The sequence below is a fragment of the Rhynchophorus ferrugineus genome, unplaced genomic scaffold, assembly GCF_030347505.1.
Source record: "Rhynchophorus ferrugineus isolate W39M unplaced genomic scaffold, kcgeb_rfMv2 rfM7, whole genome shotgun sequence".
Classification (NCBI taxonomy): Eukaryota; Metazoa; Arthropoda; class Insecta; order Coleoptera; family Curculionidae; genus Rhynchophorus; species Rhynchophorus ferrugineus.
Window position 1 is genome coordinate 34,319,176 of NW_027472586.1, and position 144,179 is coordinate 34,463,354.

At 32.5% G+C, this 144,179-nt stretch overlaps 1 protein-coding gene and 5 long non-coding RNA genes across 11 annotated transcripts; 4 read left to right on the forward strand and 2 right to left on the reverse strand.

Moving 5' to 3' along the window:
* Positions 1-2,673: 2,673 nt before the first annotated feature.
* Positions 2,674-21,930, forward strand: LOC143200063 (uncharacterized). Of its 6 annotated transcripts, none has more exons than XM_076410328.1 (3): positions 2,674-12,263; positions 17,429-21,359; positions 21,429-21,930. In XM_076410328.1, exon 1 carries the CDS (start codon positions 5,326-5,328, stop codon positions 5,755-5,757), a length of 432 nt encoding a protein of 143 aa, XP_076266443.1. In that variant the 5' UTR covers positions 2,674-5,325; the 3' UTR covers positions 5,758-12,263; positions 17,429-21,359; positions 21,429-21,930. The 6 variants fall into 6 exon arrangements, 2 of the variants coding, with proteins under 2 accessions (XP_076266443.1, XP_076266442.1); XR_013006615.1 differs by lacking the exon at positions 2,674-12,263 and adding exons at positions 12,270-15,436; positions 15,496-15,744 and having other exon boundaries at positions 17,429-21,930; XR_013006616.1 differs by lacking the exon at positions 2,674-12,263 and adding exons at positions 12,270-15,436; positions 15,496-15,684 and having other exon boundaries at positions 17,429-21,930.
* A 602-nt stretch (positions 21,931-22,532) lies between these two features.
* LOC143200064 (uncharacterized) lies at positions 22,533-34,823 on the reverse strand. Its single transcript, XR_013006617.1, has 4 exons — positions 34,490-34,823; positions 23,228-32,795; positions 22,928-23,177; positions 22,533-22,852 (listed from the first exon to the last, which is right to left on the reverse strand). It is a non-coding gene; the product is annotated as an uncharacterized LOC143200064 (long non-coding RNA).
* A 1,236-nt stretch (positions 34,824-36,059) lies between these two features.
* Positions 36,060-38,167, forward strand: LOC143199315 (uncharacterized). Its single transcript, XR_013006407.1, has 2 exons — positions 36,060-36,196; positions 38,034-38,167. It is a non-coding gene; the product is annotated as an uncharacterized LOC143199315 (long non-coding RNA).
* A 14,773-nt stretch (positions 38,168-52,940) lies between these two features.
* On the forward strand, positions 52,941-62,481 carry LOC143200363 (uncharacterized). Its single transcript, XR_013006699.1, has 2 exons — positions 52,941-59,041; positions 60,948-62,481. It is a non-coding gene; the product is annotated as an uncharacterized LOC143200363 (long non-coding RNA).
* A 16,450-nt stretch (positions 62,482-78,931) lies between these two features.
* LOC143199493 (uncharacterized) lies at positions 78,932-79,719 on the reverse strand. Its single transcript, XR_013006448.1, has 2 exons — positions 79,644-79,719; positions 78,932-79,056 (listed from the first exon to the last, which is right to left on the reverse strand). It is a non-coding gene; the product is annotated as an uncharacterized LOC143199493 (long non-coding RNA).
* A 2,794-nt stretch (positions 79,720-82,513) lies between these two features.
* LOC143199490 (uncharacterized) lies at positions 82,514-85,790 on the forward strand. Its single transcript, XR_013006447.1, has 3 exons — positions 82,514-82,597; positions 82,664-82,765; positions 84,913-85,790. It is a non-coding gene; the product is annotated as an uncharacterized LOC143199490 (long non-coding RNA).
* The last annotated feature ends 58,389 nt before the right edge of the window (positions 85,791-144,179 follow it).

Sequence of the window (144,179 nt, forward strand, 5' to 3'; positions counted from 1 at the left end):
CCGAATGATTTTTGATGATGAATTAGTTTGGCTTAGGTAATATTGCATGTATGACAATAGTGCTAATTACATAAAATTGAATTGGAAGTTATTGTTGGAGTTAATTAAATTTGAACAATTGCAGATCAACTAACAGAGTAGATGATAACATTTTAGTTAATATTCTGTTTAAATATAATGTTATATGTGGAGCTAATTATGCAGCATAGAGAAAATATTGATGTTAATTGTTATATTTTATAAAATTGTGAATTTACAAATATTTAGCTTGTGTTTTGACATCAAAATTTATTGGTTAATTAATAAAGTGCTAGTTACCTTCTCTGGAATTTGTTCGCGATAAATATGATGATTTCGTGGTTGACTGTCATATCTATTTTTATTGGCTATAGAGTAACTAATGCTTGAGCCACACTTCCAATAGTGAACATAATAGCTTCCCATTTATGTAAAACGATGAAATAAAAAAGTTACTTTAGTTTATCATATTTATTAAGTTATTATATAGTACTTCTTATAAGTACCAACTTTCGGAGTAGTCATCTGGACAGGTTGCCAATCAGTCCCTGTCCTCATTTTGCGACTCTTTTAAAATTGTTTTGAGGAGGCTAGAGACACGAGGTTTAGTATTTCGTCAACCAATAAATGGGTAGTCCACCGCTTTTTTCCCAATTCTTACGTCATGGAACTCTAGGATCGCAAGTAGAGCAGCAAGCAGATGTTTTCAAAAGAGTTTCAACTTTACTTTTTGTTCTACCTGTAGAAAAAAGCAATAAACATTTCAAAGGCATATTTTTCCTGGATAGTATACACAATATTTCTTATTTGGGGAATAATTTGGCAAACTTTAATGATAATTTTGTTGTTTTAACTATTTTAGATTTTGGATGTAATACTTCTTGTTAATACTGAACATGAAAGCATATTTTTATAGGGATTGTTTTGTCGTATATCAAAATAATTAAATAAATGTATTGTTTTATGCATAAAAATTCTCCTGTTTTTTGTCTCGTGAACGTATGAATGTTCGACTCCAAATAAACGGGCATATTTTTGGGGGATCCGGGATTTATTCTAACTAGTTTTCAGTGAATTTGAGTCTTTTTGAGTGGTTTTTGCAGTTGGAGTTGTAATGGATTACTGAACCTTGGAGTGAAACTGGGAAATAGTTAATTATTGCTGGATTTCTTTGATGGTGATTGATTCTACAAGGCCTTTGAAGAATGTACGGAGGTGTCGCTTCTCCGGCAGGTTCATTGGTCCATGAAATTGCCAACAGATGTGGAAATCTTAGTGGAGGTTATGTGATGTAGTGTCGTCACGCCCGCGTCCAGTCAGACTCTTGTTACGTCACTATCCGGAGCCTGGTTGTACCATTTCTCCGCGCATAGCCATGATTATTTTTACGGGTGTGATCTCTTCGATCCATTCCCGGTGGGGTATCCGTACTTTAAGGCTGCTCAAACTTCAACTGCTGCCTGGATGTGCAGTGGTGGCTATGGTTCTCAGTTGAAGTTTAAGGAATTTTAAATATTAATTCTAAATTAAATGGATATGTTAAAAAGTGCGACTTAATATCGAACCTCAAGCAGGACACCATTTATGAGAGAATGGGTTACAGATTGAATTCTTCCTTGGAAAATTCTGTTCTTCAGAAAATGGGCAATGGATTGATGGATGTTATATTCAGGAAAGCAACAGCACTGTGGGAATTTATAAAATAAAGGTACATTATCCATGAGCGAGTGAAACATGAATCCGTTTTCGTTTATTGTATTTTGGATCGGTTTTTTATACCTACCGTCTGTTGGTATGTCTTCATTTGGGTGTATATCTTCTGGCTTCAAAATTGTTTCTCTGATCTTATACATTATTAATATTTTCATTATGTTATTATGTCGTTATTATCTTAATTATCCTTACTTGTTTAATTCCCACTTTTCTAGTTCTTTGCGGGGTATTATTTTATTAATATATTTTCTCTATATTAGTTCTATTATATTTTCTGTGTATTCCCCATATATATATATATATATATATATATATATATATATATATATATATATATATATATATATATATATATATGTGGATCTGGGATAGGTTGGGGTTTCCTGACTAGGTATCCGTAGTAACAGAATTCACGCCAAAAAAATTAGTGGCCAGTCAAAATATATTTGGTTGAGGAAATAAAAAGTCCAAAAGAAATAATTACATTTCGAGTTTATAAGGTTTTTTTATTATTTATTATTCAATTACTTTATGATTATTCATTTATTTGTGAGAATAGTTTTTCTTCTGGATATCTTTGTGTTAGTGCCGAAACTATACTATTGTGATTTTCTGTTTTAGTCCCGTTATTCTTTGTTCTCAACTATTCTCCATAGCCAAAATCTTATCATTGGTGGCCGGAGCTCGTGTGGGTTGGATGATTGGAGATATAGAGTGAGGGTGTTGGGATAATTTGAATGCAGTTTTCGAGTTTGTTGATGTTGAAGCCTTAGGTTCTGTATTATACATAATTCGGTATTCAAGTTATACAGGGCGAGCACATGAGATGTTCGTTTATCGTTTATTGTATCTTCGATTGTACCTCTCAGCTTATAGATTATTATTTTCGTTCTTATGTTAAAATTGAATAGTTAAGTATTCTCGTATTGTTTAATTTATACTTTTTCTAGTTTTTTTTTTGTGGGATATTATCTTAATTAATTATTTTCTTCTCAATGTTGGCTTTATTATCTTTTCTGTTCGGCTGTTGTCGTTGTTTTTTGGTCATGTGCAGTCTGTTAGTATTTTTCAGTATCATATATCATTCTGTACTCTATTCTACTATCTTGGTATAACGGTAAATTAATATATTTATTTGGATATCTTGTTTACTAATAGTAAGAAGTATTATTGGGGATTAGGTGATAGGGTGGGGTTTATTGGGTAACTCGGGGCCAGTCTCCACATCACCTAGTCCAACTCGTTTTTCCTGCCAGTTCCCCTGACTAGGTATCCGGAATAGAATTGAGACCAAAAAATATACATCCAGTCAAAATATATTTGTTTAAGTAAATGAAACGTCTAAAAGAAGTAATTAAATTTTGATAAATTCTGTTAGTGGAATGCGAAGTATCGAATTATTGATCCAAAAGTAAAATAATATTATATTATGCACGAGCGAGTGAAATATAATTTCGTTATCGTTTATTGTATTTTCGTTTGGTTCGCTACCATCTGTTGGCATTTTTCGGTATCATTACATGTGATGTGCTTTATTATTTATTATCAAATTACTTTATCGTTGTTCATTTATTTTTGTGAATAGTTTTTCTTCTGGGTGTTTTTATATTAGCGTCGAAACTATACTATTGTAATTTTCTGTTTTAGTCCCTTTATTCTTTTATCTTAACTTTTTGCTATTGCTAAGATCTTATCATTGGTGGCCGAAGGTCATGGGATGTAGATGATTGGAGATATAGAGATAGAGTGTTGGGATAATTGGAGTGCAATTTTTGAGAATGTTGATTTTGCCGTCGCTGGTTGTGTGTGAATGCCATATTCGGTATCTAAGTTATACGGGGTGAGTACATGTCGCGGTTTTCTGATTCGTTACAGAAACAAAAGATTTCTGTTCTAGTATGAGAGATAATCTACATTTGGCTTCTTCAAACTATGAAATTTTCTCAGGGGACTTAACTTTTTATTTTCAACTTTAGCAGGTTATGGCTGCCATGACCACATGAGGGGTAAATTGATTTACTCTGACATGATGCCGAAACATAACTAAACTCATGACATTTAAAATATATAAGGGGGTTTGGGATGTACGATACTTGCCTTGATGTTAGACGATAGAGTAAACTTTCTGAATGTTGGTTAATATGATAACTTCACCGTCCTTTTATTGGAATTCATTTCACGATGATAGTAATTATTTGCTTACCGAATCTGTTGAAATTGCTAATTTATTTAAAAAAGCAATTTTTTAGTATGGCAAAGGACTGTTTCGAACATACCATATTATACAGAAAACGTATGATATTTAAGAATTACTTGTCTTTACTAGTATAAAACGTTATAGAACAAGCAATTGTAACATTTGTCTTAATAATTCAGAAAGCTTGTAGAGTAATTTTAATTTCTGTCCAGTATTATACCTGTACATTACAATGGCTGACTAGAGGGGGGGATATACTGTGGTGATGTCAGGTCTCTTCTTACGGCGATCTGACCACAGACACAATCCATCGAATCATCAAGGAAACGCGGAAAGACAGACAGTAGAGTTCAGTATTCAACGCTCACGGAACATTCATTCAATCAACAATCACCCATTCAACAAACATTCTTGCATTTTCATTAGTTGTATCTTAGTTTTACTGTTATTAGTAAAGTGTTAAAGGAAACATAGTTTCGTTCAATCAATTACCCGAAAACGTCCATATTAGATTAGTCCAAATCATTATCAGTATTTGAAATCTGTATTTGTAATCATTTCTATATTTGCTAGATGATTTGACCCTCTGTATTTAAATATCCACGGAATATCGTGTCTCTTATTTCGATTGAATTAGAAAAAAACATTAAATCTCTTCGTAAAGTAGTATTTAGCCGAGTTAGTCTGACCTTTTCGTCTGTTGAAATTCGTGAATTCTCTGTTGAAATCCGTGCACTTCTTGCCTGTACGACCATGGGTACGAGTAAGGGGTATTTGGGGAAGTTCGACTGTTGTGGTTTTGATACTATTATTATTAATTAGTATGGTATGCTCTTGTACATTCGTGCTATGTAGCCTGTCTTATTTCATCCGCAACGCCCAATTTATTTCGCTGACGATACATTTACCATTGCTCCTTCTAGGCCTGGCGCTGAGTCGCCCATTTGGTTGAGAAAATCTTGATGTTTCAGGTAGTTACCGGCCTTGGCTGACCTATAAAACGAGCATCTGAAACAGCGAACCATTGTTTTATCCATTAATTTCTTTAATAGCAATCTCCACATAAATCGCTTATGGCTAGGAAAGCTTCGCCAAGTCCAGGTTTAAGAGCTTGCATTCCTTCTAATTCTTTCATACTTCTTCTATTGAGTTATGGTAAATTGTAGCTAGACCCGCCAATTTTGTGTGTTTGATATATTATTTTCTGGCTTTTGACCATCCGTGAATGGAATCTAATTGGTCTATTTTGAGAGCCAATTTGCTGCTGTCGCATTGCTGAGACAAAATCGTTTCTAGTTGCTGGATTAGCTAACAACACATGTATTGCTGTAGATCCCTCTGTTGTGGATCCAATGGCGTCCGCTTGGTTGTGGACATTCATCTCATGAATTCGGTTGATGGTTGCCCCCCTTATGGCGGCCTGGTTATGGATATCGGATGTTAATATGAATCTGGTTCTATATATCCTCCTTGGACACAGTGTAATTGTGGGAACTCATCGTAGAGGCTTTGCCGGTAATGTTTCGTTTGCTGGCAGATCGTTTGTAAATATTTGCTGTTTAAGTTTGGCTGGTGGTACTGCCTTTGCTGACGAGTGTTCTCTACCTCAGATTGGCATCTTGATAGTGGCTGTTCTCCCCATCGGCCAGTCTTGTTCAATTCTTTTCCTTGTTGAGGTTCCGGAGCCTTGTACCTATCCCTGGTCCCATGTGCCTTTGATCGGTGGATTGACGCCCATCTTGGCGCACGGCGGTGGACATACTGGTTGCTGTCTCTCGGACTTCGACATACATGCCGAGAGACATCCCTCGTATTGTGGTCTCGTTTGATTAAAATATCCTGCAACCAGTCGATTTCCGTTGAAACTAGTTCTGGTGTTATTTACGAGATCATTAATTAGTTCGTTGTACAAATTTGATGCAATTAGTTCATCAATAGCCACTAATGCGATATTTCCATTGCTCATTCCGTTGATTAATAGAGCTTGAACAGTCTCCCTGGTCTTGGTCTCACTTTTGCTGCTGGACCGCATCGAAATTATTTTCCGCTGCTTTGGTCCTCGTCAGTGCGGTTGCATCGATACCTCCCCAAGTTTATTTCAAGAATTTTCAAGTCCATTAAATATATGTGGTCATTTTTCTTATTTCATTTCCCTATTTTTTGTCTGCTATATTGTAGTATGCTCTGTAATTTGAGTGGTATTCCATTGCTTCCCAGTCTTCCACTCCATTGCCAGCTCTGCTACAGTTGATGCATTAGCATTATGTCGTTGATGGTTGTTCCACTTTGTGTAACCTATATGGTTGGCGATGCAGATATTTTCATAATTATTTTGTCTTTGTCAGTTTGAATTGTCCATTCACTTTTTAATCACTGTATTTAAAACATATGCCATTGTAAGGCCATTGTTTACGATGGGAAAAAGTGAGTTTTGATCATATATTCAGTGGAAACAAAATATTTTCCTTATAAGTTGTCTTTATTAATTTCCATTACATTACAGTGAAATATCTAGCTTTAATTTTAATCTCTTTTTCTTTCCCATTTGACCCCATAACTAGGTCTTCTGTTGTGAGTCGCTCTTCATTTGCAGTTGATAAGAACTATCTCCAATTGGTAGCGGGAGATTTTAAAAAAGTCTGAAGTACTTTCGTTAAGAGGATGGAACATAAGGGTGGCTTCTGATATGATTAAAACATCCATCTTATTCATCGAGTGACTTTTGTATGAATAGATAACATATCGGTTGATAGCATCGGGTATCTCCAAGCATTGAATTAATGGTAATTCGTGCCAGTGATGTCCAAAATCTTGTATTTGTTTTGGAGTTGGCCAAGTATTTTCCTGTATGTATTTATAGAAGGCCTCATTGGATTTTTCCAGTTTTTCAACAGGACAATAATGCCAGTTCACTTCCTACACATTAGCATAATTTTTGTCGATGACCTTCTCCATATTGACTTGGGTATTCTTTAGTCCATCGAGATATTCTATGTAAGGATGGCCTCAGCGCCGGAATAAACCAAAGATAGTTAATGCCAGATCTACGTTAGTTATATCCATTATTGAATTATACAAAGTATGTTATGTTATGATATGTTCTTTGAATTCATAACTCTTGAGGATCAATGGGTAATACCGGTGAGCTAAATCGGCGACTTTTAAGTGATGCAATTTGTTCGATGAGTTTGATTCCGTCGTAGCTAGTATTTCCGTGTTGTCCCCCCATATCTTGTATGTTATAAATCATATTTAAAGTTTCCCAATCATTCAGTTTTTACACATTAACATTGTGTTTCTAAGGCTAGTTAAGATTCGTCCAAAACTGTCGCACCTAAAGATGAATGCATCCGGACAGTCATTTGACAACTTCTTTATGTTGAATGCTTTAATGAGTTCATCTGATTATCGTTCGTTAATGGAATTGATTAATTGAGTTAATTTATGGAAATCAATGAAATACGCTGCCCACTTCAGGACCTTTGTGTTTCAGTTTGTCTTCCTCGGGTTTTTCGATTTCTAGGTTGACTCACTTGAAAAATAATATTGAAATCACGAATGTTTCTTTTGAATTGTATTGTGTTTTAGTGAGGAGTTGTTTGATTTTGTCCACTTTATATTTTGACCCAAGATTCTTCTGTCCAAACGATAATTATGAGAATCATTAGGTTGGACTTTTTCGCTTATAAGTCCATTATTCTCCTTTTGTCGTTACTATATTGTGTTCTATTGCTTCTCTGTCTTTGCAGCCAGCTCTGCTACAATTGATGCAATATTTCCTTGTGTCTGTGTATGATAGTCCAAATTGCGGATTTGTAAGAATTCGCGGCATTCGGTTGCATTATGGGCTAACATATCTAAAATTGTTCTTCTATCCTTCATGACCGCTCTAAATATTTCAAGTGTTACTTCTAGAATTCATGTTTACTTCTTTAAGTCTGTATATTTTAAGTTCCTGATGACCTTCATAAGTTCCAACGGTTTTTTCTTTTACGAATAGGTTTGAACTGAGTTTCATGCTGCACAGATCGGTGGGGGTCTACCTTTCTGGAGAAACTCGTGTCACTTTACAATGACCTATTCTTAGACGAGTCATTTCCGCTAAATTTTACGTTTGGTCTTTCGTAATATATTTTTATTACCTCCTACAGTTTATTTTCCTCGGTCATTTTCAATCTCAAGTTTTTGCGACAGTACGTAAAAACGTTCGGTATTCCTTCCGTTTAGTGACTTCGGTCTGCAAATTCTGCAAATATTTATAGGTTTTCGCCTCTCGTTACGTTGACTTCGAAGCGTTTTCAGACACTTGACTTTCACTGACTCTCTGAGTGGTCAGCTGTTATATATATGAATTGAAAATAATGTATAGAATAATAAATATATAGAATATGAATTGAAAATCGATTTATTAAGCGGTACTTTAAAACTGTTACATGTGTTTTTTGTTGGTGACTTTCAGATGATGAACTATTTAAACAGTTTGAAAATCATTGATTTTACTGGTCCGTTGGACTTCGTGAAACAGCTTTTACGTCTGATAGATACCGTCCTTTGATTTTCCAGTCAAAATTATACCGATCATGTCAAATATCACAGTACAAGATTTATATTTAGATCGTTATCTTTATATCATTTCCTGAAAATTTTCCATGAAAAACAAGATAATTGTATTTTGTTTGAAACATATTTCTAGGAACTGCAAGTATTCTTCGAGGAAAAACAAATAATTCAAATAACATATCATAGGCATTGCGACTGGAAATTGAAAGCCTCTTGGAGTCTTTTGAATTTGATTTGATTATTCAAATGATTTAATTTAAATATATTTAAAATACCATAATAGGGTAGAAAATCAGCTGCCATTATAGGACGCATAACGTTGGTTATATAATAATCTGGTCGATTCTTAGTTATATTGCATGTTTGAATTTTTGATCCGTTTATAGAAAATAAGCTGATGTGCTATGTACCTATATAATTGCTCTTCGGTGAGTTCATCCTCAGTATTGACTAGAAATTCTATTTGTTGTTGTTAGTTATATCCAAGTGGCATGGTGTTTTGGATCTCCTGTACGCCGCATTTACTGAGGTGACTTTATATTTTTCTAATATTTACCGGGGTGGATACAATTCTCGGTTTTATGCTTAAATATCTGGTAATCCGTACAAGTGTAGGTTTTAGTTTTTTTGACCCCTGGTTGTTAGACAGCTCTTTTATATTTATATATGTATTTCATTATACTTGCTGTTCTTCTTAATGTACTGCTTATACGCTGGGTTTTTCTGCCTTTTCCTGATTTTGCTCTGCTAATTTTGCAAGTATTTCAAGGTTTTCGTCTCTGGTTACGATGACTTCAAAGTGTTTTCAGAGAGATGGTTTTCGTTCATTTACAGCCTATGCAGTTGTGAAGGAGTTTTATATCCTAAAGGAACATCCCTCATCCTCGTCAATTTTAGAATTCTAGTGGTTTGCAAGTCAAATAATCGCTTTATTAAGGAGTCTTTTAAAAGTGTTATATGTGTTTCTTGTTGGTGATTTTCAGATGAGGTCCAAATATTGAAACAATTTAGAAAATATGATTGTTCTAATAGGTCCATTGTACTATGTGACATGTGAATCAAAATACAAGATTTATATTTAGATCGTTATCTTTATATCATTTCCTGAAAATCGCTCATGAAAGACAAGAAAATTGTATTTTGTTTGAAATATATTTGTAGGCATTGCCAAACAAGTAGCCTTCGAGGGAAAAACAAATAATAACATATCATAGACCTTGGGACTTTGAAAGAATCTGGAGGCCTAAATCTTGCAGTCTTTGGTTGATTATTCAAATGACTCAAGGAGAGAATATATGTTGTTTTACTGGCATTTTCAAACAAATCAGTAATCGACTAAGTTAGCGCACATATATTAATATTTTTGGATTATACTTTATAATCATATGTTAATTTCTAGTATTTATAAGGTTTAACCAACTTTCAACATTCCCTGGGTTTCGTAATAAATATATTCGACAAAAGCTAAATGGCGGCAGATAGGTGATTTATATAGTTACGAGGAACTTACAAAAAATCTTAATACTAATTGTATTATTATTAACATAATTATTATTTACATTATTATTATTTGCTTATCTGTGGTAGATGGTGAAATACGTACTTATTACTTTAATTTATATTAATGGAGTGAAATTCTACGGATTATATGACAAATGCGAAAGGGTAACATTGTATAAAAATGCTCGAAGATTAGTGGACTCATATAGATATTCCATCCTCCCAAGAACCACATTGGTTTTTATTCGGTAACAATTTTCTTACTAGGAAATGTGAAGATATATTTAGAGACATTTGCATTGTGCAGTATTTTGTGCAGATAGAGTATTTATCTTTTTCTGCCTTTCGAAATCCATATTCTGTGTAAGTAGTTTGTTTTTATGACGAGGTTGTCTTTAGGGGTCATCCCGGTACTACGGCTAATGACACTCTAATTCATATCAAATTCCTATAAGTTATCTTCCCTTCAGGAAATGTGTGGCATATGTAGGAGGGAATTTATGGTTGTCTGCATGTTTGATACTCCTTGGATGTGCCTTGAAGTAATTGGCCAAACGGATGAAGAGCTGATCATTTAACTTTTTTTGACTACACGAATAAACACGAGAACATTTTAAACAGGTTCTTAAGATAATTCTTGGAACCGGATTGATTGATATTTTTTGATATACTTAATTACGATATCATTTAATGTAGATATGGTGGTGGAATCCCGTTTTTGATTTATTATTTCTAAGATGTAATGAGCAAATACAAACTATAGCAGGCGGATTGCAAACGATCTATGAGCGGGATTATTTAGTTGCCCTTTTCTAAGGCGAGAGCTATTGGTCTATAGTTATAATACTGCGTTCGTGTTGATTAACTCGATAGCTATATACAATTTTTGGGCTTCTTATAGCTAATCGTTTTCGCCCCACAAAAAAGCCTATTAAAATGTAGTTGGACTCATTTTAAGTTAACCTTCCCGTCCCAAGAGAAAATGAGCAGATTTACAATACCTTTTTGGAGGGACATTTGAATATGCCTTGGATGTGGGGTTTTACTCTTGAAGAAGCAAGGTAACCAGTGTGGTCTGCGTAAAAAAAACTGCCTCAAATTGTGGTCTCCTAGTCTAGGGAACCCTTTTGTAACTCCTGCGTCGATGGTTTTCCAACCAAAGAGAATATCTTTAATTTTCACCTGGAACAATTGTCCTAACAAAAATGATTTGATAAGAGCGGTTAGGTCTTCGGTAGATTTTTTTCAGATGGAAAAATCTCTGCTACCCCCTCCAACCCGATATTATAATTTAAAATTTCATGCTACCATTTGCAGAGTTTACCCACTACAATCCCATCCTGTTCTTACGAACCCTGCCACTCTGGAAACGCCGTGAGCATTACTTCAAGGTGGTCGGATGTCCTTTCAATTATCTATTCGGTCCTTATCTTCTCGCCTCGTCCTCGCATTTGCACCATAAATTAGTCCTCTCACACTATCTACTGTGACCCTCTCCCCTACAGTTTCCTCAACCCTCTCCCTCAGCCGTGCCCACTCGTGGCACACAAGCAGCGTATGCGAGGGTGTGTCAGTCTCCCGGCAATACCAGCACCATGTCCCGTCAGCGCCTACTGCCAATCACCATCTCTGCCCTCTCGCCCAGTTTTCGGACGTGTGTTGTCATCCTTAACCCCCAGTCCAACCACACGCCCATATACTTTAAGGCGTTACAAGTATGCCCCCTCTTTGCTTAAAATTGATACTAGATTTGTGCGGTTTTTTCGGGTCCCTTTCCCTAGACCAGTTAGGCAACACGACTGTGGGTCTGGTCACTCATGGAGGGATTATTTAGGCCATCTTCCCTAGTTCAGTTGCCTTCCCAGACTCTGGACCCGCAACGCCCTTTGTCGTGTTCCGCTTCGTCTGGCCGCTACCCGTCATCCTGTACGACAAGTGAGACCCTGCCAGTAGCTATGCCACCGTCGTCATAGCATAACGGGTAATGGGGGCACTCAAGGCCCACCGGTACAGCAAACCCGTAAACCTTCACGTACCTTGGTGCATGAATGGTTATCATGGTGACCGGAGCTTTTGATACACCGGGGAGGCGTTCTATATCGAGAGCTGGAATGGCCAAACAACACGCAATTGTAGCATTGCACAGTCTAGCCGTTGCCTTGCTGAAGTTCGACTCTCACGATCGGCAGACCTATGTTGGTGAAATTGAAAATGTCCCTTTCTTCACACAAAGAATGGTCAGTGTATTTCAGCGGTCACATGCTAGCCCTTGAGGGTAAGATTCTATAGTCATTCTTTATTTTCATTATTTCTCTTTTCAGATTTTGTGTGATATTATTTATTATATGTGTGGCAAGAATTGAAAAAAAAATCAATAATTTTTAGGTCTTTTTGGATACCATAGGAGATTGGTTCAAAATTCTGCTGAAATTGTCAAACCACTTATTTCCTTGTTGAAAAACTACACAATTTATAATATCGCTAGAAAAAGAATATGCTTTGAAAAATGTAAAGAAATTCTAACTTAACTGTATTTATCCTAATTTTGATAAACAAAAAACCTGAATCATCTGATCTGAAAAAAATCTATTTAAAAGAAAACCTTTGAAATAGTGAAATTTTAAATGCACACTAATACAAATCTGTGCATGAGGTAGTTGTTTTGGTCGCACTGAACAGTTTGTATGGGTACAGGTCTTAGTTATTATTATTATTTATATTATTTTAATAATTTTTCATTGTAACTTTGAACATCGGTACTTTATTCACAGAAATAATATCGTTCTAATGTGAGTATTTATTATGTTAAATTCCTCAAATTTTTTCTAAAATGTAATTAGCGTAATATTGAGTTATTTTGTTCTGTTTTCAGTTACCAAATAATATAGAAAATACTATTTAATATGATTGGTTTAGTCGTACAAATGTGCACGAAGTCAGTGAAATATAACCATAGGATTCATATGCCAACAGGGCAGAGAAACATGTGCTTCTGATTGATCTCACCGAACTTTCGCTGCTGTTCACTACTGACCATATATACTCAAAATGCAAAGAAAAATATTCCATCATGGTTATATTACGAAAGGTCATTATCAAATATCTAGTTTTTTTTTTTCGTCAAAATAGTACAATAGGCGATACTTTACCAATAAGTTACGGGGAATTGATATATGATTCAATATATGATTTTATAAAAAAATGTATAGCCTTGTATTTGTGTAGTTTAACAATTTATAGAAAAACTTGTTATGATACAGCATATCTAAGCACAGATTTTATAAAGTACTTGAGGAAATATTACCGTTACATGTTATATGTTTGTAAGGTAATTATTAAAATAAACTTAAAAATTACAATTTGTGCATTCTCCACTTTTCCCAGATACATTTTCCCATTCCACAGAGCTAAAAGGGCTAAAAGTTTAAGAAAATGAAACATCAATCATCAAATATATATAGTTTAAACCTTTCTGTGTTGTAGTTACTATCAATTATCTAAAACTAACAGTTTGGTAATCCTGTGTTAGCAAATATAGGGCACTTGTTTTTAATAATACCACTTTAGTTCCCAAGCGGCGACTGTACTATTGTTGGGTACTCTTTAGAATTATTACCCGAATGTATTAATTTTCTTGCCAAATGTTATACTGCTAGCATTCTTACTAAAGTTCTTCAATGTTTTGCAACATTTCATAATTGATGTGTGGAATACTCACTCATTTCAATTCTATAAAAGTTCTAGTATTCTTTTTAATATCATTACTTAAGTCACACAATATAGTCATTATCAATGAATTGATCGTAGGAAAATGTTGGTTGATAACCTCTTTCCGACCTTATGCTTGATCCCTGTGATATTCCATTTAGTTGGTGATATGAGGATGTCAGCGCACTATTAGCTCTAACCCTGAATGATCGGACTCTTAAAAAGTATTTGACATATTTGTCTCCTATTTTCCAATTCAGTAATTCATTAAGTGTATTCAGTAGGTTGAAGTGCTGCAGTTGTATGTTGTTTGTTATTAAATCCAATCAGAATACCATTGTTAAAGCCCATCAGGGCAAGACAGGACCGACAAGACTTATACAATAATACCTTGATATCTAATGGTGTTTGGATTTGTGCCCAATAAGCCAATATATATTTCATAGAGTTTAAGTTGTTTCCGTTTTCGGACATTCGCAAAAAGGAAATGATGGTGAGGATTGCTCGCTAGTGGATCGAACGTTCAGTACTGGCCAGAAAACCGAATGTGTCATTAAGTTGGAATCCGAAATATCCTGCATCTATTACATGACCTCACGTCCAGTAAGCCGATTAGGTTCTTTCGGGATATTTTACAGATTGCAAGTTGAAGTCTACTGTACTAAACTACACTAATATCAACTCATGAAAAAGCTATTATTGTCAGCGAGATGGAATGGAAACTGGACAACTACGGAAAAGAGATACATTGACATAGGACTCGTTTAGTGGGATTGAGAGTAGCGCACATAGCCTGGTAGAAGACCATGTATGGAATGTGAAAAGCGCCTTTTGTCTGATATGCGACACGAACAGAGCCAGGAAGAAGATGATATCGAAGCCAACAAAGGGAAAAAAGCAAAATTCGAATCCTACAACTCAACAATTATTGGAGAGTAGCCGCATATGATGCTGCGACGTTTGAAGGTGTGGATTATATTGGACCAAGAGTCCAACCAAAAGGGTGTGACTGATAATTTCTGTGATAATTTTATAATAGTAAAAGGTTTTTTCAGGTTATGAAAACTTTTATAGCAGACGCGTGGAACTTCTCTACAACCTTCTCCAGTCCGATATTATACTTAAAATTTCATGTTTACATTAGTAGAGTTTACCCACTAAAAACCCACCCTCTTCATTTCTCACCCGACCACTCTGGCTCGCCCCGAGAGCCTTTCGTACAACCCTTATGTTGGTCCCTCTGTCCAGATTGGGGACGTGTACAAGATAGTCGACACCACCGTAGCTGCCAGCAATCGTTTCTTGCCATTAGGTCCCCCAGGCGAGGGGTGTAGCTCCGTTTTGTGCGACGTCAGGGTAAGTCCTCCCTTCCTTCTCGCCTATAATGTCAGCCGCCACACCCAGTGTGCTCTCTAGGATAGTCTTGCTGGAGGCACGGAGACTATAACCGTCAGGTCATCAGCGTATGAGATTGTATCGATACCCCATTTCGGTTCTTAGGATTTGGTCGTAGAGAACATTCCACAAGATGGGCCCCAAGATTGACCCCTTCGGGACGCCACATCAAGTCATTGTGAGGCCCTTTGCCTTGGTTGTCACATATCTTTTGTTTAGGTAGGACTGGATGATGTCTACTAGGTATCCACTCACTTGTTTTTTCCTAAGTTCCTGTACTATCCCGTTACAGGGTACAAGAAATCAATAAGCTTAATATACAACTGTATAAGGAGTAACTGTCAAGTTAGTAATTTCCATAAAAGTATTGATGTGATTATTATCTTATGAATGAATTTCATCAGAAATAGCGAAGAAGAAAAGAGGGTGTACTAAACTAAGAAGAGCAACTGCTAGCTGTTTTGTTGTGTTTAACTATTATTTCAACTAAGATTATGAAAACACATTTCCAATACGTCAGCCACCAGCTAGAGGTAGTCAACTAATTAATGGAGTTTGTCCATCAAGAGTAATACCAAAAATTGCAGTCAATGGTGACAATTAGAACTATTTTTTAGTCGTTATATGTTTTGTTAATAACTTATCTACTTTAGGTGAGTATCCGTCGAATATATTGGGCGACCTGTAGGGCATAAAAATGAAATGTGTTACAAGAAATTGACAAAATCCGAAAATAATCACAAGTAACCATTAACAGGATGTTGCAGAATAGTAAAGAATAATATTCTTAAAATGTGTTTTGTCAAGAAATAATGAAAAAAAGTTATTTAATATAATTTAATTTAATATTATAATAACTCTAATGCAAATATTATCAGAGGTCTTAAACTACAGTTAATTGTACAGTCAAAATAGTTTGTAGGTTAGGATGGATTACATTTACATTGAACTATTTTCTACACCATCTATGAGGTAGGGTTCTAGGCACGTTTTTTTGTGCAGTGGTATTCCTCGAAGGCCTAATCCACCTAATTACCAATTGTATATCTGAGTAAAGTGTTTTACTTTCATTAGAGAGCATATTTATCTTCTACGTTTAGTTCTTGTTTCCTTCGATGCAATGTTTCCATATTAAGTCATTATGATATTGTATTTCTACTTAGTTTGTTCTGCTTCTACCTGTATACATTTATCTTGATAAAATTAGATTTAGTCACTGCATTTTCCCTAACGTATTTGCCATATCTAGAACAGTGTTATTTCTCTCATACATTTTAATATAATGTTAATTATGTTCTAAACAATTACACCCATGCACATAAAGCTTTCACACTCTATAGTACGATTACCTACAATTAAAGTATATCAATTATATACTCATCTTTAGTTGTTTCCTCCTTCATAATCCAATTTCATCAAGCTTTCTGATGTATCATAACGTTTTTGTTCGACTGTGTATGAAAGTCATGATCTGAAACAAGGCAAAACAAATATTTATGGACACCGAACAACTAGGTAGCTATCATATTTTAGAGAGCTACTTAAAATATAATTTCATCAATATTTTTGATGAATCATAATATACTTGCTTGACTCTGAATCAAAGCAATTCTACTTGTTACCTTAAACAAACAAATCAGATAATTACTAACATTGAATAACTGTACAACAGAACTTGTTTGACGTTTGCAGAACGTTTCTGATGTTTCTTTTCTAACGGTAAGGCGTGTTTTTTCGTTACAACATTATAATTAATCTTCAGACTTTACTATTGCCATAATTTAACTTTCAAATTATAATTGTCAACATGTAATATTAACATAAATTACCCATAATCTTTATGGGATAAATGCTTAAGCACTTTTATGTATTTATCTACTAAATCATATTCCTTCAGCACTAACATGGAATTTGTCATTTGTTAATTCCGTTAAGAACGTTAATACTCGACTAATATTTGTTATTGGCTGTTTTATAATAACACCTAATTTACATATATCTGCATTTCACAAACGTTATTGTGGAGGATCATTTTAAGTCATTAATTTTATGTTTGACAAATATTACCTGGAGTATATACACACATTTGCTCACAAAGAAGTCTTTCACAGCGACACTTTTCATAACCAATATTTCCAATGTGTATTTCAACAGTTTTAAAACAGCTCACTTTCACACCTGAAAACTTAATTTATGTTTTGCAAGCCATTCCATAATTACTGCTTTGTCTTTACATTTGTATTGGTTTTATATACCTTTACTGGCAGTGTGAGTTACCACTGCTCATGATATAATTCAAGAAGGTATATCTTCAGGTAACCTTAATAAATGTTTTAGGAACTTCAAAAGATAAAGATACTGAAATCAGACAATGGTGGGTATCATGGAAAACGAAAATTGCTATACTCCTTAACAGAATGGCATATCCGAGCGATTGAATAGAACCCCAGTCGAAAAAGCTAAATGTATGTTATTTGAAGTAAAATTGAAGAATAAGTTCTGAGCTGAAGCTGTTCAGAGGACTGTTTACTTACGAAAGTGATCGCTTGCCGCTGGACTTGTCGATGATATAATCAAGAAGGTACACAATTCAGATAACTTTAATGGCATTAAGAATGATGTTTTAGGCGACGAAAGTGGACAAAAGTGGAGGAAAGAGCTGAATTCATTCGGGGAAAAGTAATCGCAGGAACTTGGTGATATTCCTGAAGAACATAAAATATTTCAGTGCAAGTGAGCGGTTGAAAGAAAAAGTTATTGCGCGGCGGTTACACTAAAAATACTAAATGTTTAGTTTCTATATAGCTTTGACCAATATATTTATTTTACAAAATTACCGTTTAATTTTGATCCCCCCTCGTATAACCGTTACATTGTTTTATTATGGCAATAACAGAAATATATTGATCATAAAAGACATGAAGACCAATATATTTGTTGAATTATAAACACAAATATAAGTACATTGAAGTACATATATAGTCAACTCAAAACAGTAATGACACACGTGACCTAAATTTTTGATGTTGCCGTATCAACTCTGAGTTTTAGTACATTTTGTCTTTGACTAACAAAATTCTAATCTTAAAAAAATAATAAAACAAAAATGTTATGTATTATAATTTATTTTAACATTATAGTACATCTAATACATATATTATCGAAGGACTTAAAACTGCAATTAAGAACACATGTATTACACATTTTTATCATTTTCATTAGTATTGTCCCATGTAGAGGACTTTGATTCTACTAATTCAATTAGTTACAATATCATATTTAAAGCTAGATATTTTTCTTCTTTTAATCTTAAAAATATCTCTGTACACAAAAATCAGCGCCGACACGAGTGGACCGATTGCTGCCCGCCGTCATGTCGTTGCCGGCGACGACACGATACCGATATGTGGGCGAGTGTGAAAGGCTTCCGTGTAGTTACGTGAGATTACGCGTCCACTGAAAGTGTTGTCCTGTCGGTGCCGGTAGATGTGAGAACGCCCTATAATAGTTTATAGCTTAGATTTGTTTTATTTACATTGAACTCTTTTCCACACCACCCATGAGGTAAAGTTCTAGGCGCGTTTTTTATTTAGTGGTATCCCCCGAAGGCCTAATCCACCTAATAACGTTTAGTTCTTGTTTCCTTCGATGCAATGTTTCCTTGTAGAGTCAATTTGATATTCCTGTATTTCCCCTTAGTTTGTTCTGTTACTATTCATCTTTGTTGATAAAACTAGTTTTAATTACTGCATTCTTCTTAATGCATTTGCCATAACTGCAAAAGAGTTAGTATTATTTCTCTCCTCACACATTTTAATTAAACGTTCATGTTACACATTTTCATGTAACTTTCACACTCTATAATAAAATTTCCTATAGTGAAAATATATTAATTATAAACTGATTTTTACATGTTTCCGCTCTCATCCCCTGTCTTGGTAATTGCATTGAATCATAACCAACATCCATGAAATTTCATACAATCATTGTCACTTTCGGAATCACTACTCAAGTGAATAACTAGGTGGCTTATTACCAATCTATCAATAACTTGCTCACGATTCCACTATTTGTTAAATTCTTCTTCGATGTGTTTTATCGAGCTCAACCAAGCCGAAGGTGTTATTGTCGACAATGATTCTTTCCATAAATCTAGACAGTTCTGGTTTGAATATCCCTCTCGACCTGACTGTCTATTATAATAATTCTTTGCAACGCCCCATATCAACTTAATTGGATTAAATATGCAGGGATAAGGAGGAAGACGTAATATTTTGGGGCCATAAAGTTCAGCAATCTGGTCTACCATATATCTTTTCGCAGGGCTTATTTCCAAAATAATTAATTACATAAAACACATTTCATTAATATTTATCTGTTAACAATTTGATATAGTTGATTCTTTAACATGGTTCCTTCAGAACTGATATTATGCACTTTGAGCCATTCCTTAATTGCAGCCTTTGTTGATGCACTTGTTGGGATGTTCTCTGCCAGTTTCCTATAATATGGTGCATAATGCATAACAATAACTGGTGCTTCCTCCAAGTGCTTTAAAAGCTGATTTTCAAACCAATTTAAAACAAGTTATGGTTCATTTCTCCATGGTAGTCACCCTTAGAAAACACTAATTCTGCACCTGGAATAAAACCATTCTTGTTTCTAGCATGAAGAACTATATGTCTGGAATGAATTGTTAATAAATGTTATGACTAACAAAACCTAATCGATACTTATTCCAACGTTTACCCTTTTTCATCAACTTTCATTGTTTTTACACTGCATTTATTATCATCTTGCCATGAGCGACCCAATGTACCATTCTGAAAAATCCATGTTTCATCTATATACACAAAATAATACAATAATTCTTCCTTGATTTTGACAACAGTTTTTAAAAATTGTATTCTTTTGAAAGCAATGTCTGGAAGTTTCATTAAACCCCTTCGTGGGGTGTTTTTACACTACTTAACTCCTACATTACGCAACAGTGTGTGAAGGGATGTTATACATCCCTCAAATACCTGCATATCTTTCAGCTTTCAATTTCCTCTGAGATAATTATATTAAATTATGTTTTGATTGAAAAAACTACTTACTGTTTTTATACATTTCGTATATTTGATCTCTGATTCGGCTAACATCAGGCTGATCTTGATTTGTCACCCGTTTCGCATAAAGACGGTTTCTTTTTGGCGAATTAAAGGTTATATTGTTTTTTTATTTTTCGCAATCTATTAGAGATGGTGTCCGTAGTAATATTCAGTGCAGCTGCAACACGCTAAAAAATATTGTCACTAAAAATCCTAACTTCTCTAACACATTGTTCTGGCAAGAGGGGGACCCTATTATCTCGTTTCTGCTCGAAGTAATGTATTACAGACGCAATTAGGTCTTGACTGTCTGTGTAACGGCTTTGGCATTTTAAACGGGTTTAATAATAGCCCCAAAACGCACACAAGATTCAGATTCTCAATATCTTGTGATAATAGCGGCGACTTGAAATTTGTCAAAACTACGTTTGACGATTTATAACCCATAATCATATTTTAAAGAATTTTGACAAACGGACGACTTTTGCGGGCTCGTCGGATTACATTTTCGAACATGTCAAACAGCATTCTATCTCTTTTTAAGTAGAGTAAAATGAAAAGGAGAATATTGTCTCACTGTAAAATGAATTTACAACTTTTGGCAGACACGTATTGGTCACGTGTGTCATTACTGTTTTGAATTGACTATATGAACTTTTTATTTTAACTGAAGAATGACCATAGAGAAATAGAGACTTCATAGGAAATTCTGGCGAAATGTTTCGCGACGTCCAACATGTAGTTGTCGCTACCTTTAACATATTACTTGTTTTATTCCCTATGCTAAGAGCCGCAACGGAATCTGATTGGGTTATTTCGTTGTATGGCCTGTTTATTTTGCACACCATTTCCAATGTGCCCTATATAGAAAACAGTGTGGTTAGCTTTTTATAACGTTTATACATTAAATTGCACAGATAGTTACGAAATGCATCATCGTTTTCCGTTAAAAAAGTACCTGGCGATCTTTAAGAAATGACTAGAAAACCTTAAAAATCCTAAACTGGTTGGGTTAAACATGAAACAGATTTATGATCGTTAACATGTGAGACATTTTTGTGATGCATTCAAACTTTCCTTTAAGTACTTATGAACATTTAGTGATGGTAAAAATAATAGCACGAGTCCAGAATATGTACAAATGGGAGTGGATCAAAATAAAAATGATATAGAAGGTAAGTTGAAGGAGTCAGTCACATTTCTGTTCATAATTGTTACCATTAATTGTCTTACTATATTTGTAGTGCCTATTTCCATCGTTTCAGACCCACAACCAGGGTGTTCGAAGCAAGTATCATTGAATTGACATTTGAACAAACTCCAGAAGGTAATCTCCGGTTATCTATTTATTAAAACTTTTTTAAAAATAAATTAAGTGTCATTTTTGTTTACATACATATCTCGGGCCGCAGATTCCAATAAAATTGTTTTATTATACGCTCAGTAGGTCTTTGAGCTATGTCTTATTTTATTCAGCGATTTTGCCACGTCGATAATATAACAAAAAATTTTTCAAATGTTAAAAACAAAGTAAATTTAAAACCGTCCAATTGTACATTCCATAATGTACATAATCCTTTCGAATAAAATATTAAACGTAGTAACAAGATGTGCTATTTAGTAAAACAGGTGAACAGAATATTAAGAAGACTTCAAGTTAAGAAGACAAAGTTTGCTTTCAATGTGAGAAAACTAAAAAACAGAATGCTGATAGATCATATTAAATTGACGGCACTAAGTAAATATTGATTTGCAATGCACGAAAGTTGTTTGCTTATGGTTTTATATATGTATATAATATTTATATTTTATGAATATATTTACTTTTATATTATATTTTGTAGGTAAATTTACATTATAAATTTATATTTATTGTTATAGATTATATTTATATTTATTTATTTGTACAGATTATAGTTATATGTATATTTAATTGAATTTTATTTAATATATTTATTTCAGTAAACAGTTGTTTTTTATTCAAGTTTCATTGGATAGTTAAATTTTACGTCAAGGCTGTCATGAGCCAATCAAATGTCTTCACATTAAAATATTTTTCTTACAGGTGCCCATAAAGGAGATTTAAATTGACCAATCAAATTACTTGAATGTCCCATTATGGCTCCCTCTGGATGTTGGGCAAAGCAATACTTTGCGCCAGAGTCCCCCATTGAGTTGCATCTCTATTATTCTATGAGAATGATATATACACATTTTAACAATTACAAGGATATGATTACCTGAGTAAATAAAATATAAATGATAAAAACACATATTTAGTAGTAAAATTTTATTGCACCTTTATTTTAATTTTCATAATTGTCCAAGCACCATATTTATATAAACACATATACTGTGTCACGTTAATATATATATATATATATATATATATATATATATATATATATATATATATATATATATATATATATATATTTACACCAATTATAAAAATTATTGAAAATAAAACCAAACCAATTTATCGTTGTGAATCAAGCCAAAGGAACATTAAACATATAAAGGGGTGTATTGTTCTCTTCTTTTAGGAGAATCGTTAATAATTCCTATTCCATCATATTGGTCCCATGGGATTTCTCAATGAAAATCGCAGGGGTCGTTCGTATATTCTTCTACAAAATCTTTATATTGGTGTCTACATAACTTTCAGCTTAAAGAAATATATTGCAATTATTCATTAAACAATTAGTTAATACATTACTGTATAAAACATGAACTTATTTACCTATGTCTTTAAATAAAGACACGATTCCTTGCCTTTTTGTTCCACTTTTTCAACTTAAGAGAAGTATTCATTAAATCATTAAGGTGTAAAATCCTACCAATCTTTGCAGCCTCTTCAGTGAATTTATATTTTAATTTTATTCTCTGCGGTTTTTGTCAACCTTGTAATGTATTTTCATATTCCACATGTGCTTGAATATATTCAAGTAACATTGCACCGATAACACAAGTTATTACTAGTTATATAACGACTAAAACATAATATATAATTAATATTAATAATAGAATGTCTAATACTTACCAGTGACTATAATGTTTTCTATTGTTCTTGACGGACAAACCCCATTAATAAACTGACTAACTCTAGCTGGCGACTGGAGTACATTTACTTTTCATAACTATAACGATAACGATAATTTGAACATAGTATATGCCAGTTTCCTTCTCTTTCTGTGGACACAAACCTTGAATAGAATGCGGACAGTCTATCTTGGTAATCTGCTTCGTTAAAGCACAGGCCATACGATCTTCAATTTTCTATCGAACTCGGCTTTTTTCTTTCTCTGTACTGACTACCAACCAAAGCAATCAAGGAGATGGGTCATGGGTATACCAAATCATGGGTAATGGCATTTCAGGGAGGTCTCAAATTCGATAGTTGTATAATAACTGTAAAATAGCCATAAAATCGACTAATTTAATCGAAGACAAATATTGTACGGCTATAGCTAGACGTACCACTAAAGCACCATTAATCTCCAGGAATTTGGATCACAAATAGCACTTTCGCAACGGAGGAGCTTAAGCTCTGCGATGAATAAGAGAGATACAGAATGGTGACGAGGAATAGAAGTGTGATAGATAGAAAATTAGTCTAGGAATGGAACCCCAGATAAACCTTAATAGAATGTACTATGAGCAAGTTACAGAAAATTTTTTTCTATGTATTTGAGAAATTCTAAATTGGATTGCAGACAAGCGTAAAGTATTTAATAGTTAACGACTAGTAACTCAAAACAAGGCTTAAAAAACAAAGCTTCGTAAAGCAAAATAAGCGCCTAAGATCAGGATATAGTGAAAATACAAAACTGAATTAAACGAGTTTCTAAATTGGATTAATAAATTAATAATTAATTAATAACTAATTAATTATAAAAACTCAATCAACCAACAGAAAATATTCCGCAACCATGTTACCGATGAACCCATTAAACCATGTTTAAGCATAAGGAGTATTTAATGATAAATAGTAAATTTTCGAAAGAAGACAAACTTTTGCAAGGTAAGATAAGTAATTTATTAACTGACAACACTATATTGCATTAAACGTGTTTCTAAGACAAATAAAGTCGGGAATCTAATTAATTATAAAAACTCACTCAATCAGCTAGAGATATTCCACAATATAGTTATAAGAATTCTAAATAGGCATGCTAATAAGCATAAAGAGCATTTAATAGTGAGTGGTTAGTAACACAAAAAGGGAACTTTCAAAAGAAAACAAACCTTCGTAAGGTAAGATAAGCAACATATTAAACTAACATCAATATATAGTGACAATACAAAACTGCATTAAACGTGTTTCTAAATCAGATAAAGTTGTTTCTAATTAGTTATTAAAACTCAATCAATCAACTGATAATGGTATACTTTAATGGTAATTATAGTATAATTACAAGTAACACACAAACGGAACTTGCAAGGCCCTGTGCAAGGTAAAATTAAATTGTAGTGGATTCTATAAATAACCATAAAGTGAATAGTGAAGGTATAATTAGAATATGCGAAATTTGAGAGAACGATCTTCGAATAATTTATCGAAGCATATAGTCTCCAAAACAGCATTCAGCATAAACAATTTCGAATACGGAAGTGTCCCGGGTATATCCTTACGTGTCACCTTACACTTCGTTATAGTCAGAACCTCAAAAATTAAACCAAACTGGTCATAATGTTATTGCGGCCAATATAGATGAAAAGAGAACTCAATAAAATTAATCAAAGCCGAGCATTGCCAATGCCAAACTTTAGAGTTGATTTAAAAATTATCTCTGCAAAAGAGCTCGTACCACCCTCGGCACTAAAGATAAAAGGGCGACTAATATAGCTTGTAAAGAGCGCATAAATGGAATACATTTCTTGCGAATTGAAAGCTGGATGGCTGGTAACTTTCAAATTATTTCCATTATCAAAGTTTCTGTCGTCAAGGAAAAAGTTAAAAAAAAAAGAAAAAGGAAAACACCATGTCGGATAGGAAGTCATCGCATCATAGTTAGGAAAATGTAACATCGCAGTCGCTACCCTTTCCGAGCTGCGCATAATTAAACTCGGACCAAGTCCATTAAGTCCAGTGTCATTGATTTTCGGCCAAAATCAGATAGTGTAACTTGATGTTCAATTTTTCAAAACCTTAACCAGGATATCCTATATAATTTTGAATGTAATATTTATGAACTACACCTATAAAGTAAAAAAAAGGTTTGGATCATCTCGACATACATATTTAACACCAAAAATGAAACGAGTTTATAAAAAAATAAATAGTTATAAATATAGTACAAAGAATGAGAAATATCCGTCTTCTTATAAAGATTGCTTAACTGAATTAGTAGACCAAACTGAAATATTAAACAATATAAATTCGTCGACTTTTGACATCTCAATATAAAAAAAAAGAAAATCCAAGAGGGAGATGATTTAAACGGGTTGTGCTGAGGAAGCTGTAGGTGTCATAAAATCTGACGGAAAAGAGATAAACGGGTAATTTGTCTCGAAATACACTAATCCGAACGGATCCAAGTGAGCAAATCATTTTGCCAAGTAAAAAGACGACAAATGAGGAAAAATATTGTATTCTTGTGTTTGATAAGATAAGCCTTAGATCATAATCGTTATGGTAAAAAAAGCTGTATTCGGACGATGTAGTATTAACGGTTGGAACGAAACATAAACAGATATATTTAAGTCACCTACAACCTGGAACAATAATTCCACCCTCTGTGTTACTCATGTATTTCAATGAATTCGAAATAATTTCTTAATAAAACATTTGTACATTACAATGTAGGCGTACTTCGAGGTTCCCCGCTGGCCCCAGCCTTATTTAACCTCTTTATTGCAGATCTGCCGAGAAAAGAGCACACAGACGTCGGGTTTTATGATGACGACACTGTCTTTTTCACGGCCTCCAGGCTCGAGTCTCGCAACTCAGGATCATGCAGCAAAACAAATGGAAATGTCACCTACCTCGGTCTCCACTTCGACCGACCGTACGGTTGCCATTCCCAAATCCAGAAAGGTTCCATCAATACAAATGCTTATTTTACAAGATGTTTAAACGGCTCGTACTGCTCTACGAATCAATCTCTACTTCAAGTATGTTATACCCAACTAGGGTAAATGGCTTCAGATTTTTCAGATAAGCTCTTCAAGAGCATCTTAAACGCTCCATGGTTTATCAGAAATGATCAAATTCGCAGAGAAACTCCAGAGAACACTCCAGAAATCAAGCACTTCACATCTCAATCATTTGACAAATAACAACTCAGCTCAAGTTCTCCTGAAAACGCGCTTGATTACGAGCTGGTCGACATGCTGGAAGCTTAACACCCTATCTCTCCTTTTTCCACGCTGTAGCAACCTTATCTGTTGCTGCCGTCACAACTTTTTCCCCCATACGAAATCACCCAGTCATGTGTTAACTCAAGCTCGTAAATCAATAGTTTCTCGCCCTGTTCTTTGCCTGGGTCCTCATATCCAATAAAATTTACCCGGTTGGTGGGTGCTATATCTATATATTAATGCAATAGCAGCAGTAACCTATAGAGGTCACCTGTAATTGGGGGTTCGGTTTAGTGTATTGGTAAAGCCTAGAGGCAGTCCCACATGTTGCTCCAGGGCAAGTCTCCGCCAGCGGGTATACCACCGCCTAATTTTAAGGCTATTTTATTCAACTTATATTGTTTAGAAAATATGAGTAGGGACTGTGTTTTGCTTATAATGGGATGTTTACAACAAACATGATTTTGCAACAAAACGGTGGTCCTTTATTATCCACAAAAACAACTTTCATATAAGTATGCAAATAAAATTGAATAAAACATAAATATAGATAAAAAGGATATACTACAAAAATTGTGCTTGATATTCTGCATAACTATTTGGATTCTGCGCATTCCATTTACTTCGACAAATTTAACAGTTCTCTATGAGCCTACAAATACATTAATCTGCCGAAATATATATTGTATGGGAACATTAAACGCTAAATAAAATGGTGTCGTGGGGAAAAAACTGAAAAAGGGCGAAACCACTGCCCAATATTGATATAATAACACCGTCGGAAAATGGAAATCTAAGCGTGATATTGAGTGAGCGTGACAAAATCGGATCAGGACAAAAATCGGCAGCGATATTTTATTACTAATTCATCTGAGGAGTCGATCATAAGAATCAACTCACATCGTATTATCGGTACGGAACTTTGAGTTGATATAAGAACTTAGGAATTCATATAAGCCATGTGATGTTACTGAATTCTTACTTCATTTTAAAGTTATGTTGTTTGTAAGTGTTCATGATTACAGACTATCAAAATCAGACATTTTAATTGAATGTTGAAGTCAATAGATTATTAAAATGAGCGAACGAAAACACGTGCTTTCAAAAATGTCGGCCAAGAATGAGACAAAAATGACGCTCTGAAAGAAATTAAGGGTTTGTTCGCAAATAACGAGCGACAGTTAACCAGACATCATTTTTAACTTTAAACGTGCCGCACCTCACGAAAATCTTAAGTAAGTGAGTGAATCGTAGCGAAAAAGTTAAAGGAAAGCAAATTATGAACTACCGCTGTTGGCCAGGGCGACACGACACCCAAAATCTAATACCTTACAGTGTTTACGCTGCTGCGACGCATTGTCATTATTATTAACTGCGGCAAAGAGCTATAGAAGCGTATTTCAGAAAACGTGAATACTAAAAGAAACATTGAAGAAATACCCTGAAAAGCTCTCCATTACGAGGATGGCTGGAGAAGCATCCTTTACTGTGGAATTAATTACCCCCCACCTTTCACTGGTTTGTTGTTGACAGAAGAGTTGAACCTCTTGGTGCTAGGAGATATATGAAGGCGGCCAATGTTAGTTTGAGGTGTGGGTAGTTTTTATGGGTACCAGAAATATCACATTCTGTAACACATGGAGGCCGTCGTATTTGTGAGTTACTAAATGCGACCAACAGAACATTATCTCAGAAATCCCTCCTAAGCCCCTAAAAACTAAACTCAGCTTTAGCCGGCATCTCCGGCTCTATTAACCTGTCGAACCCCTCATAATGATCATTCCTTCCTCTTCCGGGATCTGACAAAGCCCGATATGCAATTTATTTCTATAGTCTCCTTACGACGGTGATCACATCTTTTGAGAATATATGTGCAGGGAAAATAATACAAAAAAACAATGAATTTAAAAAATGGCTTGACCCTATTATCAACTGAGAACAATTTAATAAAATTAAATTCTCCTCCTCCTGTGCTAATCTCCTTACTAGAAAAACCCTAGAAGAATTCATTCAAAGCACGAACCCACCTGCTTACCTGAATCAAATCGAGTTTCCATAAGACTTCAATGAATCGAAGATAACTACGAATCGGGCGCCATAATCAAAACAACTACCATAAACAAAAGATAAATATCATAAAATGATCTGGACCTGAACCACCGTTACAGGCAAAAACGAATTGCTATAGCCCGTATTGTGGCAGTTGCTGGAGCTACCTTGGCAATAGCTCCTCGGGGCATACTGAAGTGGAATAAAGCCAAATCAATCGGACCAGGATACAAATACACGAGAGGAACAGTTACAGCATTTGGAGATTAAACACATTGAATACATGTGTCAAAATGTTAAATGAAACAAGCAGCAATCAACCCCGTTGTCCATCCTCTAAAATTTTTCTACACATTTTTATCAATATGCTATCTCTTAAAACCAGGCCCAGTAAAAATATAGAAACACCCAGTTAACCGTATAAAGATAGCCAACGAAATTGTATGAAGCTTGAAACGCCCAAGCATTCGCGAAATATAATAAGAGCGTATCCATAAGCGAACAATAAGAGCCAACACAACTGGGTCTCTGGTGGAACTAAACTGTATATAAAAAAACAAAGTAAAGTATAAACACTATTCCGTAGAGGACACTAAACCCACAAATAATGCCATCGAACTCAGAAAAGAAAAATTCAGAGATATGAGAATGTGGCTAACTAACCCCAGATTAAAGATGTGAGATAGTCGTAGTCTTGCAAAAAGCGCCCATTACTTCTGACAGTAAAAACCAATATGGGTGTTCAGAATGCTGTTGCTTTATAGAATATATCAATGAATTGATAATATCGAATTTAACACTATTTAGATACTTGGCCTTTTACGAAAGATCAATCGAAATCATCATTCTCAGTTGAACAGCATTTAGACATAGCTCAATATCAAGTTCACATACTTCTGTACTATTACAACATTATAAATTTTTAATGGATGAAATTAATTGCACTATTTATATGTAATATAAATATAATTTTATAAATAACATATGTACAAAGTAAAAATTCGTGAATATCTAAGAATACTTCGCTGAAGATCTCGAACAAATCACACCCATAAATAACATACCTTAAACTGTCTATGTAAAACACACGTTATATCAAAACATCTGAGTCATATTTTATATCAGCAAATGATAGCATTTTTTAATACAATAAATTGTCTGAAGCACCATCAACTTATCTTATGTGATAGTAACAGAAATAATTAAAAACAAAATATCTGTATTTGCCAGAGCATCTCCATTACATAATAGAATAAATAATTGAAATTGTAGAATGTTTATGGCCTCAGCAATACATAATTAACGGATACTGCTGACTCCAAGTATTTGGTAAAAAAACTAACTTCTCAATTCGAACTACATTTGACCACATGACGTCGACCAATACATATCCCAAACACGATAACTGTCCAGACACCTGGTGTAAGAAAAAACAATCTGAAGCTCTGAAAAAGAAGTGTCTAATGCACCCCAAGATATTCAGAGGCAATCCTACCTATATATAGAGATTTATCGAGAGATGATTTACTATAAATGTTTAAGTAGACATACTCAAAATGCAAATGAAAAAGTTTTTAGCCAGTCTTTATGAAATTTTACACATATCTTCTTTATATATTTATATAGTTACTATTTTTTATTGCATGTAAATGTAACAAAATGGTAAAAGATCGTAGTTGACTAACTAGTTTGAATAATTTGTTTCTGATGAAAATTGCGACTTCTGGAATGTACACAAATTCTACTGGATGAAGAAACACAATCAAATCGCGCGGTAGTCGATATCTTCATTCTGCGATTTAAAAAACTTTTCAAAATTTGAAATAATAAGACATTACCGTCAGACCTGAACCATCAGTAGAGCTTGTACCCTTCCTGGACGACAAAATGGAAGGTAATCGCGCGGCCGGTGGAGTGAGAGATGAGATCACAGCTTAAAAAAAAGAAATGTCCACATGTCACCATTTTAGTTAAGGACTCCGATCCCGCTAATATGTGTGGAGAGGCCTAATCAGAAGTCAAGAACGACAATCCCCCCGAAGTCAAAATGTCGGAGCCACAGACTAAGAATAGGTTAAATTATGACATGAACTGAAACGAAGACGCCATGATTGTTCCTTTTTACAATGTTTTAGTGTTATGGAAAACTGCCCTTAGAATAGATCGACTCGATTTTAAACTTACGTCCTATTATTCTTCTATCATGGGATCCATATAACCTTAATATTTTAGTTCCCAATCATTATTTAAGTTTATCAGACTAAGAGAGATGGAATCGGCTCTGTGCTTCTGAATCAGCTGCAATCAACAAATGAGACATTTCTGATTCAGATACCAGCAAAAAATAACTAAACTGCACGCAACATACCAATAAATCCTTCATAACAATCGTTACACTAGCTTACGAATCAGCGAATTTTTATCTGATAGACCGAATATCTGTTATTGAGTTTATTGGACTGCAATCAATGTTGATTTTTGCCTAAAGCCTTACAGTTTTTAGGTTTTGCCTTTTCAAATAATTTTAGCACAAAATATTTTCATCCCTGTTCAAAAAAGCCAACGCTTTACCCAACCATATTATAGCAGAAATGATTATAAATCAACCAACGGAGTTAACGACTTGAAAATGAAAAAGTACTATCATTAGTTAATGGCATTGGCAGAATATGTCTGAAGATAATTGATAGAAACTAAAAGATGATACTTAAATAATATACCGTATTTAGTAATATTTAACCATAAAATATATTTGACACGCAAGGCGTCTACAACCAATTGAGAAGATACTAATTCGGCTTCAGAGGGTACAAGTAGATCTGCAAGCTAGATATGACAGATATATGTATGAAATAAATGTATATATTTTTATTTAAATTGGGTATTTTTGGGACACAGAAATAGCAGAGACCCCCGAAAGGTCGGCACCCCTTGATCATCTCTGCACAGCAGGAGTGTCTCAAGGGGAAAACAAATTCAAACATAAAGTTCTCTTCTGGTAATAAACGATATAAAGTAAAGGGACATATCTAAGGACGAAATGGAAATATCCAGAAAACAAGCCATGTGATATTATTTATATTGAACAATAACAGGAATACTTTAAATGTTAAGACATAAAACAGGAGCAAAGGAAGGCCCTTAATATAATTAATGAACCCAAATCGTATTGAGCAATTTAATGTTGTTGTGTTCGTGTTGCAGCTTCATTCATTCCAATTCGAGCTTCGTCGCAGATGAAATATGAGGGGCTATATACCCTCAAATCTACAGTGATTGCTGTATTGATTGTGCTCCACATTTTGCTCCAGTACGCAGCTACTGTTACACTACTACTACTACAGCGTTAGTTGAAATCGAGTAGCGTTAAAAGCCTATGTTTCTTTAACAAACCGATATATTTTTCGACCAAGTGTTTTTTCGTTCATTGAGTGCAGCACACAAAATATACAAACTATATTATATTTCAATGTTTTGTGGTACAGAAACATATTCATGCAAATCCTATTTCAGGTTCTAATTTTTCAAGATGTAAGAAGTATTTAAGACTAAATAGCACAAAATAACATTTTTTTTCAACCGTATGCAGAAATCAAGATAAAAATTGTCATTGAATTAAAACAAACGGGGAGCTCGTCAAAAATTACCATTTTGTCGGTCATTCAGTGTCCTACACCCTACATAAAGCTACAATACGTTAATACCACATATATAATTAACATTTTAGGCTAAAATATTAACAACCATGTAGATAATCTTACAACACTGACAGCCATTAATTTTGAAAAACTACTTAACGTTGTAGGCAAAAAAATACACGATCTGAGGTTATTCTCTTAAAATTGAAAGAAATTTATTTCTCTCAACATCTATGGACAGAGAATATGGAACCTGGGATTGACCATATCATAAGTACAGCAGCCAAATTTGACTTATAACCATCAACTTCTCTAAAATAAGACCGATAACACTACACCATCAAACAGACAACCACTCACGGCAGAGCCTGAAGAAACCACCAAAACGTAGCAACACAAATTTGTTCAACATCTACCAGAGATGCGAGCCCAGATACCTGTAATCCCTCCTCTAATCCCGGAAATTTTTAATTAAAAGACCAAAAAAGGAAACTTTTATTAGATAATACAATATAAAATTATCATATAATAGGCAAAAGAGTTTCTTCATTCTTCACGTCTGTGATCCTCTGTGTTTCAGTTTTACCTCAATCTAGTTTCCGAGCTCATACTATTAGTCATCTGAAATCAATAAAAATAAAGTTTTAAAAACTAGGAGAGTTGTTACAGCAGCAATATGGTTTTAAAAAATACTGACAAAGTAGACCATGCAAGTAAAAATAATATAGCAAATATAACAAAATATATTTTTGGCTTTGGACAATATTAAAATTAACTAAGTATTGAAATTAATTTTACGCTGTAATTTTTGAGTATATTTATCTTTAGTGAAATTTTATATAATTTTATCATTTAAACTACATTAGCCTTATCGGTAATTCCACTATATCCTTTGGTAACTCATGTCAGTAGAATTAAAACAAACTTTTTCCTATAAATGGAAATGATATAATTCAATACAAGTCTCAAAATAACAAATACTTCAACAGAACTTCAATAATTTAAGAACGATTATTTTGATATTGAAGAAAAAGTAATATAATAGGACAAAATATTCTTCGAATAATCACTTGTATTGATTAATCACAAATATAATAGGATATACCAAAAACTAGTTTATAGAAAATTTAAAACGTCAAATATTCTTCGCAGTATTGATTTATGTAAGATGGTAAATGGATAATTGGTTCAATAAATAATAAACGTAAGTCAAAATGACCCTCTGCTACATAGTAAATCGAAGTTTTAAATAACAAGGAGAGTCCATGGGGTCTTGGAGTTGGAATGCTCATTAGAAACATTGTAATTAGAGGTGAAAGTCACCAAAAGTGGACTAAAGTAGTTAATTTGCCCAGATATATATTATTAGAAAATTCAAAATGTTTATGTTGCTAATAAATGCGAAGACTGAAACACATGCCTAAAAAACTAAGACATTCAAAAAATTAAGATATAGATTTAAATAGTTCTAGCTGATTATTATTGAGATATGAAAAATATGAATATTTTAAAATCCCAAAGCTAACAAAACTATTAAGATTGAAGAATGCCATAGGCAGTAGTTTTTCTACAGAAAAAAACATTTTATCAGAAAAAAGCAGCATGGAAAAAAACATTAAATTTGTACAATTCTGTATCTTCTTGAAATATCAGATGCTACTAAAATTCCTGCTGCCAAAAATATATACATATATACAATGGAGAGGATGTTTCTTGCAAAAATAAATACGTCTTTATGTCATAACCCAGGTCAGGAATTTGAAGCACACTCTTAAACCTGTTCCAAAATTATGCCAAATTATTTAAAGCATACTAAAAGTTATAACTTATACAATATATCATATTTTATTACAATATTAGATATCAAAATTACTGCCATTAATAAAATACATACATATTAGAAAACAACACACTCGAATATGCCAAAATGACTTTTTAACAGGAGCACAACTTAATAAACCATAATCTAATTTAACACATATCAAATTAGTTTGCAGAAAGAAAAACCTAATGTTTGTAATAATCCTTCTTACTAATCAATCTTTCGATATCCTTAAAAAACTATAAATGTTAAAAACAATATCTCTTAATCCTTATTTATGTTACATCTATGTAGTTAGGAGCCTACATTAAATATAGATAGGTAAACCCTAGTTGGTAAAAAGGGAGAAATAATATGTTTAAAAAATCTTAGTCAAAATAATTAATCTAATTTATAATTAATATTCAATTCACATTTAGTCAAAACACATTTAAATTTATTTATTTTAAAGACTACACTAAAATACCAATAAATATTTTATATTGTGCATTACCTTCTATATATACTTTCTTTCAGAACAAACTTTTCTCTCTGAACGTAAAGCCAGCATAAAATAAAATGAACATATCATTCAACTTGCCAAGCCCAACTGTTTTTTTTTAAATCATCGTGATTAGGCTTGTCGGGAATGTAGAGATAAATCGATAGTTAGTTGAAATCGAGTAGCGTTAAAAGCCTATGTTTCTTCAACAAACCGATATATTTTTCGACCAAGTGTTTTTTCGTTCATTGTTCGTTGGATACATAGTAACATATGTCTTTAATATATTGATTTGTGTTTTTAATCATCGGTATTTTTAGCTGTCGATATCTGATACCAATTTTAATTAGATCTGCCATATTCTTCTTTTATTTAATTAAACGACCTGACATTAAGCTGATTAGTATTGGGCATAATCGCTAATCGAAGATATAGTTTTAAATATCTATTTATAATTCGAATATATCTATTATATTGGGATAGAAACAAACTTATTTCAATCAGACCAGGAGTACAGACAAAAACATGATAAGGCTTTGGAACCTAATGAATCGAATCTGGTTCGGAGATGACTGAAACCCTATGAATTACAAGATTTAGGAGAGATAATTTTTGGGATGAATGAAGGTATTACATAGCCTCTGAAAGCATCTGTCTATTTGAATTGGTTTTCTGTAAATACGAGCTGTTTCTAGTGAATGAAGATTCACTAGAGGTTAATCAGTAACTGGTTGTTCAGAATGTCAGAGGGAGAAATTAGTAACATTGTGTAAAACCCAGTTTTTTTTGTTTATATTTTCTCGATATATTTTTTTTTAAATATAGCAACCTTCAAGGAAATAATAAATCGCTCCGAATGTCTATGGTACTTAGAATTCCATCTCGTAGTTCGAATTTTTGGGTCCTTTTTTTTAGAAAGTTTTTTTCTATATTTGAAAGTCTCCTTTTACCAACTAGGGGTTTATCTGGACTGGACCTACAATTTAACGTGGGCTCCAAACTACGGTCCTCGATATTGGGCCTACCGACTGGCGAGTGACCAACTTAGAAATCATCCGGTCGTACCCAGCCTGGTTACTGGCGTGACTAGGATCAATTTCATTGTAGAATTTTTCACTCTTGGCTACGACAATCACATACATAAATTTACGACCATGCCCCTGGATTCCAACTCGCGACTATCGCAACATATTAATTATATATATATTATTTCCTTTAAATGTCAATATTCTCTAAAACAGAAATCGGCAATTATTTCCTTCGGTCAGCTGATTTGATTTGATTCAAGGTCAAACCGATTGCATACGGTGCGTAGAAAGTAAGAAACAAATTTTAATAACATTTGTGATTTTTTTAATTATTAATATGTAATAAATATATCGTGTATGTCTCTGAATTATTTAAACTATGAATCCTAAGATATTTTAAATATATATGTCAGTTCCGATAAAAATATTTTTCGGTTTCCCATGTATGTACGCTTTATTTACAAGGAAATATCTGCACTTTTTAACTATAAAAAAACATGTATTCCAAAAAATGTACATTCCCAGCATATTAAATATTTTAGTCTTGATTAGAATGTTCATAAATTGAAAAACTTTGTTCATAGATTATTAATACTCCGTTTTATTAATATTTTAACTAAATTTATAAAATTGTATATCTGAGAATGTGGGAGATAGGGAGCGAAGTTGTTTTCAAAAGTTTGTTTTTCTGGTGAGTATACTATTGAATAATAGGATTTATGGGACAGTGATATGAGGGATCTAAAAAATCTAAATCAGATTCATATAATCAGTTTTAGTTGCTAAAATATTTTACTAGAAATATCATTTCTTCATAGCTCATTTCCGTAATTTTAATCAAAATTATTTTGTGGGGCATAGGGAAATATTTAAAATCTAGAAAATTCACCATTTTTTTCTTCTTAAATCTACACAGTTGTCTTCATGGGGAAAATATGATAATATCTGAATCATTTAAAATATACGTGGAGTAATTTCCTTTAGTATATTAGTTTATTATATATTTGTATACTAATGGAATACTAATCATTTACTTATGTACTAATACAAAATAAAAAATGTAAAGCTAAAATGTATAGTCTAAAATCTAATACGTAATATATCATTTAGGTTTAGTGACTCATGATTTCTTTACGTTCTATGCAAATTTAGAGGCTCTATCTAGCTCAGGTTTGATGCCGGATTGTAAAAAAATATGTATATTAGTGTTTTTCAGTAACACTATTTTTTGTTGTGTGACCATTTAGATTTTTGACTGAACTGTGTACTGTGACTGAAAATAGTAATTACGATGCACGGTTCCACTGTTTTTATTTCATTCGTGATGTCAGAGAAAGATGTAGGAATTTTTTGTAATTTTGAATTTGTATAAATTGTGAGAGAGGATAGGACGGAGATAATTACTTGGAGCAGTTAATTTTAAATGTCCTTATTTTTTTCAACGGTAGTATAATTGAGACGGAAATATATATATATATATATATATATATATATATATATATATATATATATATATATATATAATTACTTCACGTACTAGGAAAAAGAAAAGAAAAAATTAATTACTGAATACTATTAACATGAAATGAATTATTTAATTTTAAAGGAACTAGAATTACTTTTATAATTGAATGTTCTGTGGATCTGTAAGGGGGATGGAATAATAACCCCAGAAATGTTTTATAGTATTGTAATGTGTTAATTGCTATTTTTAAGTTACATACTATAATAAATATAGATAATTATATTAGAATTTAAACAAAATCTAAAAACTATAAAGATGTACGCTAACAATAAATACTAAATTAAAATGAAATATATACCAAATCATAGAAAAAACGAATCCATGGCACAATTAAGAATGATCGTACAATAACTACTAGAACTTTTTTAAACAAAATAAATGCTTTATTTATTATTGAACGGAAATATGTTTTAATCAATATTCAAATATATCCTATACATGTTCAATTTTTCTCCCGTGATGAGATTTCTTCGATTGTTAATAATTTGGGCAGATTCTGAAAAAACTTATTCCGAGGGGAAAGATGTTGCAGGTATAGCAGAATAGTATAGAATAGAAGTAATATCATTTTATGAGCATGCCAAAAATCTAATGGGTTTTCTAAACGCCCAATAAGTGGCATTTCCAAATACTGCCTAATTTGTAAAATTGTTGTAGCACCTGCTGTAAATATTTCTTTCATTCTAGCTAGTTTTTTTTATCCAAATGTCTTCAGATGAATGTACACGACTGAAACAGTCAATATAACGAGTATAACGAATATAACGAGTGAAAAAGTCGACTGAAACACTCACTAGTAAAAAGTAGTAAAAACAGTCGAACCAAAAATAACGACTGAAACAGTTGATAGTTAAAAGTGGTCAATTACTAAACAGTCAATAGTCAATTTCACTCGAAAGTTCCCAACGCTATCAAAAACCCATGTAACCATACTGTACCATTTACCATATTTTTCAGATAACTTCATTAATAATAGGTATAAATATACATTTTTTATTTGTAGATATTATGAAGATATCAACTCAAACCTATTTATAATGGATGGGGTTAAAGAACAGAGGAAATGAAGCTGTGTTCGATACCTTATAAGATTTTCAATACCATAATGAATTGTTTAATAAAGTTTTTTACCTGTAAGCCTTTCATTTAACAGCCATTTATCTTTTTGTTGCTATTAAAAGCAATTCATTACCTATAACATCTTTGAAGGAAAATGATTAGTTGTGCTTCTTTTAATATGAAAATATGGATGGTTCATGAATGTTGGATTGTGTTGTTGATTCTTAATCTGGTTGCTGCCTTTTTTGGATCAGAACATAGTATTAGCTTGAAGGAGAATGGCTACTTGTGCTTCTTTTAATATGAATGTGTGGAAAGTTAATCAATTCTGAGTCGAGTTGTTGCTATCTGAAGTTGTTCTAGGTTCTAAAATGGTTGCTGCTTTTTATGGGCCAAAACATGGTAATATTTTGAACGAAAAGAGGGGCATTTCTTTATATATGAGTTTATTTTGTATGTATACTTTTTTTGTATCAGAATATGGTATTATTTTGAACAAGAGTCGAGTTTATTTTTATCTCAGTTATACATTTCACATACAAGTTATTCTTTCTAATATGGTTGCTAACTTTTATGGAAAGAAAAGAGTCGAGTTTCTTTTCATATGAGCATATGTTAGATGATGGAATGTATTATTATTATTTCAGATTGCTCTTGATTTCTAGTATGGTTGCTAACTTTTATGTATCAGAATATGGTATTACATTGAAGGAAAAGAGTCGAGTTCATTTTCATATAAGTATATGATGATGATATGATTCTGGAATGTATTTTTACTATCACCACAATGTTGATGCCACGTAAGTTTTTTGGTCAGTAAATTTTTCAGACATCCTTTAAAACCCTCTTAAAATTATAAAAATTTAAATCAATTATATTATATATTATATTTGTAACTATTATATGTATATTTATTATATATATATATATATATATATATATATATATATATATATATATATATATATACATACATATTTATTATCTTTGTAAATTTTTTGATGGTCCTAGTACATTTTACATATATTAACGGGCCATCTTGTAACTATAGGGATAATAACTGAAATTTTGGTTATTATATTATTCATTTACTTAAATTTTTCTAACTATCTGCCTATTACTACTTAGCAAACTGATCCGTTTAGTCTGCCAGTTTTATTTCATTAATATAGACGAACTGAGGTCGAAAGTAGAAATTCAGGTACTGCATCGCACACCATAAAGATATTAACTATTATAAACCAATAACTGATTTCTTTGATGGGTGAGTTAATCCCGTCTCTTCCATCTTTATGGGTGCCCATAGTAGTTCATCCCTTACTTCTTCTTTAATAGGTAACTCTGATATTGTCTCAGTCTCCGTGTTACTAGTAACGATTACTAGTGTTAATGTCGTTTCCAGGCCATCAATATGGTCGACCTCAATGGCCTTCCAACTTTTAGTTAGGTTCTTGTCATATAAATGTTGCACACGTGCATATTTTCTTCCCCAACAGCTCAGTTTCCTGGGTACTGCCTTTCACCCGTTGTGGTCTCTGACCTTGAGTTGACAGTTATTGCGAATATATAATCCTACCAGCTCTCCCAAGTCCCCAAGTCTTTCTCAGTACTCATGCTGTTTTATAAATGAGCTTTAGCGGCTCCACATTAAGATTGTCTATTTTTAGGTCGGAAAGTGAGCCTAGGTACGTTATAATTATGTTATCATGATCTTTAGTATTCTCATTAGTATTCAGAGGTGTGAGGAGTGCATTCATTTCCAATTTTGTTCTTTCCAATTTCATTTAATTTTTTAGATACTAGAGCCTGATGATCTGGCCTCCTTCGTATGCCTTCAAGAGTTCTGCCGGGAAAGAAAGGAGCCATTGTGAGGGCTGCCTCCCTCCGAGGCAGGAGGTATTTTTTCATTTGTTTATCTTAACTCTTTGACCCTTTGCACGCAATACTATATTTTGGAACCGTTGACTGATAGATATATCAGCTTTGCTAGCGGTACCCCATAGTTGGATTCCTTATGACTAAATAGGCTTGAGTCTCTACTCACATGAGTATGCTCATACAGCAATGCCTCCTTATCTAATAATAACTTGGATTTGCGAACGATGGGCCAAAACATTTGATATAACTTAAATTCAAGTTGCTTTCGTTTAGAGAGTATGTGCTTCTTCCAGGTTAGGCGTCGATCTAAGTGCATACCAAGATATTTAACATGCTCTGCTTGGAGGAGTGACAATGATTGATATTCACTGGTGGACATGTTCTTTTAGGCAGGGTAAAAGTTATATGGATAGTTTTTGTTGGCTTTAATGCGCCATGGCATATACAACCACAGTTGAATATGCCCCAGGTAGGTTTGCAGGTTCATTAATATTGTGACTGGATCTTCATGAGATGCTAAGATTGCTGTGTCGTCTACGTATGGTGGTCACAGTAGTTAATGTGGTGGTGAGTAGATCGGCTGTATATAAAAAATATAGTATTTGAACTTCCTTGCGTAATATATTGGCTACCACGGATATATCTGTACTTTGCTAAAAGCCTGAGATATATCTAGGAAATCATCCGAATAATATGTTTTGGCATTTAGGTCCATATTTATTTTGTGAAGGCTAGATTACTGTTGTTGGTGTTCATTTGCATTCCAGACGACGATTTTGAAGTTTATATTTTCAGGCATTAGGCAAATTTGCTGACGACGGTTGTGACTAGACAACTTTTAGTTCGGTTCTTGTCTCATAAATGTTGCATACGTGCATATTTTCTTCCCCTTTTCTTCTTCCCCAACAGCTCAGTTTCCTGGGTACTGCCTTTCACCCGTTGTGGTCTCTGACCCTGAGTTGAGAGTATATTGCGAATATATAATCCTACCAGCTCTCCCAAGTCCCCAAGTCTTTCTTAGTACTCATGCTGTTTTATAAATGAGGTTTAGCGGCTCCACATTAAGAGAAGAAAAGAGAGTTATATCATCACCAAAAATTCGAATATTGAACATATGAACTTATTGCATGGAATGTAGAATTTATTGTAATATTAAATAGCGTAGGACTGAGAACAGATCATTTGATCTGTCAAGAAAATATCCTGTCCTGAAAATTCTGTGAGGGTTCTCTAACTACAAGGAACTTCCTTACATAGACCTTTAGATGCAGTGAGCTGAGATATAGCTCATAGATTATAATTACTATGAATTGCTCAGATTTCTTCTAACCTGGAATTGAAATGCGGAAGTTTTTGACTTTCAAAAAATTGACATCAGCCCAGATATATTAATTTAGATGTCCTTTAACGCCCCTTTTAAATTTGTTATGCAGGTTTGTATCTATTTTTAAAGTGCTCTGAGTATTTAAATTCTATTTACATCGAATTACAGTATATATTGTTTTCTGTTTCCTAATAGTGGTCAATTTCAATGACAATCTTGTCTGTTTTTTAACTCACACTGAGAAAGACAACGAAACCTTTTATGATACTGGGTCAAGATTTCTCTTATTGTTTTGGAAGAATTACAATTAGGTCATGGCTCTTACGAGATATTCAGCTTGATATTCTGTCTTCAGATTCATTCACCAGATCAGATAGTTCTTCTTTAACTATTTTGTGAATGAATGATGATATCCGTAGCTGTCTTCATCTCATTTATGCGATAACATGGAATTTCTTTTATTCAATCAGTACTAGCTAAATATGAATTGTAGATCATTAATATACTTCTTTATAGATCATATAGATCTTTATTTATTACTCAAAATACAGTCGTCTTATTGAACTTTTAATTAATTACTCACAAACCCGCGAGGGACTTTATCAAATAGGTTTTGAAAATGTCTCCATAAGAATTTTAAGAAATAAATCTGCCCGTATCTGATTTAGTATGTTGCTGCCATTTGAATCGGTCTGAGATTTGATGATGCATCATTTTTATTTTACTTATCTTTAGGCCGGTTATTGCTACCAGTTCTTTCATGAGCGAAAAATATTGCTTTTTGTATGGTTTCAGTTCTAATGAGCTTTTAATTAAACCGTTTTTAATTAAAGGGCTTTATTTTAACTGGGGTTCTCTCATGAATGGAGAACAAATTTGCATTTATTTTCTATTAAAGCTGTTATTTGTATAATGGGGACTGGGCACTGTAGTGCCCATTATGATTTTTTAGCCCTGTGCGGCATAATATTCGATTGTTGTGATGGTTTTCTAATAGCTCATCCACCACAAGTATGTCATGTCATGATTCTTTAAATCATTTAAAAAATATTTCAAAAATATTAGCAAGCAAGACCTGAAGATAGCAGCCTGTTTAGTGTGTTTCCTTTGAGTTTCATCAAAATAATTGTTAAATTTTGTAATAGATAATGGAAAAGTCTATCAGGTCATGTTAGAACATTAAGATACATGAATGAACTAGTCAGCTGTTGATATGGCAATTTCTTAGATTTTTAATTTTTTCTAAGATAAATGCTGACTGAATGTTTTTGTCTATAACTCTTCATTTTATCATTTTAATAAATTTAATATATTGGAGTAATTTATGTAGATAAATAGGAAACGTTTTTTAATGACTTCGATGAGTTTCTTCACCATTAACCAGGTGGAGTGTAAGTCCAATGGTAATATTTAGGGCAAATTTTCGCTTAATTTATTCTTTACTGACGTTGACATAACAGTGAAGTATACAAAAATAAGAAACAGCTAAAGATATGTAAGTGTATATGTCTAAATGAAATAAAAATTAGGAGCTCAATACTCCAGGCATTATAATTAAAATATAACGGAGAACTTGCGTACAACTCCTTCACTTTCATTTTGTATATCATTCCTGGTATTATATGTTGTTCTCTTAATTTTGGACAAAGCCTTACAACCCCTTCTCTATCGGAGTAGTATAGACCCATTATATCAATTTCGCAATTTTTTGTTTATTACCGAATATTGGGTATAATTCCTTGTTCAACAAATTATTCGAAATTCCTTTAAATAAATGAGGAATATTATCAAGCGGAATGATTTTTTCCCCATTTACTTAAAACTCGCAACGATTCCTTGAGTTGGACAAATTGCTAATGGCACCCTTGTTAAACGATTCTTGGTCGCAAATTGTGTAAAGAATATTTAAATTTACAATTACCGAAATAACATGTTTCAATGATTTTGAATGGGTGAAGGAGATTTTCTATTTTTAGCGAAGAGATTATTTCTCCTCACCATACACACATTTACGCAGCCTGCGATCCATGCGATCGATATAGTCTTCTTCAGATATATATATATATATATATATATATATATATATATATATATTTATATATTTGCAAATCTGCTTTTTTTGGATACTAATTGTTTATTTCTGGCAGTATTGTTACTTTCTTATGAATAATCTTAACTTCTTGGAACAAATATGTTCATCGAGAGAAATCGAAGTCCTTATAGGGCTACTATAGCTTCTACGTTCTCAAAAAGCCTTTTTGTTATTAACTATACACATATTATTTTAATGAACACACTGTGTCTAAAAAGTTAAATGTGTATATAACTATTACAAATATTATTAAGGTAATTTTCAATAAAAGATAATATTTATTAGTACTAATTATCCAGTTATTATCCTGTATAATTATCACCTTTTTGGAAGACTTCTTTATATGGTGATATCACATCGAAAGCATTCGAATAACTTGTTTAATATTTACAGTACTCTCAGTATCTATAGGTTGACTTTCTATTAAAAAACAATATGTAATAAGCATATAATGGATAGATAATTGTATTGTCCTCAATAAAATACTTCTGACACACATGAGGACGTTGATATATTTGTATTGTCGTTAATCCAGATAATTAATTATTCTTAACTTGATCAATCCATTTTTGGAAATGAGCGGGATCATTAACAGGAAACGATATCTAATTTTGTTAATAGATTTACTCCCGTTTACGCTATATATTTTACTATACGGATGCATTGTATTCAATTTTTTTATAATTACTTAATAGCAATTAAAGTAAAATAGAAAATATGCACCACGTAAAACGAAGATTTATTAACCCTAATCTTTCTTAAGCACTTGAAACAAAACCCCTCGAAACAACCAACTTAAAAATTCATATTTCATTCATAATAATTCATAGTTCATTTAAATGTTTTTTATGCATTTCCATAAATTAACGACTTCAAACATGTATTAAGTTCTTCGACAGGCGTTAATCATGGAATCACTGGCAATATTTGTCGCAAATCATCAGCCAATAAGAGAGCTATACCACCAGACCGGTTATAGTTGTTTCATAAGTCTTCCATCGTGCTATCTAATGCCTCCAGTAAATTTTGAGTGTCATTTATCCACCAGTTTGCTTTACTGCAACACTTTGACTCGTTACTCGTTGACAACACGTTGACTCGTTTGAATCGTTACCAAAATTAATTGCATAATAACTTTTATCCAGTGCCACCGAAAACATTAAAAAAAATTGTTTCAGTTTTATCGTTTACTGTTTTCATTGTAGGCATTTTTATTGCTCATTCAAGAAGGGTACCTTCCTTTGAACGGTTTGCTTTAAAGCATCGGAATCCTATTGGGTTCCACATACACAACTCTTGATTTACGTACGTACAACGTAGATATCATATATGCCCCAACAGATAAAGCAAAGACAACGTAGTGTAGTAATCTCAAGAGACCCGACCATTTATTAAGAGAAAATTACTAAAGCTAAAATTAAAACAGGTGGCGTTATTAAAGAAGAACAAATGCAAATTGTCCCCAGAGAAAAATCATCAAAGTGGGCAAAACTGTACGGTCTTCAAAAGATATATAAAAAGGAAATGCTACCGAGACCAATAATAAGCTCAATCGGATCGCCATTGCAAAAGTCAGATTCCTAGCAAAAGATCTGCAACCCTATGCCGAAGAAGCGAAATATTTTGTGAAACCACTTCATCGAGTGCATGGAAAATATCTCTGTGGAACCTAGCCACGTGTATGTACAGAAGAGGCACTAACCAAAGTAAAAAAGAAATACAGTATATCGCAGGAGATAATAAACCTAATAATGTGAATGAGATGGACGCATGGACAAGAAGCTTTACAACGATTCTACAAAGATTTAAACAAAATACATGCGAAGATCAAACTCAAGAAAAGGAATGCAAAGTCCCCTTCTTGGATGTGTTCATAGAGGAGCAAGAAAAGGGAATGCTTGGATCCTCATTTATAATAAAAAGGAATCTGTATGGATAGCTATTTAAATATCCACGATCACAATCGGAAAGGTTAACGGATTCACAAAATAAATGAAAATAAACACATACACAGATAAATAAAATAGCACAAAATATCAGAATGAGATATCAGCCTGAGATATACCTAGAAATGCAGCTTAACAATATCTTTTGGCGTTTAAGTCAATATTTATTTTGTTTACAAGTCTCTGCACTTATTCTGTCGTTTCATACTTATTGCGAAACCCATATTAGTATTTCGGAGTAGCCTTTTTTTACTATTATATATATTAGTCTGTTTACGTACAGTTTCTCAAAAACTTTCGAGATTATCGGTAATAAATTTATAGGCCGGTAGGAGGTGAGATCATATGGTTCTTTCCCAGGTTTGAGAATTATTGTCATTTCAGCTACTTTGCACATTCTAGGAAAATGATTGATTAATTCCTTATATAGCATTGATTATAAATATTAATAATTTTACAGTCTTCTCTGGTGGTTTTTTTGTAATGGTTAATTTAAAGAGATGGTTCTGTTTAATTTTTCATTAAATAATGGTCAGTTAGTTCTATTATTTCACAGAGAAGGAGGTTTAGTTTTTAAGATCATTTTTCAATAAACTTTAACTTTTACGTCATTCAACTGTTACTAATTGGTCAACTGTTAGAAGACATATCGAAACATGATTCTACTCGACCCTTTTGTGTATCAATTTTTTTGTGATGCAGAAGTCTGTAGTATCGGGGTTTTTATTTCTGTAGACAATCGTAGACATTGCTATCAGGCTTCTATTTGCACACTATTATAAAATGATATCTATGAGAAGAAGGTCTTTTAAATACGATACTTAATTCTACAAGTTTTTCTTCGAGATCCTGTTAGCACATTTAAAGAATAAATTCAGAGACGAAGATTTCAATGGTATCTCACAAAATTCTCTTCACTCACATTTGTAGAAAACTGCTATATAAATCCGTTGAATTTAACGTCGTGCAGTTTTTAAGAATACAAGACTAACATTGTTCAATGCTAGAACAGCTATGGCCGACCGCTAACTGTGGCAAAATTGAATGAAGACTGAATATCGTCGAGTTTTGCTATAGATTTTCTCCTTAAAAATTCTGCTGTATATCGTTTGATTCATTTTTTGTGTTTATTACTGCTTGTTTCACATAGTTCATGACTATATAAATATTTTTCTTTTTTTTTTCGTATTCTTTAGTGATAGCCAGGTCCTCTCTTTCACTTTCTTGCTGGAGTGACAAATTATTTTAGTGTATTATTTCTGTATCTCGTAGAAGTTGCCGATCTCGCGAAGGAAACTCATGAACCTGTCGCTGTTGTTACCAGTAAGTGCATAACAAATATATTAATTCAAATGTCACTGTCCTAAGGTCGAGTTGTAGCAACTGCTCAGTAGATGGAGAACTGAGACTGAGTGATGGCAGAAGTCGGAACTAGTCGGCCTCTCCGAGGATATAAGGTGGCGGCCGCGTGTCAAATGGACATGAACACGTGGAAAGAACAGGGAACAGGCTAAAGAAATTTCTGATACAGAACAGTTTGTTTGTCTCACTCTTTGACTCCCAGTGATGCTATGCTAGTAAATATTTGTATAATCGGGAAGAGGTCAGTGTGGACACAAACACATATTCATACAACACGAATGGGGATCCATACCAGTACAATATTATACCCTATTAGTAAAAGGGAGCGCAGGATAATCAGAGACTTAGATAGAAAGGGATGGTTGTATTTGCGTTCATCGAGACAATATAGGGAATTGTAGGAGCCAGTGAAAATTAGCGAAGGTTTGTGTGTCTGAAAAGACACGTACATTAGGGCTTGAAGAATGACGTAAATTGTGACCATTTAAAACCGTTGGATTTAGAAAAAAGTGTAGATATGTGTTAATAGAAGTGACCATAAAGTCCAATGGGGAAATTATTGAAATATATAATTGAAACCTGTCTCAGATAGTCGGGCAGAAATTATACAGGTGATCTCTGATATCACCTGAGGGGTTGGCTGAGGTGGGTAGAGCGATTTATCTAACAGCAACTTATAACTATTATTTATTATATTAAATACTTATTATTACTCATTTATTTCATACATATTTGTGAATTTATTGTATACCGATCGAGATCATGTTAGTTTAGATAATACTTGTAAAACATTCATTATGTTTCTGCAATGTTTCTTGCGGGCGGGGTTTAGTAAACTATTGGGACGGAATGGGGAACCAATGTCGTCGGGTGTGGGCGGGTGGGTAAATATTTATGCTGGGGGCCTGATACTACCGATATATAAAAATCCTCAGCATCATTTGGTATTACCGTCCAACAGGTCGTCTCTTTTCTCTTTCTCAATCGTTCCGCACCTACTTGAAGTGCGCCTTGGTGTAGTTAAGTGTATTTCAAGTATTATCGTAGTTGAAGCTCTAAGATGATAAAGGGTGTATCGAAGATGCCCCAAGACCCTTAGCCATGAACTATTTCAATTACATCGATTCAGTTCAATGTTTAAGGCCACCAATGGTGGATTGAATTTGCTGAGAATTCATATAGTCTAGTAGAATTGGTAGAAGGTGGATTGCAGTCGCTTAGTTTCTTGGTATTGCTAGTTTATTAGGATATGATGTCACATCCAGCTTGAGGTTCTATTTGATTTCATTAATATTGGCAATATGCTGCGATGATTACAGTTTTTTTCAATATCGATATGGTGTGCTAATGATAACTATTACTAAGGTGATATTGTGTGGTATTGTTTCCATTCGACAGCCTGCATCATTCAAACAGTGTACCTGTTATTTCTTGAGTAATGTTTCAGGATAAAATCTTGAGAATAACCTAGATTCTATGTATTTTTTGCAATTCGAGGAGGTAGTTCAACTAACTCATTTTTGAGTTCAATAAGATATATTTTTCATAAGCATTCCATGATATCAAAGGTATATACTGCAGCTATTGCAGCATGATACAGATTTCAGGTTCATTAAGCAATGCATTAGACATCTTGTACCCTAATGTTATTGCAGGACATTGTTATAACAGGACAAAGCGTTGCGGGTTCCTTTGTTGGTGTTACGTCGTAATGTATACGAACTTGTACTCTAGCTAACCTGGGAAGTTGTGCTTTGTTAGTTCTCGTTTTTTAACGCATGAGTGTAGGGCACTTCAGTCGTTGCTACACCCATCACATCATTCACTTATATCAGACGATTTTTATGAATTGACCGTTACATTTTTACTTTGATAGTTAAGGGAGCAGAAACTTACAACAATGGTAGCCGCTGTTTAAAAAGTGTCGTAATATAGTTTGCAAAGTGCGCATCACGTCGCTAATTTCTCTCTTTCTTTTTTTGTATCCAGAAAGAAAGCGAGGATTTAACCAATTTTCTATGAGTTTATTTAAATTCCTTTCACCATTATTCACATATTGTGGATTCTGGAGATATACCTTCCATATTCTAATACCTTGAATATATTATGTAAGCTAGATATTTATATATAAAATATATTGCAGTTAAGAATTATGTTCATTATTATTTCAAATTATAATTAATAATTTTTATATGAAAATGATTGGGAAATCGTTGCATTATATTTACTTCCGAATTCCGAATAATTCCATTTCCGAATTGTAATTGGTTGATGAGGTGAGTTCTCTTGTAGAACCAGATATAATTTAAGATTTTGGGTGAAAGACAGTAAAAGTAATAGTTGACGCAATATTTTATCTTAAGCGGTTTATAATGATAGTATGAGCGCTTAGTTCAGTATAACATGCAAAATGTCAGAAAGTATTTGAACGTTTTACGAAGATTTCCCCAAAGGACGTAAGATGTTTGTAACCATTTACCAACTGCCCATATTGATATACAATTTTTTGAGGTTTTATTTAGTTATTATTTGATGGTATTCGTATCTCTGGGATTTTAACGATATTGCTGCTGTTTTCTTTGTTCGATTTGTTCAACAGGACTGTTAGGTTACATGGCCGTTATCTGGAGTTTTCTAAGACTCGCATGGACGAGAGTCTGAGATGCAGTTCTGTCAAATGGGGTTAGTCTGTGTGTACATATCTTTACGGTATATTTTTTGGTTAAATTATATTAATATGGTTTGAATTTTTCCATACAAAACCCTTTCCATTATGACAACACATTTTAGGTCATAATAAAAATTAATAAAAATATCTAACAATATATCACATCCTGACAATTATCATATATTTTGCCATAATTCCTATACACACTTATTGTAAATTCATAGTTATTTATACTATATTAGGTAAAAATATTAGTTGAAGCTAGTGTTTACCCATATATATAATCATATAAGGAATATATCTGACTAATAATAAAATATGTTTCTTGTATTTTTTATAACTAATGTTCTTGATCATCATGGATGATCTTTACGCGTTCGATTATTATTTTTATCAATCATCAATAGCTCGATGGGCCAGTTTTATGCCTTCACTCTAATTAATATTTTTTGAATTTCGTTCAGTTAAGGGAGATGTCATCGAATTTTCAGAAGTAGCAGTAGTTCGAGGTTAATAATATAATATTATTGTATACGGTTAAAAATAGTTACACTCTTGACGGCACCTTTTGTGAGTGGGAGGAGGATTAAGGTAATATTAAAATCTCCATATTTCAGTGATTTTGTATAACATCCATGTTTATTTGTAATTGTTGAAATAAATCATTGCCAAATATGATCATTGTCGGCAAAATTAATCGATGCCTTTGTTGTATTTTTATTAGACTGGATAAAAAATGTATTATATTGTCGAGGCTGACAAATAATAAAGGGATTATTTGAGTGCATTGGAGGTTTTTCATTTCCTCTCATTTATTTCACAACAAACTTGTGCTTATTGTATCAGTTTTTCTGCAATTATAGTTACGTTTACGATTGTTCTAATGTTTTATTCTAACTGGCGTCTTTATTATTTGCTACAAATTCATATTCTAATGATATCACATGTAACTTTGGTTTGTTTGTTGTTGAATGTATGGTTTAAAGGTACCACCATCGACTACCCAAGCCTCGTCTACAGCCATAATGTAATGTAAACATCACTGTTTAATTTCGTCTTATTTCCATTCATTGCCCCCTAAAATTTAGCCTGAAACACTGACATTTCTTAAATGCTTATATTAGTAATCTATTATTAAATATATAAAATGATAAGATATTAATCTTGACATATTTTATGCCGAATAATTCTAAAAACTTCGAATATACAAGCTGTGTTAAACCCAAACCCTTTATCTAGACATCAGCGGGTATGTCGACGGTCTGCAAATACTTGAGTGCCTCTACTTTATTTGCATCAAGAGTAAAGTAGCGCCGCGTATCTATATTGTCTATTAATTGGATTTACAGACGACTTAATAGCGTTCTGATCGTCATCAACTCGACCTTTTTATTTGTATTTTCATTATATTACTGTCCCGGTTGTATGGTGTCCAGAGTTGTATACAATATGGCCACAACAATTTTAAAATGTGTTTGTAAATCATGATCTCATCATGTTCATGTTCATACATTTTTGATTTTCTTCTAGGAAACTCAAGTTACTCTATATTTTTAATTGGCTCATCTAATTTCTTTCATATATATTTCTTCCGTTTTAATTTAACCTCAAATGTCATACTTAAATATTTGCCACCACTATTATTATTTGGTAAAGTAGTGGCATGTTTGTAGACCGGTGGATTGTTTAGTTCTTTTTGTTGGTAAATTTGGTAGAAAGTAGATTTGAGCCTGTCTGATTTGATTTTTTTTTCATTTATGATAGTGCTATAGCTCTTTTTGTTTAAACACACCTGCAGAGTTCTCATGGCGATGTATTGATGTCGATTATTTGCAACAACATAACAGTAAGTAACAAGAAAACAAAGACATGACGCGTCCCAACAGTATATGATGACGGAAGAATCTATGCGGTACCGATGTTGTCGATATCTGTTGTTCTATCTACACTCCTGATGACGGTATCAGACAAATGTATGTATTTCTTAGAACTGGGACCCGTCTGATTAAACTTACATTATCAAATCAATCATTTTCAACTTTTGCACACATATCAACAATAAACTAATGAAACAATTGGTGGCATTCAAGAAAACTTATTGTCTTGTTTATCTCGGATCGTCGATCGTTCATGGCATCCTTCATGAATAATTAGAAGATAAAGAAGATACAAATAATGTTATACCTAGAACATGATTTATTTGTTTATATTATAAATTAAATGATATATAGATTTGCAAATATTTTGGATCGGCATCAAGCATTAAAAAGAAAGGACCAATTTGATGGTACATTTTAGGCATTATATATTATATTCCATTAACATATATATATATATATATATATATATATATATATATATATATATATATATATATATATATATATACATATGTTATAAATCATGGGTTGCGCTCTAAGAATACAAAGATGTTCTTCCTTGGAGATGGATGCGTGGAATAAACAAAGAAATAACAATAAATTTTGATATAAACTAGATTTATTTTTAGTTGTGAACACTCTTTCTTAAGGATGATAATAAAGCGCACAAGACGGGGATGAGATGATAAACTAGAAGTTACGTTTTTTAATTATTAACTTTTGCAGTTATGGCCAAAAATCCATATATATAAGTATAATATAAGTATTTCTTATATACATGATAACTTTATATATATATATATATATATATATATATATATATATATATATATATATATATATATATATATATATACATGATATGTAGATTGAATGCCACTAGGCGTTTTAGCCTACGCATTGCATTTATATATCCAGGAATGTAACCGGACAATATATATTTGGTTGTAAATTTAGATTTATTTTGTTTTGCAGTCTATGAACTTATTGTGTTGTCTTTATGTATAATTTCTCAAGAACTATGAATATCATCTGTAACAGATTAATAAGCGAGTAGGAGGCAAAAAAATTAGAAAATTATAGTCTTAGTATTGCGTTGAATATGAATTTTGTTAATGTTAAATCCGTCATTCATAGTTAACTCTTAACTCTTAGCTTTTTAGCTTTTTTAGGTTGAACCCAAGAGCTTTTTTGCAATTATTCTGTATTATCATTATTTGTTTTCTTGTCTTTGTGACTTCTCGTGACTTCTCTGATAGTAATTTCCATTAGGTGTTAATAATTTCATTTTGTTCCTCCATAGATACTTCCAGACAGAAAGGGCTTAAACACAATTTTTAGGTTTGTGAAATGTGAGCCTTTTCTATATTATTTTTAACGTTAAATTCTATTTCATCTTTCTATTTTTTTATTGCCATTGTGTATAATAGTTCGGTTATGCTGCTGTGGCCAACTGAGTCCTCTTAGTCTTTCTATCGTCTATCTACAAGTCCTCTTATCACTTTCCATAACTAGTAATTTGTAACCTCAGTTGATTTATATATATATATATATATATATATATATATATATATAATGTATATAAATAAAAAATATTGAAATATATCATAAATATATTAACATATCTCCTCGAAAATATAATCAAAATTGTCTATAGCCCATATTCTCATACTGATAGGAGGGCAGTATAGCTGAAAGTTTGTGTCTGTTAATATTTTACTTATTTGTTCAACACAAAAATGTATTGATGCAAGTTATAATTATTTTTACGTTTTCGTGAAAATTGTGGAACGGATAATTAAAACGGTTAAATTATACAATTTAATTTTCTACTACGTACAATTTTCCTCGGTTTTGCCCTCGGTGTATTTAAGTAAAACCTCTATATATACTCTATGTTATTACGGTTATATGTACCGAAAGTTTTCGCACCTTTCGGCCAGTTAATAATAAAAATGTTAATACCTGTGAATATGGGAGCGGCCTTTAATTTAAATAACGTGAAGAAATTTTCTTAGGAAAAGAAGTTGGAATTTAAAGGACCAGGTATATAGACAGACATTTATTAAAAAAAATAATGAATTTGTGGATGTAACCAAAATATTTTCTTGTACTGTTTTTCCTGCTTACTTTTTGTTGGGGATAAAGCTTGGACGGATAGGGGGGTCATCGATCCAGGGCACTTAACCTTGAAAGCAAAAAGACATGGAAACTCTAAAATTCATTCAATTGTTACATTCAATTCCTTCATAATATGTATCAGCGGTGATGCAAACGTTCAAGATTTAATTAAAATAGTGTCCCTTTGCTCACTCTCTACATTTTTATACCCAACAATTAAATGTCTAAACCAAATTGTTCCTCAAATAAGCAAAGACGTGTATTTTTTGGCAAACTATAAGACGTTCCTGATTATTTTAATAATTTACCTCATCGAGTAGAAGTTTCGAACAACTCCACGGCGCTCCAGCATACTGAAATTTTAATATATTCCGACGGACTATTAATGTTTTTCACGAAAATAGAAACCATGTTATTGAGTGCATAGATGATATAGAAGATTAATTTTTCAGCAATATAGGCTCTAGCAACCATAGCAGGGTATTAAATGATCCTATCTTCAATTTTTGGCTAACTTTTTCCCATCATGTTACGCGCCACGTAGGTATCCTTTTGAACCAGCAGCAGGAAAGAAAGATGGAACCTAATGGAATAAGAGACGCTATCGATAGTTTTGAACTCGGTATTATTTCACTAAATTAAAATAGCTCAGGTTTAAGTGGTCAACAGAAAAAATTAGCCAAATATTATGAAAGAAAATGACGAAATATTAATTTTTCCTCTTATTAGCAACAGAATCTTCTTACATTTATTACATTTTTATTTACATTCATTACAAACCAGCAGTCTGATAACATTTTAGCATTCCGGCTTCCTTGATAACGCTCTTCTATCTGTTTGATATCCTTGTGAAAGCGCTCACCTTGTTTGTCACTCACCATTCCAAAATTATGGGGAAAATGCAAGAAATCGATTTCTAAAGTCACTCTACACTCCATCGTTTATCTCAGCACCGTTAAAGCTGTGCATTACTTTGCATTTAATGTGCATTTAAAAATGTCTGCATTACTTTCTATAGAGATAACTAAGCCGCTAAATTTTTCTAGGTAAGATTTTTATCATCATCAAATTTATTGTTTTTTTATGTCTTTTTATAACAGGCAGGGAAATGTCTTCTTTTGGTTTATGATTAGTTAATTTAGAGAGAACACTTTTCAACTTTTTTTACTTTTCTTGACCAATTTTATCTTGACGATGAAATATGTAAAGGTGGAGAAATCACATTTTCTTGTGTTCATATTTAAGGTTTGATTTGTCATAAGCAAAGTCAGTTCTTTTTATCCAATCTTTAACTTCATTGTGATTTTCGGTGTCTGCGCTGTCCCGCAAACAGAGAGAACAAAAATATTTCTTGAAATCTCCCTGTAGTCCAAGCAATGTAGCAACAACTTTTAAATCAGTACAAACTTTCTAGTTATATTCTTTGTATTAACTTTAAAATTAGTTTCACGTTTTCATACGTTTCTTTTAAAGTCACTGCCAAAATTAAATGTGAAATTAGTATGGAAGGATATCGGCTGCCATTGCGGCAATACGGCTTTTAAGCGTAAGTACTAAGGAACCTGACATATTAGACAAACATATTTTTAGAGACAGACAATATTCGTAACTATGGGAAAAGGCGTCTAAAAGACGTAATCCTATTTCGGTTAGAAAAGTTGGGCCACACAGTGTTATTCGTTGTTTTAAATAGGTCACTATACAGTTTCGTAGAGGTGTCCAACAAGAATTCTTCTGTGGTTTGCTGGGTTTGAGGTTTTTTTCATTTAAAACAGTTTTGATGATGCTGTTTTCCCTCTCTTTAATATTATTATTTCCTTCGGTATCTATGACTACTTATCTGCTCAAACTCGGTTTCAGTCGCTCTGTCAGTATTTGTTGTATATATGTTCTGTTTTTATTTCTCTTGTTATGATATAAGCTTTATTATTTGTTTCTACATAGATAATGTAGGTTTTTTCTGATCTTAGAGGCTATGAATAGTAAGTGAGCTTTCTCCTTTTCCAGGGCTAAGAATTTTACCTCTGGTTTAAATCTAGTAATTTTGCTGTGTGAGCTTGTGGAGGTTGGTACGAGCCCTGAGGAGGCGTATCCTCGCCTTGAAGATTTCTGTTTTAACCATAGTCATGAAACAGGGCTCTCAGTAAATCCGACTGCTGAGAATATAAAATCCTGGTTCTCCAAGTTACCATTCGTAAAACACCAAATCTGTTTACAGAACCCAAGGAAACCTACATAGGTATATTAAATATAGAGACTCAATCTATGACGATCAGTATATAGCGGAGCAGTGTACCAAATTAATAGACCAGTGACTGAGGAATGACGATGTCGATGAAGATTGTAATATCTGAATTATTTGTTGGGAATGCTAACGATTATGTCTATAATTCTTGTATCAGGCAAGTATTTCGGCATTACGAAACGTTTGCCATTGAAAACACATAATTAAAAATATTATTTGTATATAAATATGCTATTCAATATTCTTATTTTGGTTGTTGGCTTTCGCTAATTGCATTACCACATATTCTTGGAGAATTGTGTGGTGTTATAGTAGTGTCTCACAGACCATAAGCCCACTAATGCAACCAAATCTCCCGAAGAGTCTTGGAACCTGGTGTCTAATTCCCAATAATTAATTCAAGAGGACTCCGATTCAAGGGACATTAACGTTTATCATTCGAGTTGTTTGTTCTTTCCTATTGGTGTCACAACATGTTGTCCGAACGCTTATTTTTGTTAATTATAATTATTATTTGTATTTCTTGTATTATATTTAGTTATCTGAACTTTTTGTAATAATCTAAATATTTCGAATCCTTAATTTATATTACTTTTTTATTTATTGATTTTTTTATTATATTACTTTTTATTATAAGGCGCTAATGTCCAATATATTTTGATAATGGGCAAATTACATAACGGCTTAAATGCGAAACATATTGATTGCTGGATATTAGGAGTATATCAATTATTTAATAGCTTAGTGATTCGATATTTTCGGTACTCGTAGGTACTCTATATATTTTCTTTGAAAGTCTATCTCATTCTTCGAAATGTATGTTGTTCTACATAGATATGAATCATTTGATGCTAATTAATACTAGATTAATTATACTAAATTTAAGCTCTATTCTCAAGGCAGCATTTTTTGTTCTATCTGTTCTTCGTAAAGAAGTGGTAGCTGGTAGATTCTGAATTATATAAGGAGCAGTCATAATTTAGTTTGGATAGTCTAGTTTTCTACAGGATAAGCACTTCACAGTATTAAGATTATTAGGTGATTTTGATTTAAGGTCTTCACTGCGCTTTCTCTAGGAAATATCTATCTATCCTAATGCCCAATATATCAGAGGGATAAAAGGAGAACGACTAACTACTTCTAAAGCAGTAGATGTAGACTAGAGCGTCAAAAACATTGTCCTCTGGTGAAATTCATTGCTGGATTAAATAATATATAGGATTAATAATGCCAGGAGTTCCTGTTTGCTGAGAGGAAGCATCTTAAGAAGGGGGCTTCGCTTTATTTTCTGCGTGAAAATATTATATTTTTCTGGTGAAGATTGATATTGAGATTGACAGATTCAGAAATGATACAGAGATGGATTTGGTAATTTATTTTTTTTACAAGCGACAGTACATTTTCGAGTTCAACAGACGTGCTTTAAATTTGTGACAGGTAGTAGATAAATTTGAAAATTAAATTTTATCTTATTCAGCTATTTTTCCCCAGGGGTTAAGTGGCTGTCTAAATGGGGACCAACAACTTGCGATACAGCATTATAGCTAGCAGGCCACAAACATGTTCGCTATGGTGAGGGACAACTCCAGGTATGTCAAAAATATAGATGTCATCTAGCAGTGCTGCATGATGAGAGGTAGCAAAGGAACACATCAATAAGAAAGACGCCAACTAGGCCAGAATGGTGAGAGATAGTACGAGGTACAACAACAGGAGCATTCCAAGTGTGACGCCAACTCTAGAGATCCATAACATGAGCTTGGCCATCCTAATGGCTACAACCAGGGCTACTTGAGGATCTGCTATAAGCGTGTCTGAATGTCCAAGACAAGCGTTCCGCCAACCTGTGGGCCACAACATGCGTTGTGAGCGCACATTTGAGCGATCCGCAACGATCATCCCATAAATCTAGTGATTCCATAGCAGCGTTCCACCAAACTAGAGGGCCCACCACGTGGAACATCCACAACGAGCATCCCACTAAACGGAGCACCACGATGAGTCTCCCACCAATTTGGTGAGCCACAAAAAGCATTTTACCAACCTGGAATGTCTACCACGGGTCTTCCGAGAACCTGGGTACCACAACGGGCGTTCTACTAAACTGGAGGGACCTTAGCAGACATGCAGGTCACCAAAGGGGACATGTGAAAAAGCTACCAGCCTGGAGGAACAAACAGAAACATTCACATTTAAAAAGACTACTACAAAATCACCAGGCACATTAAGAAAGCAAAAGAGCTTGCAGCATAGGCATACATATGTGAGGTAGACCAACAAGATGAACAATTGTTAGAATCACCAATGCAAGAGACAATCAACTGGCTGCCAATTTAAAAGGTACCAACAACCGGTTACCATTACGAGGGCAGACATTTGAAATCAAAGATCAAGATCATTAATGTGAGTATCAACCAAACAAGATGGGATCAACCAAACAGACAACCTAATGGGCGTCTGGAGTCAAACCGCCACCACTAGAGGAGACAAGTAGTTAGGTCGCCAACTAGACAGTTGTCCACAAACAGGTTGCCATCATGGTATCCATTAAAAAATCAATAAATAACCTGTTCACCAAAAGTACACCAAAATATATGTTATCAACCAGATGTTAACAAGGTAACGGTAAGAAATCAGCTATCAAGACTGTGATAAATAGCAAACAAGACGTTTGTCAACAAGATATCGTCATAATAAAGTCAATATAAAATTTAGTAAACAAAGAATACATATGTTACAACAAAAAATACATATGTTATTAATATGGAGTATGTCAACAAACAGTCAGGCATAATTAAAATAGTTAAGCAGTCAAGCAGTATCAATAGTAGTAAACAAAACCTCAAGTTGTTGTTGTTGCACGCATGTTGCCAATATGGCGGACGTCGATAATAGGGTAGCAATAATCAAAACTACAAGAACGAAGAGGTCAAGCCAAGGAGGAACCAAGATCAAGTGGTCATCGCAAAGTAAAAAAAACAGGCTGTTATAAGAAAAGTATTAAGAAAATCAAGTAGTTATAAAGTCAATTAAGTCGTCGGTAAAAGACGTCAACAATGGTACTAGCAAGAAAATGCATCAAGCATTACGATGCACATGACAGTATATTAGAAAATATTGGTTTTTAAAAATTAGAACAGTAACAAAAAAGAAAACTCAACGGCAAGTAGTTAATACAAATGATTTGGTATCAGAACTAATTAGTATTTTGTTTTAAGTGTATTATTATAGGAAAACAATGGAGGAACTAAATTGGCACATCAGCTTTTACAATTGATGCAAACTTATATGGACACAAGAAGAAGTAGAGCCCAACAGCGTTCATACATATTGGAAGACCTAGAGGAAGAATATTAAAATAGGAATAGTTGGATTAGATCTTCTCATGCAAAACAGCATGTTCATAGACAGTAAATCATGTAAAATTAAGATAAGGGTAAATTAGCTATTGTTATTAAATATGTTCCATAAAGGCCAATATATTAATAAAAAATAATGCAAACATTAGCAAAACATCTTGCACATCCGACATTACTATTCTAATAAATTCTATGTTAACGTTTCAACGAATAAACGTTAGTAGCTTGATAGAAGATCTATATATATTTATACGATTTTACCATAATATTATTTTAATGGCTATATAATATATATATATATATATATATATATATATATATATATATATATATATATATATATACATATATATACAAATTCGAAATCTAATCTAATCTCGAAATCTAATTTCATATTAATCATGAAGATATTACTATTGAAATTGAAAATACTGTAATTGTATAGTTTATATTTTGTTACAAGTCAATGAAATAGCAAATGATTAATTTTTTTTATAAACTTTGTGATTGTCCTAGGTAAGAGTGTAAAATCCGACAAGGAAAAATGATCCCAGTCACGCCAGTAATCAGGCTGGGTAAGACCGGATGTCTTCTGGGATAATTTCTAAAGTAGCTCACTCCTCAGTTGCTCCTCCTCAGCTCACCCATAGTTAGTAAAAGAAACTTGAAAATATATTAAGAAAATGTACGTTATGGGGAATATAATTATGAATTAGATAGAAATGATGGACTTGCTATATACAGGAATTCTATTGTTTCTAATTTGTGATTCTCCCTTTTGTTCTTCTGCATTTTACTTCTTCTGGTCTTCTGGTTTAATTATTTAGTAATTATTTCTTGGCAATTCTTGTAATTATTTAGTAATTCTGATCAATGTAACGATGTCTCTTGTAATTTATCTTTGGGCCTGATTTACTAGCTGAAAAGGTTTTCTTGCTGACGTTAACTCAATATAGAAGAGAGGATTTCTCGTGAAGCTTGGATAGCCGATTTTAGAGGAATAGTCTTCGGGGTTACCGGATTGGGAACGCCTCTGACAGGGATCTGATGTGGGAATTTTTGGAGAGAGCTGAGGTTGCATGGAATTTTTTGTATAAGGAAAATATCTTTATGATATATCAGTTTCCCGATGAATCTGAGTATTTCATGACAAACCATGGCGCATACAGAGCTTGCCTGAGAAGTTTATTTTGCATTACCTGAAGATTTTCTACTAGTTCCGGCTCAACAAATCCAAAGCTGTGCCATACGCGTACTGGGGTGTTTCAACATCTTTCTTCATAGGAATGTCTTTACTTGAAACAACCTTTCCGACAAAAAGGAACGCAGTAAAATTGTCAGCTGAACAGCTAATCTTGCTTCCATGGCTTTTTTAAATGAATATTTTAATACAATCAATCAGCTGTATTGAGCAATCCCAACGAGATATAATTAGATAAATAATAGTAATTATTGCTTGTTTTGGTGGGCGAGAAAAGTTAACAAAATCGGGAAAAGCAAGAATGAATAATTTGTTATTGCAACATCTAACTAAAATTCAGCTTGTGTGGACGGCATACAAAATTATTAAAAATAGACGGTCTTCAATTTATACTCTATACATATTTAATCAATTAATAATTATTTATATATTTTATAAAACTTATATTCATAAATTTCAGAGTATATATTGTTTTGTATGATATTTTTTTGAATTATTTGTTAAATGTTAATCCATTTCAAATAATATTACTATTATTTTATTTCTATTTATTGAAAAAAGAACTAATATTGACATGAAAATGTTAAATTAATTAGTGTTTTTGCACGTATTTTCCAAATATGTATTTAAAAAAAAAGAGATATTCTTAAATAATTTTTTTTTTACTTTAAATATATTTTTATTTTCATTATTATTTTTAGTACCATTAATATGATAATAATTCTGAGCAATGCAACTTTAAAAGAAATCTATTATGAAACTTTATTATTATTAAATTTTAGAGGCAACATTGTATAGCAGACAGCCATAATCTACTTTTGAGAGAATGATAGATAGATCCGTTTATATGTTATACTCATGATAGAGATGCAACTCATTAGGGGACTCTGGCGCAAAGTTTTGCTTTGACCAACATCCAGAGGTCAGCATAGCGGATCATTCAAGTAATTTGATTGGTCAATTTAAATCTCCGTTATAGGCACCTGTAAGAAAAATATTTTACTGTGAAGACATTTGATTGGCTCATTAGTAATGTTTGGCACGTGACAGCTTTGACGTCATATTTAATTGACCAATGAAATTTAAATAAAAAACATTTTTTTCTGAAATAAATTTATTAAATAAAATTCAATTGAATATAGATATCATATTTAAAAATAAATAAATATAAATATAATCTATAACAATAAATATACAATGTAAATTGATCTACAAAATATAAATATATTATAAAAATAAATATATCTATAAAATATAAATATTATATACATTTATATAAAACATAAGCATTGGTTTCAGCATTTGGTGCATTACAAATAAAATAATCTTTTCCGTCTTTCCTTTTTCATATTTGTTTAGTGCCATGAATTCAACAGGATCAATCAGAGTTCTGTCTTTTTGTTTTCTTATACCGAAAGAAAACTTTGAGTCTTTTCCTCTTAATGTTCTGCTCACCTCTTTTACTCAAAAGAGTAAATCGCACACCTTGTACTTTTAATATTTTATCCAAAAGATCATTATGGAAAGTACAATTTACTTTTTTTTAAACATTTAACAAAAATTTTATTCCATTATCGACGTGGCAAAATCGCTGAAAATCGAAATTATGAACAGTTGAATGTTTAGACATTATAAGGTTGTTTAGTATATTATTTTTTATTACCTTTTACCTTTATAATCTTTTATTTTGTTACCCACACGATGGACAATTAGAATCTTCGGAGCAAGAAGAAGACGTATGTCGGAACTGCCAATTCATGTTGCGGCGCAGAAGGAAAGCACGTAGCGTATCACAAGTGACAACTAAGTCATAACACTGTTGGTACTTGTCATTTTTCCATCTCTTGTCTAAGTCATTATACGCAATCTATCAACTCCAAATAGTTCGTCATTGCTCGGAGTAATGAGGAGTGAGCCACCCCTTAATTATTCATGGAAAATAGTTCACCCACATGTGAAAGAATCTATTTAAATATCTTAACAGCACCAATCTCTTCAAACGATGAGATTGTACCTGATGTCACAAAGTAGCAATCGGTGTCATATGGGGTCCTAATGTTATCATTTACATATCGGCGTCTATTGGACTCTACAGCTGGAGGATGTGAATGGTCGTTTAGCATGTCGTCCCGGGGCGAATAACATGTCGACCACCACAGAGCTTGAAATGTAGTTTTAAAGATAAGGACTGATAACATCCCATTCGGCTCAATCCAACCTTAGCATTTAGGTTTTTATTGAGTTACGTGTCCTCTTGACCCAGCCGCACAATTGAATTGTATAACTAAGAACCAAATAAATATTATGTACATGTTTGATGCTTGTATTATTTTGCCCGTCCCCATAAGATAAAGTGTATGGACACACGCCTTCAACAACAGGATTCATTCATCTAGGAATTTTGGAATCGCAGAGAACTTAATTAACTCCATCTATTTGGCTTGTGTTTAATTCCTTCAATAGTCGATAGGCTTCCTTCAAGACCTTCGTGGATAACCCCCAGGAAGGACCTTCATGATTAAGTAGTTAGTTAGCATCATATCATTTGACATAAACAACACATATGAATTATAAATATATGTTAACTATTTAACAACTCTGCGCTTTTTGAAAGAAATTTTTTTTTCGTTACTCGGGAATATTTTAAAATTACAATTCGTTAAAACGCGATGTTTGACAAACGATATTTTAACAAAAATATTGACCCAACATCAAACTGAACAGTTCCTAATAGTTGCCAATATATCATGAAACAGTTAAAATTATCTTATTATTTATCAATCAAAATATTATTCGTTTTGCAATATTATATTTATGATTAATCTTTATAATAATCAATTTATAAAACACGCAGTTTCTAAATAGTGCTATATTACAATTTGCATAGTTAGTTACAATCATATTGCAAACAAATAATAAAAATATACATTAACATGAAAGTATATATAAGCGTAAATTTCCCTCAATATTTAAAAGTTTATTTACAAATATCACAAATCCAGAACACCAAAGAACGCTTGTCAGGATAATGGACCTTTTTCTCATTCCGTAGCCAACATAACCCGGCCGCTTTCTAAACTTTAAAGGAACTACACTAGTGACACTACAGGTGTTCTTGAGCAATTCCATAAATATCCCGTCCTTAATTTCTGCTTTAGCATTCTTCACTTAGTCCAGTCAAATCCAATTTATGCACTTGTCTTCTATGTTCTCCCAATGTTAAATATATAACTTTCTTTGTCTTAAAAAATAGTCTTCTTTGGTTCCTTTATGCCTCGCTATTTAACTGTAATTACATTGAAGTATTTACTATTGATAAATTGGTTTTAACATAAGGTATTGCTGTAAAAATATAAAATGTTTGCTTTATATTCGAAACTATATGAAACTCAAGTTACGTAAACAAAAAGCAGTGCAGCAAGACTAAAGAAAATATAGATAGAATTTGTTGAGTTGTTAAGAAGATAAAACAATGTTGCCAACGATTTACAATTTATGTCCTCTCTTTTTTGAGTTAATTAATACACGTGTTTGTTTATTTTATTTAACGCTATTAAAATATATAACATGAAATATAATAAATCGACAGGTAATGGTAAAACATCATTGGATGGAAATACTTACTAAATTGTCTATTTAGTTTTTGATAACACCGATTCCGTGATCGGACCCAACTGATGATTATATGTTACATGCGACATATAAGAATTCTACTATTCTTGATTCTTGACTCGCATTTTTGATAATATTTCTTTCTTCTTAAATCTGATTAATCATCAACCAATCAATCTTGTCCGTATTGACTGGTTATTAATTCATGTGTTTGGCTAATTCCCTAATTCCTTTAAAAATTTTGATGTTCCGTTATTAGTTCTACAATTCTTAATTCTGATGACGCGCTAATTCTGGGTCACATTCTCGATACATCTCCTCGTGATTGTTAAAAAGGTTGATCAAAGAGGCCTTTATGGGATGCAGTGCTTCATTCAAAATTCCTGGGAGTGAAAGGCTTTTCCAGCTAGGAACGTCTTACTTCGATAGTACACATGCCTTAAGGACTTTTAAAAAATACTGGAAAATTTCATTATCTTGGGCCTTCTTGCACAACTATAATTGTAGCCTCCATAAGAAGTGCTCTACCAGGTCGAATTCGTAGAGCTTCGTACGCTTCGTAGAGCTCCGGTACCTGAACCCCATTTTTGGGAACACTTGATAATTAGCTTAACAGACATACTTTTCACTAGCCATGTGTGTTCTGTTTGCTTGATGCCTTTACTTCCTTTGCCTAGCTTCACCAGACGTTCCATACAATACGATATATTTCATTGTCTCAAGCCATAATATAATATAATATTAATAAATTAGACCCCTAAACTATACAAAAAAAATCAGTATAATTTTCATAAACTAAAAATTAAACAATTTTCTAAGTCGCAACACTATACATTTATAGAAGACAAAAGGAGGAAAAAAATCATCTGGCCAAAAATATACATGACTATTAGCTGTGTCAAAAAAAAATATACAAGAAGATTTTTTTTTGATATCAAGCAGCCACCTTAAATAGACAAGACACTGAAATGCCCTAAATATTATTCAGATATCCCAATGAAACTAAGAAATAAACAACCATATACTACTCGAGCTACATTTACCTACAAACCCTGAATATACTGACAAATTTTAACTAAGCACTTATAACCAAACCAAACTGATCCACCGGGTTCCTTCTTCTTCTTCCACATCTGTCTTCTGTTTCAACGTCCATTCCTTCTCTCTTAATAACATTTCAATCCTAACTCTTGATCGTATCGTATGTTCCTGGCAGTTCCTGGTTCATTTTCGACAACCGGCTATCCCGGAAGCTTCATATCAACGAACTCACCGCTCCAGACACATGTAAATGCTGGGTGGTTATTTAACTGGCGCACACGAGCAGGTCAGTAAACCATATTTAAAATATATTGCTCTATAATCTTTCCTAAGCTAGATTTTGGCCCCAACTATTCTCCGCTGCTGCTACAATTTACCCTAGAATGTTGCGGGATGGCTTCCGATCCTCCCCTGAAATTAACTTGTGCAGTTTTATATCCACTCCACCTCTTTCTTATCGTAAAGGTTTTCTTTCACTGAAGTTCGCAGTTGTATCGCTTGCTCTGTCATCTTGCTTAAATCTGACCTCCACTTGAAGTCATCCACCTGTCTTGGGCAATTTTATCCCTAACTACTCCAGACGTACTTCTCATATAATCTGATCTTCTTTCCAAGGCTGAAGTTGTTGGATCCACCACCCTACATTTCCCCCTGGGAGTTTCACTACCGCCTTCATAAACACACACTTATGTCAATTTTGTAAAAGAAAACATTGTCTTTACCTTATTCGGTTCAAGTACTATGAATTTCTCCCTGTTCTCCGTTATTTCTCTATCTCTTGCCCTGGCCGCAAGCACATATATTCTGCCAAATCCTGCAGCGGTCTTGGCGGTGCATTTGTGGTGGACAACCGGGCATCCCGTTTCAAGCTCCCTAAACAGGGTTCAATGTTGACCGCTGGACTCTTCGCGATATTCAAAGCTTTATTCTACATCACAACACAATCCTTCGAAGAATAGCTAATCCTCATCGATACCCGAAATGCCCTCGAATGTTTCATGGGACAGAAATTAAACCATCCCCTGGTCAGCGACTCATGTCAATCATCCGTACTCTTTATCTGAATAGTCATAGCATATGTTTACTGTGGAACCTTTCACTGGTTGACATATCGGGAAATAAGTGCGCGGATAGTGCGGCTAAATCGGCAGCCTCCTCTCTCTGCCCTAATACAAATATTTGTGTCCATACTGACCTTATCCCATTCATTTTGTGTTTCAGCAAGAACGAGGTACAATGTTGTTTTGCTCAGGAAGCTAACGACAACAGACTCTTTGATGTTAAGACTGATTTTTTTCTCCTCTTTTCACGTTCCTTCCCTTCGTCACCATGCCATGCTCTGAATCGACTGAGATTGTGTCACTGTCGTTTCTCGTACGTATACTACACGACTACCTACGACTCACCCAGATTAGAGCTATGTATAGGATACAAAATCCAAAAAAAAAAAACGACCAAATTATTATATCACTGACCAAATAACCATTACTATTTCCGTATGGATATTGATGCATGCTGTCTTGTATTTATGACCATTTTTAAATTGAACACACATTATTTATACATTTAGCCACCCTCCCCCCCTGTGTGTACTTTTCATTCTTTTTATTAATTTATTATTTCGTATATACACATCATAAACGTAGTGTCGTATAGTCACGAAATGTTATCAAAGAACGAAAAATCGTAATCAAATGAAATGCGATAAATTCCATCTCCTCGGACATTCCAACTCCAAATACAAAGTTCCCCGTGATGTATTAAGTGAATAGAGCACTGTAACACAAGATAAGACAACAATATAAGATAAATACATTGATTACACCCAATCGCCCTGTCATTCAGCTATTCCTTTCGGACACATCGTTCCCGGTGAAGGTTGGAGAATCCCTCTTGAATCGAAAAAACATCAAGTCCGGTGTACCACAAGCATCTCCTCTAGCTCACACTCACAACAACTTGACGAAACGATTCGGTAATTAAAATTTTGGAGGTTACAAATCAACCTCAAGAAATCCCATGCAGTAATCTTAACGAAAAAAGATTATCTCCGTTCCTACCATGACTTGTAATGGAGGAAGCAACGGTCCCATGGCTAAACAAGACCACATACCCTGGTTTACTCTTCATACGCAGAACCAGTAGCCTTTCCACTTCAAAAATGGGCTTGTTACATGAACTGCTAGTCCGATTCGTAATTTTTTACGGATCTAATATCTGAAAGTTAGTTGCGCCCACTCAGATATGATATAATCAGATATAAAGTATTCAAGTATTTTCCAAGAATAACCCACCTGGGCTCGGACCGAAAAGAGGAAATAAGGGAAATAAATATCTTTATATTGACCATTTTATATTGATCGTATATCTGCCTATGAATATATTTTCGCCCGCTTCGCTTTTCTTCTTCTTTTCTTTCCTTCTTCGTATTGCTAACATATGTTTACATTATACGTTGTATAAATTAAATTATACGAAATGTTAATAATCTATATATGAATAAATAAAAAAATTTAAAAATCATCAGTCTAAGTCACATAACTAGAAATCCACTCTTCTATTAGTCTTAAAATCAATAATAAATAGGGAAACTACAAATGAAAAAAGGCAAAATGCCTAAGTTGATATCTGTAGAATAACGGAAGATTAATGTATTTATGTTGTAAGTTAATTACGACCATATATGCAAGATTTTTCGTTATACATAGGAAGAAATACATTAAAAATTATAACGGTCAGAAAAAAAGAAATAAGGTTTATAAAGAGCTCACGAATATTCCTCAAAATTTATAGAGAAACTAATTAGTAAGAAAGATACAGTAAAGATTGAAATGAAGTGTGAACTATGTTAAAGAAGTACAAACTGTGAACTAAGTTAAAGAAGGACAAAAGACAGGTATTTAAAAGTTCATTTATGAGGTGAAATTGGGGACATAAAGATGCAGAAGTTAGTATTACAAATAACACCGAGGCTACTCAAAACCCATCACAAATGTTATCTGCGGCAGAAGAAAGCGAAGTTCAATGAGTGAAAACAGAAGATGTTTTATTAGCGTCAAATCAATTATATATCATAAAATATGTTATTAACAGAAATATTCTAATATCATTGCCGAAAAATATGCTTATAATTAAATGTTTATGTTTTCCAAGATATAAAAGAAAATATTACCGTATGATATATAGATCTGACTTATTTGCATACCACTATTTCAACAATCTCAGATTCGTTGCAATGCCACGTCTTACCAAGAGTAGATCTACAATTTCAAATGAAAAATATATAGAATTCCAATATCTTAACCATACAGCGAACACAATTTGATTTGAGAGAGGGGAATGGAATATAAAAAATGGAATCACACTTGTTAATCCCAGCCACTTTCCCGTCAAAAATTCCCAATTAAGTAATATTAGAAATGTCAGTATAGAATGATTATATAATGCGTTAATTTTTCGTTATTTCGTCGGAATTAATTCCATTTAAAACACCAATGTGTTACCATATCTCCTTCTCTACTTCATGAGTTTCAAGATAAAAAAATGTAATCATAACTAATTAGTAAGAAAGATACAGTAAAGATCGAAAAGAAGTGAATGAGAATTATAATCAATTTCATAGAGAAAAAGGGTAAATACAACGTGAATTTGTACAGGAATTAATAGTAAATTTATGCAAATGTCAGAAAATTTCATGCATTTATACAGGAAGAAATAAAACTATTATTATAGATCAGAAAACACAATTATAAAAAATGAAGATTATCCGAGGTGAATAGGAAACCTAACTAGCGAGAATGACGCAGTAAAGAGTCAAAATGAAGTGAACAAGAAAGATAATTTGCTCTTGAATAGAAAAAAGGGAAAATGTAATGTGTTTAATGTATACAGAAATTTTCTTCAAAATGATAAACTGAAAATGATTTTAATAAGTCATCTGGTAGAAATAGGAAATAACAATGTGATTGAAGATGAAGAAGTAATCATGAAAAATAAAAATAAATTTGCCAAATTAAGGAACATAACATATATATTAATGAGAACACGTCTACAAAGCTGAAAAAATGCAATGAAGAAATAAGAAATAAAGTAAGAAGAAGGAAGAAGAATGGTAAACCAGTAAATATATCAGAAACCAATGGGGGATTAAAGAGGCGACAAAAGGACAATAGAGGGGTATTCCAAAGTCAATTTATAGGGTGGAATTTTGAACTAAAGATGCCTATATCATCGTCGCTATTCAAAACTGATCACAAACAAGTTATCTGTGACAGAATGGACCGAAGTTCCGTGAGTGAAAACAGAACACGTTTTATTAGCGTCAAATCACTTGTACACCATAAAATATTTCATTAACACAAATATACCAAGCACTTTTTCCATTCTGGCTTAACATTATCAAATTAGTATAATTAATTTAATTTCATAATTTAATTAGTTTTAAAACAATGTTTGAAAGTTTGCATAAAGAAGTGAGAAATACGCTTTTATTTTTAATAGTATAAGATTAAATGCCATAGAATAAAACGAAATCATCTAAAAAATGGGATAAATTACAACGAAAAAAAATTAATTCGGCTCTAACCATAAAACACCATAACATCATATCACTTAGTACCACAAACTGTGTTATTTAAATAGTTTATTAAAATAAAATAAAAGCTTCTGGTATTTTAGAACTTTCACAATTCACAATTAAACACAATCATTTCATTGCGTTGTGCGAAGAAACTATTCAAATGTATAGTGACAATTATGCTGTTCAAATTCACAAATATTGTACTTGTACTAAAAAAGTTCAACAAATTAGAGCTTTCTTCAAAATTAAAGATGTTTGCAAACCGTTTTTATAAAGATTAGCAAAAAGCGGAAAACAAATATGTTTAAATTTGCGAGCAAGACAACAAGAACCCACCTGAAAGAAAAGAGTCTTTTTGTCAATTAATATGCTATAAAAAGTTGTGCGTGTAATTATAAAAAATTCAACGACTTGGATTTTCTTTTAAAATTAAAGATGTTTGCAAACATGTATTATAAAGATTAGCAAAAAGAGAAAAATAAATTTAAACATGCAAGTACGACAACATATATAATTTCAAAAACAACTAATCTTGATAGAATTATAAAATGTTGATTGAAGTACAAAATATTGTGAAACGAAATATGAGCTGCTTTATTAACAGCTTTCTCTTCGATTGAGAAACATCTGTCAGAATTTTACTCAACAAACTTACTATTAGGTCTATCCCAACTAAAATCACGGGTAACTATTAACAATGCTATAACAGACTGGAATACTCACAAAAATTCGCCATAATCGTTCGTACTGGATAAAATCATCTTACAGGTTCCAAACAACACAATAAAAATACGTACTATTTAGAAAACTATAACAATAAGTACCATAACAAACTATATACCTACATTTATAGTTAAGGGTTCACACTTTTTAGATTCCATAGAAGTAACCTCTAATAATAATTCCAATAACAATAAAACAATCCCTTTCATGTCCAGTAATTAAATCATTCAGTGCATAAATAAGTATTTGAGACAATGCCCCAAGAAATCCACAAGATTCTGTTCAGACAGAATTTGGTAAATACATTGAATTTCAATGAATACAGAAATTCATACTACAAAACTGTTCAGTATAATGTCTTTTATAAGAAATAGAGTAATCTCTGATTAAGCCTACAAGGATACATTTTACATATGTACGACAAATACACTCATATTATCATCAGCTATTATCAAATATGCCCAAATACAACAAATTTACCAGTCTATTTGTTACCAGTTGCGACAATAAAGTTGAAACTGAAGAAGTGAGAATCTGAAGATACTGAAACAGAACCTTCATCGGAAAAAAATGCGCCGTAACAACCATCGTAAAAATGTAAAGTAAAAACTACTTAAGTTAAAAAATCGGAACACTATAAGAATTCGCTTAAGTCATATTTTGAGAAGAGTTGTATTAAATCTGTAACTTCCTATCATATAATAATGATAAAACATGATAGAAATGCCGTTATGAAGTCGGTTAACTTCTCTGTGACACCATCCTAGTGGATGCAATAGCAACATTTTCATACGATGTTTTAAACCTTAATATAAAGCCAAAGCCTTTTGCAATAATGCGGTTTATGCTCAATTTGAATATGTAGAAGTTCACTATAGTGAAAGACAACATCAGGTACACCAACAAGATTGACGCCACCTAGTAGTCATGCACGACGAGAAGGATAATAAATAGGGAAACACAAATTAAAAAAGGCAAAATGTCTAAGTTGATTTCTGTAAAATACAGAAAGTTTAATATATTTATGCTGTGACTGAATTACGATCATATATGCAAAAATTTTTCATTATTTATATAGAAAGAAATACATTGAAAATTATAACGGTCTGAAAAATAGAAATAAATAGTATAACGAGGTTACCAATATTCCCCAAAATATATAGAAAAACTAACTAGTAAGAAAGATACAGTAAGAAGTGAAATGAAGTTAACGAGAAATATAATCGATTTCATAGATAGAGAAATAATTGAATTTCAACGTGATTTAATTTGTACAGGAACTTTTCACAAAAAGTGATTTTATAAAATCATTCTATCTGGTAGAATTGTAGGATAACAATGTTAAAGCACTAATCAGGAAAAAACGAGGTGACACAAGGAAAAAAGACAGGTGTTTAAAAGTATATTCATGGGGTGAAATTGCGGATATAAAGGTGCAGAATGCTACTCAAAACCCATCACAAAAATTATGTGACAGAAGAGAATGAAGTTCTGTGATCGAAAACAAAAGATGTTTTACTACCATCAAATCAATTATATCTCATAAAATATCTTATCAACACAAATATCCCAATATGTTGTCAGTAAATTTAGAATATTTATGTAGAGTTGCGAACATAAATGTAATAGTATTTCGTTACATATATAGTAAGAAATAAAATCATTATTATAGATAAGAAAACACAATTATAAAAGTGCTGAAGAAGATTGTCCTAGGCGAATAAAAAAAATAACTAGCGAGAATGGCACAGTAAAGGGTGAAATGAAGTGAACAAGAAACATAATTTGTTCTAGGTATAGAAAAAAGGGAAAATGTAATGTCTTTAATGAGTACAGAAATTGTCTACAAAAAGATAAACTGAAAATCATTTTAAAAAATCATTCTATCGGGTAGAAATAGGAAATAACAATGTAATAAAGAAGTAATCACGAAAAATTAAATTAAATTGGACAAATTAAGTAATATAACACATATATCAATGAGAACACGCCTACAAAGCTGAAAAAATACAATGAAAATTAAAGTAATACACTAATGAGGGATTAAAGAGGCAACAAAAGGACAACAAAACAGCGCTAAATTTAAATTGCATACGGCTACACATTCAAAACTAATTCATAAGCGTCTGAATCCATTTAAAGCCTAATATAAAGCCAAGGTCTTTTGCGATAATGTCGTATTATGCCTATTACTATGAAATACAAAGACCGAGTACAACAAATTCCCAAAAGTATCACAAAATGTGGTAAACAAAGCAACTCTTTGCTCGCCAGCGATTATTTCCAACATCCAAGAACGACCCTTTGTCGACCTTTAAGCCGATGTAGGATATGTACAATGAACTAGTCATATATAATAAAGCAATTAAGCACAATCAGTAGTTGGTTAAAGTGTTTAAAAAAAGTTGTCTTATAGATATTTCTATAATAATAATATTATAACGAATATGCATCATTTAAGTAAATAAATGCAACTCGATGCCACATGATACAAGATGACGGACATGATAATAATTTCAATCCCATCAACATTCAAGCAGGATAGGTACTATGCCTACAATACGACAGGTTATCTAACCATAAACATATTTTCAATATTTTTACATGTAGAAAACAACTTTCTAGATAATTTAAAAATTGATTTGTCTTTCCCATACACATAACAGAGCTAAACATAATGTTTAGTTATTAATAAATATTTTCACCAAATCGATTCAACAAAACCGATTCGAACAAATAAAGTGAGATAAAGAACAACACGTCGACAGTGAGTTATAGCGATTGTTTACATGCTGTTTAGAAGTAGTGATTAGTGTGTAAACTGACGCAAAATAGAATCTATCAGGCGAACAACGTAATAGAAAAAAATATATTAAAACAGTATTGTTTTAGATCAATCGCAACAAGGGCAGTTCGATTATTTATTAATTAGTAATTAGCCATAAATCCGAAATTAAAATAATGCCCAAATGGATGTTCATGGATGACATAGATGTATGTAATGTAATCAGTGGATTCAGGTATGAATTTAAAACACTTTAATTTCCTTAAATTCTGAAAAAAAAGATGAATACAAATTCGGCGTAGTGAATTGGTAATAAGTAACAGGCGACGCAAATTAATTCAGCGGTGGACAATGGCACAGGGCTGGATTTGGTAATCTATTTTATTTTTCACAAGCAACAATAGTGCGTTTTTAAGTGCAATAAACGTACCTTTATTTGGAACAGGGAGCAGATAAATTTGAAAATTAAATTGTCTCTGATTTGTTTGTTTTTCCCCAAGGGTTTTTACGCAAATCGAAAGACATGACTATGAGGTATACCAGCAAGTCGGCATGATATGAAACGGTTAATTAGCTGTCTATATAGAGACCAACAACCTGTGATACAACAACTTGCAACTAGCAGGCCACAGACATGGTGAACTACACTAGTTCGCTATGGTGAGAGACAACACCAGGTACACCAACAAGATTGACGTCACCTAGTAGTCAGGCACGATGAGAGATAGCAAGGGGTACGTCAACAAGAAGGGCCTGAGAGTCCGAGGTATACCAAAAAGAGGGGTGTCATTGGTAGTTTACCGCAAGGATATGGACTCTCTATCAGGTATGTAAAGGAGGTCATTTTGCGATTAATATTTTCCGGGAGAATTATGTCGAAAATAAAGCCACGAAAGATGTCTTAGATATTTCTATAATAATATCATTATAACAAAGATGTATCAATTCAGCAGTTAAATGCAACTCCATGGACCATTTAAAAGGGTAAGTATACTTCTCTTAGATGCCTCTTCAAAGCTATTTAAGCAAAAACGATATATAAACTAAAACAAAGTCTACAATATGACAGTTCATGTAATTCGAAACTTACCTTCAATATTTTAACACGTAGAAAACAATTTTCTAGATAATTTAGAAATTGATTTATCTTTCTCACACTCTAATTTTAAACACAAGAAGACCCTTAGGGTGAGAAGTGAATAATATACCTAAACACTTGTTTAGTTAAAGAATTGTAATTAACTAAATGACATATTACAACTATAGACATAGTGACTTGATAGGATGGTTCACTATAATGAGAGACAACATTATGTACACCAAGAAGATTGATGCCACCTAGCACCTACGTCAACAAGAAGGGCGCGACAGTCCGAGGTATACCAAACAGAGGGGTGTCATTGGCAGTTCACCGCAAGGATATGGACTCTGTATCAGGTATGTAAAAGAGGTCATTTTGCGATTAATATTTTCCGGGAGAATTATGTCGAAAATAAAGCCACGAAAGATGTCTTAGATATTTCTATAATAATATCATTATAACAAAGATGTATCAATTCAGCAGTTAAATGCAACTCCATGGACCATTTAAACGGCTAAGTATACTTCTCTTAGATGCCTCTTCAAAGTTTTTTAAGAAAAAACGATACATGATCTAAAATAAGGCCTACAATATGGCAGGTCATGTAATTCGAAACATACCTTCAATATATTAACATGTAGAAATCAATACTTAAATAATTTAAGAACTAATTTATCTTTCAAACACCCTCATTTTAAACACAAGAAGACTCTTCAAGTGCAATACGTAATACACCTAAATACAATGTTTAGTTAAACAATTATGATTAATTAAATGACATATTACAAGCTACAGAAATGATGAACTACATTAGTTCACTATAGTGAGATTGACAACAAGATTGACGCCACCTAGCAGTCATGCACGATGAGAGACAGCAAGGAGTACGTCAATAAGAAGGGCGCGACAATCCGAGACATACCAAAAACCGCTGGCAGTTCACCACAACTATATAGTTTCAGTATGAGGTATGTAAACAAAATGGACGTCAATCTGGGGCACGACAATCGACCCGCCAACCTGGGTGTTGCACGACATAAGTCTCACCAACCGCCTATCTGAAGGGTCTTGTCCCGCCAACCTGGTGGACCACAACAAGTCTGCCGCCTACTTGCGGAATCCATACAAGAGTCCAACCTATTTGGGGGGTTTGCTACATGCGTACAGCCAATCCAAGGTTATACAACAAGTATGCGGCCTATCTGACGGACGCACAACCAGCGTGCCACCTACTTGGAGTCCTCAATCACCTTGCGGCCTATTCGAGGGGTCCACAACATGCTTGCCGCCTACCTGATGGGCGCACAGCTAGCAGATTCACGACATGCGTTCCACCGACTTGGGGATACCGTTTTGCCTGCCGCCCACCTGGGGTCTGCAACGACCATGCCGTCAATCTGATGGTTCCTTGCCAACTTGGGCCACAAACGTTCGGTAATCCTGAGAGGTCCACAACATGCATCTTGCCGACATAGAAGCTACAACACGCATGCTCTGTACCTGAGAAGCTTGTAACGAGAATTCCACCAATCTGGCGGCCACAACTGGCATTACTGGTTACTAAAGCGGGGACGCGCAGCAGACGGCAACCAAGGGTATGAGCCATCAACCTTGTCAGGCCATCAAAGACGAGCTGCCCATCCAACGTCTCTAAATAGTTTCTTAGAGCTAGCAGTCAGTCTAGAAGTAAGCCTAGCGCTAACCAGAGACGGAATACTGTTACGAATCACTTTTAATTTGGGATGGGACAAAATTAATAATACGACTTTCGGCTTTGAAAGAGAGAAACAATATTTACACTGCAAGTCTTTCATATAGTTTTGAACAGCTTCTAGATAAACAACAACGCCTTCTACTTGTTGTTTTTATTTTCTACATACTAGAAATTAGCTTTGCTTCGATACTAATCATATATTTAATAAACGCTTGACATGCCACCAACTAAAACTACACTTATATCCAGTTGTATGAACAACTGTAGGTCAGCTCATGGAATTCCGACCAGAAATTGGCCTAGCACTAATTAAAAAAAAAAGAGTAAAAGGAATTTGAGCACTTACTAGATTTAAAAAAAACCCAAAAAGATAGAAAAACTGGAATAAGTTTGTTCACAATTTGTCACTTCCCCGGGACGAAGCGACCAGCGAGAAACAGGATTCATTACTACGCGACACCTTTCCAGTAAAAAATAGAACATGTATTCTGGAAGTCATATTGTCACGAATTAAAAGAACGGTAAAACCCTCAAAAACTAATTTATAAGAAAATAAATGAAACGTACCCATATAAACGTAATGGTCAGGTCTTTCCTGAAATAGAAAACAGAAATGTTTCTAGATGACTCAACATAGCAGATTATCTCAACGGATCCGACCATTTATCAGAAGAAAAAGGCATAATCGAAGCCAGCAAGTTTTACCAAGAGATGCAGGGAGCAAACATACTACGGGAACAACTAATTAGTTACCATATAACCAAATTAGTCCTAGAGAGAAAGAGTGCCAGCGGTAGTGAGGCGGTATTCCAAACATACACAAGAAAAATATTCTACTGAGACAAATGAAAGCTCCACCATATCACCGTTGCAACATCTAGCCAAAGAAGTGCTATACTAGAATAGAGTAAGCTTTGACATGGTATCACTCTACTTACACGGACGTATCGACCGAGAGGAGATAAATAATATAAATAACGAATAAAAAAATATCAGAGAAGACAATAAACAATATATCTATCAAATGTTCACAGATAAACACTACAAACCAGAGAAAGGAGTAACGATGGGTTCACCGTTTTCCCTGGATGCATATACCAAGCCAAAAGTCATCCCTATAATTTACTATGATATTTATTTCCGCCGGAGTGTGCGTTTTAACAATATGCACCAGATCCCATAGAATTTGGCGACCCTGATGTGATAAAATTTAATAGAAAAACGTGAAAAGATGAAGTTCGAAGTAGAACGAATGAATATTATATTTTCCCGTCTGGACAAGCAATCCAGAATTCTAATTTAATCAGATACAACACAATTTTTCCCATGTAAAATCACAGAGGAAGAAACTAAATACCATCACTTGGTGGCTCCACTGGATAATAAATTTATTTAAGAGCACATTTCTAACTTGCAACACAATGTAGACAAGATAATGAATTTGAACTTTCTGTCTCAATTTTTTATCTCGACTGTTGTTATTATAAAAACGGATGCTACATTCTGACGCGATGCTAACCTCTTGAAGTAAAGAAAATGTATAAAGGATAAAGCCAAGGCCTTTCGCAATAATGTAGCGTATGTTTATTACTAAAAATCAAAGTATAACAAAATTTCAAAAATGTCACGAAACGTCATCCTCCTCCAACGATCATTAAACTATAACTCGCTCAAGAACCCAACATCAAAGAACCACCTTATGTCGACCCTTAAGCCGGTGTTGGTACGTTGCAATGAACCGGTTACATATAATTGAAAACCTAAACCCAATCTGTAGGTGGCTAAATTATTTGAAAAAGGGAGTCCATTTGCGATTAATATTTTCTGGGAGTATTATTTCAAAAATAAAGCCACGAAAGACGTCTTATAGATATTTCAATAATAATATTATGACAAAGATGCATCAGTTCGGCAGATAGAATGCAACTCCATGGATCATTTAAACTGGTAAGTATACTTCTTTTAGACGCTTCTTCAAAGGTATTTAAGCAAAAACGATAGATGATCTGAAACAAAGTCTACAATATGACAGGTCATGTAATTCGAAACGTACACATACACCTAAACACAATGTTCAGTTAAACAATTGTGATTAATTAAATGACATATTACAATATACAAACAACACTGCATGAGAGTTCAAGTGGAAATAATAACAGAAACACTAGTAACGACTAGTAAGTAGTTAATGTAAGAGTAACTCTTAAAAAGTTAAGTAATGAAACTTTTAAAACTCAATTCTGTTGAACAGATGGTGAAAAGAAAAGCGGTATTGAACACGTATCAGTTAAAAGTAATACGACGAAATTTACATGATGCTCAATATGGAGTCAAATACAATACCCTCCTCAAATGTTGTCTGCAAACGAATACATGGCGATTTAAGACTGCGTTTCTAGATCAGGAACGTTCAACACAATAGTTACTTTTAGAAAACAATATGTTGTTTTATTAATGTTATCACACTTCTCGTATAACAGCAAGGATATTCAATAAGAAAAATGTAAAATTTACAAACGTAAATCGTCTCAAAAGATAATTAACAATAGTCGTTAATTTTCTGTTTATAATTATGAACGAGTCAGATTACCACAAGCTGTTGAAGTCTCTTCGTCAGTTCTAGAAAGACTAGAAACAATCATTTCGTAAAATGGAAGCCTGGGTGTTCATCTGGTACGTTTTTATGGTAATAAATGTATGAAAATTATATATTCAGGACAATTACCATCGATATACAGTTCATCAATAAGATACATAATTTTCCAATTTTACGGAATTATTTACATTTTACAAGAAAAGTAACTATTATGACATTACACAATGTCCTTCAAATTCAATGTTTTAGAATGATAATTTGCCAACTGATCACAATTATGGTCCAGTATAAGCAAAAAAAGTACACAAGTTTAGGTAGAACTGAATATACTGCCCAAAAATTAACTAACCGTTAACCGACAGAGGAGAAACTAGAAACCATAAGAGAACAAAACTGATATAGACCCACTATATAAGCCACAAATCAAGAAAAAAACTAAAATTGATCCATAGATATCAACCAACAAGAAAAAACTTCAATATAATACGAGACTCTTATGATCCTTGTATAAGAAATAATATAACATCTCACAATTCAATTCGATAATTCGAGTAATATGCTATGCACTTTTAATAATTCCCTTTTTGTAATCATCATAAAAGTTGAGGATGGTAAATAAAAGACCAAACACTAGATATGTTTAATAAACAATAACTAGCGTTAAACATTTTATGACATGACAAAAACCACTGTTCTTCTTTCTCTGTTCTTCACCCTAGTCTAGGTCCAAGAATTTTCAGTTGATATTTCTACTTAATACCTATAAATAAAAAAGAACTTATAGATAATATTTTTTCCAATGTTATTTATTGATTTATACGAAAATTTCTCAAAAGAAATTTGAAGAAAATACAGTGCTTAAATGCAAATAAGAATATTACTTTACATGCATTTATTTATTACTAATTTATATATTGTTATTTTTTGAAATTATATTATTAATAAAACTAATTATTAATACATCATTAATATAATTATAACTTATTAACAATTTATAACAATAGTTGCCAACGTAGTTCATACAGCAAGAATGTAGTTAAATTTTTTTTAACATGGAATTTTTATTAAAAAAATACAGCTATTCCTGGTCAGTAAAATGCGCATTACAATTAGTGATACTTAAAGTATCTTCATAAGCCCTTCATGATTGAAATAATAAAGACATACTGTAGCGTTTTTGACTGGATTTATTTTCTCACAAGCGAGCTATCTTTGACGATAAGATTTTGTCCTTAACCAAGATCAGAGATCGGCACAAATATATTGTATATGTATATAAATGTATTGTATACGAATATATACCACATAGTATATATTTATAAACAGTTATTATAGTTAATATCTTACCTTCGCAGAACAGTAGACAACCGCTTTGCACTCGAGACAGAACATAATAGAAATGAATCAGCTAGCGGAAGCAAATTATTAGCGGTTAATATTGACATTTAAGGGATATATTTTCATAATAATGTTGAGCAGTATCGATATATAGCAACAGTCGATTTAATTCTACAATTAAATCAATAATTTTCTCCTTACAAAATTTTAATATACTACCTATGAGATATTTTTATATATATTTTAAAGTCTGCTTTTACCAACCATGGGTTTATTTGGACTGGACTTACAGTTTAATGTGGGCTCCGAACCACGGTTCTTGACATTAAGCCTACCGACTGGCGAGTGATCAACTTAGGAATCATCCCAGAGAACATCCGGTCTCACCCAGCCTGGTTACTGGCGTAACTGGGATCATTTTCCCTGTCGAATTTTGCACTCTTGTCCAGGACAATCACAAACATAAATTTACGACCATCCCAATAGTAGGTGGACGGTCCTGTTGCCTTTACCACTGCGCCAACCAAGCCGGCTCAGATATTTTTAGTTGGACAAATGAAGGGAAATGTTTATTATCAATTGTTGGTGGTTTATATTGTTGTTTTTTTAATATATTTTGTTACTTTCCAGAGAGAATACTCTGTTGCATGAGTTGACGTTAAGTTTTCAAAATAGTTTTGAATTCCTTCATTTTGTTCGTTATTTAGTAGCTCTTAGAAACAAACTGTCATACGTTAGATAACACTTATATTCAATCAAGAGCAAAGCCTATTTATGCATCTACTCATTCACCACTATATCATAATTTCTTGAACTAACACGAATGCGATATAAAAGCACACAACATTCGCGACTAATTCGAAAAGTGAAACTAATAGATTTGACGGTTGTCATGAGAGTATTTCCTTTCATTTTATTTCTTCGTCAATTTTCCAATATTTTATCCATAGTTAATCGGCTATTTGGGACGAAGACAAATCCACCAAATCAAAAACCATGAAAATCTGTCTAGCTGTTCTCGAGTTAGATATGTTCGAACAAACTGACTTTGTTCTACACATTAAAAAGAAGAAGAAGATTAAGATAGACCTACCAGCTTCATAATATCATTTGTATGTAGAAAATAATAATTAATATATAATATATTACTTAAGCTAAAGTTAAAAATACACTTTGCATAAATAAATTCGTGTTTTTTGGTTCAGTTTTCCTGCGCGTTATCCAGTAGATGTTACGCTTCCACCTTGTTGTGATTTAGCAAATTTATTTCATGTTTTAGAGCGAAATATTGGATCAGTTCGTGTATGAGTTTGATTCCGAGGTCGTCGTGTAGCTCTTCGTAGGTTACGGAGCAATAAGCGGTAAGGGTGCGTAGGATTACTACTTGGCTTGATGTTTAGTGCAACCCCATATTTACATCCGATAAGTTCAAGCAGGCTTTATGATTGACTGATAGCCCAGTCTCCTTGATTTTAGGTCAAGTTTTGAGTATCTTCCGACTAACTAAAATTAATATGGGCAGATTTGGAGCTATTAAGCTGTATTTTCCAGTTTCTTGTCTTTGTAGATATTGCTGACCACTGCCAGTATTTTTTCTATAGCTTTAGACAGAGATACATCTTTTACCATTATAACTGTGTCGTCAGCAAATGTTCAAAGTATTGTTTCTTTTATTGTTGGGATGTCAGCAAAATAGAGCAAATATAAGAGTCGCCCGAAGACACTGTGGAAGTCCAGTATGATTCCAGCAGTCGGCAGTAATTACGCGGTAGCAATTTGTCCATTTTGATTTAATACGTTTTAACAGCCGTTTCTCAATTAATTTTGACATCGCAGGTAATAGTGAAATAGGCCTGTAAGATTCAACTTGTTCTGCCGATTTGTCAGGTTTTTAAGCATAATTATTCGAGCCCTAAATCATTTCGGAACGTGCTTCAGTCTCACACAGGTATTGAATATACATGTCAATATGACTATTGCTTTTCGTGGCAGCTTTTTTAATAGCTCAGGTGAAATATCATCAATTCCAGGAGCCTTTTTAGGATTGACGTTGTCAATTTCTGTGGCAACTTTCATTGGAGAAATTAGATTTACAGCTACATGGGGCTGATAAACAGAGTTTATATCTATTGTAGATTCTAGATTATTCGGGTGAAATACGTTAGCTCCACGATAAAATGAGAAGGAAAATATTGACCGATGTTAAAACGAATTTACAAGCTGCAATAAGCAATATATTATACATATTGACGACGTTTGTTTACTGCTACTTAGGATAGACTATGCGTATTTCAATAGCGGCAATAACTATGTTAAGCCCAAGTTTACGGTTTCCGACCTATCTATTTAAAATGGAAGTAATAAAAGTTAAATTCACGGTGTCCCTTCAGTATTATGATGTATAATTATTTCTTACATTCCTTGTGTTAATAAAATTCTTTTATTTTTTTCAGATTCGTTGTTGAATTAATGTATTTTATTATAATCAATCCAATCGAATTATATAAAAATTCCATCATTCAAAGCAATTTCTTCAGTTAGAGTTCATGTCGATTTTGCCCAGCACTAATTAGCTACATCTTAACATAACACAATTTAAAGAAGAAGAATAGGGAATCTTTAAATTAAGGTCGGAATAGGGATGTTGTAAGCAGAGAACTATCGATATATCACTTGAATAAATGTAGGTATATTATAAATACATGTTACCATTACCATTTGGACTTTATTATATTACTTACGAACTTATATAATATTTGTTTATGATGCTTCTTCCAATTTCATATCTATATATCGAAATAAAAAATATTGCTTAAGAATATCGAAATTAATAAAAATGTCGATAGATCATTGTTTTCTATCAATCCAAAAAAAGTAGACAAGACTTAAAGTGAGTCTCATTTTGTTTCAAGTTATCTTCATGATCGGAGAGGAAAGTTTCGGGTTCAAGGAACATATAGAGGGTAATTGTTGTTTTATATTTGTTTATTTATATTTTAGTTAATATCTAACGGAATTAATTCAAACAGTCCTAGGTTGTAAATAGATCATCTGGTTGTTCTAATTCGCTTATTTATTCCAAAGAACTGATTCGAATTATCCCAAGTACAGTAATAACGCCTTTTTCAGCCGTAAGTAATTTTCAATATTACATTTTAAATTAACTGTTTATGAGACATTTTTAAAATAAAATATAGAAAACATATTTTTGTACTAAAAAAATGTATTAATATATTTCTGTTGAAATCCAAATCGAAATAAGAATAAAATTTAGGCACCAAATATATGTTTGAAATATAAACTTAAAAACTGTTCAAATATGTTCCTTTTTTTTATTGCTTCATTTTGATAAAAGAGAATGTGAGATATTCGGTCTGATTCTCAGTAAACAGTTGATAAAACAAATGCTATTTGTAAAATTTGTAGAAAGAAAAATTATTTTTAATAGCTGGTATTTTTCAGTAATTTGAAGTAAGATTGGTTGTTATCAGTTTTGTGGTATTCATATAAATTTTTTAAATGTTTACTGATTTAGTACTGAAAATTAAATTCCGCATTCAAGGTTTTAGTTTTCTTATTTCTGCATGAGCGTTAGTGATTCTGATAAATAACTTTGTAATAAAATGTGATTTAAGATGGTATGTTTAATTAATAAATATTTCTTTAAGCCGGCTTGGTGGCGCAGTGGTAAAGGCGATGGCCTCCTACTGTTGCGATAGCCGCGGGTTCGAATCCTGCTGGGGCATGGTCGTAAATTTATGTTTGTGGTTGTTTAAAATTTGTGCATGTTCTAGGCAAGAGTGTAAAATCCGACAAGGAAAATGATCCCAGCCACGACCGTTATTATTAAGCTTTATTAAGCTCGATTTTGCATATACTTTTCGTGGCTTTAATATATCCTTTTTTTATCGTTGATTCTCAAACGTATCGTTCTAATTCTCTTAATAATTTTTGTTTTATTTGTCCAATACATTTATGTCTATTTTAGACATAATATTTATAACTAATTACAAAATTCTTGTTAAATTTATTAACAATTCAATCACTATTTCGTTTATTTCCCCTTAAATATTATAGGTGCTTGAACATTTTTCTGTTATTTAGCGATTTTGAACGTTAATTTACTCAATTAGTATTGAAATATATTCTAAATTATACTTAGTGGTCAAAACAAATGAAATGTAGATCTTAATACAAAATATATTAACAAAATCCGGTAAAAAACAGTAGATAACATATAACATAATAAATATCAAGATAAATTAGCCTGATTACTCTGATAATAATAAAATTAATCCTTGCCCTATTGTCCCATTCTAATTTTAATAATATATTTTAATGATTTTTTATTTTCTGAGCAGAACAGACCCAGTCAAAACTTTCCGGAGTTAAGAAATCTTCAGCACCTTATTAAAATTCAATTAATTTATACCATTAAGGGGTAGAAGTTTGAAGAATAAATCAGTTCCTAAAGTTGATGCTATTATTGGCAGTAACATTGTTTGTTAGCAAGTACTTCGGTGTTGTGATTTAGTAGTTCTTAATTTGTGCTACAGGGGAAATAAAAGCTGAATAAGGCTTTGAATGGTTTTCACAAGTATCATTATTAATTTCTATTATACTTAAATGTTACAATAAGAATTTTAACCTACTTATTAGAAAATAAAGACATTATAAAATATTAATATTATTCCGATCACAAAATGCACTTTCCTCTGATGTACACATATCCTTTCTCGAAATACCTTTCGCAAGAGAAAAGGAAGGAGATAATTTCCGGACTCTAACAGGTCAATTGAAAAGTAACACTCATTAATTCGTCGTTCTTTTTGGTCAAAAGTGAGCTTGCGCGGCACCCACTTTGCACAGAGCTTTCTCATAACCGAATATTCTTGAATGATATGATGTACACGTTCAGTTGCTATCTTTAGAGTGTCTGCTATTTCATGCAATTTCAATTTACGGTCATTCCAAATGAGTTTGTGGATTTTTTAAACGTTTTCGTTGGTAACAATCTCTTGGCGTCCACTGTATTCACCGTCTTCGATGCTCATTTCACCACGTCTAAACTTAGCATACCAATCCTTGATAGTTGATTTTCCGACGGTAGTGTTCGGCATTAAACCCAGTTTTTACTTCAACTGTATTTTCCCATCAAAAAATAATATTTTAAAAACATATGTATTTAATTCTAGTAGCGCCATCTATATGTATATTGGTGTCTGCCGCCAATATTCATCTTCAAGCTTTTAAATTAATAATTTTTTTTTGTTTACAGGTGACGTGACTGATTTACAATACGTGTTTGGCAACTTTTGAGATCAGGGCAAAGGTGAAGAATGGAGGAAGATTTGTCCGCTTTGTCACATTAAATGATGATTTCCATATTCTATTATTTAATAAACTTTTTTTGATCTTTGTCTTTTAATTAAAAGTCCTAGGAGCAATGTGAGTGATTCTATGGACTTTGAACCTGGTCGTGTATAGGAATCCTGGAGCAGGTGATTTGGTTGGTTTAGCTGATCTAGTATTTTGATTTGCTTTAATTAGATAAAGAGATATTAACGTTTATGGATATAATTGTGTTTCAACAGCAACAAGTCAACAGAGTCTCTTTCTCTCTGATGGTTTACGTTCTATTTGTTTTTCATTCGATCTAGTGGTACATTTGGAAAAGAAATTAATGGTTAGAGGCACGATGTGCTAATTGTTCATCTCGGATGGTTGGTTCTCTCAGTTTTTGATTTGGTTGACTGGTGGATGTTGTGGGGATGTGTCCTATGATTAAAATTGTAACAACTTTTTAAAATGGACCACAGCTACAAGATATACCGTCCTCGTCGTTTGATATGGCAACCATAGCCAACGAATTTAAGTTATGGTTCTTAAACCCTTGAGTTATTTTTAATAATCTCTTAGAGCCTCAACAGCCTGCTCGTGTGCAATAAGTATTACTTTATGATTTCCGTTATGCAATAAAACTATACTGATATGTTGAAGATCGCTTCAGTAAGTGATCTACTGTACTATTATATTCTAACTTATTCTGGAGATTATTAGATCTCACTCTATGTATCAGTTAACCAATTCATTTGGTAGTTTGCGTTTGAGCCTACACACTACACTGTCATTGCACACATGTAATTATTGGCGAGTGCATCGGGATGCACTCACAGTCTTTCAGAGTACTTTGCACTAACACTTCGAGTCACACTGGTTATGGGTTCTAAAGGGATATCGCGCTGAATTAGTTTGTTGGAGACGTAATGTGGGGCATCGACGATGACTCGCAACATTTCATTCTGGAACCTCTGAAAGATAGCTATGTTAAATTTAACCTTTGAGTGAACGGGTATTTTAAATTCCCAACAAATTCCCATAAAAGAACGGGTTGGGTCTGACAACCCTAAAGAAGAAGAGAAGAGAATTTACCGCGGCCGACACTGTAGGGATTTCATGTAGTCCAGTAAGAGCTCTCGTCCCAGTTTATTCCAGGAAGATTTGGTGGCTTATATAAGGCAACCATGGGCCATCTATGAGTATTTTTTGCTACATTGTTTCAGAAAGAGCTATCGACTGTATCAAGTCGATATTTGCTTGAGTTATAGATTCCCGATCAAATGAGTCGTCATGATGGAGACTTGAAAGAAGGATTATCTGTCTGTTAATCGTTGGTGTGTAAGAAACAGTGGTCATATCGTTCGTAAAGCTAAATATATTTGATTTCTTCGCTCTTTTAGTAAACATTTTATTTTGATATGTCTTTCGGTTCTTCTTAGGGTTCAAGCAATGGATGGAGCAATGTTTGTTTCATTTGGTGCCGTCTCTTGCTGGAAGATGTAGGTGGTTACGGCTCCCAACACTAGATACGATCGGTGTTTCTTCGAGTATATTGTTACCAATGTCATATTCACTTTCAGTCTCGTGGTCGTTTCTTTCGTTTCGTTGTGGAGCGGCACCCATTTTCGCTTCTGACTGATCTTTCGATTCTGATGCTGACTCCTTCATACATTTTTCGCAGCCTTTGAAGCTCTATTTTATATGGATCCATTATTTTATCGTTTCTGAAAACGTCTCAAATTAACTGCTGCCAAATAATATAAAGACTACAAAAGGAAGGGTTTGCTGCGCAGAATTAGGCTATAACATCTGCCTTACTCGCATCACTAGAATACCCCTCTAGAATCAGGCATTCAGTTCGTGAAAAGTTCCGTGAACAACTCAGTATGAGGTTCTCCCTTGGCGCCTTACAACATGAAAATAAACTGATCAAACCCCATCCATCCATAAATCTAAACATTTTCCTGAATCCAAAGCGACATCAGCACATCAGCAAAAGACCAATTGGTTCCAGACTTTGACTAGTTAAATGTGGCTACAACAAGAAAAAAGTTCCTACAACTTACTACTATTGTTTCCAGTTACCGAAATTTATAAATCGATCTCTATAAAGTCTCATGCAGTAGAATTATGGGCTGCATCCTATAACGTGCACTTCATTAATTGTGCCGCATTTTTTTCAATTGGGTACATGGTAGCTAATTGATAGCTAATTTGCAATAGTTTCTTCTTAGGGTTAGTTATTTCGATGTTAAGTATATTTCGAATACAATAATTTGTTTACTAGAGCTTATTTTCATAGGTGCTGCATTTTCCAAGTAGTTCGTGGAGAAAGCGTAGTCATTTTCAAGGTCATTGCAGGTTCCAGGTACAATTTTTGTTTTAATATTAATTGAATGTACGGATTTCTCTGATTGCATCTTGTGTTAATTCGTTCCTTGTATTTTAGCCAGGGTCACTCTGTTCCTATTTATTTATTTTGTCTTGTAGTAATATCTGGATTACCATTATTTATCACCAAACAATTTTCTTGTATTCTCCTGATTTTACAATTATGAATTTAACTTTCATTGCAGCTTAATTCGTGAACCAGTATTACTCACACCAGTATACTCACACCACCGCTTCGCAATTAGCTGCCGTATATACATTGAGATATAGTTTGAGATATAGTTAGGTATATAATATTTCCCATTAATATTTATTAGGTGGTTCAATGAATCCTTAGTTTGTCTCTTTTATTCTTTTACAATTGGTAAACTGTTTAGTAGTTCGTTTGCAATATTTCTGTGGATTTCTGCATGTTATCGGAAACACGGAGCCCACAATTTCTTCAATGCTTAATGTACTCTCTGATGAATCTGTGCAATGTGATGCCCTCGAACTATTTGAAGAAATGTATGCCGTTTAATTTGGAGAAACTTACGATGTATGGTGTGTTTTGCCATGCAGCCGACAATGTGTTAACTCTTTTAAGCATATTATTAAGAGAGTTCCACTTAGTGCTAATAGGTTGTATTATTGTTAATAGTGAATCATTTTGCCTGTTCTGAGGTCGCATTTACAGATTGTGAAAATAATGAATTTTCTCCCCTACATAGTCTCTCCTTTCCGATTTTTATCATTAATACCATCCTGAGTTTAAAGCATTTTCCCAAAAAATTGAAAACATGAGTATGTCGCTGAAAAAAGCCAAGTCGTTCGAACCCTTCCGACTACAGGCCCATCAGCCTGATTAGTTCACTGTTTAGACAAGCCGAAAGGGCGGTTTTATACGCTGTGAACAGCTTCTCCGACGCGCACTATCCCTAAAGAACAGTTCGGTTTCCGTGCCAAATACTTGAGCCTTCATCAAGCTGCTCGCATCGCAGCGACCATCCGTCAGGAACTTTTAAAAGGTGTAAAACTGCAGCTACCTTTTTAGGTGTATCCAAAGCTTTCGCTTAAGTGCGGCAAAACAATCTAATGTTCAAAGCAAAACAAGTAGGTTTAACGAACGACCTAATTTCCCTAATCCACTCATGCTTGGAATATCGATCTTTTCGTGTAAAAATCTTCGATGCAGTCTCGGAAACAAATCTCTGTAAGAGTTCCGCAAGGAGTTCCATTTGCCCCAGACTTACTCAACTTCTACATGGCCGATTTTTCACTTCCCAAGTTATCAAACATAGCATTTTATGCAGATGGTGCAGCTGTCTTTACCACTGGTTACAGTCCCAACGCCATTCGTGACAGACTTTGATTTGGACCTCAATCAAAAATTAGGGCGACTACATATTAACCTCAGAAAAACTCAGGCTATTACCGTACCGTCTAAAAATTGAAAAAGTCCCTATTCCCCTGACTCCAGAATAGAGAAGAGATACCTCGGTCTCCAATTCGACCGCTGGTTCCAATGGTCGGCCCAAATTCAGCACACTATTTGTAAAGGTAATAGCGTTGTATTGTATTGGCTTTGTATTATTGCCTACTATTTCCACTCTTCTGCAGAAAAGGCAAACTTCCAATGCCTCAGAAAGCGACTCTGTATAAAATGCTAGTGGGCCCAATCTGCCTCTGCGGAGCACAGGTGTGGTACGGGTGCGGCTTCGGGAGATAACTTGCTTTACTTGAGTTCCAATACAAAAACATCGGCGTGTTACTCAATATCCCACGTCTTGTGAGGAACGCAAAATGCGATCTAGAATCAGACATTCCGTTCGTGAAAAGCTCCATGAATAACTTAGTGTGAGGTTCTCCCTTAGCGCCTTATAACACGAAAACAAACTGATCAAACCGACATAAATCCGAACACGACAATCCTAGTGGTGTCATAGGATTTCTATCGCCCGTAAAACCCCATTTTCCTGAACCCGAGGCGACATCAGCAAAAGACCAATTGGTTCCGGATAGTCACTCTTAAATGTGGCCACAACAAGAAAAAAATTACCTCTCGGAAAAGAGAACTTTCACTCAGATGAGTTCTTAGTTCTGACAAATAACTACTATTGTATCCAGTTACCGAAATTTATAAATCGGCTTCTATTATGATTGCAGTAGCATTAGGGGCTGCATCCTATAACATGCACTTCATTAATTGTATCCACATTTTTTTCATTTGGGTACACGGTAGCTAATTGATAGCTAATTTGCAATAGTTTTTTCTTAAGATCAGTTATTTTGATGTTAAGTTTATTTGGAATACAATCATTTGTTTACTGGAGCTGGTAGTTCGTGTAGAAACCGTAGTCATTTTCAGGGTCATTTCAGGTTCCGTGTACAATTATTGCTTTAATTTTAGTATTTTAAAATTAATTGATGTACGAATTTTACTGATTGCATCCTGAGTTAATTTGTTCCGTGTACTACCCAGAGTCACTCTTTTACCAGTTATTTATTTTGACTTGTAATAATATCCAGATTACCATTATTTATCACCAAACAATTTTCTTGAGTTTTCTTGATTTTACAATTATGAATATAACTGTCATATAACTGTCATTGCAGCTTTATTCGTGAACGAGTATTCTTTTGAAGTATGACTTTTATGGTTACAAGTCGTTATGCGATGTATGTATATATCTAGATGTGGGACATCATCAGAGGATATGCCTTGTTTGGCTACTAATGGCACTGGTATTTAACAAGTGAGGTAGACTGCCCGAGTCATTTGTGAAGTTGAGTCATGAGAATTGCAAAACTGGTAGTCATGCTCTGATCGCTGCTTGATTGTTTCATTGGAGTAAGTAAAATTATATGGTTTTTTATAATATTTAAATCACATCAGGTTATTGCATCTGACATGTTTCGTTTTGTAACCTATCTTGGTAGTTGATAAAACCTTATTTTATATCGCAAAGCTTTCAGCAAAGGTTTTATGGCAGTTTGTTGTACAATCAACCATTTGAATTCTTGTTTACTATTTTAATTAAAACTAATTGCATATATTTGTTTGTTTTAGTTTTTAATAACACGACAAGGCGTGGCATTAGTCACCATCACGTTCCGTAGAACAATAAAGAGATAACTAGCTTTAGTCTTTTTTAAAACTATGGCAGATCTTCTTCCCCGCACGTATTTTTAGGATCTGTAGCATTGATTAATTATATGTTCATACCAAATGAACCAAATTTCTAGTAGATTTTGGGTTATATATTCTCTTGCTTTTCGTTTTGCATGGAGCTTCAACCATAACTTTCAAGTTGTTTATATATTTCGTAATAACTATGTAATTGTTGTTATGTTTCAACTCTAATATTCTGTATTGCCGGAGGATCGTTCGAAATATCTTGTTATATAGTGAAGCGATCTTTCAGTTTGTAATTTTTAATTTTAAATTTGAAGTTTTATCTCTTTTTGTTTATCCATTATTTTGAATATTTAGTGATTGCACTGGACGTGGTTATTTTTTCTATTTTGCTTAATCTAATGTTTGAATAGTTATTCAAGCTTTAAAAATAAAAACACCTATATATTTTTATTAGTATAACAACTCTATTACAAAATATGTTCTAACAATAAGCTGTAGATCCACACGAATTCATTATATATGTACCATAGTTCGCGTTTGTCTACTTCTATATTACATAGTCGATGCTTTAGACGGCGAGTAGCTGAAAATAGGCGTCGTTGTAGCGGGGATCTGATCCTAGTTACAATGTCTCGAAGCCATCAGCTTAACGGCTTCTTACTTGTAAACGACGTCTATTTTAGTGGTTTTGGGCACCTTCAATCCACTTTTTGTGACGTGAATAGGTGGCGTTCTCGCAAGCACCAGCACTGCTTACGTTGCCACCGTCATATATGCCGAAAAACTAAGAAAAAGAAAAACTAAACTCCAACATTCTGATATAGAGCTGATATCTCAGCTCCTCAATCCATATAGGAGTTGCATACATAATTGTCGACAGAACCATGGTTACCAACATCATTCTCTTTACCTCGTCAAGTCCTCTCAATTTGGGTGTGATGCGAGTTAGACTGTCCTTTATTGTAGCTGCCGTGTACATGATGCGGTTTGCTATTCTCAGCTCCCTGTCAAGCCAAACACCCACATATATTGTTGCTTCTTGGTTTACAATCTAATGTCCGTCCATTCGGATCTCCGGTCTCTTCAACTTTTATCTTCCAGGATCATTAGATCGGTCTTATGGGGCGCGGGAGCTAACACCATATTTTTTTTGTGTTTCTCCTATGTTTTCAGCAGCAATCTCCAGCCTGTTCTCTACCACGACTTCAGTGGCACCTCGCACTATTACCGTCAGTTTGCCCGCATAGGCAATCGTTTCAATGGCCTGTAAAATCTTCTTGTCTTGTGCGAAAATATGAAATTCTTGTGCCTTAGATTTTGAAAGCCCAAGTCTCCAACAAGATCATTTAAGTCACTTTGTTTAAGTAAATAAGGTTCCTTTGATGGGCTTGAAGATTCATATAAAGTGTCACTGAACATCATATGAACTGTCATTAAGATGGCATTACAATGTATTTATTTGTTAATAATAACATAATATTTGAAATCATATTTTATTTGATGTGGTTGGTCTGGAAATCTTGCAGCCTGAACAAGTGAGATTCGTGTTTGCAGCAGCAGTTGACGCGTCTTAAACATGGCGTGTAATCGAACCTTCAATAACCAATTATTGTCTTTTTGTCAATGTCTTCAGATGTTGCCACGTGTATATTAACATAACAGTATATTCCACTATTTTGGTTTAAAAGACGTCGGCAATTTCATTAAAGTTCTAAAAATTGGTATTTGATCTATCTAAGACAGATGAATTATCTGATGATTCCATTTATACATTTTGTGCGAACAAATAAACGTAATATTATTAATTTAACATATGGTCTTATTTATTATGTCTACCTCATATAATTTCCACATCTCTTCCCTTGGGACTGTATACACATTCTGATGATTTTGAATTATGTTGTAGTTATTACAGAGTTTTAAACATTTAACATACTTTCAGGAATCTCCAACTAGAATACTAAAGGTGCATAAAGGAGTTGACTCCGATGTTTCTTTCTTCATCCACTCCTTGAATCAAAGCTCTTTACGCTTTATCTTACACGCCCTTAATGTCTATTCAGGTACATTAAATAGCACTTAGTACTTTATTAAAAAATTTAATTCTTTAATACATATACCAAATGAAGGAATATATATTTATGAGGAATTTTCTATTCTACATACCATAAGGAATATAACATGTTGACTCCAGCGTTTTCTTTCTCAGCTTTTTGAATCAAAGTTCTTTACGCTTTACCAACCCCTTAGTGTCGATTCAGGTACATTTAATAGCACTTAGTAATTTATTAAAAAATTTAATTCTTTAATACATATACCAAATGAAGGAATATATATTTATGAGGAATTTTCTATTCTACATACCATAAGGAATATAACATGTTGACTCCAGCGTTTCCTTTCTCAGCTTTTTGAATCAAAGTTCTTTACGCTTTACCAACCCCTTAGTGTCGATTCAGGTACATTTAATAGCACTTAGTAATTTATTAAAAAATTTAATTCTTTAATACATATACCAAATGAAGGAATATATATTTATGAGGAATTTTCTATTCTACATACCATAAGGAATATAACATGTTGACTCCAGCGTTTTCTTTCTCAGCTTTTTGAATCAAAGTTCTTTACGCTTTACCAACCCCTTAGTGTCGATTCAGGTACATTTAATAGCACTTAGTAATTTATTAAAAAATTTAATTCTTTAATACATATACCAAATGAAGGAATATATATTTATGAGGAATTTTCTATTCTACATACCATAAGGAATATAACATGTTGACTCCAGCGTTTTCTTTCTCAGCTTTTTGAATCAAAGTTCTTTACGCTTTACCAACCCCTTAGTGTCTATTCAGGTACATTAAATAGCACTTAGTACTTTATTAAAAAATTTAATTCTTTAATACATATACCAAATGAAGGAATATATATTTATGAGGAATTTTCTATTCTACATACCATAAGGAATATAACATGTTGACTCCAGCGTTTTCTTTCTCAGCTTTTTGAATCAAAGTTCTTTACGCTTTACCAACCCCTTAGTGTCGATTCAGGTACATTTAATAGCACTTAGTAATTTATTAAAAAATGTAATTCTTTAATACATATACCAAATGAAGGAATATATATTTATGAGGAATTTTCTATTCTACATACCATAAGGAATATAACATGTTGACTCCAGCGTTTTCTTTCTCAGCTTTTTGAATCAAAGTTCTTTACGCTTTACCAACCCCTTAGTGTCTATTCAGGTACATTAAATAGCACTTAGTACTTTATTAAAAAATTTAATTCTTTAATACATATACCAAATGAAGGAATATATATTTATGAGGAATTTTCTATTCTACATACCATAAGGAATATAACATGTTGACTCCAGCGTTTTCTTTCTCAGCTTTTTGAATCAAAGTTCTTTACGCTTTACCAACCCCTTAGTGTCGATTCAGGTACATTTAATAGCACTTAGTAATTTATTAAAAAATGTAATTCTTTAATACATATACCAAATGAAGGAATATATATTTATGAGGAATTTTCTATTCTACATACCATAAGGAATATAACATGTTGACTCCAGCGTTTTCTTTCTCAGCTTTTTGAATCAAAGTTCTTTACGCTTTACCAACCCCTTAGTGTCGATTCAGGTACATTTAATAGCACTTAGTAATTTATTAAAAAATTTAATTCTTTAATACATATACCAAATGAAGGAATATATATTTATGAGGAATTTTCTATTCTACATACCATAAGGAATATAACATGTTGACTCCAGCGTTTTCTTTCTCAGCTTTTTGAATCAAAGTTCTTTACGCTTTACCAACCCCTTAGTGTCGATTCAGGTACATTTAATAGCACTTAGTAATTTATTAAAAAATGTAATTCTTTAATACATATACCAAATGAAGGAATATATATTTATGAGGAATTTTCTATTCTACATACCATAAGGAATATAACATGTTGACTCGAGCGTTTTCTTTCTCAGCTTTTTGAATCAAAGTTCTTTACGCTTTACCAACCCCTTAGTGTCGATTCAGGTACATTTAATAGCACTTAGTAATTTATTAAAAAATGTAATTCTTTAATACATATACCAAATGAAGGAATATATATTTATGAGGAATTTTCTATTCTACATACCATAAGGAATATAACATGTTGACTCCAGCGTTTTCTTTCTCAGCTTTTTGAATCAAAGTTCTTTACGCTTTACCAACCCCTTAGTGTCGATTCAGGTACATTTAATAGCACTTAGTAATTTATTAAAAAATTTAATTCTTTAATACATATACCAAATGAAGGAATATATATTTATGAGGAATTTTCTATTCTACATACCATAAGGAATATAACATGTTGACTCCAGCGTTTTCTTTCTCAGCTTTTTGAATCAAAGTTCTTTACGCTTTACCAACCCCTTAGTGTCGATTCAGGTACATTTAATAGCACTTAGTAATTTATTAAAAAATTTAATTCTTTAATACATATACCAAATGAAGGAATATATATTTATGAGGAATTTTCTATTCTACATACCATAAGGAATATAACATGTTGACTCCAGCGTTTCCTTTCTCAGCTTTTTGAATCAAAGTTCTTTACGCTTTACCAACCCCTTAGTGTCGATTCAGGTACATTTAATAGCACTTAGTAATTTATTAAAAAATTTAATTCTTTAATACATATACCAAATGAAGGAATATATATTTATGAGGAATTTTCTATTCTACATACCATAAGGAATATAACATGTTGACTCCAGCGTTTTCTTTCTCAGCTTTTTGAATCAAAGTTCTTTACGCTTTACCAACCCCTTAGTGTCGATTCAGGTACATTTAATAGCACTTAGTAATTTATTAAAAAATGTAATTCTTTAATACATATACCAAATGAAGGAATATATATTTATGAGGAATTTTCTATTCTACATACCATAAGGAATATAACATGTTGACTCCAGCGTTTTCTTTCTCAGCTTTTTGAATCAAAGTTCTTTACGCTTTACCAACCCCTTAGTGTCGATTCAGGTACATTTAATAGCACTTAGTAATTTATTAAAAAATTTAATTCTTTAATACATATACCAAATGAAGGAATATATATTTATGAGGAATTTTCTATTCTACATACCATAAGGAATATAACATGTTGACTCCAGCGTTTTCTTTCTCAGCTTTTTGAATCAAAGTTCTTTACGCTTTACCAACCCCTTAGTGTCGATTCAGGTACATTTAATAGCACTTAGTAATTTATTAAAAAATGTAATTCTTTAATACATATACCAAATGAAGGAATATATATTTATGAGGAATTTTCTATTCTACATACCATAAGGAATATAACATGTTGACTCCAGCGTTTTCTTTCTCAGCTTTTTGAATCAAAGTTCTTTACGCTTTACCAACCCCTTAGTGTCGATTCAGGTACATTTAATAGCACTTAGTAATTTATTAAAAAATGTAATTCTTTAATACATATACCAAATGAAGGAATATATATTTATGAGGAATTTTCTATTCTACATACCATAAGGAATATAACATGTTGACTCCAGCGTTTTCTTTCTCAGCTTTTTGAATCAAAGTTCTTTACGCTTTACCAACCCCTTAGTGTCGATTCAGGTACATTTAATAGCACTTAGTAATTTATTAAAAAATGTAATTCTTTAATACATATACCAAATGAAGGAATATATATTTATGAGGAATTTTCTATTCTACATACCATAAGGAATATAACATGTTGACTCCAGCGTTTTCTTTCTCAGCTTTTTGAATCAAAGTTCTTTACGCTTTACCAACCCCTTAGTGTCGATTCAGGTACATTTAATAGCACTTAGTAATTTATTAAAAAATTTAATTCTTTAATACATATACCAAATGAAGGAATATATATTTATGAGGAATTTTCTATTCTACATACCATAAGGAATATAACATGTTGACTCCAGCGTTTTCTTTCTCAGCTTTTTGAATCAAAGTTCTTTACGCTTTACCAACCCCTTAGTGTCGATTCAGGTACATTTAATAGCACTTAGTAATTTATTAAAAAATTTAATTCTTTAATACATATACCAAATGAAGGAATATATATTTATGAGGAATTAACTATTCTATATACCATAAGGAATATAACATGTTGACTCCAGCGTTTTCTTTCTCAGCTTTTTGAATCAAAGTTCTTTACGCTTTACCAACCTCTTAGTGTCGATTCAGGTACATTTAATAGCACTTAGTAATTTATTAAAAAATTTAATTCTTTAATACATATACCAAATGAAGAAATATATATTTATGAGGAATTTTCTATTCTACATACCATAAGGAATATAACATGTTGACTCCAGCGTTTTCTTTCTCAGCTTTTTGAATCAAAGTTCTTTACGCTTTACCAACCCCTTAGTGTCGATTCAGGTACATTTAATAGCACTTAGTAATTTATTAAAAAATGTAATTCTTTAATACATATACCAAATGAAGGAATATATATTTATGAGGAATTTTCTATTCTACATACCATAAGGAATATAACATGTTGACTCCAGCGTTTTCTTTCTCAGCTTTTTGAATCAAAGTTCTTTACGCTTTACCAACCCCTTAGTGTCGATTCAGGTACATTTAATAGCACTTAGTAATTTATTAAAAAATTTAATTCTTTAATACATATACCAAATGAAGGAATATATATTTATGAGGAATTTTCTATTCTACATACCATAAGGAATATAACATGTTGACTCCAGCGTTTTCTTTCTCAGCTTTTTGAATCAAAGTTCTTTACGCTTTACCAACCCCTTAGTGTCGATTCAGGTACATTTAATAGCACTTAGTAATTTATTAAAAAATGTAATTCTTTAATACATATACCAAATGAAGGAATATATATTTATGAGGAATTTTCTATTCTACATACCATAAGGAATATAACATGTTGACTCCAGCGTTTTCTTTCTCAGCTTTTTGAATCAAAGTTCTTTACGCTTTACCAACCCCTTAGTGTCGATTCAGGTACATTTAATAGCACTTAGTAATTTATTAAAAAATTTAATTCTTTAATACATATACCAAATGAAGGAATATATATTTATGAGGAATTTTCTATTCTACATACCATAAGGAATATAACATGTTGACTCCAGCGTTTTCTTTCTCAGCTTTTTGAATCAAAGTTCTTTACGCTTTACCAACCCCTTAGTGTCGATTCAGGTACATTTAATAGCACTTAGTAATTTATTAAAAAATGTAATTCTTTAATACATATATCAAATGAAGGAATATATATTTATGAGGTATTTTCTATTCTACATACCATAAGGAATATAACATGTTGACTCCAGCGTTTTCTTTCTCAGCTTTTTGAATCAAAGTTCTTTACGCTTTACCAACCCCTTAGTGTCGATTCAGGTACATTTAATAGCACTTAGTAATTTATTAAAAAATTTAATTCTTTAATACATATACCAAATGAAGGAATATATATTTATGAGGAATTTTCTATTCTACATACCATAAGGAATTATAACATGTTGACTCCAGCGTTTTCTTTCTCAGCTTTTTGAATCAAAGTTCTTTACGCTTTACCAACCCCTTAGTGTCGATTCAGGTACATTTAATAGCACTTCGTAATTTATTAAAAAATTTAATTCTTTAATACATATACCAAATGAAGGAATATATATTTATGAGGAATTTTCTATTCTACATACCATAAGGAATATAACATGTTGACTCCAGCGTTTTCTTTCTCAGCTTTTTGAATCAAAGTTCTTTACGCTTTACCAACCCCTTAGTGTCGATTCAGGTACATATAATAGCACTTCGTAATTTATTAAAAAATTTAATTCTTTAATACATATACCAAATGAAGGAATATATATTTATGAGGAATTTTCTATTCTACATACCATAAGGAATATAACATGTTGACTCCAGCGTTTTCTTTCTCAGCTTTTTGAATCAAAGTTCTTTACGCTTTACCAACCCCTTAGTGTCGATTCAGGTACATTTAATAGCACTTAGTAATTTATTAAAAAATTTAATTCTTTAATACATATACCAAATGAAGGAATATATATTTATGAGGAATTTTCTATTCTACATACCATAAGGAATATAACATGTTGACTCCAGCGTTTTCTTTCTCAGCTTTTTGAATCAAAGTTCTTTACGCTTTACCAACCCCTTAGTGTCGATTCAGGTACATTTAATAGCACTTAGTAATTTATTAAAAAATTTAATTCTTTAATACATATACCAAATGAAGGAATATATATTTATGAGGAATTTTCTATTCTACATACCATAAGGAATATAACATGTTGACTCCAGCGTTTTCTTTCTCAGCTTTTTGAATCAAAGTTCTTTACGCTTTACCAACCCCTTAGTGTCGATTCAGGTACATTTAATAGCACTTAGTAATTTATTAAAAAATTTAATTCTTTAATACATATACCAAATGAAGGAATATATATTTATGAGGAATTTTCTATTCTACATACCATAAGGAATATAACATGTTGACTCCAGCGTTTTCTTTCTCAGCTTTTTGAATCAAAGTTCTTTACGCTTTACCAACCCCTTAGTGTCGATTCAGGTACATTTAATAGCACTTAGTAATTTATTAAAAAATTTAATTCTTTAATACATATACCAAATGAAGGAATATATATTTATGAGGAATTTTCTATTCTACATACCATAAGGAATATAACATGTTGACTCCAGCGTTTTCTTTCTCAGCTTTTTGAATCAAAGTTCTTTACGCTTTACCAACCCCTTAGTGTCGATTCAGGTACATTTAATAGCACTTAGTAATTTATTAAAAAATGTAATTCTTTAATACATATACCAAATGAAGGAATATATATTTATGAGGAATTTTCTATTCTACATACCATAAGGAATATAACATGTTGACTCCAGCGTTTTCTTTCTCAGCTTTTTGAATCAAAGTTCTTTACGCTTTACCAACCCCTTAGTGTCGATTCAGGTACATTTAATAGCACTTAGTAATTTATTAAAAAATTTAATTCTTTAATACATATACCAAATGAAAGAATATATATTTATGAGGAATTTTCAATTCTACATACCATAAGGAATATAACATGTTGACTCCAGCGTTTTCTTTCTCAGCTTTTTGAATCAAAGTTCTTTACGCTTTACCAACCCCTTAGTGTCGATTCAGGTACATTTAATAGCACTTAGTAATTTATTAAAAAATTTAATTCTTTAATACATATACCAAATGAAGGAATATATATTTATGAGGAATTTTCTATTCTACATACCATAAGGATTTATAACATGTTGACTCCAGCGTTTTCTATCTCAGCTTTTTGAATCAAAGTTCTTTACGCTTTACCAACCCCTTAGTGTCGATTCAGGTACATTTAATAGCACTTAGTAATTTATTAAAAAATTTAATTCTTTAATACATATACCAAATGAAGGAATATATATTTATGAGGAATTTTCTATTCTACATACCATAAGGATTTATAACATGTTGACTCCAGCGTTTTCTTTCTCAGCTTTTTGAATCAAAGTTCTTTACGCTTTACCAACCCCTTAGTGTCGATTCAGGTACATTTAATAGCACTTAGTAATTTATTAAAAAATTTAATTCTTTAATACATATACCAAATGAAGGAATATATATTTATGAGGAATTTTCTATTCTACATACCATAAGGATTTATAACATGTTGACTCCAGCGTTTTCTTTCTCAGCTTTTTGAATCAAAGTTCTTTACGCTTTACCAACCTCTTAGTGTCGATTCAGGTACATTTAATAGCACTTCGTAATTTATTAAAAAATGTAATTCTTTAATACATATACCAAATGAAGGAATATATATTTATGAGGAATTTTCTATTCTACATACCATAAGGAATATAACATGTTGACTCCAGCGTTTTCTTTCTCGGCTTTTTGAATCAAAGTTCTTTACGCTTTACCAACCCCTTAGTGTCGATTCAGGTACATTTAATAGCACTTCGTAATTTATTAAAAAATGTAATTCTTTAATACATATACCAAATGAAGGAATATATATTTATGAGGAATTTTCTATTCTACATACCATAAGGAATATAACATGTTGACTCCAGCGTTTTCTTTCTCAGCTTTTTGAATCAAAGTTCTTTACGCTTTACCAACCCCTTAGTGTCGATTCAGATACATTTAATAGCACTTAGTAATTTATTAAAAAATTTAATTCTTTAATACATATACCAAATGAAGGAATATATATTTATGAGGAATTTTCTATTCTACATACCATAAGGAATATAACATGTTGACTCCAGCGTTTTCTTTCTCAGCTTTTTGAATCAAAGTTCTTTACGCTTTACCAACCCCTTAGTGTCGATTCAGGTACATTTAATAGCACTTAGTAATTTATTAAAAAATTTAATTCTTTAATACATATACCAAATGAAGGAATATATATTTATGAGGAATTTTCTATTCTACATACCATAAGGAATTATAACATGTTGACTCCAGCGTTTTCTTTCTCAGCTTTTTGAATCAAAGTTCTTTACGCTTTACCAACCCCTTAGTGTCGATTCAGGTACATTTAATAGCACTTCGTAATTTATTAAAAAATTTAATTCTTTAATACATATACCAAATGAAGGAATATATATTTATGAGGAATTTTCTATTCTACATACCATAAGGAATATAACATGTTGACTCCAGCGTTTTCTTTCTCAGCTTTTTGAATCAAAGTTCTTTACGCTTTACCAACCCCTTAGTGTCGATTCAGGTACATTTAATAGCACTTCGTAATTTATTAAAAAATTTAATTCTTTAATACATATACCAAATGAAGGAATATATATTTATGAGGAATTTTCTATTCTACATACCATAAGGAATATAACATGTTGACTCCAGCGTTTTCTTTCTCAGCTTTTTGAATCAAAGTTCTTTACGCTTTACCAACCCCTTAGTGTCGATTCAGGTACATTTAATAGCACTTAGTAATTTATTAAAAAATTTAATTCTTTAATACATATACCAAATGAAGGAATATATATTTATGAGGAATTTTCTATTCTACATACCATAAGGAATATAACATGTTGACTCCAGCGTTTTCTTTCTCAGCTTTTTGAATCAAAGTTCTTTACGCTTTACCAACCCCTTAGTGTCGATTCAGGTACATTTAATAGCACTTAGTAATTTATTAAAAAATTTAATTCTTTAATACATATACCAAATGAAGGAATATATATTTATGAGGAATTTTCTATTCTACATACCATAAGGAATATAACATGTTGACTCCAGCGTTTTCTTTCTCAGCTTTTTGAATCAAAGTTCTTTACGCTTTACCAACCCCTTAGTGTCGATTCAGGTACATTTAATAGCACTTAGTAATTTATTAAAAAATTTAATTCTTTAATACATATACCAAATGAAGGAATATATATTTATGAGGAATTTTCTATTCTACATACCATAAGGAATATAACATGTTGACTCCAGCGTTTTCTTTCTCAGCTTTTTGAATCAAAGTTCTTTACGCTTTACCAACCCCTTAGTGTCGATTCAGGTACATTTAATAGCACTTAGTAATTTATTAAAAAATTTAATTCTTTAATACATATACCAAATGAAGGAATATATATTTATGAGGAATTTTCTATTCTACATACCATAAGGAATATAACATGTTGACTCCAGCGTTTTCTTTCTCAGCTTTTTGAATCAAAGTTCTTTACGCTTTACCAACCCCTTAGTGTCGATTCAGGTACATTTAATAGCACTTAGTAATTTATTAAAAAATGTAATTCTTTAATACATATACCAAATGAAGGAATATATATTTATGAGGAATTTTCTATTCTACATACCATAAGGAATATAACATGTTGACTCCAGCGTTTTCTTTCTCAGCTTTTTGAATCAAAGTTCTTTACGCTTTACCAACCCCTTAGTGTCGATTCAGGTACATTTAATAGCACTTAGTAATTTATTAAAAAATGTAATTCTTTAATACATATACCAAATGAAGGAATATATATTTATGAGGAATTTTCTATTCTACATACCATAAGGAATATAACATGTTGACTCCAGCGTTTTCTTTCTCAGCTTTTTGAATCAAATTTCTTTACGCTTTACCAACCCCTTAGTGTCGATTCAGGTACATTTAATAGCACTTAGTAATTTATTAAAAAATTTAATTCTTTAATACATATACCAAATGAAGGAATATATATTTATGAGGAATTTTCTATTCTACATACCATAAGGAATTATAACATGTTGACTCCAGCGTTTTCTTTCTCAGCTTTTTGAATCAAAGTTCTTTACGCTTTACCAACCCCTTAGTGTCGATTCAGGTACATTTAATAGCACTTAGTAATTTATTAAAAAATTTAATTCTTTAATACATATACCAAATGAAGGAATATATATTTATGAGGAATTTTCTATTCTACATACCATAAGGAATATAACATGTTGACTCCAGCGTTTTCTTTCTCAGCTTTTTGAATCAAAGTTCTTTACGCTTTACCAACCTCTTAGTGTCGATTCAGGTACATTTAATAGCACATAGTAATTTATTAAAAAATTTAATTCTTTAATACATATACCAAATGAAGGAATATATATTTATGAGGAATTTTCTATTCTACATACCATAAGGAATATAACATGTTGACTCCAGCGTTTTCTTTCTCAGCTTTTTGAATCAAAGTTCTTTACGCTTTACCAACCCCTTAGTGTCGATTCAGGTACATTTAATAGCACATAGTAATTTATTAAAAAATTTAATTCTTTAATACATATACCAAATGAAGGAATATATATTTATGAGGAATTTTCTATTCTACATACCATAAGGAATATAACATGTTGACTCCAGCGTTTTCTTTCTCAGCTTTTTGAATCAAAGTTCTTTACGCTTTACCAACCCCTTAGTGTCGATTCAGGTACATTTAATAGCACTTCGTAATTTATTAAAAAATTTAATTCTTTAATACATATACCAAATGAAGGAATATATATTTATGAGGAATTTTCTATTCTACATACCATAAGGAATATAACATGTTGACTCCAGCGTTTTCTTTCTCAGCTTTTTGAATCAAAGTTCTTTACGCTTTACCAACCCCTTAGTGTCGATTCAGGTACATTTAATAGCACTTAGTAATTTATTAAAAAATTTAATTCTTTAATACATATACCAAATGAAGGAATATATATTTATGAGGAATTTTCTATTCTACATACCATAAGGAATATAACATGTTGACTCCAGCGTTTCCTTTCTCAGCTTTTTGAATCAAAGTTCTTTACGCTTTACCAACCCCTTAGTGTCGATTCAGGTACATTTAATAGCACTTAGTAATTTATTAAAAAATTTAATTCTTTAATACATATACCAAATGAAGGAATATATATTTATGAGGAATTTTCTATTCTACATACCATAAGGAATATAACATGTTGACTCCAGCGTTTTCTTTCTCAGCTTTTTGAATCAAAGTTCTTTACGCTTTACCAACCCCTTAGTGTCGATTCAGGTACATTTAATAGCACTTAGTAATTTATTAAAAAATGTAATTCTTTAATACATATACCAAATGAAGGAATATATATTTATGAGGAATTTTCTATTCTACATACCATAAGGAATATAACATGTTGACTCCAGCGTTTTCTTTCTCAGCTTTTTGAATCAAAGTTCTTTACGCTTTACCAACCCCTTAGTGTCGATTCAGGTACATTTAATAGCACTTAGTAATTTATTAAAAAATTTAATTCTTTAATACATATACCAAATGAAGGAATATATATTTATGAGGAATTTTCTATTCTACATACCATAAGGAATATAACATGTTGACTCCAGCGTTTTCTTTCTCAGCTTTTTGAATCAAAGTTCTTTACGCTTTACCAACCCCTTAGTGTCGATTCAGGTACATTTAATAGCACTTAGTAATTTATTAAAAAATGTAATTCTTTAATACATATACCAAATGAAGGAATATATATTTATGAGGAATTTTCTATTCTACATACCATAAGGAATATAACATGTTGACTCCAGCGTTTTCTTTCTCAGCTTTTTGAATCAAAGTTCTTTACGCTTTACCAACCCCTTAGTGTCGATTCAGGTACATTTAATAGCACTTAGTAATTTATTAAAAAATGTAATTCTTTAATACATATACCAAATGAAGGAATATATATTTATGAGGAATTTTCTATTCTACATACCATAAGGAATATAACATGTTGACTCCAGCGTTTTCTTTCTCAGCTTTTTGAATCAAAGTTCTTTACGCTTTACCAACCCCTTAGTGTCGATTCAGGTACATTTAATAGCACTTAGTAATTTATTAAAAAATGTAATTCTTTAATACATATACCAAATGAAGGAATATATATTTATGAGGAATTTTCTATTCTACATACCATAAGGAATATAACATGTTGACTCCAGCGTTTTCTTTCTCAGCTTTTTGAATCAAAGTTCTTTACGCTTTACCAACCCCTTAGTGTCGATTCAGGTACATTTAATAGCACTTAGTAATTTATTAAAAAATTTAATTCTTTAATACATATACCAAATGAAGGAATATATATTTATGAGGAATTTTCTATTCTACATACCATAAGGAATATAACATGTTGACTCCAGCGTTTTCTTTCTCAGCTTTTTGAATCAAAGTTCTTTACGCTTTACCAACCCCTTAGTGTCGATTCAGGTACATTTAATAGCACTTAGTAATTTATTAAAAAATTTAATTCTTTAATACATATACCAAATGAAGGAATATATATTTATGAGGAATTTTCTATTCTATATACCATAAGGAATATAACATGTTGACTCCAGCGTTTTCTTTCTCAGCTTTTTGAATCAAAGTTCTTTACGCTTTACCAACCTCTTAGTGTCGATTCAGGTACATTTAATAGCACTTAGTAATTTATTAAAAAATTTAATTCTTTAATACATATACCAAATGAAGAAATATATATTTATGAGGAATTTTCTATTCTACATACCATAAGGAATATAACATGTTGACTCCAGCGTTTTCTTTCTCAGCTTTTTGAATCAAAGTTCTTTACGCTTTACCAACCCCTTAGTGTCGATTCAGGTACATTTAATAGCACTTAGTAATTTATTAAAAAATGTAATTCTTTAATACATATACCAAATGAAGGAATATATATTTATGAGGAATTTTCTATTCTACATACCATAAGGAATATAACATGTTGACTCCAGCGTTTTCTTTCTCAGCTTTTTGAATCAAAGTTCTTTACGCTTTACCAACCCCTTAGTGTCGATTCAGGTACATTTAATAGCACTTAGTAATTTATTAAAAAATTTAATTCTTTAATACATATACCAAATGAAGGAATATATATTTATGAGGAATTTTCTATTCTACATACCATAAGGAATATAACATGTTGACTCCAGCGTTTTCTTTCTCAGCTTTTTGAATCAAAGTTCTTTACGCTTTACCAACCCCTTAGTGTCGATTCAGGTACATTTAATAGCACTTAGTAATTTATTAAAAAATGTAATTCTTTAATACATATACCAAATGAAGGAATATATATTTATGAGGAATTTTCTATTCTACATACCATAAGGAATATAACATGTTGACTCCAGCGTTTTCTTTCTCAGCTTTTTGAATCAAAGTTCTTTACGCTTTACCAACCCCTTAGTGTCGATTCAGGTACATTTAATAGCACTTAGTAATTTATTAAAAAATTTAATTCTTTAATACATATACCAAATGAAGGAATATATATTTATGAGGAATTTTCTATTCTACATACCATAAGGAATATAACATGTTGACTCCAGCGTTTTCTTTCTCAGCTTTTTGAATCAAAGTTCTTTACGCTTTACCAACCCCTTAGTGTCGATTCAGGTACATTTAATAGCACTTAGTAATTTATTAAAAAATGTAATTCTTTAATACATATATCAAATGAAGGAATATATATTTATGAGGTATTTTCTATTCTACATACCATAAGGAATATAACATGTTGACTCCAGCGTTTTCTTTCTCAGCTTTTTGAATCAAAGTTCTTTACGCTTTACCAACCCCTTAGTGTCGATTCAGGTACATTTAATAGCACTTAGTAATTTATTAAAAAATTTAATTCTTTAATACATATACCAAATGAAGGAATATATATTTATGAGGAATTTTGTATTCTACATACCATAAGGAATATAACATGTTGACTCGAGCGTTTTCTTTCTCAGCTTTTTGAATCAAAGTTCTTTACGCTTTACCAACCCCTTAGTGTCGATTCAGGTACATTTAATAGCACTTAGTAATTTATTAAAAAATTTAATTCTTTAATACATATACCAAATGAAGGAATATATATTTATGAGGAATTTTCTATTCTACATACCATAAGGAATATAACATGTTGACTCCAGCGTTTTCTTTCTCAGCTTTTTGAATCAAAATTCTTTACGCTTTACCAACCCCTTAGTGTCGATTCAGGTACATTTAATAGCACTTAGCAATTTATTAAAAAATTTAATTCTTTAATACATATACCAAATGAAAGAATATATATTTATGAGGAATTTTCAATTCTACATACCATAAGGAATATAACATGTTGACTCCAGCGTTTTCTTTCTCAGCTTTTTGAATCAAAGTTCTTTACGCTTTACCAACCCCTTAGTGTCGATTCAGGTACATTTAATAGCACTTAGTAATTTATTAAAAAATTTAATTCTTTAATACATATACCAAATGAAGGAATATATATTTATGAGGAATTTTCTATTCTACATACCATAAGGATTTATAACATGTTGACTCCAGCGTTTTCTATCTCAGCTTTTTGAATCAAAGTTCTTTACGCTTTACCAACCCCTTAGTGTCGATTCAGGTACATTTAATAGCACTTAGTAATTTATTAAAAAATTTAATTCTTTAATACATATACCAAATGAAGGAATATATATTTATGAGGAATTTTCTATTCTACATACCATAAGGATTTATAACATGTTGACTCCAGCGTTTTCTTTCTCAGCTTTTTGAATCAAAGTTCTTTACGCTTTACCAACCCCTTAGTGTCGATTCAGGTACATTTAATAGCACTTAGTAATTTATTAAAAAATTTAATTCTTTAATACATATACCAAATGAAGGAATATATATTTATGAGGAATTTTCTATTCTACATACCATAAGGATTTATAACATGTTGACTCCAGCGTTTTCTTTCTCAGCTTTTTGAATCAAAGTTCTTTACGCTTTACCAACCTCTTAGTGTCGATTCAGGTACATTTAATAGCACTTCGTAATTTATTAAAAAATGTAATTCTTTAATACATATACCAAATGAAGGAATATATATTTATGAGGAATTTTCTATTCTACATACCATAAGGAATATAACATGTTGACTCCAGCGTTTTCTTTCTCGGCTTTTTGAATCAAAGTTCTTTACGCTTTACCAACCCCTTAGTGTCGATTCAGGTACATTTAATAGCACTTCGTAATTTATTAAAAAATGTAATTCTTTAATACATATACCAAATGAAGGAATATATATTTATGAGGAATTTTCTATTCTACATACCATAAGGAATATAACATGTTGACTCCAGCGTTTTCTTTCTCAGCTTTTTGAATCAAAGTTCTTTACGCTTTACCAACCCCTTAGTGTCGATTCAGATACATTTAATAGCACTTAGTAATTTATTAAAAAATTTAATTCTTTAATACATATACCAAATGAAGGAATATATATTTATGAGGAATTTTCTATTCTACATACCATAAGGAATATAACATGTTGACTCCAGCGTTTTCTTTCTCAGCTTTTTGAATCAAAGTTCTTTACGCTTTACCAACCCCTTAGTGTCGATTCAGGTACATTTAATAGCACTTAGTAATTTATTAAAAAATTTAATTCTTTAATACATATACCAAATGAAGGAATATATATTTATGAGGAATTTTCTATTCTACATACCATAAGGAATATAACATGTTGACTCCAGCGTTTTCTTTCTCAGCTTTTTGAATCAAAGTTCTTTACGCTTTACCAACCCCTTAGTGTCGATTCAGGTACATTTAATAGCACTTAGTAATTTATTAAAAAATTTAATTCTTTAATACATATACCAAATGAAGGAATATATATTTATGAGGAATTTTCTATTCTACATACCATAAGGAATTATAACATGTTGACTCCAGCGTTTTCTTTCTCAGCTTTTTGAATCAAAGTTCTTTACGCTTTACCAACCCCTTAGTGTCGATTCAGGTACATTTAATAGCACTTAGTAATTTATTAAAAAATTTAATTCTTTAATACATATACCAAATGAAGGAATATATATTTATGAGGAATTTTCTATTCTACATACCATAAGGAATATAACATGTTGACTCCAGCGTTTTCTTTCTCAGCTTTTTGAATCAAAGTTCTTTACGCTTTACCAACCTCTTAGTGTCGATTCAGGTACATTTAATAGCACATAGTAATTTATTAAAAAATTTAATTCTTTAATACATATACCAAATGAAGGAATATATATTTATGAGGAATTTTCTATTCTACATACCATAAGGAATATAACATGTTGACTCCAGCGTTTTCTTTCTCAGCTTTTTGAATCAAAGTTCTTTACGCTTTACCAACCCCTTAGTGTCGATTCAGGTACATTTAATAGCACTTAGTAATTTATTAAAAAATTTAATTCTTTAATACATATACCAAATGAAGGAATATATATTTATGAGGAATTTTCTATTCTACATACCATAAGGAATATAACATGTTGACTCCAGCGTTTTCTTTCTCAGCTTTTTGAATCAAAGTTCTTTACGCTTTACCAACCCCTTAGTGTCGATTCAGGTACATTTAATAGCACATAGTAATTTATTAAAAAATTTAATTCTTTAATACATATACCAAATGAAGGAATATATATTTATGAGGAATTTTCTATTCTACATACCATAAGGAATATAACATGTTGACTCCAGCGTTTTCTTTCTCAGCTTTTTGAATCAAAGTTCTTTACGCTTTACCAACCCCTTAGTGTCGATTCAGGTACATTTAATAGCACTTAGTAATTTATTAAAAAATTTAATTCTTTAATACATATACCAAATGAAGGAATATATATTTATGAGGAATTTTCTATTCTACATACCATAAGGAATATAACATGTTGACTCCAGCGTTTTCTTTCTCAGCTTTTTGAATCAAAGTTCTTTACGCTTTACCAACCCCTTAGTGTCGATTCAGGTACATTTAATAGCACTTCGTAATTTATTAAAAAATTTAATTCTTTAATACATATACCAAATGAAGGAATATATATTTATGAGGAATTTTCTATTCTACATACCATAAGGAATATAACATGTTGACTCCAGCGTTTTCTTTCTCAGCTTTTTGAATCAAAGTTCTTTACGCTTTACCAACCCCTTAGTGTCGATTCAGGTACATTTAATAGCACTTAGTAATTTATTAAAAAATTTAATTCTTTAATACATATACCAAATGAAGGAATATATATTTATGAGGAATTTTCTATTCTACATACCATAAGGAATATAACATGTTGACTCCAGCGTTTTCTTTCTCAGCTTTTTGAATCAAAGTTCTTTACGCTTTACCAACCCCTTAGTGTCGATTCAGGTACATTTAATAGCACTTAGTAATTTATTAAAAAATTTAATTCTTTAATACATATACCAAATGAAGGAATATATATTTATGAGGAATTTTCTATTCTACATACCATAAGGAATATAACATGTTGACTCCAGCGTTTTCTTTCTCAGCTTTTTGAATCAAAGTTCTTTACGCTTTACCAACCCCTTAGTGTCGATTCAGGTACATTTAATAGCACTTAGTAATTTATTAAAAAATTTAATTCTTTAATACATATACCAAATGAAGGAATATATATTTATGAGGAATTTTCTATTCTACATACCATAAGGAATATAACATGTTGACTCCAGCGTTTTCTTTCTCAGCTTTTTGAATCAAAGTTCTTTACGCTTTACCAACCCCTTAGTGTCGATTCAGGTACATTTAATAGCACTTAGTAATTTATTAAAAAATTTAATTCTTTAATACATATACCAAATGAAGGAATATATATTTATGAGGAATTTTCTATTCTACATACCATAAGGAATATAACATGTTGACTCCAGCGTTTTCTTTCTCAGCTTTTTGAATCAAAGTTCTTTACGCTTTACCAACCCCTTAGTGTCGATTCAGGTACATTTAATAGCACTTAGTAATTTATTAAAAAATGTAATTCTTTAATACATATACCAAATGAAGGAATATATATTTATGAGGAATTTTCTATTCTACATACCATAAGGAATATAACATGTTGACTCCAGCGTTTTCTTTCTCAGCTTTTTGAATCAAAGTTCTTTACGCTTTACCAACCCCTTAGTGTCGATTCAGGTACATTTAATAGCACTTAGTAATTTATTAAAAAATGTAATTCTTTAATACATATACCAAATGAAGGAATATATATTTATGAGGAATTTTCTATTCTACATACCATAAGGAATATAACATGTTGACTCCAGCGTTTTCTTTCTCAGCTTTTTGAATCAAAGTTCTTTACGCTTTACCAACCCCTTAGTGTCGATTCAGGTACATTTAATAGCACTTAGTAATTTATTAAAAAATTTAATTCTTTAATACATATACCAAATGAAGGAATATATATTTATGAGGAATTTTCTATTCTACATACCATAAGGAATATAACATGTTGACTCCAGCGTTTTCTTTCTCAGCTTTTTGAATCAAAGTTCTTTACGCTTTACCAACCCCTTAGTGTCGATTCAGGTACATTTAATAGCACTTAGTAATTTATTAAAAAATTTAATTCTTTAATACATATACCAAATGAAGGAATATATATTTATGAGGAATTTTCTATTCTACATACCATAAGGAATATAACATGTTGACTCCAGCGTTTTCTTTCTCAGCTTTTTGAATCAAAGTTCTTTACGCTTTACCAACCCCTTAGTGTCGATTCAGGTACATTTAATAGCACTTAGTAATTTATTAAAAAATTTAATTCTTTAATACATATACCAAATGAAGGAATATATATTTATGAGGAATTTTCTATTCTACATACCATAAGGAATATAACATGTTGACTCCAGCGTTTTCTTTCTCAGCTTTTTGAATCAAAGTTCTTTACGCTTTACCAACCCCTTAGTGTCGATTCAGGTACATTTAATAGCACTTAGTAATTTATTAAAAAATGTAATTCTTTAATACATATACCAAATGAAGGAATATATATTTATGAGGAATTTTCTATTCTACATACCATAAGGAATATAACATGTTGACTCCAGCGTTTTCTTTCTCAGCTTTTTGAATCAAAGTTCTTTACGCTTTACCAACCCCTTAGTGTCGATTCAGGTACATTTAATAGCACTTAGTGATTTATTAAAAAATTTAATTCTTTAATACATATACCAAATGAAGGAATATATATTTATGAGGAATTTTCTATTCTACATACCATAAGGAATATAACATGTTGACTCCAGCGTTTTCTTTCTCAGCTTTTTGAATCAAAGTTCTTTACGCTTTACCAACCTCTTAGTGTCGATTCAGGTACATTTAATAGCACATAGTAATTTATTAAAAAATTTAATTCTTTAATACATATACCAAATGAAGGAATATATATTTATGAGGAATTTTCTATTCTACATACCATAAGGAATATAACATGTTGACTCCAGCGTTTTCTTTCTCAGCTTTTTGAATCAAAGTTCTTTACGCTTTACCAACCTCTTAGTGTCGATTCAGGTACATTTAATAGCACATAGTAATTTATTAAAAAATTTAATTCTTTAATACATATACCAAATGAAGGAATATATATTTATGAGGAATTTTCTATTCTACATACCATAAGGAATATAACATGTTGACTCCAGCGTTTTCTTTCTCAGCTTTTTGAATCAAAGTTCTTTACGCTTTACCAACCCCTTAGTGTCGATTCAGGTACATTTAATAGCACTTAGTAATTTATTAAAAAATTTAATTCTTTAATACATATACCAAATGAAGGAATATATATTTATGAGGAATTTTCTATTCTACATACCATAAGGAATATAACATGTTGACTCCAGCGTTTTCTTTCTCAGCTTTTTGAATCAAAGTTCTTTACGCTTTACCAACCCCTTAGTGTCGATTCAGGTACATTTAATAGCACTTAGTAATTTATTAAAAAATTTAATTCTTTAATACATATACCAAATGAAGGAATATATATTTATGAGGAATTTTCTATTCTACATACCATAAGGAATATAACATGTTGACTCCAGCGTTTTCTTTCTCAGCTTTTTGAATCAAAGTTCTTTACGCTTTACCAACCCCTTAGTGTCGATTCAGGTACATTTAATAGCACTTAGTAATTTATTAAAAAATGTAATTCTTTAATACATATACCAAATGAAGGAATATATATTTATGAGGAATTTTCTATTCTACATACCATAAGGAATATAACATGTTGACTCCAGCGTTTTCTTTCTCAGCTTTTTGAATCAAATTTCTTTACGCTTTACCAACCCCTTAGTGTCGATTCAGGTACATTTAATAGCACTTAGTAATTTATTAAAAAATTTAATTCTTTAATACATATACCAAATGAAGGAATATATATTTATGAGGAATTTTCTATTCTACATACCATAAGGAATTATAACATGTTGACTCCAGCGTTTTCTTTCTCAGCTTTTTGAATCAAAGTTCTTTACGCTTTACCAACCCCTTAGTGTCGATTCAGGTACATTTAATAGCACTTAGTAATTTATTAAAAAATTTAATTCTTTAATACATATACCAAATGAAGGAATATATATTTATGAGGAATTTTCTATTCTACATACCATAAGGAATATAACATGTTGACTCCAGCGTTTTCTTTCTCAGCTTTTTGAATCAAAGTTCTTTACGCTTTACCAACCTCTTAGTGTCGATTCAGGTACATTTAATAGCACATAGTAATTTATTAAAAAATTTAATTCTTTAATACATATACCAAATGAAGGAATATATATTTATGAGGAATTTTCTATTCTACATACCATAAGGAATATAACATGTTGACTCCAGCGTTTTCTTTCTCAGCTTTTTGAATCAAAGTTCTTTACGCTTTACCAACCCCTTAGTGTCGATTCAGGTACATTTAATAGCACATAGTAATTTATTAAAAAATTTAATTCTTTAATACATATACCAAATGAAGGAATATATATTTATGAGGAATTTTCTATTCTACATACCATAAGGAATATAACATGTTGACTCCAGCGTTTTCTTTCTCAGCTTTTTGAATCAAAGTTCTTTACGCTTTACCAACCCCTTAGTGTCGATTCAGGTACATTTAATAGCACTTCGTAATTTATTAAAAAATTTAATTCTTTAATACATATACCAAATGAAGGAATATATATTTATGAGGAATTTTCTATTCTACATACCATAAGGAATATAACATGTTGACTCCAGCGTTTTCTTTCTCAGCTTTTTGAATCAAAGTTCTTTACGCTTTACCAACCCCTTAGTGTCGATTCAGGTACATTTAATAGCACTTAGTAATTTATTAAAAAATTTAATTCTTTAATACATATACCAAATGAAGGAATATATATTTATGAGGAATTTTCTATTCTACATACCATAAGGAATATAACATGTTGACTCCAGCGTTTTCTTTCTCAGCTTTTTGGATCAAAGTTCTTTACGCTTTACCAACCCCTTAGTGTCGATTCAAGTACATTTAATAGCACTTAGTAATTTATTAAAAAATTTAATTCTTTAATACATATACCAAATGAAGGAATATATATTTATGAGGAATTTTCTATTCTACATACCATAAGGAATATAACATGTTGACTCCAGCGTTTTCTTTACGCTTTACCAACCCCTTAGTGTCGATTCAGGTACATTTAGGTCTTCAGATACACCGGCCTTCGTTCGCTGATTCGAATGCTCTTCGACGCGGTAATTATCCTGATTTGTGTTCTAATTCAGTGTCGAAACTCTTCATATTGCAGGATAATTTGACAATACCATGGGCTCTCTTAGGTTATACTGAAATAACTACTGATATTGGTTCTACGACTGCTAAAATTTGTTTACTCGTTACAATATTATAGTCTCACATTATAATATTATAGTCTTCACTGAAGTAGTTTTCAATTTAAAAAAGCGTTTCTAAGACTAAATTAAACGTTATTTCCTATAGTTTACTGAGTAATTGTTTTCTATGAATGTATATTATTTGTGAGAAATTTTGTAAAAAGAGACCTAAAATTGCATGCCTTGGAATACGTTTATTTAAAGTAAATACAAAGTCGTACATGTTTACATAACTTTTGTGTTTATCCTTGACAGATAAATTGCTTGATGAATCCATTTATATATTTTGTACGAACAAATAAAGCTAATATTCTTAATTTTCTGTGTCTCACATATACAGTCTTTTCTCTTGGGGCCAAATATATCTTCTGATGATTTTGAATTATTTTATTGTCATTACATACAGTTCCATATACAATTACATTACAACACTATAGTGTATGGTTCTTTTCGAATGAATACTGATATTGGTACTACGACTGCTATAACTTGTATATTCTTGATAGTAGTAAAATGTATTTTCTTCGTTATAACATTATAGTCTTCATTGCTATCTTAATATTCTCTTACTTCTTCAGTAAGAATGCAGTAAGTTTGTTTCGAAGTAGCATCCATGATCCCAGACTGAAATGGTTTTGAGTTCAAACAAACTTTTCTGAGATGAAGTTAAACGTTATTCCCTATAGTTTATTGAGTAATTGTTTCCTATGTGTGTACATTATTTGTAACAAATTTTCTAAAAAGAAACCTAGAAATATATGCCTTAGCATACGTTTATTTGATTTGGAAAAATTCAAAATTTCCTTAATTTTCTAATTGTCTCTCCTGGTTACGTTTGCCCTGGGTGCATTCATAGACCTATTAAGCCTTTAAATCAGGAGCATCATATAATCAGGATGTCATTCCAAGACATTCAACGACTATTCTATCCTTTGTCGTCTCTATTGGTGTAGTCTCTTTTGTGGTTTCACCAATACCTCCATCTATTCACGTACTTAAGCTTGCAGTATAAATATCAGCAAACTTACTTTTACCGGTGTTATGTTAAGTAATTCGTTGAGATATTATATTAACCTTGATGTGTGTATATTGCTTAAATTTTAAAGTTTTAAATTAATTGATTTTACTCTAATGGAACTGTCCAGTTTCCAAAGTTATCCTTCGATTTTCGCCGTCCTGTTCCCTTAGTTGAAATATTAGAAATTTCATAATTTTTATTTATTTTAGTTTATTATGAAGTCTGCATTGGCACTATTGATCACCAAAAATGTGCTATAAAACCTAATTAATTTGATATAGTCGTTTTAATTGTAATTTTCTTTCTACTACTACACTAACATCATTAAGTTGTTTACTTGCCGATGAATAACTTTTTTTGGAGTGGTAAATTATTTAATCAGTTTATTAGTAGTTATTATTTAGTTGTGCTTCCTCTACTCCTTTTAGACCTTCCACAGATTGCTTCAGGTATGTTTCAGTGGCTTTCAAATATATACAGTACACATTAACATGTAAAAATAAACACCAATTAATGTCTATGCTCAACAATTGGTTGTTCAGCATCTTTCTAAAAGCACAGCATTTTTTCGGTCCAAAAATATAAAGTAAAACTCAAGAGTCATTTACCTATATTCTTCTGTAGGCAGCAGTTATCATATCACTGCGGTTTTAATGTGTTACTCCTTCATTTTTACAAAATATACCTCAAATATGCCCAAAACTTATTTTTAATTAATAGTTCGAGAAGATACTATGATAACATATTTTTATAAGAACTGTGACTCTTCCATCCAAGACATCTTGTACTAGTCGATTTTCATTTTTCACTCTACTTAGCCCTTGTGTCTGATAATTTAAACACAGTTATCAATTGCAACCAGTAATTAAATTTCTAAAATATAATCATACACCATACAGTAATTATAAATTCGCACCTGTCTACATAATTTTTACGTTTATCCTTGACAGATGAATTGCTTGATGAATCCATTTATATATTTTGTACGAACAAATAAAACTAATATTCTTAATTTATGTTTCTGTTTCTATCTTTCCTTTGGGGCTAAATATATCTTCTGATAATTTTGATTTTAGATAAATTGATAATTTAGGCACATTTCGGTCTCAAGACATCGGCCTTCATTAGCTGATTGGCATGATAATAATTAATAATTTGATAATACTATAGTCTACGGTTTTTTTTTGTATGTCTACTGATATTGGTTATACGACTGCTAAAATTTGTTTACTCTTGATAGTAGTAAAATGTATTTTCCTCGTTATAATATTATAGTCTTCACTGCTATCTTAATATTCTTTTACTTCATCGGTAAGAACGCAGTAAGTTTGTTTCGAAGTAGCATCCATGATCCAAGACTGAAGTGATTTTGAGTTCAAACAAATGTTCCTGAGATTAAGTTAAGCGTTATTCCCTATAGTTTATTGAGTAATTGTTTCCTATATTTGTACATTATTTGTAACAAATTTTGTAAAAAGTGATCTAAAAATGTATTCCTTGGCATACGCTTATTTAATTTGGAAAAATTCAAAATGTTCTTAATTTTCTAATTGTCTTTCCTGGTTACGTTTGCCATGGATGTATTCGTAGACCTATTAACGGGAGCCCTTTTGATAACAGATTACATTTATTTAGAAATCAGGATGTCATTCCAAGAACTTTTCAACGACTATTACTTCCTTTGTGGTCTCATTGTAGTTTTACCAATATCTCTATCTAGATTTGCGAGTATGTAGTACATTAGATAAATATCCGTAAACTTAATTTTACAGGTGTTATGTCAAGTAATTCGTTGAAATACTTTGATGTGTGTTTATTAATTATATTTTAAAGCTGTAAATTAATTTATTTTTCTCTAATCGAACTATCCAGTTTCCAAAGTTATCGTTTGATTTTCTGCGTCCTTTTCCAACAAAAATTGGAGTCGGTTTTTTATTTACATTTAACTAAACCCACCATTAATTTATTCCTAACAATTTTAAGTTAGGTCCATTACATTACTTAATCTAAGCTCTAGCTGTACCCTCCTCTTGATGCGCTCTCGTTCTACTGGTTGCATAACTCGAGCGTTGCTATATAACTGCATCCCTGGAGCATCAGTTATATTTTAACGGACATTGATAAGTTATTTTCTTGAACAAACATTTCAAATGGTTTCTCAGTGGAATTTCAGTTTTTGTTAATTTCGAATTGCGAACTATATAATTATATTTTTTTGAAGTTGATATGAAAGATATCTCTTTTGGGATAATTTTTTCTATTGCCTCAGTATTAATTTTAGTACCAAATCCTACTTTATTTAAATCTAAACTTATTTTAATTTAAATATATGGATTTCCCACATATCGTATTGATTTCTAAAATTCATATTTTTTTATTGATGATATCTAATTACAGAGAGCAGAAGTAAAGGATTCCCTTTCAAGATACCCCCAAACCATGTATCGTTTCGAGAGATGCATTATTATCTAGAAAATTTATAAAATATTAAGAAAAGATTATAAAAAAAGTAAAAGATCTCCTTTTCCTGCTGATAAAATAAATCTTAATCAAAAAGTGTCTCGACCATCATTATTCTTGTATCTTTAATGGCCATGAAAATAAATTTTTGAATATTTATTGAATATAGTTTATCACAAATAACATTTTTTTACAAAATTTGATAACTGCTACTGTAAAATCTTCTTTAAATCGTTTCGAATCGATGCAATTTCTGAAACCTTTCGATTTTTCAAGTTTTTAGGAAAGAAGTTTTGACAATCAAAACGCTTGACAAAGGCGGGGGAGTTAGATCGAAAGGAAAAAGTCCTACCTATTTTTACCATAAAAACAATAAAAATTATTTTACTATTTATCATTCACAGCTTTATTATTTTTGTCCCAGTAAAATGTAGTAAAACCAATTCGGCCGAAAATAGCTGAAACAGTCTGTAATAAAAAGTAGTCTGATCGAATTATCACATTACCGTATTATTTAAATACTTTAGAGAAGTATCTTTTATAAAATTGTGATTATTATCATAATTGATATGTTTGTTACGTGTAAGTTGTAATTGAGTGCATAAATGTATAAAATATTTAATGTATCTGATAAAAATATTTAAATATCGTATAAAATTACTAAAATATATTCTTTCAATCTGAACGTAAAATTTAAAATAGTAATCTTGGATGTTCAAGATGTCTCGATTCCTAATATTGCGGCCTTAAGGTTAGTGCTAGTGATTTTTGTTGTGTCTTTTTTGGTTTCATTGTTGTGGTCCTCCGGGTTAACGGGACATATCTTGTGGACCATAGTCGGCACTCGTCTTATATTTATTTATTTACTATAAATCAATCAGCCTCCTGGACTATTTAGTCACAGTTTTACAATGTACATTACATTCATATCAGTTAAAGTATTAATAATTCAGCATATAAAACTATAAATATATATTTTCTAATGTAAGATTTAAAATGTAAAGTATAAGGTAAAATATAAAATATATGGTTGGGTATAATTTATATGTATAAGATATAAAAGGTAAATTATAGTAGTATAAAATAGCCATAAGTTGTTGAGGCTCTTGTGGTGGAGCAGCCAGATCGACGGGATACTTACGGGATACCCCCACGTTGACGGGTTGTTTGTCCCTCCAGAGTGGCGTCCATCTTTTTTACATACTTTGTACTAGATCTACATACTCGTGGAGGACTGACCTCTTGTTTTTGTACCTCATACTGTCTATCACCGTGCTGGCCTTGTTGGTACCTTCTTAGGAACGTACCGGTTGCTCTCACTGAACATGCAGAACTATTAGTTTGCGTCAATCTAGGTGGTATATCGTAAAATATCTAGGTGTAATGAACTTGAGGTGTTGCCCACGACCTGTTGACGTAGCTTCTGTCATTTTACGTTGCGGGTGGGAATCGTTATTAATTTTATTGAATTAATTACATTGCTGATGCAATTCCTGTTATTTCGAGTTGTGTTCGGATTTATCGATGAACTTTTGAAAAAGTGAAGTCATAAATTCGGTGTTAGGATTTCATTACTTCATTCGTTCTTCGTTCATTACTTTATTCTAATAACAAGGATCATTGTAGTAGTTATTAAGAATGTTCTCTTTATAGTTTACGGATTGTAACAAAATTTGGATCTTGTTTGATGACTAAGCCGTTTAACTGGAAATCGCTATCTAAACGTTTATCATGTGTCCCCTTATTTCCATTGATATGCTTGGTATTTTTGTTCAGAGTTTGTGTTCACAGTTTGTTGGTGAATTTGTATTATGCCCATAATTGTTGATAATTTTCGCTACATAATTCACATAAATAAATATTTACATATATATTATAAAGTATTTTGAAAAAATCTATCGAAGGAAAAGATTTGAAGCTGTATCGCTATATTTACTACTATAATGTCCTTCCGCCAGGCTCTTTTTTGGTCGCTTTTTCCATCATTTTGCGACTATACAACTGTGCTTGCTAACTTACTTAAACTATATTATATGTATATACGTATAGACAAAATTTAAAGAATCATAGATAAAAATTATCAAGAGAGATCTGGAGCAACTGCCCAGTACGTCATGAGCTGAGGCTGGCGATAGTGCTTACAGAACTCGCAACTAGCCGGCTTCTTCGATGAAATTAGATGGCCGTGTGTGATCGTTTTCTGGAATCCCGATGAGAGGATATGCATACTAGTACAATTTTGTATCTTCCTAGTGAGAGGGAAAGCAAGACAATCAGGGACTTGGACACAAAGGGATGGCTGTACTTACACTCATTGAGACAGGCTAGGAGTTATAAGTGTCGGTGAAGATCTGGCAACCTCAAGACGTTGATTTCGAATATTATTGTTATAATATGTGTTATATACATTTTGTGACCCAAATTTTTTTCGAATTTTAATATATTCTTTCTAAGTACTTTTCTTTCAATATTTACGATCATACAGAAACTAGTTTTAGTGCTGGAACTGCCATACACTTAATTTTATTTGTTTCATTTCTTTTCCAAATTTAATTTTTTCGACAATCTTTTGAAATCTTGCATTTCCCCTGGACATTTCCTTCAGTGCAATGTTTATATCATAATGTCTTAGGAGTTTCAGTCTTATTGGCAGACATTTTGTTTTGAAAGGCAGACATTTTGTTTTGGGCAGCTTCGTCGAGCAGATTTCGTCGTTCGTCGTCCGTGTCAATGTAACGGTATCTATAGGACTGAAAGATATCGACAACCGTACCATTGTTCCAAAATAAAATTCACACGTCAGTATATTTCATTTTTTCAACCTTCTAAATCCGTTTTGTTTCCTCGCATTTCTCTTTCTTTAAAAGTTCCTTCTATGCTAAATATTCTGTAGATCTGGAAACCACAAGAGGTTGACTTCGGTTATTATTGGCATGTAGTTTGAATTGTTTAGTCAGTGACCGTCGTCCAGTGCATATGTGCCACCGTCGACTGCACAAGCCTCGTCTTCAATGAACTGCCATCCCTTTTATCTAGTGTTATTTCTATATTTTTATATCGTTACATAATAACATCCATTATAACTGTTTAATTTCATTAGCCTAGATTTTATTTCACCTAGCCATACAAATTCCCCAAACCTTTACCGTTTATCTGTTTCAAGTAGCACAAATTATCGTTTGATGGTCCGGCTGTTTTCTGGAACTGGTTGCGTCCTTTTTTCAGTAACAGGATAATGGAGAAAATGCCCTTCAGCAGTATGGAAGAAAATTGCTACAAATGCTCTAAAAACTTGCAAGTGTTCACAACTCCACCTTAATTGGCTTTGACGTAACCAAGATTTCGTCGAGGTAGGCACACATCAGCTTTGTAGTTCTTAAAGCGCCTCTTCGATGAACCGAATTAGAACATTTTTGAGTCATTCTGAAAATGTAAACTCTGTTTCTTGGGGTTGCTACATCTCGCTGGTCTTTTGTTTGTTGGTCTCCACTGCATGATACTAACGAACGACCATCAATTTTTAGCAGTTGAAATACCTAAAAGTATTAATTCTTAAATAATAATTAATAGTTATATATATAAATGTAACAATATTAGTGGGTGTAACTTCATCGCCCTTTTTGGTTGTGGTGTTTTTAGGACTGTTAGTTCTCATTCAATTATTTAAACTGTCATCAAGATCGAAATTTTCTAATTCGGTGCTGGTGAAGCAAAGAACTGCAGAACTTCAAGGTGGGACATGGTAAAACGATGACTCGACGTGAAGTCGCGAAATTAAGTGATTTTCAAAATTGTTTCTTCCTGCTTCATGTTGTGCAAGCAATGAGCCGGCCTTGGACTTTGTATATAGACCAAATGATATTTATTTTTCATAGTTATTATACGTTGTGCATTGTTTTCTGAAATATAATTGTTATTTGCCAAATTAAATAGTGTGTTTAAATATCATATATAATTATACATTAAATACCCTTTTCCAGGTTTACTCTGGATTCAATTATATCTCATATATATTTCAAAGAATTAACTCTATCAATTACTCGATACATCGCATTGTGTTTTTGATGCTCCTCCATAATCTTTACGGAAGTTATTCAAAGAAATGAATCAAACACTCATTCCAGCTGCCTGATTTGTTGGCTTTTCTTCCCAACAGTGACTTTCTTTATAAGAAACAGGACATTTACGATTGTAACCTATTGACCTTTTATTACTTATATTAATAAAGTTAATAAAGTATTATTGCCATCAGGTTTAAATTTCACTTGTTTTTTTCTTATATTCTTCAGAAGTTTGGTGTTTAAATCACAGATGGTAGTACAAAGGCTGGTTGGTGTATTATTCTGGTGTGTATATTCTTATGTAATATTTCTGACAATGACAAATTGAATTTGTTTTATGTTAACATTACTCAACTTTCAGAACTACTTCGTAAAAATAACGTATATTGGAAAGAGTGCTGGTGAGTGGCTTGTACACGTGTATTTGTAGCTTGGTTTCTAATAAGAATATGTTTTTGGCTTTAAGGTCTAAGGAGTTTTAAAAAACGACTGAAATTTAAACTATGCACAGTTATGGTGTTTGTAGTCTCTTCACAAAAAAGCAGCTATTCAAATAGTATGTGTGAATAGAAGTATAGCCGACTAGAGTAAAGCGCTGACTTTTCGGTTCTATAAACATTTAAAAAATATTGAGGGGAAATATTCAAGAAATAAATCTAGAAGGAGGGAACAGAATGTTTATAGCATTTGTGGCGATTATTTCATTTTATTTATTATAAGAGAAATTAGGTCTTGAGGGAATGAAATAATGTAAAGGAAAGCCCGTTGTAATATATATCAACAATAGAGGACCTGACTCTCATTTAATATCAATCTACTTTCACGTGTGTTTTGTAAAACATAGAGTTAGTTTATGTGGCTAGAATATTATTCTACTAATGTCCCATATAGTGGTTATTCTCTAATCTATGTATTCGAGAATCTTCAATGCATTATTATCATTAGATTCTTATATTTTACAGTTTGCATCATTGAAGGATATATTAGGCGAGGTATGTTCAAGGATAAAAAATTATTTGATGAAGGCACTGTTGTATTACACAGCTATATTGATTTTGAAATTATATTTGATATTATATTGATATTTGAAAATTAAATTGTTATAATTATTACAAGTATAAATTCATCTAAAGGTGTTCAATATTAAATTAGAATATAATAGGTGTGTTTTGAAGTGTATTCAAATCAATATGAATATCAACCGTACTTATGTTCAAAGACAAAAAATTGTTTGAATAAGGCACTGTAGTATTATACAGCTGTTTTTGAAAATTAAATTATATAATTATCTCAAGCCGTTTAATATTAAATTAAAATATAGTAGGTGTGTTTGAAGGGTATTCTAAGCAAGACATACAAAAATATGCTAATAAATTACAGGAGTAATAAGAAAAGTGCTATTACGTATTAATACATAGTAATTTAATAATATATTATTGGACGATTGTAATAAAAACACATATTAGAATACACAAAGACATATATAGTCGAAATTTTCTGTGACAACGTCAAATAGCATCAAACATTACGCCACAAACTGTTAAAAACCATTTCACGAAAACGATAACTATAGAATAAGATGATACTTTTCTGCCGTGAAATCTCGAAATATAAAATATAAGTCATCGTATACATTAATTTTGAAGAATAATTATAGTGAATGGTGTCGAAAAGAATCATGACGTGTTGTCTTTAATAGGTATTTTTATATTTATCTTAAAGCTGAATTGAAAGACGAACAAGTCGCATCTCTTATTTAAAATAAAATGGCGGATATGTACACTAAATGCCTGCAATATTGGGCAAGGAACACCACTCGTTGATGCAAGGTTATTGATGCGGATCAGAAGAAATGAGTCTGTCTATCTACGGGGAGATATTATAACGTACGAAGATAATAAAAGTGATACAAAACATTGGGGAGGCTTCCATCTTACGTCTGTAGTGTTCCCAGACATCCGTCTCAAATCAAATGAAATATTTATTGATAATATAATAATAATAATATAATCGCCAGCTGCTGACTGGATAGTTTCATAAGGTGTTAAGTAGTAGACAGTGCCTATCAATGAATGCAATCATTATTGTACCTTATTAGATTATTATATCAGGGTATAAGACTAGTTCCCCCTATAACATTTTGTTTTCGGTTATTTTTAAGCATGTGCCGCCGAAGAATTTTTTAAATCAAGATAGCTGTTAAATATATAAGAGGGATTATACAGAACATTTGGATATGTGAAATACTAGAAAGTAAAATTGTAAATAACAATGGATGACATGGTATATCAAAATTAGGAGAATATTTGGTAAAAATAGTGTGTTAGTGTAAAATTAGTGAGAGTAATGAATAGGGACAGAGTTTTGTTATCCTGAGCTACTATTAGCTGTGAAACGAATGTTTGTATTATTGGAATGTTAGATAAGTAGACATGACCTGGAAACATATGGCAGGCAACCAGGGAAACGCAGATTTTTTAAATCTGCCACAATATTGATAACTAGGCCGCTTTCAGTTTATCGTCTGTCGTGTTTGAGATATATGTACATAGTAGAAATCAGCTATAAAACATTTGAGTACTTGTATATAAAATATTTGTGATATCGTAAATATGTTCATGTTACGCATTCAACTATTCTTCTATTCGACATTCTTCTATTCTATTCTTCTAACTATTCGAAAATCGTGACATCAGCCTTTATTAAATAGTCAAAGCATGACATTTATACTATATGTTTACGGATTTTATTCACATCAACCTCTTAATCTGGGGCATTAAGTTGGAGGTACACTTAGGAGGCCATCCCAAAAGACACTTAGCCTTACCCAGCCAGGAGACAGGAATAATATTTCTTTTTAATTTAATTAGTAAAATTTAATTATACTGTTATCAAAAATATCTATCATATTATGGACAGGATAGAATTATTTGGCAATTTACAGTTGACGACAAAGCTAGTTGAAGCAGCCCGGAGAAAGAACAGACCGTCGAGTTTTTTGTTTCTTGTTCCAGAATGACCAGCTAGAACCAAATGGTCTTTTGCTTATGCCACCTTCACGGGTTCGGGATAGTGAAGTGTTTTGCGGGCGACAGAGACCGGTTAGGTCTGGGATTGTCGTAGTTGGTTATCTACCGAGGTTTGTGGATGGGTAGGGTTTTTATCAAGGTGCTGTCGTGTTCTAAGGCACCTAGAAACTCTTCACGAACGGGGTACCTGATTCGAGATCAGTGTTGACGCTCCTCATTGGAATTTGTTGGATTGAAACACATGAAGTAGTACAAGTAGTCTCTCAGAGATGTACCTGTACCATACCTGTGTTCCGAAAAGGCAGACCTCACAGACTAGCATTTTGTATAGAGTCGCTGTCTGCGGTATGGGGAGTTTACTTTTTCTGCAAAGCTTTTCTTTTGGAAAGGCTGACCATTGCTGCTGATTTTGTGGACTAATTCTTAAGTACACCCTTTGGTGATTGAGATTTTTCGAAATATCTACTTTATCCTTGTAATACAAAATATTACGATATTCAACGTATCTTCGTATTTAAATTAGTAGTTTGATTCAAGGCTTGTCAAGCGTTACTTTTTTCTCAAGTAGTTCAGCTTCATTCATTCATAAATTTCCTTATATTTTCTACGGTTTTCTTCTAAGCTCTAACTTACACATTAGGTGTAATTTTCCTTTTATATTATTTTGAATTTATTGTGGAATATTGGGATCTGTTGGTTCTGGACCATTGGTGTTTTCATTCTGTATCATGGCATCGTCAGTTACTCAACGAGCCACGCAGCCGAAGTCACAGAAAATAGTTGCCTCTGCGATACCCCCTTTGTGGTGGTTAGGTACCCATAATTTTAAACAAACGGGAAGTGCCGTTTTGATCGTAATTGCAGCGTGGCGTGATTATGGAAATCCTACTTGGTAGTAGAGATAAGGAGTAATTCTCGATTGCGTACGCTGTACTTGCACTCCACTTGGTTTAGTTTTGTTGAAAAAAACGAAACGGTTTTCTATGGTTTTGCTGGTTGTTGTTATGGACGGTTACTATTCAGTATTCAGAGGCGTCGCGGAGAGTGACAACTCTGCCTCTGGTTCAGAATGTGCCGAAAAGGTAAATCGAGTAAATTATTCTTATTCATTCCACTTGATTGGCGTCTTTTTTTGCATTGTTCCTAAGGATTTCATTGAGCCGCCTTTGGATTTAGGCTACGCTGGGTACGAATTTCCGATGGAAATTAGTCATACCCATAAATCTTCTTAACCCCCCTGCCTGCTGTGGTCGTATAAACTTCCGAATAGTAACCCCCTTGTCTCAAAACAGTTCTGTTCCTTTTTCTGAGACTATATACCTAAGGAAGTCAATTTCGGTGAGTCGAAATCAGCATTTACTTGGGTTTATTACTATGTAAAACTATTGCTAACGCCCGAACAGAGTTCCTATGTGCATATTATGTTCCTCCTCTGTTGTTGATCTGCGTTGCATTCCGTAAACCGAAACTCATGACAGTGAATTCGTACGACCCGAAAGATGTTATGATGGCGATGCATCTTCAGGCGCCATAGGAATTTGATCCGCTCTAACCAAATTAATGGTCGAAAATATTTTTCTTCCATGGAATATCTGGATAAAGCCTTCAATGTGCTTTACGTGGCATAGGTCTGGCGTGGAGCAGGAATTTGTAGTGACAGTATGGACGCCATTCGTTGCTATTTTTGTCGGGACAAATTATAATGGAGAAGACCAGATAGTCGAAGAAGTGCAATATAATCCCAATTTCGATATGGTCTCAATCTCCTCCTTTGCGTTTTTGAGTCAGTATTGGGCTAAGGGTCGTGGTTTCACAAATACTGAGGGTCCACATTTCGTATTTGTGTTGTATACAGTCGAGTGGTTGACGGGCATCGCTCAACACGCTCCAACAGGTCGAATGATATGATTCCAGTAACTTCTGTAGAAAGTCTGTCTACAGAAAGTCTTCTGTAGTCGTCGTGGTCGTACATCCGGGAACCGCATGGTACCAAACCTCCAACGTTGCCAACCATTGAACTTAAAATCGATGTATCTATGGTATATTTGTACGTATAGAGTGTTAACTTAATGTATATAGTATCAGAACTGTTTTGATGTGTTTTTTTCAGGAAGGCACTGGTTCAGGTTCCTATCTATTTGTTCCTTCATACTGAGAAAAGACTAAGTCTGTGTCTGTTATTATTTTATTTACTTCTTCAATACAAAAATGTATAGTGTCAAGTTATAATTATTTTTAAAATGTTGTAACACTTGTGGATCGGAAAAATACAACGATTAAATTGTATGATATTCGTCATAATGGAGAAATTATACCAAAAAGTAACATTTTAAAGAACAGCAACAAACAAATAAAATGTATGTTATATATCAAAATTACTGCCGTAGTCTGCTAATTAAATTGAGTAGATTATAGACAGCTTAAAGATCTACTAACGTTATAACAATAAAACAATCAATAAAACAATAACTTTCTTTTCTGTAAAACCAGTCCGAACCTGTTGGTCTACTCACTTTATTATTTAGTTGAGTTTATATTGGTTATTTTATATTGGTTGGTTATATATTATTTAGTTTAGTTTATATTGATGTATTGTAATGTGTATCGCATCGGAATCAGTCGTGAGTATTGATATTTGGAAGGGAGGGGTATATCTGACCCTCCGTATATTTTTCCATATCACCTGGGTAGTGGCAGGAGGACTGAGGTTTCGGGTAATTTTTTTCCAAGATGTAGCTTTAGTAACCTTAATTGACTAAATACAAACTATAATAGTGGTGGCTTCAATGTCGGTGGTGAGAGGGCATACATGGAAACCCCTAAGAACCATCCTATCAGTTGGTTTCATATTGTTTTTTATTTGTAAAACTATTACTGCCAGTATGTATAGAGCAACTAGGATTGCCAATTTTCTTTATCTTGGTTTGAAAATATTAATTTTCCGTTGTATTATTTCATTTAGCATTTAATGATTCCCATTGTATCCCTATGAAGAGGATTCCTCACCGATATAGCTTTCTCAACGTCCATAGGTCGAGAATACTAAGCTTTCTTTCGGTCTAGTTCACTTTTTTCTATAATATATTGAAATATGTGATAAGGGTTCCAAAGATGACTGATCTGATATATGCGATCCCTCGTGGATGGTTAAGGTATGTGTCTTAGAATGCGGTTTGTTCTACAAGGTTGGTTTTAGTGAACGGAGACGAAGAGCGTGAAGGAGTGGAGATGGTTCTGTCTTAGGTGTATGTAGTTGCCATCGGAAGGGGGAGATTATTTATTTATTCATATATTATATACCTATCAGTATCTTGGCCTATTTAGGGCCTGTTACAGATAAAAAATGTACAACACATTTACATCAGTTAAAGTATACAATGTTATTACAAATATAGAATGAAAAAAAATATATGGTCGAAATATAAAGTCTAACGTTAAAGTGAGAAATTTCTTATCGGCTTCCGAATAGCCTAACCGTCGACCACAAGAATTTGATGGTATGCTCTGACCAAGTCGATGGTTGAAAATACTTTTCTTCCATGAAATATCTGGTCTGAGCCATCGTCGATGCCCCATATTACGTCATCAACAAACTAATACCGCGCAATATCCCCTTAGAACTCATAAGGAGTGCTGTTCAAAGCGTCCAAAGCACTCTGAAAGACTGTCGGTGCGCCCCAATGCACTCGCTAAAGAGTTGAATGTGCGCGATTACTGCGCAGGCTCATATGCATACTATCACAAGAACTGATTAATAGACCCATAGAGTGTAATAAAAGTCATAGTAGACTCTAGAATAAGATTTACAGTAAAACTTTTTACAGTAGATCACTTACTGAATCGATCTTCTAAGTAAAGTCTTCAATGTGCTTTATGGGGCATAGGACTCTCGCTTCGTGTTGACGATATCCTTAATACACCTCTCCAACTCCTCACTGTGGCCTATGACGCTGTGGACGCACTCCAATAAGGAGAATACAATAAAACATTGCGTTCTTTTAGCCACCTCCTTGGTTTCCAACGAGATGTCCATAATATTTCTTTTCTTCGCTAGCTCCAAAGAACCAGTGAATTGAGACTTCCGGAGCTGCTGCACCTTCAATCTAGCAAGACTGCCCCCTCTGCATTCTTCGGCGAAGCCCGGACCCACCGAGAAAAACATTTTCTTCTTGGTTTCTATTATCATTGATATTGTTGGGGTTTTTTCGGGTCCACATCCCTAGACCAGTTGCCTACCACGGCTGTGGGTCTGGTCTACCCATGGAGAGTTTATTCGGGCCCTCCTCCCTAGATCAGTTGCCTTTCCAGGCTCTGAGTCCGATCCATGCCAGTGGCTATGCCAACGTCATTATAGCACGCCGGGTAATCGGAGCACTCAAGTTCCGCCAGTACGACAAACCGGGAACACCTTCGGTGGGAAGCGTCACCAACCAAGGTTACCAACTACATAGTACCCTTCGTCAGTGCCGCCTCGTCTTATATACTACCTTCAGGTACGTACGACACTCCGAGTTGATCTATGGACTAGTGTAGGAACTGTAGGAATTAAAAAAATTAAAAACTCTGAAGGTCGCTACAATACTAAAGGCGACATAAGTTTGACAGGAGTGGTTTGATCATAGAGAAGGTGTAGGGAGTAGGTTACGAAAGTGTTGATTGACAGGGTTTAGTGGGTTAGTGTTAACTGCAAAAAATATGTGATGCAAAATTAAACGAGCCCATTCACTGTCCAAGTGCACAATAATATTCTTATCGACTTCTTTATAAAAAAAAATGTTAAGTAGTCTTGAGCCAGTCAGATCATCAACTCAACAATGGTGATTGATGAAAACCCTATGCTCAGCTGTCCTCTCTGATCAAGGAAGTTTTATAAGACAGCTATAGTTAAAATACTCCCAAAATCTGCCCAAGAAACATATAAAGTATCTGTGAAAAAACTGACTCCAAAAAAGAGACACTTAATCTTAAACGGACATCAGATCAATTATTCTATACAGTTTAGCAGACATTGAAAGAACACTCCTTCAATGCGTACTCTTTCTTGCAGGTTCTTAATCATCGCAATATCTTTCCCAAAAACGGTTCGGTTATAAATCCAAACACTCTTCTCGTACACAGCATACATTGAGTGAACATAGATACGGTCTATATATGACCTGTCTGACAAAAGATTGACCACTGATATATCCATTCCGTGTGACCAGTGGAGTTCCACAGGGTTCCTGCATTAGCCCACTATTGTTTATTATCGCTATTAATTGGATTAATGAGGTTATTCCACCACACATCGATGTTCGGATTTATGCAGACGATGTGATTATCATAAGCACTCACAAATATAGCCAACATCTTCTACAGAATTGCTTCAATAATATACCAAATTGGGCCAATTAAAACGGACTAAAATTCTCTGTCGAAAAGTCTCTAAACGTTCATTTTTGTAGACGAAGAAATTGCCCATGGATGGCTGCACTGACGATGAACGGTAAGAGTTTAATAAATAAACCGGAACATAGATTTCTTGGTTTGTTATTTGACCACAAACTAAACTGGATCCCTCACATAAATTACATAAGGCGAAAATGCTTAACAGGTATTCGATTAATGAAGACTCTCTCTAATACGAAACATTAATTAGAAGTAAACTAGATGACGGAAGTCAATGTTACATCACTGCAGCTCCTTCCTATGTTGACCCAGTTCAGAATCCATCATCAGTATTTCGTAGGACTTGCAATCGACTAAAAACAACAATCCCTACTGTAGTCAACGGCAATACTACCCTGGCAGTACTCCAATATATCTATAGACCTATCCATGAAGGTACTAAACAAAGAATATATTAGCTCATCCATAATAAAACAGCTCTTCGCCCAGACACTTGAGGAGAATTACTCAAATCACTTCACCATTTATACGGATGGTTCTAAACGGAAAGATTTCTTCGGCGCCGCATACAATTCAAGACTGTTGGAAGAGCACTTTTGGCTTCCTACAATTACTAGAATTTTTTCGCGGAGCTTTTGGATATTTATAAGGCCCTATCTGCCCTGGATGGACTGTCGGTGGGCGCATCAATACTTGTGGTATCAGACTCAATGAGTTCTTTAGATAGTCTGATTTCAGTAAAGACAGTCCACCCTCTAGTTATAGCTATCAGAGAGCTACATACAACACTAGAGAGGAGGGAAGTAAGAATAAATTATCTATGGGTTTCCTCTCATAGAGTATTTCTCGGTATCAAAAGAGCCGACTATCTGACAAGCAGAAAGGAAGAGTCAATCAAATTGAGCATTCTGGTGAGTAAGGAAGACGCTTAAACACATAAAAACTCTATACAAAAAATTGGATCAACTAAATTGGTATCTCCTTATGGAAGATAACAAGTTGCGGGAAATCAAGGGAGTTTTTCACCAATCTCCTAATATTAAGAATCTCAACAGGTTCCAACTGAGCATCCTTGCTCGGCTGCGAATAGGGCATAGCAGACTAACGCATGAGCATCCTTCTGGAGTGTGAAAAGTTTGAGATACTGAGACAACAGCTCGGAATGCCAAGGTCATTAAAACAAATGTTCGAACCCAAGCATTTGGATATGCTTTTAAAATAAAATATCCATTCCGTGTGAAAAACGAAATTATATCTTCATTAAGCTAAATCCCCACGATTTGATCACATTAATAAAGTGATACTTGGAAGTGCTCTTTTAACATTTACATAGGGGCCTGCAATACTTCTCCCTTCCCTTATTCGGGCCCTTTTCAACTTGCCATTCGCCCGTATTCGCATGAGTAATAGAGAATGGCGCTCATTGTTGATAACATACCTTACTAACAGATATTTTATTGTGAAATCAATACACTGATCTACATGCAATATATTCAGATGTTCCGCAGGACTGTGTCCTCGGTCCATTTTTATATCTTCTGTATACAGCTGAACTACCGATTTCAATAAAAACTAGTGCTACAACATATGCTGAATATACAGCGGTCTTATCATCACATGAGGATCCAGTATCAGCCACCAAAAACCTCCAAATTTATCTAAATAAAGTCGAGTTGTGGTTGAAGACATGGAGTATCAAAGAAAATGAAGCAAAATCGCCCCACATACACCCTTTGTACGACGACTTGTCCCCCAGTAATAATAAATAATTATGAACCCCCGCAAGCAGACAATGATAATGTTATATATCTGTGAATGCCTTTTGGTCGATGCTTAATATAGAAAAAACATATAGTGGCAAAAAGCAAACAACTAGGCTTTGGCAACTATTGGCTGGTGTTGCGAGCCATCACCGATGCCCCATATTACGTCACCAACAAAGTAATACCGCGCAATATCCCCTTAGAACTCATAAGGAGTGCTGTTCAAAGCGTCCAAAGCACTCTGAAAGACTGTCGGTGCGCCCCAGTACACTCGCTAAAGAGTTCAATGTGAGCGATGGCAGTGCGCAGGCCCATATGCATACTACCATAAGAACTGATTAATAGACCCATAGAGTGTAATAAAAGTCATAGTAGACTCTAGAATAAGATTTACAGTAAAACTTTTACAGTAGATCACTTACTGAATCGATCTTCTACATGTCGGTATAGTTATATTGCATAACGAATATAATAACTATCAACTATCAAACTAAACTATCAAATTTCAAGCAATGATCTTCAAAATTACCTAATAGCAAAATGACGCACCTATCGTTTTCATTTAGACCGTGTGGTTTGAGCAAATGGAAAAAATGTTCCACAAAATAAATGCTGTTGCTAAGCTTATTTAGAGGTGGGAATAAAAATGTACAATTAATATCAAAGCTTGCACCTTCTCCTGTAGTACGTACTTACAGTAAGTAGTACTTACAGTTTTTCAATGCCGCAAACCAGAAATGGAATGACATACTGTACAACTGGTTAGTATTTTGTGATGAATGCAACCTGGTTTCATCAACTTGTTCTTGTAATCTTCAGTTATTGCCTCTAATCATTGGTTGTTTATTCATCCGCCTTCTTTTTATATCGGAGACATTATTCCAAAAAAAAAATTATATTAGTTATGATGCATACTGAACACTACATCCTAGTGAACGTGTCCGGGGCGAAACAGTTCTCATAATAAAACAAGATAAAAAAAAAGAAGAAATACAAGATACTATAGTTAGTATTGAAAAGAACGCCATTGAAATAAACAGAGGAGCTAGTGTTCAGACAGATACAAAATAACGCCACAATACAGAGATGTATTTTTAAAATTAAACCCAAGGTTTCTTATTGGAGGTGACTTTAATGATAAATACACAGCCTAGGGCTCACTTTTAATACTACCTGACAAAGGAAACACCCTTACTGGTGGGCCCACGGACAACAATAAACCATTAGACCTACTGGACTTTTACATTTCGAAAGGCATTTCATCAAATAAAATACAAATCGAGAACATATGCGAATCATCTTACTACTCTCCAGTATTTTAACACTACGCGCCACAGTTCTGAAAGAAAGAAAATCTTGGAGAGTATGACAAAGAACCAGAAAGAGCCCGTAGCCATGCAGTTGCAAATACGATATGACCAATGGAAGTTGCCACAGAAATTGACAACAATCCTAAAAAGGCTCCTGGAATTGATGATACTTCACTTGAAGTATTAAAAGAGCTGCCACGAAAAGCAATAATCATTTTTTTGAGACTAAAGCATATTCCAGAATGTTATAAGGTTGCTCGAATAATTGTGTTTAAAAAACCTGACACACCGACAGAACAAGTGGGATTTTACAGGCCTATTCTCTCTGCTACCTGCAATGTCAAAATTATTTGAGAAAATGCTGTTAAAACGTATTAAACTATTTATAAAATTGCCAGATTTCATGTTTGGATTTCGAAATCACCACTCGACGGACGACCACAAAGCAACAGCGGTTGTTAAAAAGGCATTCGAAGAAAAGAAATACTGCCTTTGATAATTATCTGCCCCTTCAGCATTCTCAACAATTAAACGTATTTCGGCTGGAGTTCCACAGGGTAGTGCCTTCAACAAAAAGAAACAAAAATGTATCTATCTATCTAAGGCTGTAGAAAAAGTATAAACAGCAGTCAACAAGATCTACAAATAGACAAGACACTGGAAAATACAGCTTAATAGCTCCAAGTCGGCACATGTTAATTTTCCCTTGCGGCGAAATGACAAAAACGTAATTATATTACTAGACGGATGCCCAATTCATCAAGCAGAATCAACTAAATATACATCGATGGAGGGTTAAATTGGAAATATCATGTTAGCCAAAAAGCAGATCATATTAGACCAAAAGTAAAGCAACTCTACTGGTTAGTTGAAAGATACCCTCAACTTATAATCCAGCGCACCTAAAACAAAGTTCTACGATTAACTACCAACGCTTATCGCTACATAACGAAGGACGAACTGCACGATGACTTCGGAAGCAAATGGATATACGAAGTGATCCAAGATTTTGCCTTAAAACATGAAATAAGGTAATGGACAAAACGAAGGAAAACAGAAGATTGAAGCGAACCACACCACACGAACTGGTTTAGTTTATAAGTGTATTTTTAACTTTACCTTATGTACAATACATCTTATACTGTACTCGCCTTGCCTGGGTATTAATGCAAATACAACAAAACAGTAGTAATAAATTCATTTGTAAATTACGATTGTGCTAGGTATATCTAGTGTAAGATGTAATTAGTAAAAACTAATAATAAAACTTTTTAATTAAAATTTGTTTATTTTCTATTAGATATAACAAAAGAATTAGCAAATATTGTGTTAATTTAAAGAAAATGTTAAATTTAGAAACTATCCAGAATACCATAAATTGTATTATTACATGTTCGAAATATATTCAAAATAACTAATTTAATGGGCTATTTATTCGAATAGTGTGTAAAACTCTATTACAATGCATTCATTTGAAACTTTTCCAAAATATTTAAATAATAGATGTTGCTCATATGACCTGCTGTTATCAAACTATTCATGTCAGCATTCAGTCACTGATGTAATAATCGAAATGCACACTTATAAATAATGGAAAACCATCCAAAAATGACATGTCAGGTTATAAACTTGAAAAGTAACAGGAAATCTTTTATAAGCTATAGCAAAAGAGACAGAAATGAAGGCAGAGTTTAAATAATACACAAGACAATTTAATAGAGATCTCTATGTGAGATTAAGACAACTCAATCCTATTAAATATTCGAAAGTAAACAGAAAGAAAGCAACTAATGGGATAATATTAAAATATATCAAACTTCGATGGTGCCAATTACACCAGTTGACAATCGGCCAGTGTAAAGTATAAGAAGAAGAAATACCTTTCGCTGTTGTCGGTTTCATTTTTGGCTTTGCGCGTTGTACAGTATGGCTGGTTGTCTAAGCCGCCACATTTATTTAATACAGGGGGATTAAAAAATAAGAATAAAATTTATTTATATTACAGGGGAAAATAAAAAATACAATTTTAATAAAATATTTTATTTAAAAATTAGTTAACATTTGTTTAAAAGATTTCCTAAATCCATAAAAAAACAACAATTAATATAACAACTGATAACTTATTTGCTAATTGTACATTAATTATTGTCGTAAATATTATAACACAAATCTATAAAATAAAAAATAATTTGTTCAAGTCCAGGATAATAGTTACAAGTTAGAATTTTGATTACGAAACCTTCTTTCTTTTTTATAGGTGCTTAATTGGACCTTATATATAAGATATGTAGCCATGCAATATTTTTTATTTCTCCTCTTTGCAATCCTGTTTACTTTTTTCGCCCACCAAAACAAGCAATACCTAATTATTACTTTTCTTATTATATTTCGCTCCTCTGGATGTTGAAAACAAGTAATGGTTTTAAAAAATAGTGACAATTGCTGGCTTTATATTTTATCAAGCATTTCCTTTAAATTTGCGTTGGCAATTACTTTGGGTAATACACAAAAAAATCTAGAGATGACTTCAAAAACCTATGAATTGAAATCATTTCCCGATACAGAATTTTTGCCCTACAACCTTCACATTTAATTAATTTTAAAAATGTTGACAACTAAACCAGATGTGTATGTTCTGATATACCTTTCTACTTTATTTTTTTTTAAATAATATTTAATGATACGTGTATGAACTGTTATGGCTGGCATGGATGATAATGTGAAAGCTGTTGTAGATTAGTTGTCAGTTACACCTTCACTTGAAAAAAAAATTGTAAATTATTCAAACCTCCTACTGACACATCCTCTTCATAGTTGTCTCCTGGTGATTATTGATAATAAGGATTTGGATGACGAAACAATATGGTCAGGTGTCGGGGCAAGTTCTCTAATCCCTTAGCTTCTAATATTTCCAAACTATCTTGCTGAAATGGCCTAATCATTACGAATTTTCTCTTCTCTGGCTATTTTGGACACAAACATATTAATCCCTTTAAGGTATGTGTCACATTTCCAACTGATAGAACGGAAATTAATTTTTGCTTCTTCGAACACATACATTTCAAACTATTTATGACCAGGGCTTTCTTCCAAAAAACAATGTGACCTGAAGTTAATGACACACCATCTTTTAAGGGCTGTCTATGTAGTGAATCGCGAGTAGATTAACTTAGGCTATCAAATAAATCATCCAAAAACAGATTGAATTCTGCAGTTTCATAACTTTTACTTGCTAGTGGTAGGATTGCATATTCTGGCTGATTTTGTACAATCATATTAACAAACTTAATAAGTATAATAGCGTTTCCAACGGCTTTACCGAACATCTGTGTGCAGCATTTAACCTACATTTTATTAATTTTGCCTTTTATGATATATTGATCAGTTAACCTATCACACATTTGAAATTCCATTATATTTTCTAGGCTATAAACACCAACATGCAACTCCGTTTATGCTTTGCATATTTTTTGCTTTGCAAATTATTCCTCAGTTTTTGTAATGATGATGATCATGGATGATCATGAGATGAGATCCATCAAATAGTCGAATTACTTCTTTTCTATCAACTGAGAATCCAAAATGCGTGATTTCCTCATTCTTTTCGGATAAAAAAACTTTAGTTTCCTGCAACAGAGTTTTTATAGCAGCTACATTAGAACTTCTCTGATCGCACATTGTAGCCACAACGATGATACTACAACACTCATTGCATTTTCGGATTACTTTCATTATTAAACCTTTTAGAGGTATAGATATTACAGCACCATCACTAAATAAGTAACATAATGGTTGTTTCCACTGTTAATAATCGCAAAGATATGGTTTTCTTAATCCTTTAAAATTTTGCTTTCCTTGAAATTGTATGCAAGGCCTGAAAAAAAGTGTAAAGTAGTTTAATAATTTTTCTTAACGTTAATCAAGGTACATTTCGTCAAATATGAGAATGGCTGTTCGATCCACTAGCTGCTAGTTTCGTAACTGAAAGTCTTAGCGAATAGAATATTGCAGTGTCAACTCCTGCTGGGACGAAATTTTACTTATGTAGCTAAGATTTTTCTTGATGGCAAGGAGAACATTTTGTATAGTAGCTTGTAAGCCCGAGCGCTACATTTTAGTTAACTCACAGCCAATACCTTAGCATTCAGTATGAACCTTCTTGCTTTCGACTTTTGAAGTTGCATACGGACTTGTGACATAATAAATTTACGTACAAATGTATTAAGGTTTTGCAATATACTTTCAAATTTAACAGCAATGAATTCGCCAAATTATAACTTTTGTCGTAATTCTCTTTTTTGTCTTTATTATATGAACTTCTTTAGAAGCAGAAACTACTTATTTGCTTAAATGCCGAGGTTTTAGAGTTAAAATAAGCCGTCGAACATTAACTGCAGTAGTATCCGATATCTAGATTATACTTAATAAAAATTATAAAAATTCACAAAATAATAAAAAGATATAAAAACCGTTAGTCTCCACATACTGTGCGTTCGGGTATAATCGTAATTGCCCACGGGTATAATCGTGTATTCATGACCGATCACTTTTTTTGCCATATGGTCGGCATTTACGATGCAGCATCGGAGAAAAGTAGATCGTTGGTGTTAGACTTCTGGTAATAAATGTTGTCTGCTGTTTCATAATTTTTTTCTCTGTTGATTATAGGATGCGTTGGTATTAGTTTAGTGGTTGAATATTGATCATCTTTGAAGGACATGTTGATGAACAATTTTGAGATTATTTGAGGTTAACCTTGTGTTTATATCAGTCATGAACTAATTTAGTTGTAAAAATAACTTATTTAATACTGACTAAATTGGCAGAATTAAATATAAGTAAATGTATGCTATATAAAATCAAAACGGTAAATTTAAGTGTGATGGCTAAAGTAACATCTTAAACCGATTTTATTTAAATATGTTTTTGTTTTAGACATAGTCATGAAGACCAATAGATTTGGCAAATTGTAAACATGAATGAAAGTGTATTAAAGTAATATGGATGTTGACTTGACTGTTGTTTTAATTAATAACGAATGATATATCACTTTATATAGTTCACAAGGGTAGAATTACAAAAGTAAATGAATAACAAGGATAAAAACACATATTGAATTGTAAAATTTTATCGGGATTTAACAAATATTCATGGAAAGTTTTAAAGTAATCTGCAAAAAATTATGAAAATGGAAAAGTTATTTTCCAATTTGCTTGTAGAATGACTCTACAAATCCTTTTAGTTGTATCTAATCTATAAAAGTAATTAAATTATTAATCAAGACATTACTGTACAAAACATGAACTCATTACCTATTTTATTTTAAATAGAAAGGCTGTTTGTTCAACTATTCTACCTTTAGAGTAGTAGCTGTTAGATCATTAGGGTGTCGTTAACAATTAATATTATGTGTTTTTATGAACCGATTTGTCAATTCTTGTCAGCACATTTATCCTTTTAAAATCAAAATCTTCTCAAAGATCTCAAAGAGTCTATCAAAATCTCTTGTAAAATCCTATCAAGAGTTAGACCTGCAGTCAATTGATCTTTGTGTTTATTCTCTTCGGCTTTTGTCCATTTTTGTAACGAATCTCATATTTATGCACCGCATGTGTTTTAGTATATTCAAGGGGTACTTTATCTAAAATAGATGTTATTACTAAAACATATAATTACTAACTCTAGCCACTTTCTTCGTTATTATTCTTGACGGACAAACTCCATTAATGAAAAATATTAATCCTCTAGCTGGTGGCTGACGTACTGTCGATGTGTTTTCATAATGTTAATTAAAATAATGGATTATACCCAGGAATGTATTCTTTCGGAATTGACATACTAAATTTTCTCTATAATATAATATTTTAATAAATTTATTCAAAATAATTTTCAAAAAAATTAATCAAAAAGACAAAGGATTTTTGAACTTCCATTTTTAAAACCAATTATTATGGCTTTTATTATCAAAAATAGGCTCAGCTGATGTCACCGGCAGGCAGCGTCAAAAATAGCGATCGTCCGGCGATTATTTCCGATTACAAAATCCAACTTTACCTTAATCCACAAGGTCTGCAGTTTAGCGAATACTAAAAGGTATTGCACACACTTACTTCTACTTTTTGGTGTTGCACGGTCTGGCACCTGACTAAGGTTGAAGGCACATATTCCTCTATCTCTATATAATCTTTATAGGCACATAATATAATTTTAAGTATTGAGGTATCTCTGTTTTGAAAAAAATTGTACTTATATTTTACATCATTTAAGTTGCAACTGGGAACTGCACTTTTGTTAGCAGTGGTCAATATCAATAGAGCAAAGGTCGCAGCTATCATAATACAATTACCAAACTCCAAGCTCATCATGGAAGATCTCAATGCACACTCAGTTAAGTAGGTATCGCCAGTTACATTAAAGAGGTCGATGGATGACGGAAACAAGTGAAAACAATAATTTACATATAACGAATGATGGGTCACCCACATTTATATTGGCCTTGCCAGGTGCTTTTTGCAGGTCATATTTGGACTAGGATTGGGCTCTCCATCACTGGTAGGATTGGCGATATGGACGACCATTGATACTGATCTGCATGATAGCGATCACTTCCCTACATTAGTAGAATGTACCAACTCAACTAGATTATTACCCACAACAACAAGGCTGCGCAGAAACTGGGATAAACATCGCTAATAAAAATTGCAGAAATTTCTGAAGATATAGATACTAATCTGGAAGAGTTTACCGCCTTCACCATAGAAGCAATCAAGGGGTCAACTCCCACCAATACTATAAGAACAAACAGATTTCCAGTACCCAGATGGAATCAGAACTGTGCCAGGATGGTAAACGATATGGCACGTACCTGGATATGCTTATCAACTTTTTGACAGCCATGGGTTTGTTACTTCTTATATATTTTATTACTATCTTATCTAATATACAAATATGTATTACTATTTGCTTTATATCCATATTTATGATGATACCATGATATATGATGATAACATAAAAATAAATAAAAATCAGATATAATTCTGTTTGATGTTCTGAAGTTATTGCCGATCTGAAAATAATCTTATTTATGATACTTTTGCTGTAATGTCCAGTGATGTAGTAATGTAAACTTAGCAATAGTTGGTGGATCAATAAAAATTAATTGATATTAGATTTAATTAAATGCCCTTTTAAATAGTTTGTGAGTGTTAGTTTTCGAGATATCCAAGCATTTGTTAGTGTAATTAATGTTATATATCAAATTTATTTCTGATCTTATATCGAATTGACATTTTCAAATTTTAAAATTTTTTACTAATATTAATATATTATTTTTAGGTTATTCCCTTTAGTCTATTAGGAGATAAACATAATTAACTTTATATAAATTATGATCCAATTTCGATCACAGGACAATCACAAGTTACTTGAAATTTATTTACTTTTGATTAAAATAATACATTTAATTTGTTATAATGGCAACAGGAAATACTTCTTCATCGCCCACTATTGATAACTATATTAACTCCGAACAAGCATTCGAATTTATTAGCGTTTATAACATTCTTCTAAATTGCATAATTTCATAAAAAGTGTTGATTTCATTTATAGATTTGATCCATGTGAACTACAGTGTTTTCGTTTTGTTGCAAAAAGCAGATCAGGGGGAGGGGCACTTGATTTAAACAGCGTCCCAAAGAAAAACCGATTGCTTTTATGGGAGGTGTAGAAACCCAATGAATTCGCATTAATAAAGTAATTAAATTTTATCCCAAACTTACACCTGAAAATTTCGATGAAAATATTTGAAAAATGTCCCTAATAAAACTGTAATTTTTGCAGCTGTGACAGGTTTGAGGTAGGTAATCTCTAAGTAAAATGTTACCTCAACCCTTATTCGTTTACCTAATTAACTAATTAAACAATATTCGAATGAATACGAACATCAACAATTTTTAAACAAACCAATGACTATTTTTCAAAATTAAATTTTCCAATCTTCCATCCGAATCGTGCACTTCAATCACCAAGAGCCCAGGTAATATTAATAATCTCAAAATGTACATTTTGCTAAAAATTTGGACCTATAGAAAGTTAAGTGTTATCGTAAATCTAGAAACGAAGATTTTATTTTTGATAATTTCAATTGCAAGAATAAAACAACATGGAAATGGACGAGGATTGTTTGGCCTCGCCTCGAAATCTCTCGCACGACATAATAATTTATCAAATAACTAACATGTTGATTCAGAGTTCTGTTCAAAACCACCGCGGACTATAGACTTAGCCCTCAGGACGCTCTGTAGCAACAAACATCTGAGTTATTATTGGAGTTATAAATAGTGCCGGTTGTAAAAAGTGAAAAGCAGTCTCAACTATTATATGGTGCGAACGTTTAAAACGTGAATTTTTGAATCTGAAATATAAAATTTACTTTATCTAAACATGGCTCTATCTTCTGGGAATTTTTATCCTAAATTTCGGTAAATCAAGCGAGTAAAATATGAGGGAATTTAAATTAAACCTTCATATTTTAATTAACATTTATTTAAGTGATTATGTACAGTTAATTTCCATACCTAATGGTTATCCACAACAATTTTATGTTGATTTATCGGTGGATTCACCCGCCCTTCGAAGTATCGATCAACTGCCAATAACTAAAACCCTTCAAATGCCAAAATGGAACATCGTTATAAATAAAAACGCTTGAGAAGTCCAGAAGAACTAGTCGTCCAAAAACAAACAAAAATCAGCGATTATTGGCTTCAATAATCTATCCAAAGATACAACAGTTCAAGTTCTCTGACAGAAGAAACAGAAAAAGAGATACAGAAACAGCAGCAATAAGTATAATAAAGAAAATACAAGAGGCCGCATGGTACCCAGTTCCAGTTTACACTAAACATTAAGCAGTTTAATTATATATCATCTGTAATTAAACAAAAAATTGCTGAAAAAAGAGAACTGCGAAAAACCTGGCGATAAATAGGAACAGAATAAAATATAAGAAAATTCAACAAGGCAGCAAAAGAGCTGAAAACGCTAATAATGATATTGATATGATATAATATTGATAATGAAGAAAATCAAGGATTTAAAAAAAATTTGCGCCAACTGATGCTACGGAAAATTCTCTCTGGAAAGTAGCAAAAAATACTAAAAAACCTAAACAGCATAATCCACCCATTAAAACTGATAACAATACCTGGGCTAGAAATGATAAAAATTTTGAATTTTTCCCTAAACACTTAAAAACATTACTTAATCCGTACCCGTCCGAAATATCCGCTCAGAAGAAACTGATATAGTTGACTTTCTTCTGACGTTTTGAGTCTGTCACACGAGAAATTTACCGTCAAGGAAGTAAAACAAACAATAGTTAAAGAAATCAATGATAAAAAAATGGTGGTTTTGACTTAATTACTAGAAATATCTTAAAAGAGCACTCAGAAAAGTGCAAGTCAAATTAATAACATTTATATATAAAGCCATGTTAAGACTTAATTAATTTCCAAGCTCTTGGAAAGCGAAAAAGTCTGAAGATATCTTATCAAAGCACTTGAGACACAATCTAAGCATGTGTTATTTACCCTTTGTAGAAGAATTTCTCCTTCGGTAAAAAGGAATAGTTATGAACTCCCGCAAGCAGACAACGCTAAATATTTGGGAATGCATTTTGATCGACGTTTAACATGGAAAAAACATATAGTGACAAAATGCAAACAGCTTGGGCTTAAACTAGCTTTCGCTATATAAGTTAATGCTTACGTCCATTTGGACCTATGGTATTGAACTATAGTGTACTACTAGCAAATCAAACATAGGTATACTTCAGAGTATTCAGAATGTCTCCAACAATCTAATTCAGCGCGATATCCCATTAGAACCCATAACATAACATGATATCACAACGGCTGTGATTCGAAGTATTAGCACAAAGTACTATGAAAGACTTGGTGCATCCCAATGCACTCGCCAAATAGTTAAATGAGTGCGATGGCAGTGAAGTGCGAAGGCTCAAGCGCATACTATGATTCAAACTGATTAATACACTCATAGAGTGAGATATCTGTAGAATAATTTAGAATAGTCTTTAGAATAAGTTAGGATAGACTTTAGAATAAGTTTTTAAGATTTTTTACCTATAAGATTTAGATTGTAAGTTTGCAAAAAAGATCACTTACTGAAGTGATCTTCTATATGCCATTATAGTTATATAGTATAACGGAAATCATATAATAATACTTATTGCCCTAACCATTTTTAATTCCTGTTTATACAAAAAAGAAAACATTCAAATTTTAATAAAGAACCCATTAAAGTAATTAAAAAAATTACTTCAAGAATTATCTCGTATTATCTTATTATATAGGATTTGACCATCTGATCGACAATAAAGGTAACCTAAATTTCACAGAAAAAATGTTTGCTTAATGAGAAAG

Bases quoted from the DNA above. Each gene is read 5' to 3' on its own strand.
- LOC143200063 (XM_076410327.1), top strand. From the start codon at position 5,326: ATGGTTGCCCCCCTTATGGCGGCCTGGTTATGGATATCGGATGTTAAT.